Source organism: Medicago sativa, chromosome 6, assembly GCF_051527215.1.
Source record: "Medicago sativa cultivar Bolivia chromosome 6, Bolivia_mono, whole genome shotgun sequence".
NCBI classification, from domain to species: Eukaryota; Viridiplantae; Streptophyta; class Magnoliopsida; order Fabales; family Fabaceae; genus Medicago; species Medicago sativa.
This window is the reverse complement of record NC_140754.1, coordinates 31687392-31831570: the sequence shown is the minus strand read 5'-3', so window position 1 is coordinate 31831570 and position 144179 is coordinate 31687392. Positions and strand designations below refer to the sequence as shown.

The following is a 144179-nucleotide window of genomic DNA, read 5'->3' as shown; positions in this document are numbered from 1 at the left end:
TCAATCATCATCGACGGTTTGAATACGTGAATAAACGGTGAATCAGAGTGAACATGTTGAAAAGATTTGAAAAGATTGAAGACCGAACCCTAAAAATGAAAATCATGAAGATTCACCGTTTATTCTTCGAATTAAAGCATAGATTCATCATCAGTATGAAAAATGAGTCAAGATAGGGTTTAATTTCAAAGAAATCAGAAGAAATTTTTGAAACCCTAGGTTGTAGATTCAAGTATAGATCTGTTCAAATTCAGGCCAGTTCTCAAAAAATCAGTTTCGAAATCATAAAGAGGAGAGAAAGAGCTTCAAGATGATGTGTTTAGTTTTTAGATCGGAGTTGGTTGAAGCTCCGACGCGGCGGCGCCACCATGGGCCACCACGTCGGAGAAGGGATGCCTCGTCGGAGAAGAGAGAGTCATTTGCAGACTCTCTCTCTCTAGTCTGTGTTTTAGAGAGAGAAATGGAGAGGGGAAGTGAACCTCGGACCGGTTCAAGGCCTTTTATAGGCCACTGAACCGGTTCAACCCATGGTTCAACCCTGACCCGCCTCTTAAGGCCCAATTCCATGCCTGTATGCTTGATTTGCTATGCGCCCCCCCCCCCCCCCCCCCATTTCTGCATATCCTTGCTATTTTCTTGCTATTTACACCCCCTGCCTATCCAAATTTGTTCATAAAATCCTAAAAAAATTTCTTTGTGTTCTTGATATTGTTCTTAACATTTTGGTGACATTTTTTTTGTGCTAAAACTTGAGAGAAGTATTTGAAGTTTTTTTTTCCTTTCTTATTTTTGTTAGAATTAGTAATTTTCTTGCACTTTTTAGTCCAAAAAAAACCTTAGAAAAAATTCCTAAAAATTCATGAGTGTTTCTTGATAATTTTGTGTCCTTTTAGTGTTAATTTTACATAATAAAAATTGGTAAAAGATGATGTGGTGGTTCTCTTACTATTTTTGTGATATTTTGTGCTAAAAATGAATGAAAGTTTGCTTGATTTTAATCCCAATCTCTTGATGAACATTTGTGACCTATGCCACTTAGTTTTGTGGAGTCTTAGCCACTGTTTGTGTTTGATATAAATGCATGAGTGTGAATCTTGATTAGTTACTTAGCTTACAAGTTACTTGTGTAAATAAATAATGTAAATGTGCCTAAATTTGCTTCTAAAGTGTCAAGTTAAGTCATGTTGCCTTAATTCCCATCCCAAAATCTGATTCTAAACCTTTAAAAATGTGTTGGAATGTGAGGATTATAAGTCACATGAGTCTTGCCCTTTATGAGCAAATTTTGGTCATATTTACACTCTTTCTTGCCTTTAGGTTATTTTCTATGCTTTATGTTATAGCATTCCTCTTGCTTCATTTCTTTTGATATTATCATGTGTTACTAACCATTTCATCTCATGTCTCATATCCTTCATAAGCATTCCCATTTCATTCCATCTCCATCTTACTTCTTGCAATTTAATTTGTACCAAGACTTAGAATGTAAAAATTTAGGGTTTCTTGTAATATTTTACTTTCATGCAATTTAAATTTCTTGCAAGACCATAGAATGTATCTAGGCCAATGATGTAATAAGGACAATGGACTCTAATGATGTACACCGACACATGCACACACACCACTTTAGGTATATAGCTAGAGTATGCATGTTTAGATGTATGTTTAGGATTGTATGTTTAGATGAATGTTTAGGCTTTATACTTAGAAAAAATCATTTTTCAAAAAATATGAACAACATCACTCAAATATTTTTCTTAATAAACCTTGGGATCAAAATCCCATTGAATTTTCCTTTTTTTTTTTTTCTTAAACAAAATCTTAATGAATCTTAATCATACTTAGACTTCTTTTGCAAATGACTAATTCAACCCCACCTTTTACAATCTCATGCCCTTGAGGCCTCTTTCTATTCTTCAAACTCCAATTTTCAAACTTAAAATCAACCAACAAAAACAAAAACATTTTTGGAAGAGAACTACGGTGGATTTGATCCCTTAAACGGGTACGTAGGCAAGGAATCAAAATTCCTTCAATTCAACTAAAATAAAAATCCAAAAACATTCTTCTCCCTCCAATTCTTCACTTAGAATACCGTTAGGCTTAATATTTTCTTTCAAAGTAGCATTTAAAAATAAAGCGCGCGCGTAGAAATTAAAGACGGTTCCTATAGGATACTATAGTCGTTATGGGTGCCTAACACCTTCCCGTAGCGAAAACAACTCCCGGACCTCGATTCTCAAGGGTTTTGCTTACTTTTTCCCTTCCCAAGAAAAAATAAGATATCACCGGTTCAAAAGGTTCAAACGTAATCAATGTTTGACACCCGAAAAACCAAGATAAAACAGCTGGCGACTTCACTGGGGACATTCGAGAGTTACGCCTAGTCTTTATTTCCACGCTTGCGCTCTTTTTACTTGTTTCTTTTACTTGCTTTCCTATGTGAATAAATGTTTAATTTCTTGCAAACGTGTGGGGTGAGAATATCAAAAGTCCTGCACCCGGGCTGAGTGAACTTAGGATTTAGGAGGGATATAATCGACAATTCATTCCGGGGGTTGCCTCGTGTTTTGGATTATGCGATCAATCCCACATAGCTAAGGCATTTTGGGGGTGATGTTGTCGGCGCGTGTTGTCGCGTTTAGGCACTTTACTTCTAATTGTTCTATGACGCTATGAACCGTAGATAACCAAACCCATCCATGGCCATTTTCTAGGATGTAGTGCGGAGGCTAAACCGAGCGTTGTCTCGAATTTTAGTCGTCACGCGATACTACACTCAAGTTAGACCTTCCACGGATAATCATGGAGCGAGTGTTGTCTCGCGACACCGTGATATACGTCGGAGAGGTTGCAACTTGGGAACTCTTTTAGAACCCGGTTACTACTTCCTAAAGCCCTAGTTTCACCGGACTCCGTGTCCACCCATGACTCCTCGACTTTGAACTTCAACCCACCATGTTTTCTCCGAATTTGAACATAACCTTGCATTCATGCATACATGCATAAACTTTTTCCATGCATTTATCGGAGGACTTAGACAAGTCATCTTTTGAACATCACGGATGTGAACACCAAGTGATACCATCTCAACTAAACTTTTAGTCTTGCTCAAGATCTTCAAATAAAACTGTGTTTCTCCGTGATGTTCACAACCACTTTGACAAGTCTTCTGACAAAAAAAAAAAAAAAAAAAAGAGAGCCTTTTTGCATTTGCATATCATGCATCATATGCATCATTCATCGGTCACAAATGGCTTCCCGTGCTCATTGTCTCCTAGTTCTTCTGCCGCAGTCTGAAAAGTGGCTCGTGCTCGCAAGATTCACCAACCAGATAGAGTTCAGCAGACAAGATAGTACAAGAGAAGAAACATGGCTAACCTTGAGGAAGAGAATGCCAGCCCCTCGGGCCAGCCCATTAAAGAGTCTAATCTGGACGAGGTTTTGAGGCTCATCAAGAAGAGCGACTATAAGATTGTTGACCAGCTGCTGCAAACTCCGTCAAAGATATCCATCTTGTCTCTGCTCTTGAGCTCAGAAGCTCACAGGAAAGTATTGATGAAAGTACTAGAACAGACCTTTGTTGATCACGAAGTCTCTGTGGATCAGTTTGATGGGATAGTGAGTAATATTACTGCCTGCAACAACTTGGGGTTTAGTGACGATGAACTCCCCGAAGCAGGGAAACACCACAACTTGGCTCTACATATCTCGGTGCATTGTAAGTCTGACATGATATCCAACGTGTTGGTGGACACTGGATCATCGTTGAATGTAATGCCTGAGTCCACACTAAGGCAATTGAGTCATCATGGAATTTCTCTGAGGGGTAGCAGCTATCTGGTTAAAGCTTTTGATGGATCCCGCAAGGATGTTCTCGGGGAGGTAGACTTGCCAATTACCATTGGTCCTGAGACATTTCAGATTACTTTCCAAGTCATGGACATCAATGCTTCTTACAGCTGTCTCCTCGGAAGACCGTGGATTCATGACGCTGGAGCAGTCACTTCTACTTTGCATCAGAAGCTCAAGTTCATGAGGAACGGTAAGATCGTCACTGTACATGGTGAAGAAGCATTTCTGGTTAGCCAAGTATCATCTTTCTCTTGTGTTGAAGCAGGGTCCGCTGAAGGGACGTCGTTTCAAGGCTTGACCGTCGAGGGTGCAGAACCCCGGAGGGCTGGTACTAGCATGGCTTCACTAAAGGACGCCCAGAAAGCTGTTCAAGCAGGGCAAGCTGCTGGCTGGGGCAAAGTGATTCAGATCTTGGAAAACAAGCGTAAAGAGGGCCTTGGATTCTCCCCAACCTCGGGTGTTTCAACAGGAACTTTCTACAGTGCTGGGTTTATCAATGCTATTACGGAAGATGCTGCTGAAAGAAGTTATGTGCCTACATTTGTTATACCAGGAGGCACCGTGAGAAATTGGGAAGCCATTGACGTTCCTTTAGTCATGCATGCTTCCATGTAATATGTCTTGTTGCTCATGTTTTCTTTGTTTTCAAAATAACAATCCTTTCGCTCTGCCCAAGGCGAAAGTGATATAATTGTAAGGGCATGTTTGTTTCGGCATTGCCGTTATCAATAAAAGTTGTCATTTTTCTCACGACTCTTTGTTTTTTTCACTTTTTAGTGCCTTTTTCTTGGAAATAATGGTAATGCCAGAAAAAACCAAAACATCTGAATTTTTCTTATTAATTTCAAAAATCTGCATGAAAAACATTTTTCTAAAAATCATCCCAATCATATTATGCAGATTGAACCATAATAAACCCGTTGAACACAGTGACCCTATGGTTCCTCCAAATTTTGAATTCCCTGTATATGAAGCTGAAGATGAGGATGATGATGAAGAGATACCGTATGAGATCACTCGACTGCTTGAGCAAGAAAGAAGAGCCATTCAGCCTCACCAGGAAGAAATTGAGCTTATCAACCTGGGTACTGAAGAGAACAAGCGAGAAATCAAGATTGGTGTTGCACTTGAGCCAGAAGTGAAAAAGAAGATCACTCAGCTTCTCCATGATTATCCAGATGTCTTTGCATGGTCCTATGAAGATATGCCGGGTCTAGATCCCAAGATTGTGGAACATCGGATACCGACAAGACCTGAATGTCCTCCTGTCAAACAGAAATTGAGAAGGTCTCGTCCAGACATGGCTCTTAAGATCAAGGTTGAAGTACAAAAGCAGATTGATGCGGGTTTCCTCATGACAGCTGAATACCCTGAGTGGATTGCCAACATTGTACCAGTACCAAAGAAAGATGGGAAAGTTCGAATGTGTGTTGATTACAGAGATTTGAATAAAGCCAGTCCAAAAGATAACTTCCCATTACCTCATATTGATGTGCTTGTTGACAGTACTGCTCAATCCAAAGTGTTCTCCTTTATGGATGGTTTCTCTGGCTATAACCAGATACGAATGTCACCTGAAGACTGAGAAAAGACGTCCTTCATCACTCCATGGGGAACGTTATGTTATAAAGTGATGCCGTTTGGCTTGATAAATGCTGGTGCTACCTATCAAAGAGGTATGATAACTCTGTTTTATGATATGATTCACAAAGAGATTGAAGTATATGTTGATGATATGATTGTGAAGTCAAGTGATGAAGAGCAGCATGTTGTGTATTTGAAAAAGATGTTTGAAAGACTGAGAAAGTACAAGCTGCGGTTGAATCCTAACAAGTGCACATTCGGTGTACGATCTGGAAAGTTGCTAGGCTTCATTGTCAGCCAAAGAGGCATCGAAGTTGATCCTGACAAAGTCCGAGCTATCAGAGAGATGCCGGCCCCTCAAACTGAAAAGCAAGTCAGAGGTTTCCTCGGACGTCTGAACTATATTTCAAGATTCATATCTCACATGACTACTACATGTGGACCAATTTTCAAATTGCTCAGAAAGAATCAGCCTGTTGTATGGAATGATGAATGCCAGGAAGCTTTTGATAGCATCAAGGAATACTTGTTGGAACCACCTATCCTCGTCCCACCAGTGGAAGGAAGGCCTTTGATCATGTATCTGTCAGTGTTAGATGATTCAGTGGGTTGTGTTCTCGGTCAACAAGATGAGACTGGTAAGAAAGAGCATGCTATTTACTATCTGAGCAAGAAGTTCACCGACTGTGAGACTCGGTATACAATACTTGAAAAGACTTGTTGTGCTTTAGCCTGGGCTGCCAAACGCCTGCGTCATTATATGGTGAATCATACAACTTGGTTGATATCCCGAATGGATCCAATCAAGTACATCTTCGAGAAGCCTGCTGTTACTGGAAAGATCGCACGTTGGCAAATGTTGTTGTCTGAATATGATATTGTGTACAAAGCTCAGAAAGCAATCAAAGGAAGTATCCTTGCTGAGCATCTTGCTTGTCAGCCTCTTGATGATTACCAGCCAATTAAGTTTGATTTCCCTGATGAAGAGATTATGTATCTGAAAGCGAAAGACTGTGAAGAGCCACTGATCAATGAAGGGCCAGATCCCAATAGCAAATGGGGATTGGTGTTTGATGGTGCTGTTAATGCTTACGGTAAAGGAATTGGGGCCATCATTGTAACTCCGCAGGGGCACCACATTCCTTTCACCGCTCGAATAACTTTCGAATGCACAAACAATATAGCTGAATATGAAGCATGCATCTTGGGCATCGAAGAAGCCCTTGACCTGAGAATCAAACACCTTGACATCTATGGAGATTCTGCACTCGTTATTAATCAGATAAAGGGTGAATGGGAGACTCATCATGAGAAGTTGATCCCTTATCGTGACTATGCAAGACGTCTGTTGACATACTTTACAAAGGTTGAGCTGCACCACATCCCTCGGGATGAAAATCAGATGGCTGATGCTCTTGCTACTCTGTCTTCCATGTTTTGTGTCAATCACTGGAATGATGTGCCTGTAATCAAAGTACAACGTCTTGATAGACCCGCTCATGTGTTTACTATTGAAAATATGCCAGATCAAGCTGATAAGGATGTGAATGATAAAAAGCCTTGGTATTACAACATCAAACAATTCTTGCAGAATCACGAATATCCACCTGGTGCTTCCAACAGGGATAAAAAGACCTTGAGAAGATGGGCTAGCAAATTCCTTCTGGACGGAGAAATCCTATACAAAAGGAACTATGACATGGTCTTATTGAGATGTGTTGACAAGCAAGAAGCTGAGAAATTGATGCACGATGTACATGACGGTACCTTTGGGACCCATGCTTCGGGTCACACTATGTCAAGAAAACTGTTAAGAGCCGGCTATTACTGGATAACCATGGAGCGTGACTGCCACAAACATGCTAAGAGATGCCACAAGTGTCAAATCTATGCTGACAAGATTCATGTGCCTCCGCACGCTCTCAATGTTATATCTTCCCCATGGCCTTTCTCTATGTGGGGCATTGACATGATCGGAAGAATTAAACCAAAAGCTTCCAATGGACATCATTTCATCCTAGTGGCAATTGACTACTTCACCAAGTGGGTTGAAGCTGCCTCCTATGCAAATGTGACCAAGCAAGTGGTAGTGAAGTTTATCAAGAATAACATCATCTGTCGATATGGTGTTCCCAACAAGATCATCACTGACAATGGTTCCAATCTGAACAATAGCATGATGCAAGCTTTATGTGAAGAATTCAAGATCGAACATCACAACTCTTCTCCTTGCAGACCTCAGATGAATGGTGCAGTTGAGGCCGCTAACAAGAACATCAAGAAGATTGTTCAGAAGATGGTCACTACTTACAAAGACTGGCATGAAATGCTACCATTTGCCTTGCATGGTTACCGTACTACAGTGCGCAGTTCAACCGGGGCAACCCCTTTCTCTTTGGTGTATGGCATGGAAGCAGTTCTCCCTCTGGAAGTGGAGATTCCATCTCTTCGAGTGATCATGGAAGCAAAATTAACTGAGGCTGAATGGTGTCAAAGTCGGTATGATCAATTGAATTTGATTGAAGAAAAACGTATGGATGCTATGACTCATGGACAGTTGTATCAAGTGCGAATGAAGAATGCTTTTGACAAGAAAGTCCGACCTCGAAAATTCAAGGAAGGCGAACTTGTATTGAAGAGAAGGATAAGCCAGCAACCCGACCCAAGGGGCAAGTGGACACCTAACCATGAAGGTCCTTATGTTGTCAAGAAGGCTTTCTCTGGTGGTGCTTTGATTCTTACACACATGGATGGTATTGAACTCCCAAATCCTGTCAATGCCGATATAGTCAAGAAATACTTTGTCTAGAAAGAAAAGAACAGCGTGGTAGGTCGAAAACCCGAAAGGGCGGCCTAGGCAAAAATGCGCTTCCCGGTCGATCGAAAACCCGAAAGGGCGATCCAGGCAAAAGTTAGGGACAAAAAAAAATGAATATGAAAGAGCTCGCTGAGATTGTACGCAACTCAGGCAAAAATGAGAGCCTCGATGAGCCGAAAACCCGAAAGGGCGGTTCATGCAAAAATGAGGTTAACAATAAAAGACAAGTAACTATATCCGGCAAATCACCATCACCTCTTGGGGTATCTGCAACTGTCAATGATCGTCTTCATCAGAGGCTTCAGTACTTGTGAATTCAAAATTTCTATGAAATGTAGCGGTCATCGTGTTCAATGTATCACCAACCAATAAAATTACCATTTTCCAAGCTTTGTAAATCCGTGAAGTCATGCCTTTGGCTGACTTTCACTCTTCCACATCAATTTGAGCCCGTGCTATTGTTTGAAACTCTATTTTTCTTTCTACTTTCAATGCTATATATACAAAATATTTCTTTCTATTTGATAATGTCAATGTCTGAAACAAACATCTTTGAAAACTAAAAATCTTTTTCTGTCTATTCTGAAAGCAAACCTGAGCAATAGGGTACATTTCAATGAAACATGCATGAATAAATGAACGTCAATGTCTATTTCAATACATGTTACAAGCAAGTTACTCCCCAGGATAATCTGTGGTCAATGGCAAGAATGAAAAAACAGAATGAAAATAGAAAAATGAAAAATGCAAATGAAAAGCTCGCTAAGTTGAAAACCCGAAAGGGCGGCTTAGGCAAAAAAGAGCACCCCGCTGATTGACAACCTATGAAGGCAAATCAGGCAAAAATGGGGCAATAAAAAGAATTTATTCCCCGGTGAATCGAAAACCCGAAAGGGCGGTTCAAGCAAAAATGGGGCTTGAAAATGAAAGAATGAAAGAATGAAATAATGAAAAGCATTGACCACAGATGCGAACATCCAATGTTTACCCAGCACTGACACGCCTAGCAATGGCGACCTGTATCCAAGAACCTTCCAAGGGTCCCTCCTTTACAGGACTTATTGCCCTCAGCCATGGTTTTGATACGTCTCTCAACGACGATCTCTCCAAAGAGGTTTTCCCCTGTGAATATGTCGCAGCACGAGCCACTACGTGCCCAATCTTCCAATGTTTTGTCTGCCTTTGTGAAACTTCTCTGTCAAACTACAAACCAATCATGCATTTCAAGCATTCATACATGCATAATCATGCATTTTTACGTGCTCATACATTAAATAATCTTGTTATACCATACATACATGCTGCATTTCCAATCTTCAATTTCAATCCAAGTTCAATTTCAACTCAATCCAAATTGCAACTGTCAAACTCAATTTCAATTTCAATTCCAACTGTCAAGTTCAATTCAACTTCAACTGTCAAATTCGATGCAATCTCAACTTTCCAATCTCAATTTCAAATCATTTCAGCTGTCAAATTCGATGCAATCTCAACTCTCAAATTCCAATTTCAATTGTCAAATTCAATCCAATTTCAACTTTCAATTTCAAATGCCAATTCGAAGCAATTTCCAATCTCAATTGCAATTCAATTCAAATTCGAAGCAATCTCAATTCCAATTTCAATGTCAATATCCAATGTCAATGTCAATGTCAATATCCAATGTCAATGTCAATTTCAATTTTCAATTCAATTCCAATTTCCAATGTCTCTTTCAATTTCAACTCTCAATCCAATGTCTATGCCTATGTCTCTGCTCAATCTCAATTCTCAATCTCTCTTTCAATGTCAACTTTCAACTTTCAATTCAAATCAATGTCAATTTACTCTCAATTTGCTCTTGGGCCAACAAAAATGGTCATGCCTACCCTCAAATCAAGTCAATGACAATTTACCCTCAATTGGTATCTTGTTAAACCAGACTTTCAATTTGTATCTTGTTACTGGTCAAGTGCCAGGTTCGATATAAAAAAGAACCACTTGCACCTGCTTATATACTCCTACTTCCGGACAAACGACAAGTTCGATCTGAAGAACAGTTTGTACCCAGCTCATTGTTATTGGTCAAACGACAAGTTCGATCTGAAGAACAGTTTGTACTTAGCTTATGCTTTGTTATTGGTCAAACGGCAAGTTCGATCTAAAAAGAACAGTTTGCACCTTCCCACATGACGTGGTAATAATCCAACAAGCAAGTTCGATCCCAAAGAACAGTTTGTATCTACCCTTTTGTCTATGTCTCCAGCCAAACGGCCAGTTCAATCCCAAGAACAGTTTGTGTCTGCCTATCTGTTTGTATCCTCAATCAAGTGTCAAGTTCGATCCCAAGAACAGCTTGTACCTATCTCTTGTTTTGTATTCCTTGGTCAAGTGGCTAGTTCGACCCAAAGAACAACTTGTACCTTATTTTCTATCCTCTGGTCTGTCCACCCTGTCAATGTCCACCTGAATCCCCAGTGACATGACATGTTCTATGGACTCCAGTTGTTTGTCTTGCATTCATAATCAAAGTATTGCATGGCATTCATATCTTTGAAACTCTGAAAGCGTATTTTTATGTCCAAAAGCAGTGCAAATGTTAATATTTAAGTATCTTCGTCCCGTCAACCCAAGGACTTCGTCTCTTGACTCTCCGGACAAAGAAACTTAAATAGGGACAGCTGTTATACCCTAATTTTGGACCTAAAAATACTTATTCAATTCTTCTTTTCTTGCATTATAAGTCATTTGAACTGTCTCTGATCAATTGCATCTTTCTCTGCATTTTGTTTCAATTTTATTTGCAAAATTCACATAGAAGGGCATTTTAGTCATTTCCTATGTCAAAATTTCTTTCAATCTTTAAAAATTTGTTTGAGTCCTTTCAAATAGTCTGAATAAGTCTTTGCTTCCATCCTATGTCAAAACCCTTTCCAAAAGTTGCATTTGAAGTCATTTTGAGTCAGTTTTGCCCCTAGGGGCGTTTTAGTCTTTTCATATGTTAAAGCTCTGTTTAAACTCTTAAAATTGTCTCTGAGTCTTTTAACTTTGTTTGTATAGGCTTTTGCTTTAATTCCTTGTTAAAAATCCATTTTTAAATTGCATCTGAGTCATTTTCAGTCGTTCTAACCCTAGGGGTATTTTGGTCATTTCACACGAAATTTCGGCAGAGAGAGGTTACTTTAAAGTACCTCATTTAGGCCATTGGTTCATTTTAGTCCGTTTTGTCAATTTTAGTCGTTTCACTTTACGTTTATTTCAAATTACGTCTTTTAATTCAATTTTATTATGTTTTTTTCATTTTTGTCCTAGAAATTTCTAAATTTGCATTTAAGTCCTTCTCTTAAGTTTTAGATTTTACTCTTAAGTCCTTTTTTATTATTTTCAAGTCTTTTCTCCTTTTTTTTCTTTTTAGTCCTTTTACAGTTAGGTCCTTTTGTCCAAAGTTTTGCAGTCTGGTCCTTTTTATTATTTGCAGGGCAGTCCTTCAAAGTTTCAAAATTGCAAAAGAGCCCAAGGTCCAAAAGAAGCCAAGGCCGAGCCATTTCAAGTTCATATCCAGGTGTCCAATTCCTATTGGTCCAGTAATACACTTGGCAGCCTATAAAAGGCTCCAATCATTGCCATTCCACTCAGATTTTTACAACTTAACAAACACCAATTCGATTCTCTTTCCAGAATCAAGAGGATCAAACCCAGAAATTCCACAAGAAAACGATGAAGGTTTGAAGAACCTTCAAACCCTAACCGTTTTTCCAGCACCACAATCCATCCAAACTCTCTCAAATTCACATCAATCTTCATCAATTCACAACAAAATCATACCAATTTCATCATCAGAAAGTGCAATTCGATAACAATATCCAAAATCAGTTCAAAGAAAGAGGTTTTGTCTCGCAGTTCTCAGAGATTCAGTTCGAATCTTCATCATCGAACGCAAGGCTCTGCAATTCCAACACCGAATCATCCAAGAGACGAAACAGTGTGATCATAGAGACAAAGAAGTGAGAAGAGAGGGAATCGAAGAAAGAACCAGTGGAATCACAGAGACGAAGAGTGAGAAGACGGAGAAACTTCGATTTATTTTCGAAGTTTCGACTAAAATATACCTCAGAAACGAAGAAGAAGCTTCAACGTCTTTCTTTTTGGTTCGTATCTCCATTTTTCAACAGGTATACTCAAGAACCTCCTCGTTTTCTAATTTCAATCATCATCGAAGGTTTTAATACGTGAATAAACGGTGAATCAGAGTGAACATGTTGAAAAGATTTGAAAAGATTGAAGACCGAACCCTAAAAATGAAAATCATGAAGATTCACCGTTTATTCTTCGAATTAAAGCATAGATTCATCATCAGTATGAAAAATGAGTCAAGATAGGGTTTAATTTCAAAGAAATCAGAAGAAATTTTTGAAACCCTAGGTTGTAGATTCAAGTATAGATCTGTTCAAATTCAGGCCAGTTCTCAAAAAATCAGTTTCGAAATCATAAAGAGGAGAGAAAGAGCTTCAAGATGATGTGTTTAGTTTTTAGATCGGAGTTGGTTGAAGCTCCGACCCGGCGGCGCCACCATGGGCCACCACGTCGGAGAAGGGATGCCTCGTCGGAGAAGAGAGAGTCATTTGCAGACTCTCTCTCTCTAGTCTGTGTTTTAGAGAGAGAAGTGGAGAGGGGAAGTGAACCTCGGACCGGTTCAAGGCCTTTTATAGGCCACTGAACCGGTTCAACCCATGGTTCAACCCTGACCCGCCTCTTAAGGCCCAATTCCATGCCTGTATCCTTGATTTGCTATGCGCCCCCCCCCCCCCCCCCCAATTTCTGCATATCCTTGCTATTTTCTTGCTATTTACACCCCCTGCCTATCCAAATTTGTTCATAAAATCCTAAAAAAATTTCTTTGTGTTCTTGATATTGTTCTTAACATTTTGGTGACATTTTTTTTGTGCTAAAACTTGAGAGAAGTATTTGAAGTTTTTTTTTCCTTTCTTATTTTTGTTAGAATTAGTAATTTTCTTGCACTTTTTAGTCCAAAAAAAACCTTAGAAAAAATTCCTAAAAATTCATGAGTGTTTCTTGATAATTTTGTGTCCTTTTAGTGTTAATTTTACATAATAAAAATTGGTAAAAGATGATGTGGTGGTTCTCTTACTATTTTTGTGATATTTTGTGCTAAAAATGAATGAAAGTTTGCTTGATTTTAATCCCAATCTCTTGATGAACATTTGTGACCTATGCCACTTACTTTTGTGGAGTCTTAGCCACTGTTTGTGTTTGATATAAATGCATGAGTGTGAATCTTGATTAGTTACTTAGCTTACAAGTTACTTGTGTAAATAAATAATGTAAATGTGCCTAAATTTGCTTCTAAAGTGTCAAGTTAAGTCATGTTGCCTTAATTCCCATCCCAAAATCTGATTCTAAACCTTTAAAAATGTGTTGGAATGTGAGGATTATAAGTCACATGAGTCTTGCCCTTTATGAGCAAATTTTGGTCATATTTACACTCTTTCTTGCCTTTAGGTTATTTTCTATGCTTTATGTTATAGCATTCCTCTTGCTTCATTTCTTTTGATATTATCATGTGTTACTAACCATTTCATCTCATGTCTCATATCCTTCATAAGCATTCCCATTTCATTCCATCTCCATCTTACTTCTTGCAATTTAATTTGTACCAAGACTTAGAATGTAAAAATTTAGGGTTTCTTGTAATATTTTACTTTCATGCAATTTAAATTTCTTGCAAGACCATAGAATGTATCTAGGCCAATGATGTAATAAGGACAATGGACTCTAATGATGTACACCGACACATGCACACACACCACTTTAGGTATATAGCTAGAGTATGCATGTTTAGATGTATGTTTAGGATTGTATGTTTAGATGAATGTTTAGGCTTTATACTTAGAAAAAAATCATTTTTCAAAAAATATGAACAACATCACTCAAATATTTTTCTTAATAAACCTTGAGATCAAAATCCCATTGAATTTTCCCTTTTTTTTTTTTTTTTCTTAAACAAAATCTTAATGAATCTTAATCATACTTAGACTTCTTTTGCAAATGACTAATTCAAACCCACCTTTTACAATCTCATGCCCTTGAGGCCTCTTTCTATTCTTCAAACTCCAATTTTCAAACTTAAAATCAACCAACAAAAACAAAAACATTTTTGGAAGAGAACTACGGTGGATTTGATCCCTTAAACGGGTACGTAGGCAAGGAATCAAAATTCCTTCAATTCAACTAAAATAAAAATCCAAAAAAATTCTTCTCCCTCCAATTCTTCACTTAGAATACCTTTAGGCTTAATATTTTCTTTCAAAGTAGCATTTAAAAATAAAGCGCGCGCGTAGAAATTAAAGACGGTTCCTATAGGATACTATAGTCGTTATGGGTGCCTAACACCTTCCCGTAGCGAAAACAACTCCCGGACCTCGATTCTCAAGGGTTTTGCTTACTTTTTCCCTTCCCAAGAAAAAATAAGATATCACCGGTTCAAAAGGTTCAAACGTAATCAATGTTTGACACCCGAAAAACCAAGATAAAACATAGTTATACTCTCTTCATGTTTGAGTTTTTCTCAAATCTTTTTGTTTTTATTGCTTATTTGATTTTTTTTGCTAATGACAGAAGGGGGAGTATATGTGATAGTATTTAAAGGCTCTGAGCCCCATTAATAATATTTGAAAATTTTGAAAAACTTATATCCTTTCGTTTTACCTAAAAAGGGGTGTATCAAAAAGGGGGAGTATCAAATTTCTAATAAAAATTAATTGAACCATTCTTCTTATCTATAAGTTAATTCTTTCAATTTTAAGCTCTGATATTATTATTGCGCGCTAAATGAATTTAATTAACCTGGATAGAACTTAGGGGGAGCTTACAAACCTCACCTTAAAGACTATCAGACTCAGGGAGAGTTTGAGCTTACAAACCTCAGATTCTGAGCTTACAAACCTCAGAACCCCAAAGTCAACTTGTTAATTAGATTAACAACAATTGATCAATTTTAAATACTATTGTTTGTCATCATCAAAAAGGGGGAGATTGTTGGAAAAAAAATGTGTTTAACAATAAACCTTAAAGAGTTTTGATGATAACAAGGTATTAAAAATTGTAAATTAGACTAGCTAATATTTGTTCAAGTGTACAGGACCATAATTAAAGAGTTACATCATTTATTGGTTCTGAATGAGCAAATAAAGAGAAATAGGAATCAACAAAATTGAAGCTTAGACACTTTTGAAGGCAACTTGCTCCTGAAGAGAAAAAGCGCTCCTGAAGTAAAGCCGCTCCTGAAAAGAGTAAAGTGCTCCTGAAGAATAGTGCTCCTGAAGACAAGAGGTCCAGAAGCGCCACATCATCAGAAGCTGCATTATCAGAAGCCGCATTATCAGAAGCTGCCTCATCAGAAGCCATTTCACCAGAAGCTAAAGATCAACTGAATTTGAGAAATTCAAGGATTCAAGAGCTGTGTCATGGATCGAAATTCATCAAAGGACAGCAAAAGATTAATGGAACTTTGCAACGGTCATTTCAAAGGTGTTTGAAGGCATGTGCTTGCAATTTTGGACGAAAGCGTTGACATTGTACTTTGTACAAACTGTACAACCACCTTCTCCACTACTCTGTTTTGTGTCCACGCTACAAGACAAGAAAACAGCTCCAGAATACGGCTTCGCCTGCATAAATGTTCCTTTGGATAAGGAATGGATTTCAAATTGGTTCTTCATAGGACAACAACCAAATCAGGCAAAAGATCGTTGGTGAAAGATCAAGCTTCAACAACGACTCTTTGATGTGCTGGAAATTTCACAACGTCTCTTTCACATCTCTTTATAAAGGAGTGAAGACTTAGAGATTTGGTAATGCAAGAACGCTAAAAGAAAGACTCACTGTATTTCTACAAGTACCAAATCTCTGCTGAAATTGTTCTGTATTCACTTAGAATTTCTGTGTCTCAAAGTCATATCTTAGAAATTCTTAAGTTATTGAGTCTGTATCTGATTTGTATTGTGAGCACCTCTGATTGTATATCAAGTGTTCAACCTTAAACAATTTTTTGTGTAATTTTGTTTAGTTAGAAGTCTCTTGCAGTTGTGCTTGAGCAGGAAAGTCTCTTGATTGTGTTCTTGAGCATAGGAAGACTCTTGCAAAGTGTGCTTGAGCAAAGAAAGTCTCTTGCAGGTGTGCTTGAGCAATTGTAATCAGATATTACTCTTAGTGAAATCTCATTGGAAGTGCAAGGGGGACTGGACTACTTCCGGATTGTGGAAGGAACCAGTATAATTGCTTTGTGTCGTTCTTCTTCTCTCTCTGTTTTATTCTGCTGCATTTAGAGTCTGATTACCACTTCAGAAGCTGTCTCACTTAGCTTCTAACCAATGTGTTCAGTTTTTAGGAGAAAAGAAGAATTTTCCAAAAACACAATTCAACCCCCCCTTCTTGTGTTTTTTCGCACCTTCAAATTCAACCCCCCTTCTTGTGTTTTTCTCACCTTCAATTGGTATCTAGAGCCTTTGGTCTGTTGTTCAACACTTAACCGTGCAACAGCAAAAGATCTGAGAAAAACATGTCTGGTGAATCTTCTACTTCTGGTCAAACTAGCTATAATAATGTCTCACATGATTATAGTGATAGTAAGAAATCCAGTGTTGGAAAGATTCCAAAGTTCAACGGAGATGCTGAAGAATTTTCTTGGTGGAAAACCAACTTCTATAGTTATATCATGAGCTTAGACGAAGAACTATGGGATATACTAGAAGAAGGAGTTGGTGACTTGGTTCTTGATGAAGAAGGAGCTGCTGTGGATAGAAAGAAACATACTCCTGAGTTGAAGAAACTCTACAAGAAGCATCATATTATCAGAGGAGCTTTTGATCATCATTCTCCTTAAGCCTCTCCCATCTTCAACTTACATCTTCAACTTTAATCTCTAATTTTAAGATATTTGCTTAAACCTTCTTCTAAACCATCCTCAACTTTAATCTCTAATTTTTTTTTCAACTTTTAGTCCTCCAAAAAAATTTCATTTTCAATTTTGATCCTTCCTTTAAAGTAAAATTGTATGTAAAATTCATATTTTTGAAGAAAATTTTGCAAAATAATTTATAATATTATAAGGATCTCTCCAAAGGAACCATTGGAAAAACAAAAGAACATGTGAAAGAGATGTCAATTAAGTATGCGTGTGGACCTATTTGTCAAAAAGAGGCACTCCTTTCACATATGAGGGACTCTAATTTGCATAGAGAAACAAATACGACATTTGTTCCTTGATTATCTGTGTTTGTATGCATATGTATAAGTATTCTTCTGTCCGGTTATGATAATTGAGGCAAGTAAGTGAACAATGGTGAGAAAAAGGAATCTAGGATGAAGACAAGAACATAAATGATGTGTAAAGTTCTCATGTGTAACATATTTTCGTTTGAGTAGTAAAAGCATCATTCACATGGACTATATACTTTTTGACTAATCCCCTGTCATAAACGTGTGGCTTCAGGAAAAGGGAAACAATATTATTAATAGTTTGAAATTAGAGAAATCTAGATTCAAGTTTAAATTTTTATGTGAAATTCTAGAAGTGTTTTAATCATAGAAAAATAGTGAAATGATTAAAATGTTTTAATTAGAAAGTCCTAAAAATAATTGTAGACTTATCTACTGTTATATAAAATCAATTAGGTTTTTATAGGAATAAATTTATAGCATTTTATTAGATATCAAATCGCAAATATATGGATGTAACAAAAAAAAAAATCGTACATACATGATTGTATATCAATAGATGGAATCTAGTTTAATATGAGGCTATCTTTACTAAGGTATGAGTGACTGCATTAATTTGTGTTGACTAAACTTGAAGTATCGGGGCTTCACAGCTTATAACCATTCATAATAATTCAAAATTCAATAATATTTTTGCTTCCTGCTTGACAATTGTCTAATGCCTTATTTGAATTAAGAGTAATTCATATTATCTAGTTGAAAGTCCGACAACCAAAGTATAACATGATAGAGTCTCAATGTCTCCCCAACCTCCACAGGACCCATTTGGGAGTGCCAAAGAGTCTTGTCAAGCACAAAACTACAAGTTTCATCGCGCAAACCCATGAAACTACCTCTTATATCAAAGTAAGTGATTTGCTCGCTCCAAGACCCGGTTGCTTGTCTCGTCTAAGTGCGGCCAAAGTCTCGTGTTCCTACTCTTCCATAAACTCCATAAAGTAGTTGCAAAATGATCACTTTGAGATGTATGAAGGTTTTGCAACAGTAAGAAGATAACTTCCTCCATATTATAATGTTGTTGGAGTACTTCACCCTCTCCCTGCTTATCCAGTATGCTATTATCTTCAACTTGCATCTTCAGCTTCTCTTTGTTCAACTTTTCCAGCACCGTATCCACACAACTCGCTCAACTTGGATAGTGTAGACCTCACAAATTTGCTCCCTCCAGATACCAAAGCACATACTCCTATTACACAACCTATTGTTGCGGTCTCTATTTCCTTCATTTTAACTTCTTTTAGAGATGAATTCATGCATCACACTTTATGTCCCAAATGGTATATAAAATACTTCATCTGCACTAAAATATATTAGCAAGACCCTTTGCTTTTTTATACAAGAACTTTTCAACATCACATTTGCTTAAATCACAAGCGTGCGTTACCCATCTTAGCTTTACCTATAATTTATATTACCTAAAATTATATAGTATATGACTATATTTTTTGAAAAAAATTGTTGTAAATTTTTTATATACTTTTTGATCTGTCCGGTGAAGATGGATGAGAGGCAACATTGGTGGAACTTGCTCTGGTACGGTGGCGACGAGTCTTTACGGTAGAACGAAATGTGCTTGCAGGCACGTTAGCACGCTCCCGGCCCCCGATTATTTATAGGGCTTGGGCCTTAAATATTGAGCCCGAATTTTAATAGGGCGTTTTAGCCCGGCCCTAAAAAGCCCGGTACCCGTTAGGGCTAGCCTGAACGGGCCGCGGGTAACCTGTTAGCCCGCATAACAAAAAAAATCCTATAAATTATATATATTTTTCAAATAATTCTTTAGTTAGTTGATCATCAAAGTAGAAAATAAAAGTGAAAATTCAATTAATTAACACATATAAATGTAATATAAAATTATATTTACTCGTTTCGTTATTTATAATTTTAAAGATCGAATATATAAATATCTATAACCATAACGTATCTAATTTATTTAAAATTGTTTTCCTCGCCGTTTTAGTTTACGACTAGTGTACGAAAATGTTTACAATTTATTTTTGTGCTAGACATTATTTAAACATATTAAAAATATTATTTATAAAAAAATTATAGGAGTACCTTATAGTACTTTTTTATATAAAAAAATGTAATTTTTAATACGGGCCGACCCGTTAGCCCGCGGCCTGTAACACCCTATTTCTAATAAGCGGTAAAAAGCGCGAATACATCAAACATATTCTAGAAATAGATGCTACGTCTTCGAAATAAACACAAAACATACATGCGTAAAGATCATGTTACACAACATAGCAGCGGAACAGACATATAAATCATAAAACACATCTCCAAATATCAACATGATACAATTGTATCCTCCAAATCTCGAATAACAAAATATCTCAACAACTCCGAAATACATAGTCAAAATAAAACAACATGCAAGAACTATCCTAGATCAGAGCCCTAATCTAGACACTTGCATGAAAAAGAGGAACTCCGCTCCTCGGCATCATCAAGCAAACAACTAAGCATCCTGCACTCCATCTACCCGTCCATACAGAAAGGTAGGTGGTAAACCATTGAGGGTTAGCATTACATCATCATAATCCACGAAAAACATTTATCATGAACATTGGAAATGAAAGAATATATTCAAGAATAACAATCCATACATATATTCACAAGTATCTACATCACATGCACATTATTCTTTACCATCATTCCAAGATCATCTCAACAAGTGTATCATACACATATCTCAAATTCACCTTGTCAATCAACAATTAACCCTCAATAATTCAATCCACAAATTACAGTTAGCAATCAATCATAAAACACATTGCAATGCAATTCAATCCACCAACAGTTTATGCAATGATTCTAGACTCATCTAGATGCATGTGGTACCAATCACCTCCAGGTCGTCACCTTCGATGCAACAAAAACATCGTACTCACCTCAATTAGATATAAAATCCGCCACCATCAGTCTTGGATATAAAATCCACCACCATCAGTCATGAATGCATGAACATATGACTCAACTACAAATGCATATGTCCACACAAACAATAATCACCTCACCATCACCAATACTTGTATATATGCAATCATCAACAATTCACCACCAATTTAACATATATACAATCACCAACAACATCAAAAATCACACAACATGAAGTTGTCACATAAATACATCACCAATTATCTTCACATAACATATAACAATACTTCATAAAGGATTCACAATCAATTGGTTCTCAAAAGTCATCTTTAGTCAAGTTCGTCTCTCAAAATCACAACAATTAAATTAATTGAACATTTAAGTCAAAACCAAGTAAACAAGATCAATTGCCTATGCCATGTGTTCTCACCAGTCACATATACGTGCAGTAGAGGTTACATAAGCATTTCATCGGCCAAATACGACGAATTCATAAAAATCACAAAGTTCGTCTCAATTATCATTTTTCAAAGAATTTCCCAATTTCTAAGTAAAAACAAGTAGGTTTACTACATCACAGTTTAGCCACCTTAGTTGCACTCTTAAAAATCAAGTTTCAAAGATTAAAAACATTCCACAAGGATTGGGTCGACTTAGAACTAGTTATGAGGGATTTTCGACAAAACGTTTCAAGAGTATTTTCCCCATAACTTGCAAACCAAAAATCGTATTCAAGTCAAACCAACACCCTTAGAAAGATAAAAATATTATCTACAATTTTCATGTTTGCACCAAAAACCAGTTTACGACTGAAACGAGCGAAAAAGATGCGAGAGTGCAAAACAGGAACCCTGTCCTGTGACAACTCGCCACTGCGAGTAGGTCTACTCGCCACTGCAAGTAGGTCTACTCGCCACTGCGAGTTAGCAGTTACTCGCCGTTGCGAGTAAGCTTGCTCGCAGCTGCGAGTTATGACAGTCCAGTCTCGGGAAAAAGAGCCATTTTCACCCCCAAAACCCCAATTTTGACTCTCCAATGCCCAAATTTGATCCCAAGGTTCATCCAAACATTTCTAAACATGAAAAGACACACAAATGCATATCAAATTTGTCCTAAAACATTCTCTAAACAAAAATCATCATTTGACCCATTTTTCATCAAAACTTCAAAAACAACACAAGTTCATAACAAACTTCATCATTATGATTACCCAATGTTGTAATCATCAACAACAACATCTCTCAACCACAACAGCAACTAATCACCATGAACTTATCAACAATTCATCACAACAACACATCATATCATCATTTTTGGACAAAAATGCAAAGCATACATATAACCACAACTTAAGCATGTAATTTCATCATCAACAACTCAATTAACATTTAATTTACATACCCAAACATTGCATCAAAACATATACACGAATTTACAATCAATTAGGCTCAATTCAACAATTTCACAAAATGGGTAAAAAGAAAAAGATGTGAATTATGGTTGAAATCTAACCCTCTTACCTCTAACACCAAGATTTTCTAACCCAAGCTTCAATTTAGCTCCTAGGTGTTGAATCCCCTCTTTGCCTTCTAACCCTTGTTGTTGTTCTTCTCTCTAGCCTCTATCTCTTCTCTTCTCCAATGAAATGAAATGTGAAATGTTGTAAAACCTAATTTCCACCAACAACTAGAGTTTATATACATGCTCTACTCAATTGGGCTTACCTCACAAACCTTAATGGGCCTAACCCATTTCTATTCTAACACACAAAATGTCACTACTCACTTAATGGTAAATTATAACACTAACGGTCACTTAACGGTAATTAAAATATTTACTACACCCTCTCTAGTAACTTGGTAAAATAATAACTCTCACTAAACACTAAAAAAATAACTTTCTGCAAAATTACAAAATTACCCCAACTCTCAAAATGACCAAAATGCCCCTAAGTCCAAAATGACTAAAATACCCTTCTAACACCGAATTCTACGATTCCCAATCAAAAATACACACAGAGGCAAATAATCACAAAAGAGCACATATAACACACAAAAATAAATAATAAAATAAATCTAACGAAAATCGGGCTGTTACACGGCCCGTGTAGGGTCGGGCTCGGGTAGTATATTTCAAGCCCGTTTTCCAACTTGGCTTTTTGGCCCGACCCGATAAAACCCAAAGCCCGTTAGGGCCGGCCCGTTTAGGGTCGGGTCGTCCGTTTTGACAGCTCTACTCCAACACTCAAGTCAGTAATGGAATTGAGAAATAGTTTGTAGAAAGTGTTGTGAAAAGTGAATTATATCTTGAGGGTGAAGTTAAGTCATCTTTATATCGTGATTTTTTTTTGCTGAGCTTCTTCGATTTATGTGGCGACTTCCGTCAGAATCTTTTCTTGATTCTTTTCCACGCGTTCGAGTTTATTATTTGTCTGTTGGAGCAAGTTCACATATGAGAGACTAAGGGTCTGTTTGGTTCGAGAATCAGGAGGGGATGGGAGGGATTTTAGTGGAGGGGAGGGAAGGGGAGATATTTTAATTAAAAATGTGTTTGGTTCGCAAGGGGAGGGGAGGAATTTTAAAATTATTTTACTGTTATACCCTTAAACTTAATTAAATAAGGATAATAAAGTAACGAAACAATGATGATGTAATCGATAACAACACGATGTAGACGATGGAATAATGGATTAGTAATAAGGTTGTTACAAGTAGTAATAATAGTTGTTACAAAGAAAATTTGTTAATAATATGGAATAAAAGTTGTTGCAAGATAATACAATCTATTATTATTATTATTATTATTATTATTATTATTATTATTATTATTATTATTATTATTATTATTATTATTACAAAGAAAAGTTGTTGCAAGCTAATAATAATAATAATAATAATAATAATAATAATAATAATAATAATAATAATAATAATAATAATAATAATAATAATAATAATAATAATAATAATTAAAGTTGTTTCAAGGATAATATATAACCGAATAATAATAAATGTTGTTATAAGGATAATATTGAGATTTTAAATTAATCTAAGGATAATTTTGGCAGTGCAATAAAATTTGCTCCCCTCCCCTACCCTCCAAAACTCTCGAACCAAACAAACCCTAACAAATACGACATTTGTTCCTTGATTATTTTAGCTTTGAAGTAAATCTTTTTTTCATTTTCAGTTGATAGATATTTTTACGTATTTTTCAGAATAGAAAATTATTTTGCTGTCATTGTAAAAAAAAAAAAAAATTTGTGGTAAAAATATATATTTGTGGTAAAAAAGAATATATAAAATGATTGTATAAATTTTAAAATATTTTTTTACTTAATTGAAGCTTATCTTTGGAGTATTAACTTCACAACATGTTCTTTCGGGACTTACCTAAGTCAATGTTGGAATTTCATCCGTTGTACTCTCATGTTCTGATGTAGTAGATGGCTGTAAACTTCGATCGATTTTATTTCTCTTGTAGGGTTATGATAATTAATAATGAGGCAAGTAAATGAAAAATAGAGAATAAAAGAAATTAGGATGAAGACATGAACATAAATGCTCATGTGTACGTTTTTCGTTTGAGTAGTAAAAGCATCATTCACAAGGACTATGTCTTTTTTGTTACTCCCTCAGTTTCAAAAATGAGTGTCACTTTAACCAAAAAAATGATTTAAAATGAATGTCACTTTACATTTTTAATACAATTTTAATTTTTTTTCTTCTAAATTTACCCTTAATAAATACTCCAATTTTTCTCTCACAATTTTCAATGCAACTTTAAGTTTGTCTTTTTCTTATAAAGTAGGGGCAATTTAGTAAAATTGTTATGTCTAATGATTATTTCATTTCATTTTATTTCTTAACGAGTCTTGAAATCTTAAACGACATTCATTATAAAACGGAATGAGTACCATTTATATGTCCACGCCGTTAACATTGACTAATCCCATGTCATAAACGTGTGGCTTCAAGAAAAGAGATAGGACTTGGATGACATTGTGGTTGGTGATATTAATAACATTGGTCAACCACAATGTCATAAGTGGATTTCTTCTCTTTCTTTCACAAGTTTTTTTTGTTTTTTGTACACTTATGACATTGTCATTGACCAATATCACCGACCACAATGACCGCCCTTATTGAAATAACACAAGCGGGGTGGAAACAATTGTCCTTCTTGCCAGTACATGGAGAAACAATATTATTAATAGTTTGAAATTAGAGAAATCTAGATTCAAGTTGAAATTTTGAAATTCTAGAATTGTTTCTATCATAGAAAAATAGTGAAATAATTATAAGTGAGTTTTGATTAGAAAGTCCTAAAAATAACTCTACACTTATCTACCGTTATATAAAAATTTAAAACAATTCTAATTGTTTTTATGGAATAAGTTTATAGCATTTTATTAGATATCAAATCGCAAATACATGACTGTATATCATGACAATGGAACCTAGAGGTGTTTGTGATGCGGATTGGTTTGATTTTGAGGTTAAAAGTTATCCGAACCGCAAAATAAAAAAACATGTGTTCGATTTGGTTCAATTGACTTCTAAAATAAAAACCAAACCAAACCAAACCAATGTAGTTTGGGTTAGATCGGTTGGTGCGGTTTTTTTCAAGACCATACCATTTTTTATTTCCAACATTAAAATCGAGTTACAAAGCTATAACATAACATATTTCCAGCAATGTTTCCGACAATATTTTAAATTTCATCCGACATTAATTATAATTGTATTTTCACCAAACAATATAGACGAAATTAAAAGCGTAGACAAAAAGTAATTATATTATGTAAGAAATATAAAATACTGAGATTTTATCATTCTGTAAAATTTCAAGTAGTATATAAATATATTTTTGAAATAAAAAACAAAGAAGAAACTTAACAAAAGAAAAAAATATGTCATTTTGTTTAAAAGTTTCTATGAGTATTTGTTTAAGTGACATAGGTTGAATTAGGAATTTTCTTATGTTGCGGTTTGGTTCGGTTGGCAAAATAAAAACTGTAAACCGAACCAAATCATGCGGTTGAGTAAAATAGTGAACCGAATACATCCAAACCAAATGCAGTTTTTTGCGGATTCGGTTTGAGTTGGTTCGATTTAGAGGTTTTTTTATTGGATTGGTTTGGTTTTGAACACCCCTAATAGAACCTAGCTAAATATAAGGCTACATTCGCTAAGGCATAAGTAAACTTCATTAGTTTGTCTTTGACTAAACTCAACATGAAAATTTTAAAAAAATAAAGTATAAAATTGTTTATAACCATTCATAACACTTTAAAATTGAATAATATTTGTGCTTCCTTCTTAAAAGTTGTTCAATTATTTCAATTAAGAGTAAGTCATATTATCTAGTTGAAGGTCAGTCACCTAAAGTATAACATGATAGAGTCTGAATACTTCTCCAACCTCCACAAGACACATTGGGGAGTGCCAAAAGAGTCTTGTCAAATACAAAACTATAAGTTTCATTGCAGATACACATACAAATACTCACCTTGTTTAAATAGGAAGAATATATATGAAGCGTATACATTGCATTTATAAGGTCCAAGACCTGGTTGCTTGTCTCGTCTACATGCGGCCAAAGTCTCACGTTTCTACTCTTCCATAAACTCCATAAAGTAGTTGCAAAACGCTCACATTGAGATATATAAAGGTTTTGCAACGGTAAGAAAATAACTTCCTCCATATTATAATGTTGTTGGAGTACTTCACCCTCTCCCAGCTTATCAATATGCTATTATCTTTAACTTGCATCTTCAGCTTCTCTTTGTTCACTCCTTTCAGCACCGTTTCCACACAACTCGCTTAGCTTGGATAATATAGACCTCACAAATTTGCACCCTCCAGATACCAAAGCACACACACCTATTACACAACCTATTGCTGCTGTCTCTATTTCCTTCATTTTAACTTCTTAATTCAAGCATCAATTCTTTATGCTCAAAAGGTAATATACAAACTCACTGTACACCAAAATAACTTTCTTTATTGATTAATTCACACGTATAGAAAAAAATATAAATGAAAGATAGAGTAACGTACTTTTATACTAAGATGTATTCACCTTTATTAAAAACTTAAAATGAAAAATATTAAATTTTAAATAATATAAATAACATTATTTTTTTTTTTTAGCAAAGGCGAAATATATTAAAGAAAAAAATAAAGAGATACAAAGACTAGTGATATAGACGGACCTGACTCACGTACAACTTGAAGGGAAATATACCGTAATAAAACTGTTGTGAAAGTGACTCAAAATTAGAGAAATTGAAGTTTGTTGAAGCTGTCAAAATCGGAGCACGATTTGAAAAATCGGAGTACGATTTTTGGAGCAGAATTGGCACTTTCCATTCGTAAAAAATCGGAGCACGATCTGGCAAAATCGGAGCACGATTTCGCGCGGAAGAATAAAAATAAAATGTATTTTTATGGGCCTGATTTGGTTCCAATTTATAAGGGATACTTTTACTATAAATATAGACTTTGTATCAGAGTAAACCTTGAGATAGAGCGGGCTGAAACAAGGGTTTAAAATGACAACAACAAAACTAGAGTTTGTATAGAGTTTGTCTCTTTGGCAACAAACACTAGGGTTTGAGGGTTGATTCACCTTGGAAAACACTATTAGGATTGAGTCTCTTGTTGGTTATGGGAAGAGATTGGAGCTTTGGGTAGAATTAGGCGGGAGACTTATTCTTGTAACCCATTGATAACTCTTTTGTAAAGTTACTCATCATATAGTGAAACGGATGGCTGCTCTCTCCCTCATACTAGGTCAATTTGGACCGAACTGGGTCAACAAATTCTTTTGTGTTCTCTCTTCTTTTCTCCTGTTGTTTTCTACTTTTGTTTGTGTTTATAATTGTTCCATACACTTTGTTTTTTGGTTTCCTGATTATCCCTTCCTCCACACATCATGTATATTATTGGTGTGATTTTTCATCGAATTCACAACAAAAACAAGTGAATCAACCTTAATCCTAACAAAAACCAACTCATCACGAGCACAACCTAACGAACCCGTGTAAGGGCCCGTAACCAGTTACAAAAAAGTATAAATAATGAACATCTAAATAGATCGACGTCGATCTATTTAGAATCAAGATCCACGTACCAACAACCTCGTGAACAATTGTAATTTTTTTAATGTAAAAATTAGAATACTTTTTTTTATCCCGGTTTTCTATAGTTCTTTTATCAACCATTGAACTCATCTAAACTTTATTTTTTATTATAGGTACAGAAAAAAAAAAAAAAAGGAGATGTGTCCTCCTAACAGCGAAGAAGGCAGAAATCATGGCACGTAAGAGGCATGGTGTTACACATGTATCAAAAGAAGAATAATTTTTCTTATCAGTGCAATTTAAAAGCACACAATTTTATGGCACACAGAAAATCCAAAATTCGACTAGTAACACCAACAAAAATAAGAGGAAACAAACATATAAAGTCGCCGCACAAATGGAGAGAGGTTCAAACACCGACCACAACATCCAATCAATTTAATATTTTGGTCGGTTGAACAACATCTGATCATAATATCTGATCGATTATAATATTTTGATCAGTTGAGCTAAGATTTATGAACCAACTTTCAGCATATTTTCGACTGAAATAAATTCTAAAAAAATTTGATACAGCTACTAAACGAAAACTTGAACAAATGATAAAAAAATGTGACAAATCATGGTAAATCATTTTGAATCCTTTGGTCTATTTTTATTGATTTCATAGCAAAATATAACTTCCACATTGACAAATTACGTCAAACTTATTGGAACTGCTACTGAATTTAGAAATAGTTATTCAATACATTCATCACCACCACCCTCTTTCAACTTGAAGAACATACAGTGTTGATTTCCACCACATGACAGCAATACTGCTTAAAAGTGCATACCAGAAATATTTTTTTCTTATTGCGACGCACTAATAACAAAGATCCGAGTCCAGCAGGGTGAAGACATATTCGAAACACTTTCATTCCTGAATCTGTACAAGCAGAAAAGGAAAATAGAATATGGAATGTTACCTTTCTGAAGACATATTGCGACCAATCATTAGTTGTATCTAGAAGAATATAGAATATGGAATGTTACCTTTCTGATGTCTAGACACTAAAACCTCACCAAAGGAAAATAAAATAGGCACAGTCATTCATAGATCTTGATCAAGCATAAACAACTTGTACATTACCACGTTCAAGAAGGGCAGTTTTACAGCGCCTTTTAGCTTCCTCAAGCAAATCAACCCAACGAACAACCTCACTGCTCCGACTCCTAAATCGTTTTCCGTCATTTTGGATAAGCGTTCTCATTCCGTGGAAGCCAACCTGCACGCCTAAAGGCCTGAAGGAAAATCAAAGGGGAACTCTGCCATTTTAACTCATTGAAATATTAGCAGTAGCACTAGTCGGTGATTATTCTCTTTCAAAAAAAAGCAAAGAAAATGAAACGACTGATCCAATAAAAGCACTTTAACAGATAATTATTATTTAAGGGTGATATCAGCAAAACCCATAGAAGTTGATAACAACTTATCAATCAAGTAAAAAAGATAGTGACAACAACAATATAATGTGGTAACCATAATATACCATGAAAATCATGACTTGAGATATACCTTAAATAGCATATCAAAGTGTTGCTGTTGCCCAATATCAGTAACATACACAATCCACTCGAGTTTTTCTTTATTTAGACGATACCTACATGGTTCAAATAGCTCAGATAAACAAACAGTTTATTTTCCTAAGTCAATATATTTCATGTTCTATTCTTAGATAATAATAGAAAAATAGAAATAGGCATAAAAAAAAAATTTGGCATATAATAATTAATAAATTTTTATTAATAACAAAGTTTGATCACTCAAAAATATGTAAAGAAAACCTGTAAGAAGAAAACTAACCAAAGTGATACGAGATCGGTTGAAAAATAGTTGTAGCCACCATCTCTTTTCACAGCAATAATTGGTATATTTACACCCTCAACATATATCACACGAGCACCATCACTATCTTCAACCAATCTTAATTTTTCCAGCTTCTCAATGACCCCGGGGATATATGGATTATAGAAGCTCTCTCCCTGTGGTCAAACATATCATTCAGTACGCCGTAAAAAAATTGTAAAAATCACTGATTGAAGTAAGAAACATCTGTAATTACTGCAACATAAATTTAGTGATGCATTAATCGCACATCATGACATTAATGATTGTCAGTAAAAAGCAATGTCCCTTCATCCACAATAATGATAATTTTCACTGCAAACGCTGTAGTGGAATTGTGTTTCAAACGAAATCCTTATTTTCATCTCATTTGAGAATGTAACTCCAACAAAAAAACAGTTAGAATCTAAGCCACGTGATAAATTTAAAAAGCAAAGCATCTGTCAGAATTTCTAACAAACCAAACTAATACCAAGCATGTATAGAATTCATAATAATCCGATAATGCATGGTACTAAAACAGTTCAGAAATTCCTCCTGGAAGGTACAAAACATAGACATCATGGATAAAATCCACAAATAATTAAAAACACAAAACTAGAACCCTTACCATTTCCTCCAATTGAACTCCAAGACGTTGATAGACCTTATCAAACTCAGCCCTACTAATATCACAAATTTGTTGCCATGCCTTGCGATACCTGGTATCCCCACTCTGAGATAAAAATTAATGCATACTACAAGTCAAAAACTGCCTCAAATGAGATGACGTTTTTAGTAGCTTCTCAAAAAATCATTTTTTTCATAATTGATTTTCTTTAAAAAGTGATCTTCATTCCGATAAACAAACACAAAGCAGCTTCCGCTTTTTTTCAAAAACTCTAAAAATTGAGTATCAAAATCACTTTATTTTACAATCCGTAACAACCAAGCTCTAAATTATTAAAACCACATTTTTTCATAATCCGTGACAAACGGACACTAAATCGAATTAATTAAATGATTCTAACTTGAATCTAGAATTTGTAACTTTTAGCTTTTTTTTTTTTTTTTTTGAGGGATGTAACTTTTAGCTTGTACAATCGATTTTTACACTCAAATTAATTATTCAACTCACTTTTACATGAATGCGCATCCAAACATAAATAACTTTATATTTTTCTTTTTAATGAGCTAAACGAACCTGAGACCTTGAGGAGGAGGATACTCCAAGGTCCCAAGCCAACATTACCCAGTCAATCCAAATAAGTTATATAAATAAATTTATTTTAGCCAAAATGAATTCACTCAAAATATATTCTTGTCACCGCAAAACCAAAGACACACTAAAAACACTATCTCTAAAAATCAATTAAGTATCAAAATCACTTTTCTATAATCCGTAACAAACAGTCTCTTAATCAGATTAATCGAATTAATGAAGTAATTAGTAGTAAATAAGTGAATTAATTGAATAATGAAGACTTACAATAGATAAGGTAGAAGGAGATAATTGAGTTTTAGAACTGAGTGAAGGTGATGAAGATTGTTGAGTTTTGGTAACAGATAAAGCAGTAAATCTTCGAGTTGCAACTTTCAGTAAATATGTCTACAAAATAATACTATATATATGTCTTTATTATTTAGTAAAAAAAAATTTGAAAATTATGTTATGCGAAAATATTTATACTCACTATATACTCTTTTTTTTAATGAAAAGAAAAAGGAGCATAGAAACTCTTACATAGTCACAGCCTCAAACTAAATTAATTTCGTTGTTACTGAAATCTTATCCACAGATATCTTATGGAGGATACAAGAAATGCAAAGAATCCCTCTAAGAAAAATGCAAGAATAACATGTGGGGAGGAAGCAAGTTTTTCTTTTCTTTTCTTGAGAAAGCAATATATAGATATAAATATTTTTTTTATCAATGTTTTAAAGTCAATTTTCTACATAAAAAATTGCTACTTATATAAATCCCTTTTTTTATGTAAGATAGTAAAAATATGATCGGTTGTTTAATTTTTATGCATCATTTTTTCTCTTAGCAACCATTGAATGTTACTTTTTAAAGAATTGACTTTATAATTTTTTTTATAGAATGAAATTTAGGGTGAGAGCAGGGTGGACCTGGTCTCACAAAATCAATGAGATTGTAGGTCTGCATCAATGGCGGAGCCAGAAGTAATTTTTTGAGGGGGTAATTTCTTTAGTGTAGATATATTATTTTTCACAATAATTATTTATAAAAAAATTGTAGGGATAATGGTACATACTATTTGATTTTACGTCAGGTACTCTGTTTCAGCATTTGCATTGTGCATTTTTTTATCGTATTTTTAGTTAAAATAATATATTTGAAAAGTTAAAATGGGAAAAACAAGAATTGAATTCAAGTCTCCCACTTGAATAGGGCACTCCTTTACCACCGGAGTTTGATATACATGTGATTAATTTACAATGATTGATTTATCTAATATAACATTTAGTTAAAAGTTAAAAAAAAAGGCTTAATTGAACCTTTGGTCCCTCAACTTATTTGTTGTTTTCAATTTGGTCTTATAACTCAAATTTGTTTCCGTTTAGTCCCTCATGTACACCTTCGTTAGTGAAGTTAGTCCTCACCGTTAGTTTTTTAATGTATAATATGTATGATGTGATTTTAACCACTTGACTGCAGGTCCATTGTATCTAATAGTGCACCATCACGACATATTTTTTTTTTTACTTTTCATCATCTTCCATCTTCTTCTTTCTCCTCAAGTCTTCATCATCTTCATTCTTCTTCTCCCTCTAAAAAATTCCAAAAACCTAAAAAACACAACAACAACAACAACGCGATCCACCGCCGCTGAAAAATCACAACAACACGAAATTCATAGATATCAATTTAAGTTTTATATATCCAACCCATCATAGGATAACAACAACAATCAATTTTTACATCCTTTAGTGTAAAAAGTAGGTCTACAACTAGAAACGGGGGTGCAAATAACTGCTCTTGAAAAATTAGGCCCAAAATGACTAAGCTCAAATCGAAAAAGCGATTCTTCTCCGTTTCTGAAACTTCTTCACACAAACGCAACAACACTAACTTCTTCTCTTCTTTTCCTTACAAACCACAGGAGGAGATCTCTCTCTCTGTATTCTTCACACTCTCAAAACAAACCCTAAAAGATGTCAACAAACAAGCACACCATTCTTATGGTACATCATTCTATTTGACGATTCTTTTACAAAACAATTTTATGAACCATTCATTTCACGATTCATTCACTTCATGATTTTTAAATGAAAATGCAGGAGTTGGACAAAGAAGTCAGGAGTAGCAGCCACTTGTACGAACCAAACCCCAATGTCATATCCATGTCTGAGAATGAGCTTATGGTATGGTATGGAGTATCATCATTTTTCCGATTCTTTTAACATAACACAACAATTTTAATTATTTTTTTAAATGAAAATGCAGAATTTTGAAAGTGATGCCTCGAGGAGCCCCTTTTCCGGACCAACCCCCGACCTTATGGTACATCATTTCACGATTCAACTATTCTATTAACATAACACAAAACAATTTTAATTTTAATTTTATTGCTTTTGATTTTGATTTTTAAATGAAAATGCAGGAGATGGAAAGAATTGCCATGCGTGACTTTGTTCGTGAGCATGGCGCTCATGTTCATCGATTACCAAAAGTTGTCACCAAACTCTTTTTGTCCAACTTGGATGAAACTGTTACCACGGAACGTATTCAGGTATTATTACTATCAGCAATGGTTAAGGCAGGGTGTACAATTGTTACAATTTATTGTTTATAATGAGTTTTGAGCATATCCCTCCTCTGTTTGTTTGTGTATTTCATATGCTGCTATATTTTTTTTCATAATAACGTGCACATGCATGCTATTGTATAATTTGTGACACCAGCGTGTAGTGTTTGTGTATCATATCTTTTCCCTTCATGTACATGCTAGCTTTACTTTTAAGTTTCTCTGCATTATTGGATGTTCATATGTCTATGTTCTGTTGTCTACACATATACTTTACTTGCTTGCTTCTGTTTGGTAAGTATATTTAATTCGTGTCGTTAGTAAATACTATTTCTGATGATGAAAACCACATGTCAACGGTGTTCCAACAAAGAGTTCCAGATTGTAGCTTTTGCTTGGAAAGTACTACTTAACCGTGTTCCAACAAAGGATAACCTTGCCTTACGGAATGTGCTACCTCCGGAAGAATCAACGTTATGCCCAATGTGTAATGGAGCGGAAGAATCAGCTATTCACCTTTTCTTGCATTGTAAGGTGTGGTATAATTTGATGGGGTGGTTAGAGAGTTTTTTTGTTATTCCTCCGAATCTTTTTGTCCTTTGGGAGTGTTGGAGTGGGAGGGCTTCAAATAAAAATCTTCGGAAAGGTCTCCGGTTGATTTGGCTTACAACTATATGGGTTTTGTGGAAAGCTAGGAATGATAAGATATTTAATGGGGTTAATCTTGTGGAGGAAATAAAGGTTTTATCTTGGAAATGGATGTTACATAGGATGAATTTTATGAGTGGTGTTGGGACCCCCAAAGTTGTCTCCGAAGGGCTAGTATGCGTATTTAGCTGGCTGGTCTTTTGTTTGGTGCGCTGCTGCTACTTCTGGTTTTGTTGCAGCTGGTCATGTTGTGTGGGTGAGCTCTCCAGCAATTCGGTTCTCTTTGTGTGCAGGGCCTTTTGATGTGCGGCTGCTGTTGTGTCCTTGGGTGGGTGGCTGTTTATGCATCCTTTTTTCTTTTGGTTTCTGATTGGTCTTTAATAGTGCTGCTGGCCGCTCTCTGTAGCGCTATTAGGTAGTGCTTGCTGGGCAGCTTTTTGGAGGTCTTTGCTTGTGTTTTTGGGAGGTGCTCGTTGTCTCCTTCAAAGTGTTTAGGCTGTTCTTTAGCAGGGTAGGCTGTTGGGTGTTGACGCAAGGGTATGCTTGTGGTTTTTCATGGGTATATTCCTGCGCCATCACTCTTTTGGTTTGTTCCAATTGTTTGGGGTGGTTTTTTAGGGGTTTTTGTTCGAGCCGATGTTGTTGTGGCAATCGATTTCCCCTTGTTTGTTTTTTTTCTCACCCGAGCTTATTAGTGCTTCTTGCACGGGCTTGTTGGCTAATAATATTTTGCCGTTTCAAAATAAAAAAAAAATATATGATTTATGAATCTTATTCTGGGTCTCAAACTGTTTTTTCTTTTATTTTCTCTTTTGAGGTAAATCAAAGAGTCATTATTGCCATTTGAAGGTATGACATGTACCCATAACCTGTATAACGGTTGATTATTTTTCATATTATATTGATTATCAAGCACGCAGATTTATGATGTTAATTGTTGTAATCATACGGCGTGCACGGCGACTATTTCTCCGCTGCCATCTTCCGATGAATGCGCCTCCACGCGCCACTTTTTCCCTTGTGCTTGAGCCCCACGCGTCGTCGCTAAATAAGCATGTAAGAGCGTGTGTCCAACTATCCGGCTAATGGTTTCCAGATCTAGGGACCTGTGGGTTATGGGCCACCATGCTTATATTAACATCTTCTTCTGACTAAAACCTTAATTGTCCATTGTATCATAGCTCTTCTTCTGTCACAAAAACCTTATTTTCGTCCAATATTTTCGTTCTATTCATGCACAAAACACTGAGTATTGTTTCCCATTTTTGCGATATGATTGGTTTATCAGTTTGATGCAGCTCTTTGTTTTCCATTTGCCCTCAAAATCCTCTCTTCTGGATGCAGGTCTTCATCTTTGAGACTCTCTAGATTTGACAACATTTGAAGCAGTCTCAATTTTGGAATATGAACTTCACAACATGTTCGTTTTGCGCTAACCTAAAGTCAAGTTTGGAATTGCAACTGTTACTGTCAGTTCAATTTTGAGGTCTTTTAGTCCAACCAATTTTGCGTACATGTATTTTTCTGTTGTAGATGGCTGTGAACTTTATTCAATTTTATTTTGGTTTTTAAGGTTATGATACTGTGGCAACTAAGTGAAAATAGAAAGAAAAAAAATTGTGATTGAAGACAAGAACACAAAAGAATGTGTAAAATTCGCAAGTATACATATTTTCGTTAGTAAAAGTATCAAATTAACATGGACTATATTCGAAGTATACATATTTTCGTTAGTACCTTCATTCTTCATTGAATCATCTCAGAAATTCTTTTATTCCTTCATTTCTGTTTCTATTCATGACCAAAACACTCTGAGCACTGTTTCCCTTTTTCATCAATAAATGGTTTGATGCAGTTCTATATTTTCCATTTGCTCTCAAAAGCCTCGCTTTTGGATGCAGTCTTCATGTTTGACAAATAAAGAAGAAAAAATTGTGGAGTAAGACATGAACACAGAATGATGTGTAAAACTCGCAAGCATACATATTTTTGTTTAGTAAAAATATGGAATCCACATGTACTGTATCAGTGAATACCAATTAACTATAAACTTGTTAAACTAAGAGCATTACTATTTAGCACGACTCAATGTAGTTAGAAACGAGGTTTAGGTTTAGCAGAATGAACTAAACTCTAATAATACAGTTAACAAAATTTGAGTCTAACATATATATATATATATATATATATATATATATATATATATATATATATATTAACATTTAGTGTCCGATAATTCTCAAATAATTCATGTAGTTGGGATTTGTAATAAACAAATTGTGTTACTCGCTAAGAAATGCTTCCATTTCTCCAATACTTTGACATGTTATGGAGTTTCAGTATTTTTGTTGTTTATAAAGGCTTCTACTACAAAGATTCACTTCCATCCTCCGGCAGGCAAAACTGTGTGACAAAGTCACTGTATACCATCTCGACGCATGCATCCAAACTTTATGTCACAAAAGGTATGAAAAAATACTTCCTCTGCACCACAATGACTTACCTTATTGACCAATTCAAACAGATTAAGAATAAAAGACAGAAAAATATTCTTACTAATAATTTTTGCTAAATTAAGAGCAAACTGACATGAAAGGGAATAGAAGACATCATATGGTTTTAACGTGCTTAGTTGCTACAACAGAGACCCAATTGCATTGTGTTTTTGATCGGCTGTAGTGGCCAAAGAGTGGCTGCTATGGTGAAACTGTTGTAAATCCGAATATGCCATCAACATACAAGAATCCCATGTGTTTTTTTGTCCGTTGATTTTTTGTCATTTAACCATAAAATTTGCTTAAATATTTAAAAGATCGATTTGAAGAGTATGTTCAAAAGAGCAATTAGCTAGCATATCTCATGTTTGAAACTATATGTCCCTTCCTCCCGGCCAACTCCGGATTACTAATTGCCCTAAGAACCGGAGGGTTAACACCAACAAAAAAATGTCACTCCCTTCTTTTAAAAATGTTAGCCTACTATGTAAGTCACTAGTTATGTAAGTACTTAATGTGGATGTAATATAGGGAAACACAAGGGATAGTCCTGACCAGAATCAAGACATTCTTCCTGTTCTTTCTGTCATTCCTGAGGTAAATCTATGTTACTGAACCATTTTGTCCAACATAGACAAGTTCTAAGTCATAAACAATTTGACATTTTCATATTCTTCATTACTTCTGATGCACGACTATATATGTAAATTTCAGCTCTCAGCAGCAATTACTTCAATGGCCAGCTAACTTGATCCGACAGTTAATATCCAGCGCTGCTGCGAGAACTATTAGGAGGGTATTTTTGTGAGGTGAATGCATGAGAAAAATGACACATGTATTTTCTACTTGTAGAATACTTCACCAATGTTTATTGCATAAATAAATTACAGAAAATACAAAAGGAATTGCAAGCTGCAGACTGAATTCAACAAGAGACTAATACATAAGAGATAAATGACATAACCATATATTACAAAGATACACCCCAACATCTCTCAAAAAACACAATTTGTCCAAATTACACAATCCAGACCTGTAAAATGGGTGTCTTTTGCAAGTCCGAATTTTGTAATCAAGGACAAATCAACTGTTTGGAGACATGTTGGAGATGAGGAGAAATCATCTTACTAAAGTTACAATGCAAATAATTCACAAAACATTCATAAAAGAGTTGAAACCATTCATCTTCCTAGATTACGACTTTGATAGTGCCCGAAATCCTTTTCAATCCTGCACACCTTTATCTGATCCATCACCAATGCACAATATTCTGCCACCCTATCAATTTAATTCTTAACCACGTTAGATTATAAAGTCTAAAATATAAATGATAAAAAAAGTTGAAACATGAAACACAAGGTTAGCCAATAAACTTTCAGAGAGATAACTATATATGGCTTTTAATGGAAATTAATATATATCCTTTAAACTCCTCCAAATTACTAAGAACATGTTCTAAGAAGTTGTAGAGACTAAAACTGAACAGTATTTTATTTGATTTTTAAAAAATATAAAAATAGATACTATAATGATATATTATGGCCACTATTTAATATTAAATGCAAGTAGATATTATCCATTAAAGTTAAAGAACTATTACAAATTAATCTTTGAGCCATCATCTGCATTTGACGTAAACATTATCCACTAAATTGTTCAAGAACTTGAAATAAGCATGTCGCCAAGAACGCTTGATTAGGATTGAACCAAATACTCCCCAAATGCCTATAATAAATCCAAATGTCAGGCTTATGTAAAATCCTCGATTGAGAAGCAAATCTTCATCGTCTTGAATTTTTCCATTTGGTTCATGTGGTGGCTCCCCTTCAACGCACAATTTTACAAGTGGTGCTCCACAAAGATCAAGATTATCTTCGTAACTTGAGGCATTGAAACTTTGTAGTTGTGTACTCGTTGGAATCTCTCCAGATAATTGATTATGTGACAAATCTAACACACCAAGCCGATCTATTTGGGAAAGACTAGAAGGAATTGAACCAAACAACTTATTTCGTGACAAATCAAGAGAGTCAAGTGATGTTAGCTTTCCTATATTTGAAGGAATTTTTCCTGTGAAGTTGTTTCTTGATAAATTCAATGAAACCAATTGAATCAAGTCTGCAATTTCAGGTGGAATCTCTTCTGAAAATTGATTGCTGGAGAGATCTATGACTTTGAGAAGAACCAATCCATTATTGTTGAACACATGTTCTACACCTTTCCATGTCAAGAATGCATTCAATTCATAGTCTAACAGAATATTGATAGATCCTTGGGTGATAACATAACGTTGATCGGCAAAACCTTGTGTTGAACCTTTTTGAGTCATTGCAGTGAAATTTTTAATGCATTTGGGAATCAGTCCGGATAGATTGTTCAACGAGACATCAAAGAGTTTAATGTTTTGTAGATAGCAAATTTCAAATGGTAACCTTCCAAAGAAGTTATTCCTTTGTAAGCTTAAAACTTGCAGCCTTTTCAATTTGCTTCCAATCCAATAAGGGATGAGTCCTTCTAATCTATTTTCTCTCAAATCAAGCATTACTAACATTGTGCAATTCATTAAGGAGAAAGGAATCTCCTCTGTTAAGCTATTGTTTCTCAATAGTAATGCCTGCAGTTCTACAAGTGATCCCATTGAAGTAGGAATCTTCCCTGAAAAATTGTTGTGGCTCAAATCTACATAAACTAATGACTTTAAATTGCTCCAACAGTCTGGAATTCGTCCAGAGAATTGATTATCTGAAATGTCAAAATGAGCTAACATTTCATCTATACCATTTGCACATAGGAATGGATGAGAATCTGAGAATTTATTTTTCGATAGGTCAATAAGTCCAGAACCTCGTAGAAATGGTGGAATGGGCCCTTCAAAATCATTTGATGAAAGAGATAAAAAAGAACAATGATTTTTTACTTTTAAATATGGAATTGATCCTTTGAGATTGTTGTTTGAAATGTTTATTGTTTCGCACAATTGAAATGATAGATTATCCCAAAACCACTCGGGAACGTTATCTGAAAGTCCAGCATTAGAAATATCAAGATATTGCAAGTACTTTTGAGTCTTAATCCACTTAGGAAATGTAGGTCCGAGTATGCAGGATCTCAATCTCATAGTGTCCAGTTGAAAAGGCGGGACCCAATTTTCGGTAAATCTCAATGCTAGTGAATTGTTTGACAAGTCCAAATCCTTTAACATTGACATACCAGAAAAATGAAATTCGGATATCACACCATTCATGGAGTTTGACCTCATCCATAGTGACCTTAGCTTAGCTGGAAATCGAATATCATCAAATATCTTCCCGTTTAGGCTATTTTTAGAAATATCAAATATTTCCAAAAACGAGAATATTGAGAGATCAGGTAGTGTGCCAATGATTTGATTACTGCTTAGATCTAATTGTTGAAGTGAGTATCTAGCACATTTAGATAATTGATGGATTAATACTTGAAGCTCACCACTAAAACTATTATTGAACAAGTTCAATGATTTCAACTTACATGCATTCATCCAAAATGATTTTGGAATCCTCCCTTCCAAAGAGTTTGATGCAATGGATAAACTCTCCAACTGAAATGGCAAGCTACTACCTTTAGGAATCTTTCCACTCAATTGATTATCATTAAGATTCAATGTTTTCAATGATGTGAATGCAGAAAGGTCGGGTAGTGTTCCGGTGATTCCACTACCACTGAGATCTAACACTTGAAGTGAGTTTCTAACACAATCACTAGACAAAATTTGAATAATTGTTTGAAGATCTTCTGTGAAATTGTTTGCAAACAGCTTTAAAGAACGTAAGGTGCATATATTCATGAAGGATTTAAACTGCCCACCCTTCAATCTATTAACTGACAGGTCAAGTACCGCAAGAGACTTCATCACTATGCCAAAGTCACTTGATGGAGGAGCCTCCAAGGGGTTGCCAGAAAGATCAAGCTCAACAAGATTGGAACTTATGTTTGACACCCACTCAAATATCAAAGATGACGTAAAGTAGTTCAAAGAAAGATCAAGGATAGAAAGAGAATTGGAAAAGTTGAACTTGGATTGACTCAATGAATGGATAAAATGATCAGAAAGGTCACAATTTCTTAAACTTAGTTCTCTTAGTTTTGGTAACTTACCAACCATTTGAAACCAACTATTAAATTTATCAAGATTAGATATTGACATCAGATGAAGATGGGTTAAAGAAGTAAGATTAGACAACCACTGACCTCCACTGTGATCTGTGAGGCCAATTGTCAGAGCACTATCATCATCCCTTCTTCCAAGATAAAGCTCTTGTAGATTCGTAAGCTTTCCAAGTTGATATGGAATACTTCCTTCCAAGTCATTGTAGCTGAGATCAAGAAATTGCAAGTTGGAGAGATCTCCAAGTTGATGAGGAATCAAACCATCTAGATAATTCCACGTAAGGTTCAAGTATTTCAAATGTGAAAGAGACCCAAACTGAATAGGAATTTGTCCTCCAAAACCACAAAATGAAAGATCAAGGTGTCTTAGGTTTCTTAAAGATCCAAAGAAACCTGGGAGAATACTCTTTCTAAAATTATTGTTGCTGAAGTTCAAATATTGTAATTGTTGCAACTCCATCAGTGACTTGTGGATATCACCTCTGATATAGTAATTATAATCATCATCATCAATATCATGACGATAATTACCATGAAGGTCGAGCATAAGTACATGACCAGTGACATTGCTGCAACCAATTCCCTTCCATTGGCAGCAATCTTCTGTCCTCCAAGATGACAACATGTTGTCATACACATCAGTAAGGCCATCCTTGAATTGAAGGAGTGACTGCCTCTCACTTTCTATACACCTAACAACCTCTTTTGAACAAACAAGGTCCGCATGCAACACCAAATACATGAGAAATATGATTTGAATCAATTTAAAACAAAATGGATTCATCATTGACATTGTGGTCATGACAAGTTTCTGTATGTAATTTTATTGATTGTTGTGTGTTCTTACATTGCCAATAGCTGAATTTATAATATATTGTAGCCAAGAAGCCACAGAGAAAAACACGAAAAGGGCAAAGATAAAGTAGACGACTTTAGAGTCAATATTATAAAACATTCCTTTTTCTTTAAGGTTTATTATGTTCTACCAGCGTCACTTTATTTTTTTTTTATTATGCTAATGCATTTAAAGTATGAACAATATAGCTATTCATGTTTGTGACTTTCAATTTGATATAAATTACATTTATCTTTTTCAATTACGCAAATGTAATATGAATTAACATATATCTAGATTTCAACCACGATCCTTTAACATCTCCTACTCCTTTAACCTCCTTTAAGTCAAACTTGTTATGCGTTCAGGAAGACATTAGAAAAGATTTTTTTTATCGGTTAAAAATTAAAGTAAGGTATCCGAGGTTCGAACCAGAACCTTCTCTCCGGTCTTATTTATAAAAAAAAAATTTCAAAAAAAAATTTGGTCTTATTTATAAGAAAAAGTCATAACTTTTAAGGTACATTTATTGTTTAAAAGACTTTTCTAACCATCATTTAATGTTGATCTTTTCAACATTAGTGGGTATATCTAATACTTCACAAATTTTTATGTGGGCATATTTGTAAAAACATTAAAAAAATTGCAACAACTAATAATTGTTTTGGTTTTTATGATATGCAATTTCTCTAACAACTGAACTAATACTCGTGGATACAACTTTAAAAAGCCTTTTTATTTTTATGTATGTGAAAAAGAAGCTGCAAAAGCATAATCAGTGAGATGTCAATTTAGTCGGCACCTAAACATGCGCGTGGACCTTTTGTCAAAGAGTTTTCACCAAGTAAAATATTTTTGTACTTAATTGACTTCCCAACATGTTTTTTCTGGGATTTTACCTATAGTTAATTTTTTGGAATTGCATTTGTTGTACTCTCGTGTCCAATTTTGAGGTCTTTTAGTCCAATTGTTTTTGCATGCATGTATTCTTCTGTTGGGTTATGATAATGAGGCAAGTAAGTGAAAAATAGAGAGAAAAAAAAAAAATTAGGATGAAGACAAGAACATAAATGACGTGTAAAGTTCTCATGTGTAACATATTGTCGTTTGAGTAGTATAAGCATCATCATGGACTATATATTTTTTGTACATAAATGATGTGTAAAGTTCTCAGTGTAAATGTATTCTTTATGGACTCTGGACAGTGATTCACGGCAGTCATCATTTCCCAGTCACTGCAGTCAAATAAACAACCACCATTAGATTTATCTGATGTTGTGCTTTCTTCCATGTGTCCTCTATTTTTTTTGTCCTCTTCAATGAAAAAATCCCTTTGTTCTGATTCCCACCTCACTTGTTCGAATTGGGTCAACTTGCTTGTACTCAAAACTAACATTTTTCAATCAATTATTCCTCATCTTACATCGAACCCAAACCATTGAGAATTCTTACATTTACGTCACCTAAATCATTTATAGTTCTTCGGTATTTGCATTACTGACTGACATAAAAAATGGGTTCACCTTCCTTTTACTCAAAATCTCAATAAGCACTTATCTAATTACCATTTCAAGACTGGATTTACAAGAACTTGGATTGAGTTACGCACAAAAGGGTGAACACATTAACTTAACATAAAAATAATTTTGGCACTGAATCTGTTTAAACAAATGGGTGAAATCAGTCTTGGAACGGAAAAATTTCAGTCGAGGAAGACGCGAGATTGATAAACATGAAGCCACACTCACAACTCACAGTTGGCAATGCGAGTTGACGGTGCCGCCGCGATTGCTGGTTCCGGAAGAAGAAGGAGGAGTTCATCCAAGTTCTCATGTCAACTTTCTCAATTAATGCTCATTTATGACTATGATTAGTTGACCGTTAACAAAATACTATGATTAGTTTAATATCCTCATTTATGTCCACATGTCCACATGACTATATGCAAATTTCTCATTGTAAAGCACATTTAAGTGTTATGATGTGAATTAAAAAAATTCTCATGTCAACTTTCTCAATTAGTGCTCATTTATGAGGTGAGATCAAGCCATTGATTTTCTAATGGTAAACTAGTCATGGAACTATTGATAAATACAAGGCTCGCCTTGTAGCCAAGGGTTTTAGACAAAGAAACAAATATAGATTTCTTCGACGCCTTTTTCTTCAGTTACCAGGATAACATCCATAAGGGTACTAATTGATCTTGCTGCCATTCATAATATAAAAATACAACAAATGGATGTTAAAACCGCTTTTTTTAAAACGATGAACTTGAAGAAGAATTCTATATGGAATAACCTGAATGTTTTGTAGTCCATGGGCAAGAAACTAAGGTCTGCAAGTTAGATAAGTCTGTGTATGGTCTTAAAAAGTCCATGAGCAATGTCACGAAAAGTTTGACAACTTAGTGATAAGAAATGAGTTTAAAGTAAATGAAAGTGATAAAGTTATTTGATAATAACATTTGCATAATCATATGTCTCTGTAGACGACTTACTCACATTTGGTTCAAACTTTCATATTGTGAATGCTCTGCAATCATTGTTGTCTAACAATTTTGAGATGAAAGACCGCAGAGAAGATAATGTGATTATGAATATTAATTACCAGGTCAGAAAAGAGAATTTTCTTGGACTAATCTCACTACGTTGAGAAGATCTTGAGGAAATATAAATACTTTGACTGCAAACATGCTTGCACACCATATGATCCAGGTGAAAAACTATTTAACAACACTGATGAAAGTGTGAGAGCATCATTGGTAACTGTCATACCCCAATTTTTGTCCTAAGGTCTTACTGTCACATGGCCTCTGACCCGGAATATTCTCTGTCTTTTCAGTGAAAATTTCGGCATAGAGGTATTTTAAAATACCTCATTTTTGATTTTCGGGCCCGCTTTTTTATTTTATTATTAGTTTTTTTATTTATTTTATTTTTATTACTAGTAGTTTTTATTTTGTTTTATTTCCATCTTTTATTTTATTTTGTTTTTTTAGGTTATTTTCTTTTTATTTATTACTTAGAATAGGTCCAAAAATAAAATGTCCAAGGTCCAAAATTTTCCAAGTCAAGTGTCAACTGTAACGCCCGTCATAATTATTTAATTATTTTAATGAGTTTTAGCACATATTTATATGATTTATATGTGTGATTTATGGAATTTATGAATTTAAGTGATATACATGATTTATAGATAAATTATGTGATTTTAAGATTTATGTGAAGTATATGTTTTTGTGAGGTTATAATGATGGTGTGACTTATTTTATTATTAAATAAAATAAGATATGAAAATAAAATAAAAATATTAGAGGTGGGGTTGTGATGTGAGATGAGTAAGTTTAGAGGTGAGTAGAGTAATAAGGAGAAATAAATATAACAACGTAAGTTAGAAACGTTTTTACGTAGAAACGCTTTTGGAGAAAAGAGAAGAGAAGAACCTAAGAGAGAGAAGATCTGGAGGCTGCTGGTTTCATCTGTTATAAGGTAAGGGTGAGACTAACTCTCAATACTATTAAGCCTCTAATTCTGAAAAATGGATTTAGCATGATTAGGTTGAGTTTTTGTGAGAATTGAGAATTAGGTTTATGACCAATTTAGATGATTGAACCATGAAATTCCGTTAGAATGAAGCCAAACTTGTGTACAGACCTTAGATATTCCATAGGGTGATAATTAGATGTTGATTTGAGGTTAGAACCATGAGATTAGGCGAAAAATTGAGAAAAATCTGATTATGTCCGAGCCTGATGTTCATCGCTCGCCATTGCGAGCTGCAACACTCGCCTCGCGAGTGATGAAGTTCATCGCTCGCCATTGCGAGCAACCCAGAACCGCTCGCCACTGCGAGTAAGAACACTCGCCATTGCGAGCGACTGGAAAAGCTCGCCACTGCGAGCAAGAACACTCGCCATTGCGAGTTAAGCTGTAGTTACCCAAATTAGTTTTGTTGCGATTCTTTTGCACGAGTAGATATGAGATTATCCTAGAGTTAAGAATGAGAGTTGTTTAGACTGATTAAAGCTGCACAGAAGCCTGAGTTAGATGATTGTGATTATTAGCAAAGAAGTATTGGTTTATAAGTATTATTTATGATGTTTTATGATGTTAAGTTGATATGATTCATTCCTTTAATGATGATATGTTATTCAAGCACTGTTATATGCTACAATTGTTATTGTTTGCTGCTGTTGACCATTTAATGTCACAAGTTGTATAAGTCGGTCAAGTTGTAATTATCTAAGCAGTTGTCCATGTTAATGGAACTATAAGAGATGTCATGATGTTGTCTAAGTTGTAGGAAGATTGAGTTCATTGCATACTCATTAAAGATGGGGGCTTGATGTAACGCCCGTCGTAATTATTTAATTATTTTGATAAGTTTTAGCATATATTTATATGAATTATGTGACTTATGAGGGATATGTGATTTATATGTGATTTTCGAAATTTACGTGAATTATATGATTTTTGTGAAGATATAATGATGGTGTGACTTATTTTATTATTTAATAAAATAAGGTATGAAAATAAAATAAAATATTAAGTTGTGGAGTTGTTTTATAAATATTAGAGAGTTTAGTGGTAGAAAGAGGAAATAAGTTAAATTAGAAGAGGGCTATAAATAGAAGAGGTTAGGTTTAGAATTTTTTTTTACACAGAACGTACCTTTTTGGAGAAAAAGGGAGAAAAGTCAGAAAAGAGGAGAACAAGAGAGAGAGCTGCGATTTTCATCAAACCAGGTAAGGGTGAGACTAACTTTTAATATTATTAAGTGTATGATTCTGTAAAATAAATTTAGCAAGATTAGGTTGAGTTTTTGTGAGAATTAAGAATTAGGGTTTATGACCAATTTTGATGATTGAACCATGAAATTTCGTTAGATTGAAGCCAAACTTGTGCACAGACCTTAGATATTCCATATGGTGATAATTAGATGTTGATTTGAGGTTAGAACCATGAGATTAGGCGAACAATTGAGAAAATCTGATTCTTTCCGAGCCTGATATTCATCGCTCGCCATTGCGAGCAAGAACACTCGCCATTGCGAGTGATGAAGTTCATCGCTCGCCATTGCAAGCTAGAACACTCCCCATTGCGAGCATACCCAATACTCGCCATTGCAAGCAAAGTAGCTCGCCTTTGCGAGAAAGTCTTTTTAGGAGTACCAGAGAGCACGTGTTGCTCGCCGTTGCGAGCAACTGTACTCGCCATTGCGAGTAACACTGTTAGTTGCCCAAATTATTTTCCATGCGATCCTTTCGCATGTGTAGTTGTGAGTTGATCTTAGAAGTAAGAGTGAGGGTCGTTTGGGATACTTCCAGATGTCCAGAAGCTTGTTTAGATGACTGAGATTATTAGTAATGATGTATGAATACTATTATGATGTTTTATGTTATTTACGTTGATGTAATTTATTCCTCAAATGATGTTGAGACATTCAGGCACTATTATATGCTGTATTTTGCTGTTGTTCAATGTTGTTAACCATTTAATGTCTTGAAGTTACATGAGTCGGTCTAAGTTGTGAAGGTTTAAGAAGTGGTCCATAATAATGGAATTATAAGAGATGTTCATGTTGTTGTCTAAGTTGTCAAGTTGTAGGAAGATTGAGTCCGTTGCATACTCATTAAAGATGGGGGCTTGAGGCCCGGCAGCTTATGCTCAAACTACGTTGGGGGCTTGAGGCCCGGCAGCTTTTGCTCACTTATGTTGAGGGCTTGATGCCCTGGAGCCTATTTACGCTCATATATGTTGGGGGCTTGATGCCCTGAATGGTACCACATACATTTGCATATCAAGGAGTGTTAAGATGATCAAGTTGAGTTGCATTGTCAAGTTGAGTCGCATTGTTGAGTCAAGTGTTAAGTCGAATAAGAGGTTGTTTATGATTTAATGATGATGATTTGATGTTGAGATCTTGTTCATGAATTAATATGATGCTAAGTGATGAATGTTTGATATGCTAATGATGTTTTATGTTGTTAAATGCATTTTGATGAATTATATGCTTAATTTATTGACTGTGAAATTGATAGATTTCTGGCAAGTGTACCAAAACGCTATCGAAGTAGTAAATAAAGATCGAATCCACAGGGACTATGCGTATTTTCAAATCGTATCTACGTTATATTTTTAGGATGAATAAAGGGAATTTAAAGATTTGATTTGTTTGTTTTGCATAAAAAGATAAAATATTTGTTATGGAAAGATTTGTTTAGAAAATAAGAGAGATGAGATCAGATCCTTCGAATCCTCTAAGTTCCCCTAATTGGTATACTGCACCTATTTGTTATGAATCTTCTTCTAATTTACGATGATTAACAAAATAGTTCTAATCAATCCCTTGAATTAGAACCCTCTTCTCAAACTACAGCCCCCAATCCCTTGGGTGGTCTAATAATTCTTGAAGGTTTTACTGAACGTTAACCTATTATCACTAACAAACGATTATCTATTCCTAGACTAACCCTGTTTATTAGAACAATTCAATTAGGTCTAAGTCAAAAGCCATGGTAAGTGGTCATTTGTTCTCACAAAATCAGGTTATATGTGATCAAGATATAAAAAGCATTAAGAACAATTGAATTGAATAAACTAGAATTGAATTCATAAACAAAATAGAGTTTCACAACAACATGTGTCAATTAGGGTTACAAAGATTCATCTCGGATCTAATATCTAAGAGATTTAGCTACTCATAATCGAGTTTACAAATAGCATAATCAATGATTGAAATAAAACATACATGAATTGGTAAAAGTTTGAAGAAATCGCCCTTCTAGCCGTCTCCGATGTCTCAAAATCGCACTTTGCTCTCCAAAATCGTAACTACTGTTCTTCAGTTTGAGTGCAGTATTTATAGAAGTTCTTGGGCCTGACCCAGCAAAATCGCGCCGCGCCTTGTTAATTGGCATGCCGCGATTCCTTTCAAACATAGATGTTGTAATTTCCTTTCCAAACTCGCAGCACAGTTTAATGAATGGCGCAACACAATTTGGCCTGGCATACTTCAGTTTTTCAGCTTTTTTGCACTCCAGAACAGTATAAATTGCATGAGAACTCTATCAAAATATCACAATAAGTCCTAAAAATTACGTAATGACAGGATGTCATCACAACCCCAAACTTGAACCATTCCATGTCCTCAAGGAATTTGTTTGCAACAGTGACAAACGACAGTAAAATAACAGTTACCTGACAAAACGATAGTACTCAAAAGTTCATTCTCCTTCTAGCTAAAGATGAGCTAGTTTGACTTGTTTGCATCCACCAATTCACAACTCCACTCATCAAATTGAAATAGGGTTCTACCAGTCGACATGCAGGTCTACATATTACCATACGCTTGAAAAGTTTCTAAACATCAATCAAAGTCAATATCATTACACACTTTTGAGGTCTTTAGGGTTATAACGGGGCTTAGGTGAAAGGTGGGATATATTTGGATAAGTAGGCTACACAAAATTTGAGTTAGGCATTCCTACAAGTGTAAAACAAGATTCAATCCCCCAATTCCCTATTTGAAACAAAACTTAGGTACCTAGAGAACATTTTCCATAACTTTATCAAAAGCTTGGGACACATCGAGTTTGAAGTTACTCGGATATGACATTGTGTGCCCCTTTTTCAATTTCTTTCATCTTTTTTTTTTGATACACCTATTTTTGTGTGTATGTTTTTCATTCTTTTTCATTTTTCGTCACTTGTTCTCTAGTACCCCCACCCCAAACTTAGTAGGTTGCAAATTCCAAAGGCAACCCCAAACTTATTATCAAGCAACATCCTACATAGCCTAACTCAAATTAAAATTTCAAGGTAATCATCCTAAAAAGGCTCTAGGCTTCATTTGTAGTTTGTCACCGAACAAAAAGTTCTAATCCTACCGGCTCACAATTGGCTAAGAAAGGATAAATTCAACAAATTAAAACAGGGTAGGCTTCAAAAAGGCTCACGGGACCAAGCACTTTTGCCTCAGTGTGTAATTAACAAAGACCAATCAATAATAGAGAAACAATGCAAGTTCTAGAGATGTAGTTGCATGGAAAACTAATCTAAATATAAGTAAATTGAAAAACAAAATTTGGTATTGAACCTTATGGCTGAGATTTCTGGGAGTATGTGACTACCTAGCAACGCCGTACACTTCGCCTTTGAATCAAGTCACCCCTCTGATGAAAGACTTTTCTTAGGTTGGGTTATTTATTATTTATTTGTACATGTCATCTCATATAACTATTTTATACGTGAGTATAATATAGGATCGTTTCCACAGGGAGTTACGTTAATCATAAGTATTTTCACAATAGTTCACATTAAGAGTTTGGATATAAATTGTTTGTTTGTACAACTACTTCTAATTGACAATAAAATAAGAACGATAAGAGATAGAGTGATTCCGCTTGAGGTCAGAGACATCAACCAAGCGTAACACTGCAATCTCTTAATCGATTAACATATTATAATTAACAATAAAAACGAGAAGAGATAGAGCGATTCCGCTTGAGGTCAGAGACATCAACCAAGCGTAACAACTATATTCTCTTGATCGATTAACAGATTCTAGCTTTATAACCAATATTATCACAATCATTTCTACAATATCCTTCGTGTCCAAAGTGATATCGTTATTTCTAAAGTATCATTTAAACATTCGTGTCCAAATCCTTTAAACAATAATGAAGTCGATCGGATAACTTAATCGACCGTGTCCAGCCTTATTAAATGTCCAAAAGCATTAAATTCTTGATTAAAAGTGATTATCAAAGATTTACAAATTTGTCAAGAGTGATATAACTTAAGATAGATTATTATTCTAGTTATAAATTCAAGAGTTCGTGTCCAAATCATCTTGAAACTTATTGAAAGTATTAGGAACAAGAATAACAACAATATTGAATTATTAAGCTAGAACCTTATATATTAAAAGATCAAAAGATTACATAATAGCTTGTTTGATTACCTCAATACTACAAGAGTAGATGATAGCTACACATAGACATGTAAACTATGTAAAGGATGAAGGAAAGATGAAGATTCCATGCAAAGATCCTTGATGTCTCAATGAATCTAAGATTGAATCTACTCCTAAACCAATTGCTTTGTGTTTCTCTTCAAGAAATAGCTCTAACCTCTCTCTTAAAGTGTATAAAAATATCTAATGGAATAATGTAATGTCCTTAAAAGAGAGGTGAAGTGGCTGTTTAAATAGGCCAAGTTTTCACACTCACGCTAATAGCGTATTCTGCGCTAATAGCGGAGTGTGGCGGTTTAAGTTTGTGGCCAATGGAATTGTGCCATGTTAGCCCTGCCTGGTTCTACGCTACAGCTACGCTATTAGCGAAGCTCTCTGGAACATTTACGCTAATAGCGTATACTACGCTAATAGCGCGTTTCTTCAAATCCAGCTTCTGCTTCTACACTCCAGATACGCTTTTGGCGTATCTCTCTGGATTTTGCATTTCTTGATCACGCTAATAGCATATGGCTTTGAATTTTTTACGTTTCTTGTTCCTTCTTGTATTTTCTTGCACAAAAAGGGTAGAATAAGGCTCAAAAGCATAAATGACATATTTGTATAATATTTGGAGTTTTCTATGGAGAATCTTGCAAAACAAGTCACTAAAATGCCTAAACTACCATATGAAATTTATCACTTTTGAACACTTATCAAACTCTCCCCAACTTGGCTATTTGTTTGTCCTCAAACAAATTAATCAAAAAGGAAACTTACAAGGCTTTGGACAAGGTTTTCAACACGGTTTCAACAAGTCAAAAAAATTTCAAATGGTGATTCAAATATGATTTCGCAGGTAAGCATAAAGTCCTCCGTTATTCTAAATGCAAACTATACATCATAAAATTCAAAACATAAACATAACTAACTATGAACCACACCTAACACACTTCTTTAAAAGTAAATGAAATACTATGATAACAATAAACGAGGGTAAGGAACACACATCCAACAATCATGCTAACATACTGATTAAGTTAGGTGTCCATCCAAATATCGTATCAAAAAGCACAAAAGCATGGATCAAAAGGTCTTTATAGGGTTATAACTTGGCCGGGCTACAAAAGAAATGTCATAAGTGGGGCAATTGATCAGAAAGCCTCTCAAAGAGGAATATTCTTCTTATTAACACTGAAATCCAAAATCTTCCCTACCAATCCTTACAAACCCTTGGTGATAACAATCTAAACGATAACCTTGACAACTTATTCTATTTTTGATTTTTTTCTTTCTTTTTCTTCTTTTTCTTTTCTTTTTCAAATGTACAATTTTTTCATTTCTTTAATGTTGTCAGGTTATTCTAACAATTCACCAAGATACTTGACATACAATACCTCTTTTTCTCCCCAACTTGAATACGACAAAACTCTAATTGAATGTTCCCTTATCCTAAGACAAGGGACAAAGTACAATAAAGTTAAGGGTTCAACAAAGTGAAAATATCAAAGTCCTTAAAATGAGTCAAGCATGAACTGGATTTTTTAAGCTTTTCAGGCAAATTCAATGAGCATTGTGCTTATGAATATTGACAGTTCATGTTTGAGGACTTGATTCGTTTGGCTCAGATTGGGGTATCAGATACACACTCTTCTCACAGGTAGGCTTTACGTGGTCAAGTAGGTTAACTCAATTTCAAAAAGTGCCTTGATCCTTTCCATGCTTTAATACAATTCAAAATAATTATCAGATTTAACATAACTAAATCAAGTTAGACGGTGATTATCAGTCTCCAGCATATATTTACAACAGTTTGAAGTTACCTCACATTTAGGTTAAGTACAAAGTGGTTCACAAATGTTTATGTTTATGACAAGAATTAGATGAAATATATTTTGTGCAAAGTACAAGTTTCAAATTCATAGTAAAAACCTAGAATAACAGGAAACCAATACCTTGACTTTGCGCTTTCTCACAATTAATATCATTATCACTTACCTGTTTGTTTGCTCAATATTTGGCTCTTTTGAGCACTTCACTTTGATATTCATGAGCCAATTTTTCTTTCAAATGACACAAGCAAGATTAAAAAAAAAAAAATTTCATCCAAAGTGTAAGTTAAAAACCAACAAACTAAATTATTAAACCACAATAATATAAAGTACTAAAGTAACAAGTCAAGCACTAAAAACCACAGTGCTTGAGGAGTACAAAATACAACGAGTTTTAAAAGAAGTTCAACATAAAATTAAAAACAAAAAGTTTGAAAGTAGAAATGAAAATATCACTAAAAACCCATGATATGATCACTGATCATCATCCTCTGCATCATCAGCCTCATCCATGTCTAAATCCGCATCAGCATCATCACCTCCAGCATCTCCAGCATCATCAGGTGTAGCCTCATCATCCATAGCATCTGCTACACCCACATAAGGACATGGCCTACCCTCAGGCCAGTGAACATAGCTCTGGTACTGCTCAGGTGTCATAACCGGGTACTCAGCATTCCCCGGATGCATGTGAGCATTATAAAGGTCCTAATGTATGCCCAGGTTGCTCCTGTAGACTGCTTCATTCTGATTCATTATAAAGTTGTTCTGGTCCCGCACATACTTGTTGTGCATCTGTTGCTCCAGCATGAAAGTCTGAAAACCTGAAAAATCAAAGGAACCAGTGCCCTCTGTTTTATCTTGGTTTTCGGGTGTCGAACATTGATTATGTTTGAACCTTTTTAACCAGTGATATCTTATTTTTTCTTGGGAAGGGAAAAAGTAAGCAAAACCCTTGAGAATCGAGGTCCGGGAGTTGTTGGTTGATTATGTTGGTTGATTTTAGGTTTGAAAATGGGATTTTGAAGAATGGGAAAAGAGGCCTTAAGGGCATAAGATTGGAAAAAAGTGAGGTGGAATTAGTTATTTTGCAAAAGAAAGTCAAAGTATGATTAAAATTCATTAAGTTTTTATTTAAGAAAAGAAAAGGAAAATTCAATGGGATTTTGATCCCAAGGTTTATTAAGAAAAATATTTGAGTGATGTTGTTCATATTTTTTTGGAAAATGATTTTTTCTAAGTGTAAAGCCTAGGCATTCATCTAAACATACAATCCTAAACATACATCTAAACATGCATACCCTAGCCATATACCTAAAGTGATGTGTGTGCATGTGTCGGTGTACATCATTAGAGTCCATTGTCCTTTACATCATTGGCCTAGATACATGCTATGGTCTTGCAAGGAATTAAAAAACATAAGAAAAATATTACAAAATCCTTAGGTATTTACATTCTAAGCCTTGGTACAAATTAATTTGCAAGAAAAATAGAGATGAATATGAGATGAGAGGAGCTTATGGGATGCATGAAATATGAAAGGAAATGGTTAGTAGGATAAGGCATAATAGCATGAAAATTGTAAACAAAAGGAACATTAAGCAAAGTGGCCAAAAAACTAAAAAAAAATGACTAAACTCTTAGCAAAATATGCCTAAAATTTATCATGGTAACAAGACAAGTGTATGACTTACAACCCTCACACCATGACACATTTCTAAAGGTGTTTCATTATATTCAATAATATGAGGATTGTGAGGATACAACCAAGTCAAGAATCATGATAGGTCTTAGACATATCTTAGCATTTTATTCACATACAAACACTCATATGACTTGTAAAACAAGTGAACTCATACCATATATTCACATGCAGTAACAAACATTCCAAAACAGCAAGAAAACCATTATAAATTCTCACTTCACAAATCACATTCATGGATCATGATTAGGGATCAAGAACATGTACCTTTCACAAATTTTTAATGCAAAAACATCACAAAATAACAAGACACACATCACATTATTTTTTACCAGTTTTTAATATGCAAAAATCATCACAAAAACACTACAAAATTATCAATAAATGTATATGAAAATTTTTAGTAATTTTCACAAGGATTTAACAAAAATAGAAACACATTAAACTAACAAGAAACAAAATATTTTCACATATTTCTCAAGCTAGAATTAACATGTGTTTTATCTTGGTTTTTCGGTGTCAAACATTGATAAGGTTTGAACCTTTTTAACTGATGATATCTTATTTTTTCTTGGGAAGGGAAAAAGTAAGCAAAACCCTTGAGAATCGAGGTCCGGGAGTTGTTTTCGCTACGGGAAGGTATTAGGCACCCATAACGACTATAGTATCCTATAGGAACCGTCTTTAATTTTCTACGCGCGTGCTTTATTTTTAAATGCTATTTTGAAAGTATTTATTTAAACCTAAGAGTATTCTAAGTGAAGAATTGGAGGAAGAATAAAGCGTTTGAATTTTTATTTTATTTGAATTGAAGGAATTTTGTTCCTTGCCTACGTACCCGTTTAAGGGATCAAATCCATCGTAGTTCTCTTCCAAAAATGTTTTTTTTGTTTTTGTTGGTTGATTTTAAGTTTGAAAATTGGAATTTGAAGAATAAGAGAGAGGCCTCAAGGGCATAAGGTTGTGAAATTGTGAGGTTGAATTAGTCATTTTGCAAAAAGGTCTAAGTATGATTAAAATTCTTTAAGATTTTTGTTTAAGAAAAGGAAAGGAAAATTCGATGGGATTTTGATCCCAAGGTTTATTAAGAAAAATATTTGAGTGAGATTGTTCATATTTTTTTGGAAAATGATTTTTCTAAGTGTAAATCTTAATCATTCATCTAAACATACAATCCTAAGCATACATCTAAACATGCATATTCTAGCCATATACCTAAAGTGATGTGTGTGCATGTGTCGGTGCTTGTGTCGGTGTACATTATTAGAGTCCATTGTCCTTTACATCATGCCCTAGTTTACATTCTATGGCCTTGCAAGGAATTAAAATTGCATAAAGGTAAAGTACAAAGAATCCTAAGTTTTTTTACATTCTAACTCTTGGTAAAAATTAAAGTGCAAGAAATTAAAGTGAATGAGGAGATGAAGTATGGAATGCTCATGATGTATGAAACAATGAACAAATGGTTAGTAATAATAGGCATAGGATAGTAGAAAAATTGGCAAGGAAATAAAGCATAAAACATGGTAAAAATGCAAGAAAAAGTAGCAAAAATGCACTTAATAAAACACCAAAATTCCAAGGCAAATGCAAGAGACTCATAACTCTCCATTTTGGCATTTTTCAAAAGGTCTAGGTTCAGCCCCAATGTGAGAGTTATGAGAAAATGACAAGTCAAGAAACCATGGTATTTTATTAAGCCTATTTTGCACTAATTCACATGTTAAAGAATCAAGTAATTTGCCATACAAGGAGTCAATTATCACATATCACAAACCAGCACCAAAACACCAAATCAATCACCAAACAATACTCCAACATTATTCAACAAGTCACAATTATTATGAACCAAACAATTGGAATTAAAACATGCAAAAAACTTCACAAAATTGGACAAAACAACACAAGATTCAAACAATTTCTCCATGTATTTTCTCTAACAATTTTCAGCATACAAAATTAACAAGAAACAATCCTAAATCGTTCAACAAAAATTGCAACAAGAATTCACCAAATTTTACAAGCCTTTCATCAAGATTTTTCAATAAAGAGTACAAAAAAGCATTAAACCAAGGCAAAATAATTCTCTAGTATTTCTTGATCAATCTTGACATGCAATATATCAAAATTGATCAAAATATACTAGGAAAATTATAGGAATTTTCTTGGAATTTTTCAAAGAGATTTTAGGCATGCAAAGGTGTATTTAGCGAGAAATAGTGTAGTAAACAGCAAGAAAATAAGGAGAAAGTAGTAACAAAAGTCCAGGCCCAAGGTAAATGGATCCTTGATCATCCAAACACGTGAGGAGCGTTGGATTGATCCAGCTAGATCTAACGGTTGAGGAACAAGAAGAGGAAAACCAAGTGAACCGGTCCGGTTCAAGCGAACCGAACCGGTTCGCTTACACCTATAAAAGCCATTTTCGGTTCAAATCCTTCATAATTCTTTCTTCTTCCTCTCTCTACAAATTTTTAGTGAGAGAAGGTCTGCAAATGCAGCCTTCTTCTCCGATCAACCTCCACCGGTCCGGCGCGGTGGCCGACCACCGCGAGGTGGCGGCACCACCGCGTCGGAATTTTTTTTTTTGCCCGATCCATATTTTTTTAGCTTTTTAACAATCCTTTTTCGTTCTAATCACGAATCCGGGCTTAGTTTTTCAAGAAAATCAACGGTGAAGCGTAGATCTAAGTTTGAAGTTTGAGAAATTTTGAAAGAAAAAGTGACAAAAAAGATGGTAAAAAGCTTCTAAATCCTTACCTCACGTCGAATCCGGTTCGCAAGCGTTCCTCCCTCTCCGGTTAAGCTCCGACCGCGCGCCTCCTCCTCTTCTTGTGGTGGCCGAAATCGGCCTTGCACTTGTGGAGGGAGATGAGTCCGAAAATGATTTTTCCGGCGGTGAATAGTGATGAACAGTGACGTGAATAGTGATGAACAGTACCGAAAATTGCTATATATGGGTTTTTGGATGATTCTTTTGTGATAATATTGTTGATTTGATGATTTTTGTGGTTGTTGTGGTTAGTTAGAGTGGTGGTTTGGTGATGAATGTTCAAGAATGTTCTTGAATATTCATGAGATTTTGTGATTTTTGATTTGTTTTGATGGAGAGAGAAAAGATGAAAGTGTTTGTGATGATGTGTAAAAAAAATGAGTAGTGTTTTGACTTTGACTGATGACTGGGCTTTTATAGGTGATGTAGTGACTGCTGGACCAATAGGAAAATGACACGTGGACTGGACATTGTAACAAACTTTTGTGGACAAATGAAAAATTGACATGTGGACTGGACTTGTAACAAACTTTGACCAACTTTGACCTGTAAAAATAACAAACTAAGAGGACCAAAATGCAAAATGACAAAAAGGACTAAAAATGTAATTAAAATAAAATTGGTAAAAAATGTAATTTGAAAACAACGTAAAGTGAAACGATTAAAAAAAATGACAAAACGGACTAAAACGAACCAATTACTTAAATGAGGTACTTTAAAGTAACCTCTCTCTGCCGAAATTTTGTGTGAAAAGACCAAAATGCCCCTAGGGACTAAAACGACTTAAAATGATTCAGATGTAATTTAAAAATGGTTTTTTGACATGGAATTTAAGCAGGAGCTTTATACGAACAAATTAAAAGACTCAGAGACAAATTTTAGAAATTAAACAGGGTTAATATGTGAAAAGACTAAAATGCCCCTAGGGGCTAAACTGACTCAAAATGACTTTAAATGCAATTCTTAAAATGGATTTTGACATGGAACTGAAATAAGGACTTATTCAAACCAGTGGAAAAGACTCAAAATTTTTTTCAAAGATTGAAAGAAATTTTAACATAGGAAATGACTAAAATGCCCTTTTTCATGAATTTTGCAAATAATATTGAAATAAAATGCAGAGAAAAATGCAACTGATTAGAGACATATCAAATGACTTGAAATGCAAGAAAAGAAGAATTGAGCTAGTATTTTTAGGTCCAAAATTAGGGTATAACAGCTGCCCCTATTTAAGTTTCTTTGTCCGTAGAGTCAAGAGACGAGGTCTTTGACTTGACGGGACGAAGATACTTAAATATTAACATTTGCACTGTTTTTGGACATATAAATACACTCTTAGATTTTCAAAACACGAATGCCATGCAACATTTTGATTATGAATGCAAGACAAGCAACTGGAGTCTAACAGAGCATGTCATATCACTGGGGATTTAGGTAGACATTGACAGGGTAGACAAACCAGGGGACAAAAGATAGGTACAAGCTGTTCTTTGGATCGAACCTGCCACTTGACCGAGAGATACAAACAAGAGATGGGTACAAGGTGTTCTTTGGATCGAACCTGCCACTTGACCAAGGAAATACAAACAAAAGATAGGTACAAGCTGTTCTTTGGATCGAACCTGCCACTTGACCAAGAAATACAAACAAGAATGGGGGTACAAGCTGTTCTTTGGATCGAACTTGCCACTTGATTGAAAATATAGCCATATAGGCAGATACAAGTTGTTCTTTGGATAGAACTTGCCACTTGATCGGAGATATAGACAAAGGGTAGATACAAGCTGTTCTTTGGATCGAACCTGCCACTTGATCAATACCACGACATGTAAGTAGGTGCAAACTGTTCTTTGGATCGAACTTGCCGTTTGACCGATAACAAAACATAAGCAAGGGTACAAACTGTTCTTTGGATCGAACTTGCCGTTTGACCGGAAACATAGACATATAAGCAGGTACAAGCTGTTCTTTGGATCGAACTTGCCACTTGACCAATAACAAGATACAAATTGGAAGTTTGATTTGGAAAGATACAAATTGAGAGCAAATTGATATTGATCTGATTTGAAGATAGACATGACCATTTTTGTTGGCCCAAAAGCAAATTGAGAGTGAATTGACATTGATTTGAATTGAATCGAAAGTCGACATTGAAAGGGGAATTGGAAATTGAGATTGATAGACATAGACATTGAATTGAGAGTTTGAAATTGAAAGAGAGATTGAAAATTGAGATTAATTAGAGACATAGACATAGACATTGAATTGAGAGTTGAAATTGAATTGAATTGGAGATTGGAATTGAATTGAGTTAAATTGACATTGAGATTGGATTGAACATTGAGATTGAATTGAATTTGACATTTGAAATTGGATTGAACTGACCTTAAGATCGAAGATTGAGTTGAGTTGGAAGTCAAAATTGGGTTGAATTTGAAGTGGAAATTGAACTGGATTGAAAATGGAAATTGATTTAGATTGGAAATTGAAATTGGAAATGCAACATGTATGTATGGTATACCAAGATTATTGAATGTATGAGCATATAAAATGCATGATTATGCATGTATGAATGCTTGAAATGCATGATTGGTTCGTAGTTTGACAAGAAAGTTTCACAGAGATAGACGAAACATTGGAAGATTGGGCACGTAGTGGCTCGTGCTGCAACGTATTCACAGGGGAAAACCTCTTTGGAGGGACCATTGTTGAGAGACGTATCGAAACCACGGCTGAGGGCAATATAAACTCGTAGAAGAGGGATCCTTGGAAGATTCTTTGATACAGGTCGCCGTTGTTAGGCGTGTCAGTGCTGGGTAAACATTGGATGTTCGCATCTGTGGTCAATGCTTTTCAATATTTTATTTGTTCGTTTTTCAATCCCTTTTTTGCCTGAACCGCCCTTTCGGGTTTTCGATTCACCGGGGAGTAAATTCTTTTCATTGCCCCATTTTTGCCTGAATTGCCTTCATAGGTTGTCAATCAGCGGGGTGCTCATTTTTGCCTAAGCCGCCCTTTCGGGTTTTCAACTTAGCGAGCTTTTCATTTGTATTTTTCATTTTTCATTTTCATTCTGTTTTTTCATTCTTGCCATTGACCACAGATCATCCTGGGAAGTAACCTGCTTGTAACATGTATTGAAATAGACATTGACACTCATTTATTCATGCATGTTTCATTGAAATGTACCCTATTGCTCAGGTTTGCTTTCAAAATAGACAGAAAAAGGTTTTTCGATTTTCAAAAATGTTTGTTTCAGACATTGACATTATCAAATAGAAAGAAAATATTTTGTATATAGCATTGAAAGTAGGAAGAAAGATAGAGTTTCAAACAATAGCACAGGCTCAAATTGATGTAGAAGAGTGAGAGTCAGCCAAAGGCATGACTTCATGGATTTACAAAGCTTGGAAAATGGTAATTTTATTGGTTGGTGATACATTGAACACGATGACCGCTACATTTCATAGAAATTTTGAATTCACAAGTACCGAAGCTTCTGATGAAGACAATCATTGACAGTTGCGGATGCCCCAAGAGGTGATGGTGATTTGCCAGATATAGTTACTTGTCTTTATTGTTAACCTCATTTTTGCATGAACCGCCCTTTCGGGTTTTCGGCTCATCGAGGCGCTCATTCTTGCCTGAGTTGCGTACAATCTCAGCGAGCTTTTTCATATATTTGTTTTTTGTCCCTAACTTTTGCCTGGATCGCCCTTTCGGGTTTTCGATCCACCGGGAAGCGCATTTTTGCCTAGGCCGCCCTTTCGGGTTTTCGACCTACCACGCTGTTCTTTTCTTTCTAGACAAAGTATTTCTTGACTATATCGGCATTGACAGGATTTGGGAGTTCAACACCATCCATGTGTGTAAGAATCAAAGCACCACCAGAGAAAGCCTTCTTGACAACATAAGGACCTTTGTAGTTAGGTGTCCACTTGCCCATTGGGTCGGGTTGCTGACTTATCCTTCTTTTCAATACAAGTTCGCCTTCCTTGAATTCTCGAGGTCGTACTTTCTTGTCAAAAGCATTCTTCATCCGCACTTGGTACAACTGTCCATGAGCCATAGCATCCATACGTTTCTCTTCAATCAGATTCAATTGATCATACCGACTTTGACACCATTCAGCCTCAGTTAATTTTGCTTCCATGATTACTCGAAGAGATGGAATCTCCACTTCCAGAGGGAGAACTGCTTCCATACCATATACCAAAGAGAAAGGAGTTTCCCCGGTTGAACTGCGCACTGTAGTACGGTAACCATGCAAGGCAAAAGGTAGCATTTCATGCCAGTCTTTGTAAGTAGTGACCATCTTCTGAACAATCTTCTTGATGTTCTTGTTAGCGGCCTCAACTGCACCGTTCATCTGAGGTCTATAAGGAGAAGAGTTGTGATGTTCGATCTTGAATTCTTCACATAAAGCTTGCATCATGCTATTGTTCAGATTGGAACCATTTTCAGTGATGATCTTGTTAGGAACACCATATCGACAGATGATGTTATTCTTGATAAACTTGACAACCACTTGCTTGGTCACGTTTGCATAGGAAGCAGCTTCAACCCACTTGGTGAAATAGTCAATTGCCACTAGAATGAAACGATGTCCATTGGAAGCTTTTGGCTCAATTCTTCCTATCATGTCAATGCCCCACATAGAAAAAGGCCATGGGGAAGATATAACATTGAGAGCGTGTGGAGGCACATGAATCTTGTCAGCATAAATTTGACATTTGTGGCATCTCTTGGCATGTTTGTGGCAATCACGCTCCATAGTTATCCAGTAATAGCCGGCTCTTAACAGTTTTCTTGACATGGTATGACCCGAAGCATGGGTCCCAAAAGTGCCATCATGTACATCATGCATCAATTTCTCAGCTTCTTGTTTGTCAACACATCTCAACAAGACCATGTCATAGTTCCTCTTGTATAGGATTTCTCCGTCCAGAAGGAATTTACTAGCCCATCATCTCAAAGTCTTTTTATCCCTGTTGGAAGCACCAGGTGGATATTCATGATTCTGCAGGAATTGTTTGATGTTGTAATACCAAGGCTTTTTACCATTTACATCTTCATCAGCTTGATCCGGCATATTTTCAATAGTAAACACATGAGCGGGTCTATCAAGACGCTGCACTTTGATCACGGGCACATCATTCCAATAGTTCACACGAAACATGGAAGACAGAGTATCAAGAGCGTCAGCCATCTGATTTTCATCTCGAGGGATATGGTGCAGCTCAACCTTGGTAAAATATGTCAATAGACGTCTTGCATAGTCACGGTAAGGGATCAGCTTCTCATGATGAGTCTCCCATTCACCCTTTATCTGATTAATAACAAGCGCAGAATCTCCATAGATGTCAAGGTGTTTGATTCTCAGGTCAAGGGCTTCTTCAATGCCCAAGATGCATGCTTCATACTCAGCCATGTTGTTTGTGCATTCAAAAGTTATTCGAGCGGTGAAAGGAATGTGGTGCCCCTGCGGTGTTACAATGATGGCCCCAATTCCTTTACCATAAGCATTAACAGCACCATCAAACACCAATCCCCATTTGCTATTGGGATCCGGCCCTTCATTGATCAGTGGTTCCTCACAGTCTTTTGCTTTCAGATACATAATCTCTTCATTAGGGAAATCAAACTTAATTGGCTGGTAATCATCAAGAGGTTAACAAGCAAGATGCTCAGCAAGGATACTTCCTTTGATTGCTTTCTGAGCTTTGTACACAATATCATATTCAGACAACAACATTTGCCAACGTGCGATCTTTCCAGTAACAGCAGGCTTCTCGAAGATGTACTTGATTGGATCCATTCGGGATATCAACCAAGTTGTATGATTCACCATATAATGACGCAGGCGTTTGGCAGCCCAAGCTAAAGCACAGCAAGTCTTTTCAAGCATTGTATACCGAGTCTCACAGTCGGTGAACTTCTTGCTCAGATAGTAGATAGCATGCTCTTTCTTACCAGTCTCGTCTTGTTGACCGAGAACACAACCCACTGAATCATCTAACACTGACAGATACATAATCAAAGGCCTTCCTTCCACTGGTGGGACAAGGATAGGTGGTTCCAACAGGTATTCTTTAATGCTATCAAAAGCTTCCTGACATTCATCATTCCATACAACAGGCTGGTTCTTTCTGAGCAATTTGAAAATTGGTCCACAAGTAGTAGTCATGTGAGATATGAATCTTGAAATATAGTTCAGACGTCCGAGGAAACCTCTGACTTGCTTCTCAGTTTGAGGTGCCGGCATTTCTCTGATGGCTCGGACTTTGTCAGGATCAACTTCGATGCCCCTTTGGCTGACAATGAAGCCAAGCAACTTTCCAGATCGTACACCGAATGTACACTTGTTAGGATTCAACCGCAGCTTGTACTTTCTCAGTCTTTCAAACATCTTTTTCAAATACACAACATGCTGCTCTTCATCACTTGACATCACAATCATATCATCAACATATACTTCAATCTCTTTGTGAATCATATCATGAAACAGAGTGGTCATACCCCTTTGATAGGTAGCACTAGCATTTATCAAGCCAAACGGCATCACTTTATAACAGAACGTTCCCCACGGAGTGATGAAGGACGTCTTTTCTCTATGTTCAGGTGACATTCGAATCTGATTATAACCAGAGAAACCATCCATGAAGGAGAACACTTTGGATTGAGCAGTACTGTCAACAAGTACATCAATATGAGGCAGTGGAAAGTTATCTTTTGGACTGGCTTTGTTCAGATCTCTGTAATCAACACACATTCGAACTTTCCCATCTTTCTTTGGTACTGGTACAATGTTGGCAATCCACTCGGGATATTCAGCTGTCATGAGGAAACCCGCATCAATTTGCTTTTGCATTTCAGCCTTGATCTTAAGAGCCATGTCTGGACGAGACCTTCTCAATTTCTGTTTGACAGGAGGACATTCAGGTCTTGTCGGTATCCGATGTTCCACAATCTTGGGATCTAGACCCGGCATATCTTCATAGGACCATGCAAAGACATCTGGATAATCATGGAGAAGCTGAGTGATCTTCTTTTTCACTTCTGGCTCAAATGCCGCACCAATCTTGATCTCTCGCTTGTTTTCCTCAGTACCCAGGTTGATAAGCTCAATCTCTTCCTGGTGAGGCTGAATGGCTCTTGTTTCTTGCTCAAGCAGTCGAGTGATCTCATACGGTATCTCTTCATCATCTTCCTCATCTTCAGCTTCATACACAGGGAATTCAAAATTTGGAGGAACCATAGGGTCACTGTGTTCAACGGGTTTATTGTGGTTCAATCTGCATAATATGATTGGGATGATTTTAGAAAAATGTTTTCTATGCAGATTTTTGAAATTAATAAGAAAATACAGATGTTTTGGTTTTTTCTGGCATTACCATTATTTCCAAGAAAAAGACACTAAGAAAAAGTATAAAAACAAAGAGTCGTGAGAAAGACGACAACTTTTATTGATAACGGCAATGCCGAAACAAACATGCCCTTACAATGATATCACTTTCGCCTTGGGCAGAGCGAAAGGATTGTTATTTTGAAAACAAAAAAACATGAGCAACAAGACACATTACATGGAAGCATGCATGACTAAAGGAACATCAATGGCCTCCCAATTTCTCACAGTGCCTCCTGGTACAACAAATGTAGGCACATAACTACTCTCAGCAGCATCTTCAGCAATAACATTGTTAAACCCAGCACTGTAGAAGGTTCCTGTTGAAACGCTTGAGGTCGGGGAGAATCCAAGGCCCTCTTTACGCTTGTTCTCCAAAATCTGTATCACTTTGCCCCAGCCAGCAGCTTGCCCTTCTTGAACAGCTTTCTGGGCGTCTTTCAATGAGGTTCATAGCAGTACCAGCTCTTCGAGGCTCCGCGCCTTCAACAGTCAAGCCTTGAAATGACGTCCCTTCAGCGGACCCGTTCTTCACAAACTTGAGCTTTCGATGCAAAGTAGAAGTGACTGCCCCAGCATCGTGAATCCACGGTCTTCCGAGGAGACAACTGTAAGAAGCATTGATGTCCATGACCTGGAAAGTGATCTGAAATGTCTCGGGACCAATGGTGATTGGCAAGTCTACTTCCCCAAGAACATCTTTGCGAGATCCGTCAAAAGCCTTAACCAAATAGCTGCTTCCCCTCAGAGAAATTCCATGATAACTCAACTGTCTTAGTGTAGATTCAGGCATTACGTTTAAGGATGATCCAGTGTCCACCAACACATTGGATATCATGTCAGACTTGCAGTGTACCGAGATATGCAGAGCCAAGTTGTGGTGTTTCCCTGCTTCGGGGAGCTCATCATCACCAAACCCCAAGTTGTTGCAAGCAGTAATGTTACCTACTATTCCATCAAACTGATCCACAGAGACTTCATGATCAACATAGGCCTGTTCCAGTACTTTCATTAACACTTTCCTGTGAGCTTCTGAGCTCAAAAGCAGAGACAAGATGGATATCTTTGATGGAGCTTGCAGCAGCTGGTCAACAATTTTATAATCGCTCTTCTTGATGAGCCTCAAAACCTAGTCCAGATTAGACTCTTTAATGGGCTGGCCCGAGGGGCTGGCATTCTCTTCCTCAAGGTTAGCCATGTTTCTTGTCTTGTACAATCTTGTCTGATAAACTCTATCTGGTTGGTGAATCTTGCGAGCACGAGCCACCTTTCAGACTGCGGCAGAAGAACCAGGAGACAATGAGCACGGGAAGCCATTTGTGACCGATGAATGATGCATATGATGCATGATATGCAAATGCGAAAAGACTCTTTTTTGTCAGAGGACTTTGTCAAAGTGGTTGTGAACATCACGGAGAAACACGGTTTTATTTGAAAACCTTGAGCAAAACTAAAAGTTTAGTTGAGATGGTATCACTTGGTGTTCACATCCGTGATGTTCAAAAGATGACTTGTCTAAGTCCTCCGATAAATGCATGGGAAAAAGTTTATGCATGTATGCATGTATGCATGATTATGTTCAAGTTCGGAGAAAACATGGTGGGTTGAAGTTCAAAGTCGAGAAGTCATGGGTGGACACGGTGTCCGGTGAAACTAGGGCTTTAGGATAATAGTAACCGGGTTCTAAAAAGGTTCCCAAGTTGCAACCTCTCCGACGTATATCATGGTGTCACGAGACAACACTCGCTCCATGATTATCCGTGGAAAGTCTAACTTGAGTGTAGTATCGCGTGACGACTAAAACTCGAGACAACACTCGGTTTAGCCTCCGCACTACGTCCTAGAAAATGGCCATGGATGGGTTCGGTTATCTACGGTTCATAGCGTCATAGAACAATTAGAAGTAAAGTGCCTAAACGCGACAACACGCGCCGACAACATCACCCCCAAAATGCCTTAGCTATGTGGGATTGATCGCATAATCCAAAACACGAGGCAACCCCCGGAATGAATTGTCGATTATATCCCTCCTAAATCTTAAGTTCACTCAGCCCGGGTGCAGGACTTTTGATATTCTCACCCCACACGTTTGCAAGAATTTAAACATTTATTCACATAGGAAAGCAAGTAAAAGAAACAAGCAAAAAGAGCGCAAACGTGGAAATAAAGACTAGGCGTAACTCTCGAATCTCCCCAGTGAAGTCGCCAGCTGTTTTATCTTGGTTTTTCGGTGTCAAACATTGATAACGTTTGAACCTTTTTAACCGGTGATATCTTATTTTTTCTTGGGAAGGGAAAAAGTAAGCAAAACCCTTGAGAATCGAGGTCCGGGAGTTGTTTTCGCTACGGGAAGGTATTAGGCACCCATAACGACTATAGTATCCTATAGGAACCGTCTTTAATTTTCTACGCGCGCGCTTTATTTTTAAATGCTATTTTGAAAGTATTTATTTAAACCTAAGAGTATTCTAAGTGAAGAATTAGAGGAAGAGTAAAGCGTTTGAATTTTTATTTTATTTGAATTGAAGGAATTTTGTTCCTTGCCTACGTACCCGTTTAAGGGATCAAATCCACCGTAGTTCTCTTCCAAAAATGTTTTTTTTGTTTTTGTTGGTTGATTTTAAGTTTGAAAATTGGAATTTGAAGAATAAGAGAGAGGCCTCAAGGGCATAAGGTTGTGAAATTGTGAGGTTGAATTAGTCATTTTGCAAAAAGGTCTAAGTATGATTAAAATTCTTTAAGATTTTTGTTTAAGAAAAGGAAAGGAAAATTCCATGGGATTTTGATCCCAAGGTTTATTAAGAAAAATATTTGAGTGAGATTGTTCATATTTTTTTGGAAAATGATTTTTCTAAGTGTAAATCCTAATCATTCATCTAAACATACAATCCTAAGCATACATCTAAACATGCATATTCTAGCCATATACCTAAAGTGATGTGTGTGCATGTGTCGGTGCTTGTGTCGGTGTACATTATTAGAGTCCATTGTCCTTTACATCATGCCCTAGTTTACATTCTATGGCCTTGCAAGTAATTAAAATTGCATAAAGGTAAAGTACAAAGAATCCTAAGTTTTTTTACATTCTAACTCTTGGTAAAAATTAAAGTGCAAGAAATTAAAGTGAATGAGGAGATGAAGTATGGAATGCTCATGATGTATGAAACAATGAACAAATGGTTAGTAATAATAGGCATAGGATAGTAGAAAAATTGGCAAGGAAATAAAGCATAAAACATGGTAAAAATGCAAGAAAAAGTAGCAAAAATGCACTTAATAAAACACCAAAATTCCAAGGCAAATGCAAGAGACTCATAACTCTCCATTTTGGCATTTTTCAAAAGGTCTAGGTTCAGCCCCAATGTGAGAGTTATGAGAAAATGACAAGTCAAGAAACCATGGTATTTTATTAAGCCTATTTTGCACTAATTCACATGTTAAAGAATCAAGTAATTTGGCATACAAGGAGTCAATTATCACATATCACAAACCAGCACCAAAACACCAAATCAATCACCAAACAATACTCCAACATTATTCAACAAGTCACAATTATTATGAACCAAACAATTGGAATTAAAACATGCAAAAAACTTCACAAAATTGGACAAAACAACACAAGATTCAAACAATTTCTCCATGTATTTTCTCTAACAATTTTCAGCATACAAAATTAACAAGAAACAATCCTAAATCGTTCAACAAAAATTGCAACAAGAATTCACCAAATTTTACAAGCCTTTCATCAAGATTTTTCAATAAAGAGTACAAAAAAAGCATTAAACCAAGGCAAAATAATTCTCTAGTATTTCTTGATCAATCTTGACATGCAATATATCAAAATTGATCAAAATATACTAGGAAAATTATAGGAATTTTTCAAAGAGATTTTAGGCATGCAAAGGTGTATTTAGCGAGAAATAGTGTAGTAAACAGCAAGAAAATAAGGAGAAAGTAGTAACAAAAGTCCAGGCCCAAGGTAAATGGATCCTGGATCATCCAAACACGTGAGGAGCGTTGGATTGATCCAGCTAGATCTAACGGTTGAGGAACAAGAAGAGGAAAACCAAGTGAACCGGTCCGGTTCAAGCGAACCGAACCGGTTCGCTTACACCTATAAAAGCCATTTTCGGTTCAAATCCTTCATAATTCTTTCTTCTTCCTCTCTCTACAAATTTTTAGTGAGAGAAGGTCTGCAAATGCAGCCTTCTTCTCCGATCAACCTCCACCGGTCCGGCGCGGTGGCCGACCACCGCGAGGTGGCGGCACCACCGCGTCGGAATTTTTTTTTTTGCCCGATCCAATTTTTTTTTAGCTTTTTAACAATCCTTTTTCGTTCTAATCACAAATCCGGGCTTAGTTTTTCAAGAAAATCAACGGTGAAGCGTAGATCTAAGTTTGAAGTTTGAGAAATTTTGAAAGAAAAAGTGACAAAAAAGATGGTAAAAAGCTTCTAAATCCTTACCTCACGTCGAATCCGGTTCGCAAGCGTTCCTCCCTCTCCGGTTAAGCTCCGACCGCGCGCCTCCTCCTCTTCTTGTGGTGGCCGAAATCGGCCTTGCACTTGTGGAGGGAGATGAGTCCGAAAATGATTTTTTCGGCGGTGAATAGTGATGAACAGTGACGTGAATAGTGATGAACAGTACCGAAAATTGCTATATATGGGTTTTTGGATGATTCTTTTGTGATAATATTGTTGATTTGATGATTTTTGTGGTTGTTGTGGTTAGTTAGAGTGGTGGTTTGGTGATGAATGTTCAAGAATGTTCTTGAATATTCATGAGATTTTGTGATTTTTGATTTGTTTTGATGGAGAGAGAAAAGATGAAAGTGTTTGTGATGATGTGTAAAAAAAATGAGTAGTGTTTTGACTTTGACTGATGACTGGGCTTTTATAGGTGATGTAGTGACTGCTGGACCAATAGGAAAATGACACGTGGACTGGACTTTGTAACAAACTTTTGTGGACAAATGAAAAATTGACATGTGGACTGGACTTGTAACAAACTTTGACCAACTTTGACCTGTAAAAATAACAAACTAAGAGGACCAAAATGCAAAATGACAAAAAGGACTAAAAATGTAATTAAAATAAAATTGGTAAAAAATGTAATTTGAAAACAACGTAAAGTGAAACGATTAAAAAAAAATGACAAAACGGACTAAAACGAACCAATTACTTAAATGAGGTACTTTCAAGTAACCTCTCTCTGCCGAAATTTCGTGTGAAAAGACCAAAATGCCCCTAGGGACTAAAACGACTTAAAATGATTCAGATGTAATTTAAAAATGGTTTTTTGGCATGGAATTTAAGCAGGAGCTTTATACGAACAAATTAAAAGACTCAGAGACAAATTTTAGAAATTAAACAGGGTTAATATGTGAAAAGACTAAAATGCCCCTAGGGGCTAAACTGACTCAAAATGACTTTAAATGCAATTCTTAAAATGGATTTTGACATGGAACTGAAATAAGGACTTATTCAAACCAGTGGAAAAGACTCAAACAATTTTTCAAAGATTGAAAGAAATTTTAACATAGGAAATGACTAAAATGCCCTTTTTCATGAATTTTGCAAATAATATTGAAATAAAATGCAGAGAAAAATGCAACTGATCAGAGACATATCAAATGACTTGAAATGCAAGAAAAGAAGAATTGAGCTAGTATTTTTAGGTCCAAAATTAGGGTATAACAACATGTAATAGCATTCAAGAACAACTATAAACAACAAGAAAAGTCTTAATAAAATTTTTAGGAATTTTTTAGAGGTTTTTTTTTTGATAAAGCAACGGTGTAAGCAGTAAACTGCAGTGTTAAAATAGCAAGAAAATACAAAAAACGCAAGTAGCATGCAGACAAGGCCCAGGCCCAAAGTCATACATGGATCTGGATTATCCATCAGCTATACAGCCATTGGATTGATCCAGGTCCACGTTTGACCTAGATCTAACGGACTACATCACGTGGCGCACCATAGAGCAAAACATACACACATCAACTTCACATCACATACGTACACGTGGCAACAGATAGATCAAACGGTCAGGAGGCTAGGGCGTATGGCAGTTACGGCGTACACGCACACATAGGGTCACAGGTGGATATATAAGCAAGAAACAAGAATAAACCATCACAAACTTCACTCGTTTCTCTCTCTAACATAAGTTAGAGAGAGAGACTCTGCAACAAACCTTTCTTCTCCGACGAGCTTGAGAGCGCCGGCGACGGTTTCCGGCGCCGACGAACTTTTTACTCCGATTCAAAATTTCTTTACATCTTTACAAAGCTCTTTCTCTCCTCTTTTCACTTTCGAGGCTAGATTTTAAAAAACAACTCTGAATCGGCGTAGATCTAAGCTCTAAGGTTCGGAGGTTTTTGTTTGTAAATCGAAAAACGTAAAGAGAAAGGATGACGTACCTCTTCTTGGGAACAGAGATTTTGAGAATGGAAAGCCTTGTGAAAAGATTTTCCACCGGTCAAATTGTTGGCCTCTTCGAATCCTTTCTTCTTCCCTTTCTTTGCGCCTTTATGTTGATGCTTTGATTCTGAGTTATTTTGCTCGATTCAGTGTTGGAATCGAATTCGAACTTGTGTTCTAGTGCTGGAATTGAATTCGAATTTTTGTGTTCTAGTGCTGGAATTGAATTCGAATTTTTTGTGATTTGGTGTTTTTTGTGGATTTGTGTGGAGGATTGATTGAATTAGTGACAAATTGTGATGAATTTGTTAAGATTGTGTGAGTTTTGGACGGTTAGGGTTATGGATGATGATGATTCTGTTATGAACATTCAAGGGTGTTCTTGAGTGTTCTTGAGATTTTTGGTATTTTGGTGGTGTTTGATCGAATGGATACAGAGAGAGAAAAGAGAACTTGTTTCTGATGAGTTGTCAAAAAATGAGTGGTATCTTTGACCATTGACTGTGACTGGACTTATATAGCTGATGCAGTGACTGCTGGACCAATGACTGGCTACCACATGACACTGGACTTGTAACAACTTTTTGGACCTATCTGCAAATGACTAAAAATAATGGACTAGACTGCAAAAATAAAAAGGACTGAAACGCAATTTTAGGACTTAAAATGAAAATTAAAATAAAATGAATTAAAATTGGTAACCGGAAAATAACGTAAAGTGAAACGATTAAAAATGACAAAACGGACTAAAACGAACCAATTACTTAAATGAGGTACTTTAAAGTAACCTCTCTCTGTCGAAATTTCGTGTGAAATGACCAAAATGCCCCTGGGGCTAAAATGACTCAAAACGACTCAGACGCTATTTTAAAATGGATTTTTTAACAGGAAATTAAAGCAAGCAAGAGCTTATACAAGCAAATCAAAAGTCTCAGAGACAATTTTTAGAATTTAAACAGGGTTTTAACACATGAAAAGACTAAAATGCCCCTAGGGGCTAAACTGACTCAAAATGACTTCAAATGCAATTTTTGAAAATGGATTTTGACACAGAATTGACTAAAATACCCTTTTATGTGAATTTTGCAAGTAATATTGAAATAAAATGCAGAGAAAGATGCAATTGATCAGAGACAAATCAAATGACTTGAAATGCAAGAAAAGAAGAATTGAGTTAGTATTTTTAGGTCCAAAATTAGGGTATAACAGCTGCCCCTATTTAAGTTTCTTTGTTCGGAGAGTCAAGAGACGAAGTCTTTGATTTGACGAGACGAAGATACTTAAATATTAACATTTGCACTGCTTTTGGACATAAAAATACGTTTTCAGATTTTCTAGAATATGAATGCCATGCAATACTTTGATTATGAATGCAAGACAAACAAACTGGAGTCTATGGAGCATGTCATGTCGCTGGGGATTCAGGTGGACATTGACAGGGTAGACAAACCAGGGGATAGAAAATAGGGTACACGTTGTTCTTTGGATCGAACTAGCCACTTGACCGAGGAATACAAAACAAGAGATGGGTACAAGCTGTTCTTGGGATCGAACTTGACACTTGACCGGAAACATAGACATATAGGCAGACGCAAGCTGTTCTTTGGATCGAACTTGACACTTGATTGAAGATACAAACAGATAGACAGGTACAAACTGTTCTTCGGATCGAACTGGCTGTTTGGTTGGAGATATAGACAAAAGGGTAGATACAAACTGTTCTTTGGATCGAACTTGCCGCTGGATCATCACCACATCATGTAAGTAGGTGCAAACTGTTCTTTGGATCGAACTTGTCATTTGAATGATAACAAAGCATAAGCTGGGTACAAACTGTTCTTTGGATCGAACTTGTCGTTTGTCCGGAAGTATAGGTATATAAGCAGGTACAAGCTGTTCTTTGGATCGAACTAGTCACTTGACCAATAACAAGATATGAATTGGAAATGGGATTTAGAAAGATACAAATTGAGAGTAAGTTGATATTGATTTGACTTGAAGATAGACATGACCATTTTTGTTGGCCCAAAAGCAAATTGAGAGAGGATTAACATTGACACAGACATTGAATTGAACGTTTGAGATTGAGAGAGAGATTGAGAATTGAGATTGATTAGAGACATAGAAATTGACATTGGATTGGAGAGTTGAAATTGACATTGAGATTGGATTTAAAATTGAGATTGAATTGAAATTGAGATTGAAATTGGATTGAAGGTTGAAATTGAATTGAATTTGACAGTTGAGATTGAAATTGTGATTGGATTGAAATTGGAGATTGCAATTGAATTTGACAGTTGAGATTGAAATTGTGATTGGATTGAAATTGGAGATTGCAATTGAATTTGACAGTTGAAATTTGGATTGAATTGAAATTGAATTGAGATTTGAAAGTTGAAATCGAATTGGATTGACAGTCGAAATTGGAAATGCAATATGTATGTATGGTATAACGAGATTATTAAATGTATGGGCGCATAAAATGCATGATTATGCATGTATGAATGCTTGAAATGCATGATTGGTTCGTAATTTGACAAGAAAGTTTCACAGAGATAGACAAAACATTGGAAGATTGGGCACATAGTGGCTCGTGCTGCAACATATTCACAGGGGAAAACCTCTTTGGAGAGACCGTCGTTGAGAGACGTATCGAAACCATGGCTGAGGGCAATAAAACTTGTAAAGGAGGGACCCTTGGAAAGTTCTTGGATACAGGTCGCCGTTGCTAGGCGTGTCAGTGCTGGGTAAACATTGGATGTTCACATCTGTGGTCAATGCTTTTCAATATTTCATTCCTTCATTTTTCATTTTTCAATCCCACTTTTGCCTGAACCGCCCTTTTGGGTTTTCGATTCACCGGGGAATAAGATTCTTTTCATTGCCCCATTTTTGCCTGAATTGCCTTCATAGGTTGTCAATCAGCGGGGTGCTCATTTTTGCCTAAGCCGCCCTTTCGGGTTTTCAACTTAGCGAGCTTTTTGATTTTTCATTCTGTTTTTTCATTCTTGCCATTGACCACAGATCATCCTGGGGAGTAACCTGCTTGTAACATGTATTGAAATAGACATTGACACTCATTTATTCATGCATGTTTCATTGAAGTGTACCCTATTGCTCAGGTTTGCTTTCAAAATAGACAGAAAAGATTTTTCAGTTTTCAAAAATGTTTGTTTCAAACATTGACATCATCAAGTAGAAAGGAAATATTTTGTATATAGCTTTGAAAATAGAAAGAAGAATAGAGTTCCAAACAAAAGCACAGGCTCAAATTGATGTAGAAGAGTGAAAGTCAGCCAAAGGCATAACTTTACGGATTTACAAAGCTTGGAAAATGGTAATTTTATTGGTTGGTGATACATTGAACACGATGACCGCTATATTTCATAGAAATTTTGAATTCACCAGTACAGAAGCTTCTGATGAAGACGATCATTGACAGTTGCGGATGCCCCAAGGGGTGATGGTGATTTGCCAGATATAGTTACTTGTCTTTTATTGACCTCATTTTTTCATGAACCGCCCTTCCGGGTTTTCGGCTCATCGAGGCACTCATTCTTGCCTGAGTTGCGTACAACCTCAGCGAGCTTTTTCATATTCATTTTTTTTTGTCCCTAACTTTTGCCTGGATCGCCCTTTCGGGTTTTCGATCCACCGGGAAGCGCATTTTTGCCTAGGCCGCCCTTTCGGGTTTTCGACCTACCACGCTGTTCTTTTCTTTTTAGACAAAGTATTTCTTGACTATATTGGCATTAACAGGATTTGGGAGTTCAACACCATCCATGTGTGTGAGAATCAAAGCACCACCAGAGAAAGCCTTCTTGACAACATAAGGACCTTCATAGTTAGGTGTCCACTTGCCCCTTGGGTCGGGTTGCTGGCCTATCCTTCTTTTCAATACAAGTTCGCCTTCCTTGAACTCTTGAGGTCGGACTTTCTTGTCAAAGGCATTCTTCATTCGCACTTGATACAACTGTCCATGAGCCATAGCATCCATACGTTTCTCTTCAATCAGATTCAACTGATCATACCGACTTTGACACCATTCAGCCTCAGTTAATTTTGCTTCCATGATCACTCGAAGAGATGGAATCTCCACTTCCAGAGGGAGAACTGCTTCCATACCATATACCAAAGAGAACGGAGTTGCCCCGGTTGAACTGCGCACTGTAGTACGGTAACCATGCAAGGCAAACGGTAGCATCTCATGCCAGTCTTTGTAAGTAGTGACCATCTTCTGAACAATCTTCTTGATATTCTTGTTAGCGGCCTCAACTGCACCGTTCATCAGAGGTCTATAAGGGGAAGAGTTGTGATGTTCAATATTGAATTCTTCACATAAAGCTTGCATCATGCTATTGTTCAGATTGGAGCCATTGTCAGTGATAATTTTGTTGGGAACACCATATCGACAGATGATGTTATTCTTGATAAACTTGACAACCACTTGCTTGGTCACATTTGCATAGGAAGAAGGTTCAACCCACTTGGTGAAATAGTCAATTGCCACTAGAATGAAACGATGTCCGTTGGAAGCTTTTGGTTCAATTCTTCCAATCATGTCAATGCCCCACATAGAGAAAGGCCATGGGGAAGAGATAACATTGAGGGCATGTGGAGGCACATGAATCTTATCAGCATAAATTTGACACTTGTGGCATCTCTTAGCATGTTTGTGGCAGTCACGCTCCATAGTTATCCAGTAATAGCCAGCTCTTAACAGTTTTCTTGACATAGTGTGACCCGAAGCATGGGTTCTAAAAGTACCGTCATGTACATCATGCATCAATTTCTCAGCTTCTTGTTTGTCAACACATCTCAACAAGACCATGTCATAGTTCCTTTTGTATAGGATTTCTCCGTCCAGAAGGAATTTACTAGCCCATCGTCTCAAAGTCTTTTTATCCCTGTTAGAAGCACCAGGTGGATATTCATGATTCTGCAAGAATTGTTTGATGTTATAATACCAAGGCTTTCCATTATTCACATCTTGATCAGCTTGATCTGGCATATTTTCAATAGTAAACACATGAGCGGGTCTATCAAGACGCTGCACTTTGATTACAGGTACATCATTCCAGTGATTGACACGAAACATGGAAGACAAAGTAGCGAGAGCGTCAGCCATTTGGTTTTCATCCCGAGGGATGTGGTGCAGCTCGACCTTGGTAAAGTATGTCAACAGACGTCTTGTATAGTCACGGTAAGGGATCAGCTTCTCATGATGAGTTTCCCATTCACCTTTTATTTGATTAATGACAAGTGCAGAATCTCCATAGATGTCAAGGTGCTTAATTCTCAGATCAATGGCTTCTTCAATGCCCAAGATGCATGCTTCATATTCAGCTATGTTGTTCGTGCATTCAAAAGTTATTCGAGCAGTGAAAGGAATGTGGTTCCCCTGCGGAGTTACGATGATGGCTCCAATTCCTTTACCATAAGCATTAACAGCACCATCAAACACCAATCCCCATTTGCTATTGGGGTCCGGCCCTTCATTGATCAGTGGTTCTTCACAGTCTTTTGCTTTCAGATACATGATCTCTTCATCAGGGAAATCAAACTTAATCGGCTGGTAATCATCAAGAGGTTGACAAGCAAGATGCTCAGCAAGGACACTTCCTTTGATTTCTTTCTGAGCTCTGTACACAATATCATATTTAGACAACAACATTTGCCAACGTGCAATCTTTCCAGTAACAGCAGGCTTTTCAAAGATGTACTTGATTGGATCCATTCGGGATATCAACCAAGTTGTATGATTTACCATATAATGACGCAGGCGTTTGGCAGCCCAAGCTAAAGCACAACAAGTCTTTTCAAGCATTGTATACCGAGTCTCACAATCGGTGAATTTCTTGCTCAGATAGTAGATAACATGTTCTTTCTTTCCAGTCTCGTCTTGTTGACCAAGAACACAACCCACTGAATCATCTAACACTGACAGATACATAGTCAAAGGCCTTCCTTCCACTGGCGGGACAAGGATAGGTGGCTCTAACAGGTATTCTTTAATGCTATCAAAAGCTTCCTGACATTCATCATTCCATACAACAGGCTGGTTCTTTCTAAGCAATTTGAAAATTGGACCACAGGTAGTGGTCATGTGAGATATGAATCTTGAAATATAATTCAGACGTCCGAGGAAACCTCTGACTTGCTTCTCAGTTTGAGGGGCCGGCATCTCTCTGATGGCTCGGACTTTGTCAGGATCAACTTCAATGCCTCTTTGGCTGACAATGAAGCCTAGCAACTTTCCAGACCTTACACCAAATGTGCATTTGTTAGGATTCAACCGCAGCTTGTACTTTCTCAATCTTTCAAACATCTTTTTCAAATACACAACATGCTGCTCCTCATCACTTGACTTCACAATCATGTCATCAACATATATTTCAATCTCTTTGTGAATCATATCATGAAACAGAGTTGTCATACCTCTTTGATAGGTGGCACCAACATTTATCAAGCCAAACGGCATCACTTTATAACAGAATGTTCCCCATGGAGTGATGAAGGATGTCTTTTCTCTATCTTCAGGTGACATTCGTATTTGGTTATAGCCAGAGAAACCATCCATAAAAGAGAACACTTTAGACTGAGCAGTACTGTCAACAAGCACATCAATATGAGGCAATGGGAAGTTATCCTTTGGACTGGCTTTATTCAAATCTCTGTAATCAACACACATTCGAACTTTCCCATCTTTCTTTGACACTGGTACAATGTTGGCAATCCATTCAGGATATTCAGCTGTCATGAGGAATCCCGCATCAATTTGCTTTTGCACCTCAACCTTGATCCTAAGAGCCATGTCTGGACGAGACCTTCTCAATTTCTGTTTGACAGGAGGACATTCAGGCCTTGTCGGTATCCGATGTTCCACAATCTTGGGATCTAGACCCGGCATATCTTCATAGGACCATGCAAAGACATCCGGATAATCATGGAGAAGCTGAGTGATCTTCTTTTTCACTTCTGGCTCGAGTGCAGTACCGATCTTGATCTCTCGCTTGTTCTCTTCAGTACCCAGGTTGATAAGCTCAATTTCTTCCTGGTGAGGCTGAATGGCTCTTCTTTCTTGCTCAAGCAGTCGAGTGATCTCATACGGTATCTCTTCATCGTCTTCCTCATCTTCAGCTTCATATACCGGGAATTCAAAATTTGGAGGAACCATAGGGTCACTGTGTTCAACGGGTTTATTGTGGTTCAATCTGCATAATATGATTGGGATGATTTTTAGAAAAAGTTTTTCATGCAGATTTTTGAAATTAATAAGAAAAATACAGATGTTTTGGTTTTTTCTGGCATTACCATTATTTCCAAGAAAAAGGCACAAAAAAGTAAAAAACAAAGAGTCGTGAGGAAGACGACAACTTTTTATTGATAACGGCAATGCCAAAACAAACATGCCCTTACAATGATATCACTTTCGCCTTGGGCAGAGCGAAAGGATTGTTATTTTGAAAACAAAGAAAACATGAGCAACAAGACACATTACATGGAAACATGCATGACTAAAGGAACATCAATGGCCTCCCAATTTCTCACAGTGCCTCCTGGTACAACAAATGTAGGCACATAACTACTTTCAGCAGCATCTTCAATAATAGCATTGATGAACCCAGCACTGTAGAAAGTTCCTGTTGAAACGCCTGAGGTCGGGGAGAAACCAAGGCCCTGTTTGCGCTTGTTTTCCAAAATCTGAATCACTTTGCCGCAGCCGGCAGCCTGCCCTTCTTGAATAGCCTTCTGGGCGTCTTTCAATGAAGCCATACTAGCACTAGCTCTCCGGGGTTCTGCACCCTCAACAGTCAAGCCTTGAAATGACGTCCCTTCAGCGGACCCTGCTTCAACACAAGAGAAAGATGACACTTGGCTAACCAGATATGCTTCTTCACTATGTACAATGACAATCTTACCATTCCTCACAAACTTGAGCTTTTGGTGCAGAGTAGAAGTGACTGCCCCGGCGTCGTGAATCCACGGTCTTCCGAGGAGACAACTGTAAGAGGCATTGATGTCCATGACCTGGAAAGTAATCTGAAATGTTTCGGGACCAATGGTAATTGGTAGATCTACCTCCCCAAGAATATCTTTGCGAGATCCGTCGAAAGCCTTAACCAGATAGCTACTTCCTCTCAGAGAAATTCCATGATGACTCAACTGTCTCAGTGTAGACTCAGGCATTACATTCAAGGATGATCCAGTGTCCACCAGTACATTGGATATCATGTCAGACTTGCAGTGCACTGAGATATGCAGAGCCAGGTTGTGGTGTTTCCCTGCTTCGGGGAGTTCATCGTCACCAAAGCCCAAGTTATTGCAAGCGGTAATGTTACCCACTATTCCATCGAACTGATCCACAGAGACTTCATGATCAACAAAGGCCTGTTCCAGTACTTTCATCAACACTTTCCTGTGAGCTTCTGAGCTCAAGAGCAGAGATAAAATGGATATTTTTGACGGAGTTTGCAGCAGCTGGTCAACAATTTTATAGTCGCTCTTTTTAATAAGCCTCAGAATTTCGTCCAGATTAGACTCTTCAATAGATTGGCCTGATGGGCCAGGGCTCTTGTCAACAGGAGGAGCAACTGGTGGAGTTATTGTGGCAATAGGTGTAACCACCTTCTTTTGAAACAAGGGTGGACGGACTTTCCCGCTTCTCAGAGCTGTAATTTCACTAGCAACATTATTAACTGTAGCTGGGGATACCAGAGGCACCTCCACTCCATTCTCAATCATGGTTGCATTGTACTTGTAAGGGATTGCTTTTGTAGAGGCATAAGATACTGGACCAGGTAACCTGATCACTAAAGGCTCAACATTCCTTGTCTGAGATGCAGTTTCAACAGGAGAATCATGAAATACTGGCACAATCACACATACATCACTGGCAATCAAGTGCTTGTCATCCATCAGGCTCTGTATATCATCTTGCACCACACAACAACCCATAGGATTTTGAAGACATTCTGAACAAGAAGCATGATCGTGATTGAACAAAGAAGCCTGACAAAGTTTGACATGTAGCGGTACCAAGGGAGTAACAACATTATGGACATCCAACATGGGATCCTCTTGAGGAACGGGGACTCTTTCGAAAGCCTCGATCATGTTAACAGCAGCATGGTTTGGAAGTGGATTGTCAAGAACATGAGGAACACTATTTTCAAAAGTCAACCGTCCTTTTTCTATCAGGTCTTTCACAATATACTTCAGAGCATAGCAACCCTCAACATCGTGGCCCTGAGCGCCCTGATGGAATTCACATGTGAGATCCTGTCGGAACCTGGGAGGCAAAGGATTAGGCGGAGGCTTGCCTGGTCTGGTGACACAGTGTCCCTTAGCAAGTAGAGTTGGGAGCAGCTCTGCATACTGCATAGGTATTGGTGGGAAAGAAGTCTTGGGTCGGGGCCCCTGTTGTTGCTGCTGCTGCTGCTGAGCAGGAGGCTGGTGTTGTACTTGCTGGGCAATGGCATTAACGGGCACTGGTGGTTGACCCGATGGCAGAGGATATTGCTGGTAGAATGGTGGGAAAAAAGGATGTTGAGAGTACTGCATGTATTGATAGGGCAAGGGTAACTGAGTAGCATTAGTAGGTGTAGACTGATTACCGGATACCATCCCTACTTCAGATTCTTTCCTCTTATGGTGGCCATTACCGTACTTCTTCGGTGCACCGGCTCAAGATTCACCCTTTTCAAGAACAATGATACCCTCTCTGACAGCCTCCTCTAGACGAGTTCCCATAGTAACCATGTCGGAGAAGTTGTTTGGAGCAGAGACTATCATTCTTTCCTTATATTCCTTCTTCAGAGTCTTCAGGAATGTCTGTGTTAATTCTTCCTCATCAAGTCGAGGAGAAACACGGGCAGCTGCCCCTCTCCACCTCTGAGCATATTCACGGAAAGTTTCATCTGACCTCTGAGACAAAGACTTAAGAGAGTCCCTATTTGGCTTCAAGCGGGTATTGAACTCATAATGACTTTCAAAAGCAGCAGCAAGTTCCTCAAAAGTATGGATATTGTCTTTGCTCAAATCAGTGTACCAATCTGCCGCATCTTCTGCTAGGCTGTCTTGGAAGCAGTGTATCATCAGTGCATCATTATCTGCATGATTGGCCATCTTCCGGACGTACCGAATAACATGGCTATGGGGACAGGAAGATCCATTGTATTTGTCAAAATCTGGCACTTTGAACTTCTTAGGAATCTCAAACCGGGATACCAAGCATAGATCACGAGCCTTAGCAGAGACATTGTTTCCACGGCTAGCCTTGACCTCACGAAGTTCTCCAGCCAACTCTCTTAACTATCTCTTCATAGCTTCCATTACAGGGTCTTCTCCACGCGGAGTATCGACATCAATCACCTGTTGCACAGTGTGTACAATAGGGTCGGTAACAACAGTGGTCACTTGAGGCATAGAGGTGGATACGGGGATCTGTCCTTGACCAGCAAAACCAGAGACACCCGCAGCAGTATTAGGAGAGTAGAAAGCTGAGTGCCCATAAGGACGTCCATTGGGCATAACAAAACGAGCATCAGAAGCCACAGTAGACAGTGGGATAGAGGGAATCCCTTCGGTAGAAACTGGAACAGATGTGGCTGGTTGTTCTTGTGCAGCCATCATAGTGGACATAACGTCATGAGCCTTAGCCAAGTCTTCTTTCATAGCAGCCAATTCGGCAGGGAGCTGAGCATTTTCTTCTTCAAAGTTAGCCATGATTCTTCTCTTGTAAAATCTTGTTTGATGAACTCTATCTGGTTGGTAAACTTTGCGAGCACGAGCCACTTTTCGGACTGCGGCGGACAAAACCAGGAGGCAATGAGCACGAGAGAAGTTTTTTGTGACCAATGAATGCATATGATGCATGAAATGTGTTAATGCATATGCAAAAAGACTTTTTTTTGTGTTATCGAAGGGTTTTAGACAAATTAGAAACTTGTAAACATTACTAAACAGCAATCAACATAAACGGGAAACAAACAACCAACATATAGTTTTACAGGACAATTCCCTTTGAAATGTTAAGCCAAAGGATAGACTTTGAAATGTAAAACAACATAAACAAATAGAAATAACAATAGGAAATGGAGATCCTCAAGCATAGGAAGTGGAAGTATCATCCTCAGACTCGGACTCATAGCTGCAGTATCGTGCATAGAAGTCACGGGCACCCCTAGCCCTCTTAGAGTCTCTCATAAGCAACCTATCTTTCTCTTCAATCTCCTTCCTAGCTTTAGCTAACTCTTTCTTCAGTGTCAAGACCTCATGAGTCTTCTGCTCATCCTTTCCATCCAAAGTCATAATCAAGTTCTCAGCCTCATAGTATCTAGTCTTCCACTGATGCTTCTCCCGACTCTCCATAGCTAGATGCTCCTGATACATGTCCTGGGTAGGTGGGAGTAGAGGCAAAGGCATGGTAGGAATAGATGCAGACACATATCTCATAGCGGGGTAAGGCATGCCAATCTCCTCGGCTTGGTTTATCACCCACTGTGTATAGGCCTCATGAGCAACACCGGACCTTACACCCATATGCTTCCCCTCTTTCTTCCGAAGCTTGGACCAAGCTTCCATGAAATCCTCTCTAATTCCTGTGGGAGCATTGGAATAGTGGAAGAAGTAGGGAGCTGTAGCAAGATTGATGGGCTTTTCTTTCATCGGGAAACCAAATTGTCGCAAGGCGAGCTCTGGGTTATAGTTGATTCCACCCCGGGTACCAAGAAGAGGTACATTAAGAAACTTCCCACCACCAAAGATAATTTCCTTGACTCTAGAAGCTGGAGTGAGTCAAACCACTTCATTAGGGGTGAGAGCCATAATCCTCTGTGAAATAGACCAATTCTCCAGATTGTCGTGGAAAGACTCCGGAAGGTGCGAAATAAACCACCTATAGAGGAGAGGCACACAGCAAAGAATGTATCCACGGCCCTTGCCGGATCGATCGTGAATAGCATGGTATGTGTCAGCTAGCAAGGTAAGAACCGGATTCTTGGAGTGGAAGATCATAATAGCATTCATGTCCACGAAGTCATCAAGATTTGGAAAGAGAATAAGCCCATAGATGAGGAGTGCAAGAATAGCCTCGAGAGTGTCTTGACAAGTGGTCTTGAGGTTTGCTTTCTCAAGTAGATACTTCAAAGTGAACCCTCGGATGCGAGCCTTAGTGACAAGATTCTTGGAAACATCGGAGGTTGTAAGATGGAGATCCTTAGTAATAACCAAAGAAGTAGGAGGATGCTCAAGTCCCGCGAAGGGTACCCCCTTAGCAATAGATAGACCCATCAAGCAAGAATAAGCCTCTAAAGTAGGCACCAACTGAAAGTCCGAAAAAGTAAAGCACCGATACTCCCGATCATAGAATTGCACTAGAGTGTGCACAAGCTTCTCATCCACATTAGTCTGGAGAATAGTAAGTAAAGCCCCATAACGATGTCGGAAACCAGCCGGATCCTCGATCTTGAGTGCCAAATCTCTCAAACTAGCCAAATCCACTTCCTTAAACTTGTAGGACTTAGTCTTTCCCATTCCTACAATGTTTACAAATTCAATTTGTCTAAGCCCTTCAATAACAATGCATGGAAAAAGGTTTATGCATGTATGCATGTATGTATGATTATGTTCAAGTTCGGAGAAAACATGGTGGGTTGAAGTTCAAAGTCAAGGAGTCACGGGCGGACACGGTGTCCGGTGAATCTAGGGCTTTAGGATATAGTAACCGGGTTCTAAAAAGGGTCCCAAGTTGCAACCTCTCCGACGTATATCACGGTGTCACGAGACAACACTCACTCCATGATTATACGTAAGAAGGTCTAACTTGAGTGTAGTATCGCGTGACGACTAAAACTCGAGACAACACTCGGTTTAGCATCCGCACTACGTCCTAGAAAATGGCCATGGATGGGTTTGGTTATCTACGGTTCATAGCGTCATAGAACAATTAGAAGTAAAGTGCCTAAACGCGACAACACGCGCCGACAACATCACCCCCAAAATGCCTCAGCTATGTGGGATTGATCGCATAATCCAAAACACGAGGCAACCCCCGGAATGAATTGTCGATTATATCCCCCCTAAATCCTAAGTTCACTCAGCCCGGGTGTAGGACTTTTGATATTCTCACCCCACACTTTTGCAAAAATTTTAAACATTTATTCACATAAGGAAGCAGGTGAAAGAAACAAGTAAAAAGAGCGCAAGCGTGGAAATAAAGACTAGGCGTAACTCTCGAATCTCCCCAGTGAAGTCGCCAGCTGTTTTATCTTGGTTTTCGGGTGTCGAACATTGATTACGTTTGAACCTTTTTAACCGGTGATATCTTATTTTTTCTTGGGAAGGGAAAAAGTAAGCAAAACCCTTGAGAATCGAGGTCCGGGAGTTGTTTTCGCTACGGGAAGGTGTTAGGCACCCATAACGACTATAGTATCCTATAGGAACCGTCTTTACTTTCTACGCGCGCGCTTTATTTTTAAATGCTATTTGAAAAAATGATATTTACACCTAAGAGTTTTTCTAAGTGAAGAATTGGAGGGAGAAGAAAGTGTTTGAATTTTTATTTTACTTGAATTGAAGGAATTTTGTTCCTTGCCTACGTACCCGTTTAAGGGATCAAATCCACCGTAGTTCTCTCTCAAAAGATGTTTTTGTTTTTGTTGGTTGATTTTAGGTTTGAAAATGGGATTTTGAAGAATGGGAAAAGAGGCCTTAAGGGCATAAGATTGGAAAAAAGTGAGGTGGAATTAGTTATTTTGCAAAAGAAAGTCAAAGTATGATTAAAATTCATTAAGTTTTTATTTAAGAAAAGAAAAGGAAAATTCAATGGGATTTTGATCCCAAGGTTTATTAAGAAAAATATTTGAGTGATGTTGTTCATATTTTTTTGGAAAATGATTTTTTCTAAGTGTAAAGCCTAGGCATTCATCTAAACATACAATCCTAAACATACATCTAAACATGCATATCCTAGCCATATACCTAAAGTGATGTGTGTGCATGTGTCGGTGCTTGTGTCGGTGTACATCATTAGAGTCCATTGTCCTTTACATCATTGGCCTAGATACATGCTATGGTCTTGCAAGGAATTAAAAAACATAAGAAAAATATTACAAAATCCCTAGGTATTTACATTCTAAGCCTTTGTACAAATTAATTTGCAAGAAAAATAGAGATGAATATGAGATGAGAGGAGCTTATGGGATGCATGAAATATGAAAGGAAATGGTTAGTAGGATAAGGCATAATAGCATGAAAATTATAAACAAAAGGAACATTAAGCAAAGTGGCCAAAAAACTAAAAAAAAATGACTAAACTCTTAGCAAAATATGCCTAAAATTTATCATGGTAACAAGACAAGTGTATGACTTACAACCCTCACACCATGACACATTTCTAAAGGTGTTTCATTATATTCAATAATATGAGGATTGTGAGGATACAACCAAGTCAAGAATCATGATAGGTCTTAGACATATCTTAGCATTTTATTCACATACAAACACTCATATGACTTGTAAAACAAGTGAACTCATACCATATATTCACATGCAGTAACAAACATTCCAAAACAGCAAGAAAACCATTATAAATTCTCACTTCACAAATCACATTCATGGATCATGATTAGGGATCAAGAACATGTACCTTTCACAAATTTTTAATGCAAAAACATAACAAAATAACAAGACACACATCACATTATTTTTTACCAGTTTTTAATATGCAAAAATCATCACAAAAACACTACAAAATTATCAAGAAATGTATATGAAAATTTTTAGTAATTTTCACAAGGTTTTAACAAAAATAGAAACACATTAAACTAACAAGAAACAAAATATTTTCACATATTTCTCAAGCTAGAATTAACATGTAATAGCATTCAAGAACAACTATAAACAACAAGAAAAGTCTTAATAAAATTTTTAGGAATTTTTTAGAGGTTTTTTTTTTGGTAAAGCAACGGTGTAAGAAGTAAACTGCAGTGTTAAAATAGCAAGAAAATACAAAAAACGCAAGTAGCATGCAGACAAGGCCCACGCCCAAAGTCATACATGGATCTGGATTATCCATCAGCTATACAGCCATTGGATTGATCCAGGTCCACGTTTGACCTAGATCTAACGGACTACATCACGTGGCGCACCATAGAGCAAAACAGACACACAGCAACTTCACATCACATACGTACACGTGGCAACAGACAGATCAAACGGTCAGGAGGCTAGGGCGTATGGCAGTTACGGCGTACACGCACACATAGGGTCACAGGTGGATATATAAGCAAGAAACAAGAATAAACCATCACAAACTTCACTCGTTTCTCTCTCTAACATAAGTTAGAGAGAGAGACTCTGCAACAAACATTTCTTCTCCGACGAGCTTGAGAGCGCCGGCGACGGTTTCCGGTGACGGTTTCCGGCGCCGGCGAACTTTTTACTCCGATTCAAAATTTCTTTACATCTTTACAAAGCTCTTTCTCTCCTCTTTTCACTTTCGAGGCTAGATTTTAAAAAACAACTCTGAATCGGCGTAGATCTAAGCTCTAAGGTTCGGAGGTTTTTGTTTGTAAATCGAAAAACGTAAAGAGAAAGGATGACGTACCTCTTCTTGGGAACGAAGATTTTGAGAACGGAAAGCCTTGTGAAAAGATTTTCCACCGGTCAAATTGTTGGCCTCTTCGAATCCTTTCTTCTTCCCTTTCTTTGCGCCTTTATGTTGATGCTTTGATTCTGAGTTATTTTGCTCGATTCGGTGTTGGAATCGAATTCGAACTTGTGTTCTAGTGCTGGAATTGAATTCGAATTTTTGTGTTCTAGTGCTGGAATTGAATTCGAATTTTTTGTGATTTGGTGTTTTTTGTGGATTTGTGTGGAGGATTGATTGAATTAGTGACAAATTGTGATGAATTTGTCAAGATTGTGTGAGTTTTGGACGGTTAGGGTTATGGATGATGATGATTCTGTTATGAACATTCAAGGGTGTTCTTGAGTGTTCTTGAGATTTTTGGTATTTTGGTGGTGTTTGATCGAATGGATACAGAGAGAGAAAAGAGAACTTGTTTCTGATGAGTTGTCAAAAAATGAATGGTATCTTTGACCATTGACTGTGACTGGACTTATATAGCTGATGCAGTGACTGCTGGACCAATGACTGGCTGCCACATGGCACTGGACTTGTAACAACTTTTTGGACCTATCTGCAAATGACTAAAAATAATGGACTAGACTGCAAAAATAAAAAGGACTGAAACGCAATTTTAGGAATTTTAGGACTTAAAATGAAAATTAAAATAAAATGAATTAAAATTGGTAACCGGAAAATAACGTAAAGTGAAACGATTAAAAATGACAAAACGGACTAAAACGAACCAATTACTTAAATGAGGTACTTTAAAGTAACCTCTCTCTGCCGAAATTTCGTGTGAAATGACCAAAATGCCCCTGGGGCTAAAATGACTCAAAATGACTCAGACGCTATTTTAAAATGGATTTTTTAACAGGAAATTAAAGCAAGAGCTTATACAAGCAAATCAAAAGTCTCAGAGACAATTTTTAGAATTTAAACAGGGTTTTAACACATGAAAAGACTAAAATGCCCCTAGGGGCTAAACTGACTCAAAATGACTTCAAATGCAATTTTTGAAAATGGATTTTGACACAGAATTGAAATAAGACATATTCAAACTATTTGAAAGGACTCAAACAAATTTTTAAAAGACTGAAAGAAATTTTAACATAGGAAATGACTAAAATACCCTTTTATGTGAATTTTGCAAGTAATATTGAAATAAAATGCAGAGAAAGATGCAATTGATCAGAGACAAATCAAATGACTTGAAATGCAAGAAAAGAAGAATTGAGTTAGTATTTTTAGGTCTAAAATTAGGGTATAACACCCTCAGATGGGCCACCCTCATCATCAGAAAAGTGGTACTGAGCTGCCCTTTATTCTCTCTTCTCCCATGTAGCAATGGCAGTGTCAGTGATGGTGCCCTCAATGTCTTCATCAAAGGGTCCAGAAATGGTCACTCCATTGTCCTTTAGCAAGCCCATGATAAGTCCCGGATAGAACAAAGCAACCTTCTTTGCACCGGTAGCACACTTTATAGCCACCTGCTTCAACTCATTAGCTATGATCCGAGCAATGTCGACCTGTACTCCTTTCACGATACACCAAATAAGTGGGATAACAGCCTTTGGGACATCAAAAGTGTGGGCTCTGGGTAAGGCATTATGGACAAGAAACTGAAAAACTAAACATGCTTTTGCGGTCATCTCTTTGGTTAGTGCATGTCTAATCTCTCCGTTGTTTTTCTTCACAAAGTACCTACCTTTCTGCATAATATCCCTCTCTATCTGATCATACTTCCAGCTTCCTTGAGCATTTCTCTTAGCATAAGTACACAAGGTAGGCATGGTTGGATCATGTGATGGTTCAAGGGCTAAGGCATTGTCGAGGAAAGCATTAATTGAATCCCTATCGAAAGGGATTTGCTTCCCTCTCACATGGGAAGTCCAGGAAAAAGTATCCTCAATGGTGGTTGGTGAAGCATCAGGTACATCATTGCAATAAAATTCCCTCACCAGGTCAGTGTTAATCTCAGTTGCAGGATAGAGGAGTTTATCCCATTTGCGCTTGATCAGCATGCGCAACATATGTATGTTTGGGCCAACGGGGTTGATATCAAAGGTCTTCTCATGCCAGGTCGTATATTGTGCCATCTTTTTGAACCTGGCAGAGTGAGCGGGTGTGGGAAAAAGGTTAGGGATACTGGGTGCAGCAGATGTTGAAGCACCTTTGCCTCTAGGACGTTTGGTTCCGGTGATTTTTTCTTGGTTTTTAGGTGCCATCTGCAAAATAACCAGGAAATACCAAATATTGTATAGAAAAAATTAGCACACAATGGAATTGGACATTTAAAAGATATCAAAAATTTCGAAAATCTAGGCAAGTTTTGAAGAAACACGCTATTAGCGTGATCTGCGCTATTAGCGTAATTTTCTGGAAAATAACGCTATTAGCGTATATTGCGCTATTGGCGTAGTTCTTCGTTCTGAAATTTTTTTAGATTTTCAAAATCTTTGTTCCTGCAATTTCACAGCAAAATCCAGCGTTTTTCAACCCTAGTTTCACCCTATGTCCCAATTAACACAAAAGAATCATGAAAAGGAACCAAAAACACAACTTTTGTTCATAATCATTCAAAACCCTTATTTTTCAAACAATTTTCAAAATGAGTCAAAATCCAAAAGTGAATTGTTATGACTTACAAGTTGTGATTCTAGTTAATTTTCATCATTACTATTCCATACAGATCAGTCTCTAATGATAGATCTCTGGCAAGTGCACCAAATACTATCGAAGTAGTAAAAATATCGATCCCACGAGGACTGTTTTTAATCTCAATAATTCAACTACTTTGTATTTTAGGATGTATAAAGGTTATTTTGATTTGCCACTAGGCAGTAGATTGGTTGATTTCATAAAAGTAATTGCTAAAAATAAATTGGTTTTCAAGAATAAGAGAGAGATGAGTTTAGGTCTATCGAATCATCTGTGTTCCCCTAATTGTTATGTTGCACCTATTCGTATGAATGATCTTCTAATCCCACGATAGTTAACAAAATAGTCCTAATCAATCCCTTGAGTTAGGACCCTCTTCTTAAACTACAGCCCCTAATCCCTTAGGTGGTCTAATAATCTTTGAAGGTTTAAAGCACGTTAACCTAATATCACTAATAAACGATTATCCATTCCTAGACTAACCATGTTTATTAGAACAATTCAATAGGTCTAAGTAGAAAGCTATGGTCAGTAGTCATTCATTCTCACAAAATCATATTTATATTTGATCAGGATATAAAAAGCATTAAGAACAATTGAATTGAATAAAGACTAGAATATCATTCACAATAAATAGAGTTTCACAACATAATATCTCAATTAGGGTTACAACGAATCATCTCAGACCTAACCTCTAATGGATTTAGCTACTCATAATAGTGTTTACAAATAACATAATCATTAGAGGTAATAAAACATACACAAAGTGGTTGGAAGATGAAGAAATCGTCCTCCTGGTCTTCCTTGCAGTTGCAAAATCGCACTTGGCTCTCTAGAATTCGTAACCCTTGTTTTTGGAATAGACTTCAGCATAAATAGGCACAGAAAATTGCCCAAATCGTGTCACGTTTTAAGTGAATCGTGACACGTTTTTACCTTCTGGAGCAAGAAACTGAATTAGGGCTTCACCAAATCGTGTCACGTTTTACCAATCGTGACACGTTTTCATAATGTCGAACCAAACCTTTCTAAAGCTCTTAAATCGTGTCACGTTTATGATAAATCGTGACACGTTTTCTTTCTTTGTATTTTCTTCAGTTTTTCTGCTCTTTTGCTGCATAAGTCTCCTTGTGAACTCCATTTTTGTGCTAAAATACATATAAAATTACGTAATGACAAGATGTCATCACAACCCCAAACTTAAACCATTCCTTGTCCTCAAGGAATTTACTTGCAAAGCTGACAATTGACAGTGAAATAACAATTACCTATTCAAGCAGTAGTACCCAAAAGTTCAACACCTTACTAGCTAATGATGAGCTAGTTTGACTTGTATGCATCCACCAATTCACAACTCCACGCAAATATTTGAAATAAGGTTCTACCAGTCGACATGCAGGTCTACATATTACCATACGCTTGAAAAGTTTCTCAACATCAATCAAAGTCAATATCATTACACACTTTGAGGTCTTTAAGGGTTATAACGGGGCTTAGGTGAAGGTGGGATAATATTTGGATAAGTAGGCTACACAAAATTCTGAGTTAGGCATTCCTACGGAAGTTAAGCACAAAATTCAATCCAACACATTCATTCAGCTAATAGAACCACAGTTGCAAAGGTACTAAAGAATATTTATAACTTTTAGGGACAATCGAGTTTGAAGTTACTCGTATGTTTCAAAGATTGGTCCCTTTTTCATCATTCATTTCATTTTTTTTTTCATACACCAATTTTTGAATGTATTTTTGCATTTTGCATGACAATTCTTTTTCTTTTTGTTCTCTTATTCTCTAGTACCCCCACCCCAAACTTAATTGGTTGCAAATTCCAATAGCAACCCCAAACTTAATCTTTAGCAACATTCTACAATGCCTTAACTCAGAAAATACATTAAGGGACAAACCCTAAAAGTCTCTAGGCTTGTAATGTAGTTTGTCACCGAACAAAAAGTTCTAATCCTACCGGCTCAAATTGGCTAAGAAAAGGATAAATTTAACAATTAAAATCAGGGTAGGCTTCAAAAGGCTCACAGGACCAAGCACTTTTGCCTCAGTGTGTAATTTACAAAGACCAATCAATAATAGAGAAACAATGCAAGTTCTAGAAATGTAGTTGCATGGAAAACTAATCTAAATATAAGTAAATTGAAAAACAAAATATGGCAATGAACCTTATGGCTGAGATTTCTGGGAGTATGTGACTACCTAGCAACGCCGTACACTTCGCCTTTGAAAACCAAGTCACTCCTCCTTTTGAACTTTTGGAATACCACTTGAACAACTATTTGTTATCAAACTGTAAAAAGTCAACTAAACAAACAAATTCATCAATAATAAACAAGTGCAGGAATAATTACATAAACGGGGAGTAAAACCGAGTTAAACTTAATTAAAAGCAATTAAAATTGTTCGAACATAAAATTAAAGTTACATAACCAAAGTGCTGAAACAAAAACAGAAAAATACAAAATAATGGGCCATCAGTAGCCCACTCAATCATGCATCTGGTCCTCTGGAATCCAAGTATTGGGGTCCTCCTCTGCATAGGTATCCTCCCCAAAGTGCTGCCTAGACTGAGCTCCACCAGCAGCGAAGTCAGCTCGGATCTCCTGCTCTCTATCCTGAGCTCGACCTCTGGTGACATCAAAGTAGTGGTCCATAGCCTCCTCGGACCCATCAAAGCGCTCGAAAGACCCAGTCATCTTCCTCCTGTTGAGGCAGACCGCCTCAGTGAACTCCTGACCAAATCTCGGACGGTTCCAATACTCCTGATCTGACACCTCATTCATCCAGTTGGCATGGCCGAACATGTAGTCCAGCATCATAGGATGAATGGGTGCATAGGTACCCTGCTGACTGCTCCCCTCTCCAGCAAAAGTCTGACTCTGAGGTGGTGGCTGTGGCTGTCGTGGTGGTGGCGGCTGTGGCTGCCCTGCTGCTGCCTCGGCACCCATGATAGTCTGCATGCGGTCATGATAATCCTTGACAAAGCCATCCATGTAAGTGTCGGTGATGGGCTTCATCATTGCTGCACTCAAATCATTAGCAAACAAATCGCACTCCTCCTCCTCACAAAGCCAATTGATAAGGCTCAAATGAGGGAGTGCTTTCTTGGTACCTGAAGCAAACATATAGATATTGTCGGCAATTAACTCACCAACATTGATGGGTGCACCATCAAGAATAGCAGACAGCGTCAACAAGCGGGGCAGCGGAATCTCTGAAGTACAAGAGGTGCCCTCAATAGTTTGCACCACAAAAGATGCCCACGCCTTTGCATGGGGCTTGAAGTCAGCCCTCAACAGCATATGTGACCCTCCATGCCACTTAGCACCTTCAACACAAATCTGCAATAGCAACTCCTCCCACCTTTCATCATCCCAATTCTTGCACTCCTCCATCCTCCTCTTCACATCACAAATCTCCGGTGGCACAATCTCCAGCAACTTATTAATCCTCTCCGGGCTATAGTCTATCTCCTTCCCCCTCACATAGGACACATACTTCCTCCCCATATACCTAGCATTGGAATAGAATTCTATCCCAATCGTTTTGTTGGCCTGTTCAAATATCATACTCACAAGGGACACCCACCCTCTCTCAGTGATCACTTGATGGAATTCGGGGTTGGAGATGAGTTTGGTGAAATCAAAACCTCTCTCCGGGATCACCCTATAGCCTCGGATGTCCTTGAAACGGTCACGGGCAGCAGTATTATAAAACCGGTGGTTGATGGACGGTGGGGGTGCGGTGTTAGGGCTAGGTTTGACAGGTTGTTTGCGTTTGGGGGCGATTTTGGCCTTTTTGGCTGGTTGGGCTGTGGCTTGGGACTTGCCTTTGTTGCGGGTCTCAACCATGGTTAGGGTTAGGGTTTGGAGAAAAATGGATATTAGGGTTAGGGTTGGAGTGGAGAGGATTGAGATGTTGGATTTGGTTTGTATGTGGGTGAAGATGAAGGTTAATGGTGATGGTTTGATGATTGGAAGATGAAAAGATGAAGATTTGTGGTAGAAAAGGGTTAGAAAATCGTAGGTTAGGGTTCTGGGAAAATTTTGGCAGAGTTTAGCTACTTTTGGAAGTGAATGGAATGAAAATCGTGTTGGGTATATTTATAGACTGGGAAAATCGTGTCACGTTTGGCCAAAAACGTGTCACGATTAGGTTTTGTAACGGTTAAATTTTTGAAACTGCTAAAATCGTGTCACGTTTGGGCTAAACGTGTCACGATTTCTCTTTTTGAAAATTTTTCTTGCCCAGAAATCGTGTCACATTTTGGCCAACGTGTCACGATTTCTCAATGTCGAAATGCACCAGTTAGAGACTTAGAAAAAATTTTAGGTGCCAAAAATCGTGTCACGATTTCAGCATCGTGACACGTTTTTGGAAATGTCGAATGGCACCATTTTTAACTTAGAAAAATTTCTGAGAGGAGCTTCAGAGGGAGGGCAAATCGTGTCACGTTTTGCCCAAAACGTGTCACGATTTGCACAGTATAACAAAAAAATTTCTTTCTTCTGTCTGTTTCAGCTAAAATCTTTTTGTGTTTTTGAATATTTGAAAGCAATAAAAAGAAATAAGAAATACTACCTGAAATCTAAATGTGGGTTGCCTCCCACCAAGCGCTTCTTTACCGTCACTAGCTTGACTCATGACCACCCCTAAGGATCATTCAAAATAAGTCCTACCCTTGCCTTCGGTAGGTCGCCACCCAGATATGGCTTAACTCTTTGCCCATTTACCTTGAAACTTCGGTCACCTTCAGGTGTCATCAACTCGACAGCTCCATGAGGTGACACACTTTTCACCAAGAACGGTCCAGACCACTTTGACTTGAGCTTTCCAGGAAACAGTTTCAACCTGGAATTATACAACAAAACTAATTGCCCACAGTTAATATCCCTAGACACTAAGTTTTTGTCATGATACCTTTTAGTCCTGGCTTTATAAATGAGCGCATTTTCATATGCTCTAAGCCTCATCTCCTCCAGTTCATTAAGTTTCAAGAGTCTTTTCTTACCAGCGGCTTCTTGATCAAAGTTTAAGGTCTTAATGGCCCAGTACGCCTTATGTTCTAGCTCAACTGGTAGATGACATGCCTTTCCATAGACTAACTGATAGGGCGAGAGCCCGAGGTGAGTCTTAAAGGCAGTCCTATATGCCCATAGTGCGCATCTAATTTTTTAGACCAGTCCTTCCTATTTGACGCAACTGTTTTCTCTAAGATTTGTTTCAGCTGACGGTTTGAAACCTCTGCTTGACCACTTGTTTGTGGGTGGTAGGGAGTTGCAACTTTGTGCCTTATGTTATACTTTTTGAGCAAATTTTCAAGAAAATTATTGCAAAAGTGCTTCCCCCCATCACTGATCAAGACTCTAGGTGTTCCAAACCTAGTGAAAATGTTTTTATGCAGGAAGTTAACAACTGTCTTAGCATCATTAGCAACACAAGGTATCGCTTCAACCCATTTAGTGACATAATCAACACAGACAAGAATATGAAGAAAAGAGTAAGAGGAAGGGAAAGGTCCCATAAAGTCGATGCCCCAACAATCAAATGGTTCAACTTCGATGATTCCTGATAGGGGCATCTCATTCCTCTTAGAGATGTTACCTGTCCTTTGGCATTTGTCACAATGTGCAACAAAGTCGTGGCAATCTTTGAAAAGGGTGGGCCACCAGAATCCACTTTGCAAAATTTTTGCCGCGGTTCTTTCTCCACTATGGTGGCCCCCATAAGCTGAGCTATGGCAATGCCACATGATACTATGAGCTTCCTTACCTGCAACACAACGTCTTATCAAACCGTCAGTTCCTATCTTAAACAGATACGGGTCATCCCACAAGTAGTGGTTTGCATCCTTGAAGAATTTTTTTCTCTGAGGATAGGTCATATCATCAGGAACTATGTTACCGGCCTTAAAGTTCGCAATGTCAGCAAACCAAGGCCTTTCTTCAATAGCAAACAGTTGTTCATCAGGAAATTCGGCCTTGATGGCCTTCTCTTTGTTTGTCACCTCATCATTTTCCAGCCTTGATAGATGATCAGCTACTACGTTCTCTACTCCTTTCTTGTCACGAATCTCAAGATCGAATTCTTGTAGCAAAAGGATCCACCTCAACAGTCGAGGCTTTGAATCCCCTTTGGTCAAGAGATATTTAAGAGCTGCATGATCTGTAAAAACAATGACTTTGGAGCCTATTAGATAAGAACGAAACTTTTCCAATGCAAAAATTACCGCAAGCAACTCTTTTTCAGTTGTGGAATAGTTAATTTGATTCTCATTTAAAACCTTGCTTGCATAGTAAATTGCATGGAAAAACTTGTTCTTGCGTTGGCCTAGAACTGCACCAACAGCATAATCACTTGCATCACACATAAGTTCAAATGGTACATCCCAATCGGGTGCACTGATTATTGGTGCAGTTACCAACTTGTTTTTAATCAAAGAAAAAGCATTCAAACATTCATCATCAAAATTAAATTCAGTTTCTTTGACCAAGAGGTTACAGAGGGGCTTGGAAATTTTTGAAAAATCTTTTATAAAACGCCGATAGAAACCAGCATGCCCCAAGAAACTTCTTATTCCCTTAACATTAACAGGTGGAGGGAGCTTCTCTATAACCTCTATTTTAGCTTGGTCCACCTCTATGCCCTTCGCACTTATTTTATGTCCCAAAACTATACCTTCGGTCACCATAAAGTGACATTTTTCCCAGTTTAAAACAAGGTTAGTTTCGGTGCATCGTTTAAGGACAACATCTAGGTGAAATAAGCATTGATCAAAAGACTTACCAAACACAGAAAAGTCGTCCATAAATACCTCAATATTCTTCTCTATCATGTCAGAGAAGATGGAGAGCATACACCTTTGAAAGGTCGCCGGCGCATTACACAGCCCAAAGGGCATCCTCCTATAAGCAAATATACTAAATGGACAAGTGAAGGCTGTCTTCTCTTGATCTTCTGGAGCTACCGCAATCTGATTGTACCCCGAATACCCATCCAAAAAGCAATAAAAGGCTTGGCCAGCCAACCTCTCAATCATTTGGTCCATGAATGGTAAAGGGAAATGATCCTTCCTTGTTGCGGTGTTCAACCTCCGGTAGTCTATACACATCCTCCAACCAGTAACAGTACGGGTGGGTATTAATTCATTTTTTTCATTAGCCACCACCGTCATTCCACCTTTCTTTGGTACCACGTGGACCAGACTTACCCATGAGCTATCAGAGATAGGGTAGATCATACCTGCATCTAGTAACTTCAGCACCTCTTTCTTTACCACTTCCTTCATTGTTGGGTTAAGTCTCCTTTGAGGTTGAACCACCGGTTTGTATTCAGCCTCCATGTGTATTTTATGCATGCAATAAGCTGGACTAATACCCTTCAAATCAGAAATGTTCCACCCCAAAGCTCCTTGATTGTCTCTTAACACCCTCATTAATTTTTCTTCTTCCAAAGGTGTCAAGGTATTGCTGATGATTACTGGTTTAGAGGCATCCTTAGTGAGAAAAACATATTTCAAGTGAGAAGGGAGTTCTTTTAATTCTGGATTTTTCTCTCCTTCTCCACTCAAAATAGGAGCATCCATAGAGTGCTTACCCATTAATTCTTCTATTTTTACCGGACCCAACTCTTGCTTGCTTGCTGCTAGTTGCTTCACACAATCACTTACTTCAAGATCTTCATCATGCTCACAACTCTCTATAGAATTTACAATTGCTCTTTCAAGAGGTTGTGGTGGTTGAGGTTCACGAGAGTTGTCTTCTACTATTTCTTCAACAACATCAATCCGGTAACATTTGGGATTTTCCTCTCGGTGTTTCATTGCTTCGAAGATATTGAACACCACTTGCTCATTATGGAACCTCAACATTAGCTCTCCCATCTCAACATCAATCAAAGCACGACCAGTTGCAAGGAAAGGTCTTCCTAAAATGAGTGGCATATCTTCATCTTCAGCCATGTCTAAGATCACAAAGTCTGCTTGAAACACAAGATCATTAACTTTGACTAGCACATCTTCAAGTATGCCAACAGGATAAGAGATTGACCGATCAGCTAAAGTAATGGTCATTCTCGTTGGTTTTGGCTCCCCACACTTGAGCTTCTTCATCATTGAAAGAGGCATCAAGTTGATACTTGCTCCTAGATCACATAAAGCTCTTCCAATGTCTACCGGTCCAATGGAACAAGGGATAGTAAAAGCACCAGGATCTTTCAGCTTAGGTGGTAGCTTCTTTTGAAGAATGGCGCTACAATTCTCGGAAAGAGAAATATTTTCATCATCTTTAGGCTTTCTTCTTCCTGTTAGCAAATCTTTCATGAACTTGGCATACAAAGGCATTTGATCAAGAGCCTCACTGAAAGGGATATTTACTTGAAGTTGTGAGACAAGTTGCATGAACTTCTTGAATTGTCCTTCCTCCTTCTTTTTCTTCTTCTCTAGATGAGGGTAAGGAAGCTTCACATATGATGGAATAATTTGTGGCTTGTCTCCATCTTTCAAGATTTGACTCTTTGACTTCCTCAAGATTGAGTCTTCATCTATCAATTTCTCACTTTTATCTCCCTCTATTTTTTTCTTCTTTTCATTTTCAACTACATCCTCATCATTTTTTTCAACTACATCGTTCTCCTCCACCTCAACTACTTCATCAACCTTCTTTGGAGCTTTTGGAACTAAAGGAGTCAAAACCTTTTTGCTCCTCAATTCAATAGCATTACAAGACTCATTCTTAGGGTTATCTTTAGTGTTACCTGAGAATCCGCCTTTACTTTGTTCAGCCAATTGCTTAGCTAATTGCCCCAGTTGAGTTTCAAGCATCTTCCTAGAAGCTTCATTGTTCTTTCTTTCAGCTTCTTGACTCTTCTTCATCTCTTCAAAGTTGCCTTGAGTCATCTTCATGAAGTTCATCATAGTTTCTTCAAGAGCTGATGGCTTCCTTTGTTGTTGTTGAGGAGGAGTAAGCATTTGAGAATTCAAAGCATTGTTATTTGAGTAGCTTAGATTTGGATGCTTATTAATGCCTGAATTGTAGTATTGATTCTGCCTTTGATAACCTCCCATGAAGTTAGCTTCTTCACTTGATCCTTCCGGAACGCATTCACCGTTGGGATGTTCTTCACCACATAAGTCGCACTTGATTGCAGCTACTTGTTGTTGTTTATGAGCCAAAGTGAACCCTTGAAACTCCTTAGTTAGAGCTTCAATTTGTTTGTTCATAGCTGCTTGGTTAGCAAGGATAGCAGTTTGTTCACTCACCCCAAACACTCCTCTTTCCTTCTTCTTAGCTTCAGCACGATACTCATTTCCAGCCATGTTTTCTATCAAAGCTTGGACTTCATGATCAGTTTTGCTCTTGAGACTACCTCCCGCGGAAGCATCTAAGAACATTCTAGTGTTTGGTGTTACCCCCTCAGTGAAGATTTGGAGGTATTGCTTCTCGGTGAACTCATGATTAGGGCATCTCTTAAGAAGCAAATTGAATCGCTCCCAAGCATCATACAATGATTCACCTTCTCCTTGCTTGAAGTTAGAGATCTCCATCTTCTTTTCCCAATATTTAGACATAGGGAAATATTTCTCCAAGAACTTCAGCTCTAACTCTTCCCATGTTTGGACAGTCCCGTTAGGTATTGTTAGCAACCAATCTTTTGCTCTTCCCGTCAAGGTGAAAGGAAACAACCTTAGCTTCTTTTGTGCTTCAGTTACGGTGGCTGGTTGCACACAAAACTCGCAGGTTTCAGCAAAGCGGCTCAAGTGTTCATGAGGACTCATCGCTTCAGTCCCATCGAATTGCTTGTCCCTCAAACCGTTGAGGACAGTTGTCTTGATGTCGAAAGCTACGGGGTTAGCTGGTTGAAAAGTGTGGGTCAGTTGACCGCGATGAGTGGCTAACCCGTAGTCTCCTAGCTTAGGTCTTGGTGGTACAACTCCTTCTCCTTCCATAGTTGCAGATTTAGGAGAAGAGACTGTTTCAGATTCACTTGAGAGTTGTTCCGGTATTTGTTCTCGAACACCCGGTGGAACGGACTGAGCTAACCTTTGCGACCGGACAGCTTTCCGAAGTGCTCTAGCAGTCCTTTCAATTTCCGGATCGTACTCTAGGTCGTCAGAGCTCTGTTTACCTCGCATAAACAGCAAAATACCTTAGTAGCACTGCACAACGCAAAATAATCAAGTGAATATGAAAACAGAAAAATAAAAATAAAAAAAAAACAGAAAAGTAAATTGCAAAAACCCTAAATTATAACGTAATTGCCTTGTTGAAATAATTCAACAGTCCCCGGCAACGGCGCCAAAAACTTGATAGATCTCTAGCAAGTGCACCAAATACTATCGAAGTAGTAAAAATATCGATCCCACGAGGACTGTTTTTAATCTCAATAATTCAACTACGTTGTATTTTAGGATGTATAAAGGTTATTTTGATTTGCCACTAGGCAGTAGATTGGTTGATTTCATAAAAGTAATTGCTAAAAATAAATTGGTTTTCAAGAATAAGAGAGAGATGAGTTTAGGTCTATCGAATCATCTGTGTTCCCCTAATTGTTATGTTGCACCTATTCGTATGAATGATCTTCTAATCCCACGATAGTTAACAAAATAGTCCTAATCAATCCCTTGAGTTAGGACCCTCTTCTTAAACTACAGCCCCTAATCCCTTAGGTGGTCTAATAATCTTTGAAGGTTTAAAGCACGTTAACCTAATATCACTAATAAACGATTATCCATTCCTAGACTAACCATGTTTATTAGAACAATTCAATAGGTCTAAGTAGAAAGCTATGGTCAGTAGTCATTCATTCTCACAAAATCATATTTATATTTGATCAGGATATAAAAAGCATTAAGAACAATTGAATTGAATAAAGACTAGAATATCATTCACAATAAATAGAGTTTCACAACATAATATCTCAATTAGGGTTACAACGAATCATCTCAGACCTAACCTCTAATGGATTTAGCTACTCATAATAGTGTTTACAAATAACATAATCATTAGAGGTAATAAAACATACACAAAGTGGTTGGAAGATGAAGAAATCGTCCTCCTGGTCTTCCTTGCAGTTGCAAAATCGCACTTGGCTCTCTAGAATTCGTAACCCTTGTTTTTGGAATAGACTTCAGCGTAAATAGGCACAGAAAATCGCCCAAATCGTGTCACGTTTTAAGTGAATCGTGACACGTTTTTACCTTCTGGAGCAAGAAACTGAATTAGGGCTTCACCAAATCGTGTCACGTTTTACCAATCGTGACACGTTTTCATAATGTCGAACCAAACCTTTCTGAAGCTCTTAAATCGTGTCACGTTTATGATAAATCGTGACACGTTTTCTTTCTTTGTATTTTCTTCAGTTTTTCTGCTCTTTTGCTGCATAAGTCTCCTTGTGAACTCCATTTTTGTGCTAAAATACATATAAAATTACATAATGACAAGATGTCATCATCTAACCACAAGAATTCATCTAATCCCTAACCTAGCCATTTCTAAAAATGAATAAAAACATGATTTTTCTCAATTGAAGAACAAGAAATGGAAAGGAATCAAACCTGTTAAATCAGTGAGAATTAATGAAAATGCAAGATGAATGATGCAAGATTGAATGCTTGATTTGCATTGAAAGTTGGGTTTGATTGTTTTAGGGTTAGTGTGTGAGAGAGAAATTTTTGTGTGTGTGTTTGTGAGAATGAGAAGAAGAAACCGTAAAAGGGAAAAAGAATGGGGGTTTTGAGAAGTTAAGGGGAGTTAATCCCCTGGGCCCACCAAATTTTTTTTCTCCTACGCCACAATTGCGCTATTAGCACAGCTCTCTGGAGCTTCCACGCTAATAGTGTAATTTACGCTAATGGCGTAAAGCTTCAGGACCAGTTTTTCAAAGTTGTTTCATTTCAGCTTCCAATGCTTATGAACTACTCCTACATGCAATAAACATAAAAATACTTACAAAATTGGGTGTGCCTCCCAGCAAGAGCTTGTTTTACGTCATGAGCTCGACATATTTTACTTGAAAACATCATGGTTCGATTAGTGAAATTGTCGACAAACTCCGATCAATTTCACCACCGAAATAGGGCTTAAGTCTCTGCACATTCACAATCCAGCTGGTTTTTGTAACTGGATCCTCAAGTTCAACAGCTCCATATGATTTCACCTCTTTAACCATGAAAGGTCCGGACCATTTTGACTTTAATTTGCCAGGAAAAAGTTTGAGCCTTGAATTGAAAAGCAACACCATTTGCCCTGGCATGAATTGTCTCTGAATGATCTTTCTATCATGATATTTCTTGGTCCGTTGTTTGTACAACTTTGAAGACTCATAAGCTTGATTTCTCATCTCTTCAAGCTCATGCATTTGAACTTTTCGTCTTTCACCGGCCTTCTCTTGATCGAAATTTAGGAACTTGAGTGCCCAAAATGCTTTGTGTTCAAGCTCGACCGGTAAGTGACAAGATTTGCCATAGACCATTTGGAATGGAGTGAGACCTATAGGAGACTTGTAAGCAGTCCTATATACCCACAAAACTTCATCAAGTTTAGCTGACCAATCCTTCCGAGATGTAGAGACCGTCTTCTCAAGTATTTTTTTGATCTCCCGGTTGGAAACTTCAGCTTGTCCATTTGTTTGTGGATGATATGGTGATGCCACCTTATGCTTGACTCCATAATGATCTAAGGCTTTGGCAAGTTGTGCGTTGTAAAAGTGTGAACCTCCATCACTAATGAGAATTCTTGGTGTACCAAATCGGGTGAAAATATTCTTCTTTAGAAACTTCACTACCGTCTTGCTATCAGCTTTAGGTGATGCTACGGCTTCCACCCACTTTGATAGATAATCAACAGCTACCAAGATGTATTCATTTGAGAATGATGAAGGAAAAGGGCCAACAAAATCTATACCCCAACAATCGAACACTTCTACTTCAAGGATGATTTGAAGAGGCATCTCATTTCTCTTTGACATTGATCCGGTTTTTTGGCATTCATCACAATGCTTGCAATGTGTATTGGCATCTTTGAAAAGAGTCGGCCAATAGAAACCAGATTGAAGTACCTTTGTGGCAGTTCTTTCCCCGTTGAAGTGACCTCCATAGGGTGAATTGTGACATCGCCATAGGATCTTCTTTGCTTCTTCATCATCAACACACCTCCGCAAGAGATTGTCCGCTCCAATTTTGAACAAATATGGGTCATCCCACACATAATGATTAGCCTCGTGGAGGAACTTCTTGCATTGTTGCCTTGCCCAATCTTCAGGAATGAACCCAGTTGCTTTGTAGTTCACCATGTCGGCAAACCAAGGTCTCTCATTGATTGCAACCAACTGTTCGTCGAGAAATTCTTCAAGAACTTCCGGTTCATTCTTTGTCACCTCATTGTTTGTCAACCTTGAAAGGTGGTCAGCTACAAGATTCTCCGTACCTTTCTTGTCTTTGATCTCTAAGTCAAACTCTTGCAGCAACAACATCCACCGGATGAGTCGTGGCTTTGAATCGGACTTTGTAAGGAGATACTTGATAGCTGCATGGTCAGTATAGACAACAATTTTGGAACCTATAAAGTAAGAACGAAACTTCTCCATTGCATAAACTATTGCAAGTAATTCTTTCTCAGTGGTGGCATAATTGATTTGTGCCTCATTTAAAACCTTACTTGCATAGTGAATAGCATGAAAAATTTTGTTCTTACGTTGACCCAATGTTTTATCTTGGTTTTTCAGGTGTCAAACATTGATTAAGTTTGAACCTTTTTAACCTTTGATATCTCATTTTTTCTTGGGAAGGGAAAAATAAGTAAAACCCTTGAGAAACGAGGTTCGGGAGTTGTTTTCGTTATGGGAAGGTGTTAGGCACCCATGACGACTATAGTATCCTATAGGAACCGTCTTTACTTTCTACGCGCGTGCTTTATTTTTAAATGCTATTTGAAAGTGTTATTTACACCTAAGGGTTTACTATGTTAAGAATTTGGAGGGAGAAGAATGTGTTTGGATTTTTATTTTATTGGACTTGGAGAAGTTTTTTGACTTCTTGCCTACATACCCTTTTAAGGGATCAAACTCCATGTAGTTCTCTTACAAAATTGATGTTTTTGTTTTTGTTGGTTGATTTTAAGTTTGAAAATGGAATTTTGAAGAATGAGAGAGAGAGGTCTCAAGGACATAAGTTTTGGAAAAGAGTGAGGTGGAATTAGTCATTTTGCAAAAAAAGGTCTAAGTATGATTAAAATTCATTAAGGTTTTTATTTAAAAAAATAAAGGAAAAATTCAATGGGATTTTGATCCCAAGGTTTCTTTGGAAAATTATTTGAGTGAAGTTGTTCATGTTTTTTGGAAAAGAGAATTTTTCTAAGTATCGTGATTCATAAGCATACATCTAAAGCATACATTCCCAAAGCATACATCTAAAGTATCCATGTGATGTGTGTGCATGTGTCGGTGCTTGTGTCGGTGTACATCATTAGAGTCCATTGTCCTTTTCATATGCCCTAGTTTACATGCTATGGTATTGTAAGAAATTAAAAGCATAAGGAAAATTACAAAAAAAACCCTAGGTTATACATACTAAGTCTTGGCAAAATTTAAAGTGCAAGAAATAAAAGCTAAGAATATAAGATGGAGGATGAGATGCTTATGGAATGCATGAAACAAGAAATAGAAGGTTAGTAGCACAAGATATAATAAGGCAAGAAAGTGCTAAACATAAGTGGTAAAATTTAACAAGAATAAAGTGTCAAAATACACTAAAAATTTACCATAACCTCTCAATATGCATATGACCTATAATTCTCTCATCATAACACTTTTTCAAAAGATTTTATTGCAGCCACAATGTAGAAATTTTAGGAACATATTCAAGCCAAGAATTATGACACACTTTTAGACACATTTGGCACTTTATTTTCACAAACAATTATTTACATGACTTGTAAAACAAGAAACTAACACCATACATCACAAACAGTACCAAATACACTAATCTAAAGACAAACATATCACAAAATTTGTCCATCAAGTATCAATCATCATGAGACAAAATATTGGGATCAACCATACAAAAAACTTCACAAACATTGACAAAAGGCACCAAAAATCACAAACAAATCCACCTATATTTTTATCCACTTTTCACATGTCAAAATATTATGAGAAACAAGTTTTAAGTATCAAAAATAATTGCAAGAAAGTTCACAAGATTTTTAGAAACTTTTAACAAGATTTTTAACAAAAAATGAGAAAAGAATTGAATTAACAAAGAACAAAATACTTCCTCATATCTTTGGTCAATATTTAACATGTAAACACATCAAGATTCATAAAAAATATCAAGAAAATCATTGACAATTTTTTTTTACAAATTTTTAAGAATTTTTTAGGCAAAGCAGTGGTGTATTTATCAAAAAGCAGTGTCAAGATAGCAAGAATATCACACAAGGATGAAATTCAGTACAACAGAAGCCCAAGCCCAAAATCCTGGATGGATCTGGACTATCCAAACGCATCAGGAGCGTTGGATTGATCCAGCTCCTCCTAACCCTAAATCCAACGGTGAAGGCGCATCCCAGAGGCTTATATAAGCCTAGCCTCACCGTTGTCCTCACTTTCCTCTCTTCTTTCTCTCTCTAACTTCTCTCCTAGTGAGAGAAGCTCTGCAACTCTCTCTTCTCCGATCATCTTTCACCGCCGGTTTCTGGAATGAAACGGCTGGAGAAGATGAAGATTCATTGGAATCTTCATCGTCACCGCCGTGAATTCCAGATTCCGGCAAGTCCTAAACAACTCCGATCTACATGGATCTAAACCCTAACTTACTCTACTTTTCACACTGATCACGAATATGGACTTAGATTTGCAAAATAAACGGTGAAACGTTGTAGATCTACGTTCGAAGTTACGGTTTCAAATCTTTTTCAATCTTTTCAAAGTTTTTTCGAAGAAAAAGGTTTCTAAGTCACCGATCTACGTTGATTCACCGTTTATTTGTACTTATAGACCGTCGTTGAGCTTTTTGCGATGAAAACAAGAAAGTTTTGTGAAGTTACCTGGTTTTAATTGGAGATTCGAACGAGAAGATGAAGGAAAACTTCGTTAGTCTTCTCTGAGCCTCTGGTAAGTGATTTGTTGTTGATGAAAACCGAAAATAAATCGGTGAAGTTCTTCCTATTCTTTTCTGATTTGATTCTTCTTCTTCGATCTTTCTTCTTCTCAACTTCGATCCTTTCTGTGATCGTATGAATTCGTCACTCACAGTGGCGAATTTGTGCTTGAATTGCAGAAAGAAACGGTTCAATGATGATGATTCATACTCGAATCACTGAGAACTGTGAAAGATTCATTGAATTTGTTGTGAATTGTTGTTTCTGGAAATTTAGGGTTTGGATTTGGGGATGAATGTTCTTGGTGTTCTTGATGAATCAGGAAAAACGGTTACGATTTTGATTCTGAGGAGAAGAGAGAGAATTGAGAATTGTGTTTGTGAGGATTTGGCACTTAATGATTGGAATTGTTACTGTTTCGGTGGCTGAGATGGCTTTATATAGGCTGTCATGTGTACCATTGGACTCAAAATGCCCCTAGGGACTAAACTGACTCAAAATGTCTTAGATGCAATTTTTGAAATGGATTTTGACATGAATTTGAAACAAGGACCTATACAAACCAAATGAAAAGACTCAGGGACAATTTTCAAAGATTAAAAGAAATTTTAACACAGGAAATGACTAAAATGCCCCCTAGGGGCTAAACTGACCCAAAATGACTCAAATGTAATTTTTGGAATGGATTTTAACATGGAATTGAAACAAGGACTTATACAAACCAATTTAAAAGACTCAGAGACAAATTTCAGGAAAAAAATGGGTTTGAATGTAGGAAATGACTAAAATGCCCTTTTCCATGATTTTTGAAAATAAACTTGAAATAATGTGCAGAGAAATATGCAATTGATCAGAGACAAATTCAAATGACTTGGAATGCAAGAAAAACCTTTTGGATGGCTTGAAATGCAAGAAACATAGGCAAAGTCACAATTGAAAATTTTTCAAAACAAATTAAAATATGCAGATAAAGCATGGTAAAATACCAGGGTAAAACAACATCAAATTGGCAATCACTCAAGAGTAATAGACACATATCAAAGATGGAAAAACATTTTGAGCAAGTATTTTTAGGTCCAAAATTAGGGTATGACAGCTGCCCCTATTTAAGTTTCTTTGTCCGGGGAGTCAAGAGACGAAATCTTTGTTTTGACGGGACGAAGATACTTAAATATTAACATTTGCACTGTTTTTGGACATAAAAATACGCTCTCACATTTGCAAAAACATGAATGCCATGCAACATTTTGATTATGAGTGCAAGACAAACAACCGGAGTCTACAGGGCATGTCATATCACTGGGGATCAAGGTAGCCATTGACCGGGAGACAAACCGGGGGACAAAAGGTAGGTACAAGCTGTTCTTTGGATCGAACTAGCCACTTGACCAATGTAATACAAACAAAAGGTAGGTACAAGCTGTTCTTCAGATCGAACTTGCTACTTGACCGGGGAGAGAAGTACAAGACAGGTACAAGCTGTTCTTTGGATCGAACTTGTCACTTGACCGGAAACATAGACATATAGGCCGATACAAGCTGTTCTTTGGATCGAACTTGCTACTTCATCAATAACACAAACAGATAAACAGGTACAATCTGTTCTTTGGATCGAACTTGCTACTTGACCAAAAACATAGGCAAAAGGCAGATACAAGCTGTTCTTTGGATCGAACTTGCTGCTTGATCAATATCACAACATGTAGGCAGGTACAAACTGTTCTTTGGATCGAACTTGTCGTTTGACCGGAAACACAGGCGTATAAGCTGGTACAAGCTGTTCTTTGGATCGAACTAGCCACTTGCCCAAGATACATTGGAGGTTTGATTCAACAAGATACAGATTGGGGGTAAATTGACATTGACTTGATTTGAAAATAGACACGACCATTATCGTTGGCCCAAGATCAAATTGAGAGTGGATTAACATTGACGGAGACATTGAATTGAATTGAAAGTTGACATTGAAAGAGATATTGAAAGTTAAAAATAATCAGGGACACGAACATGGACATAGACATAGAATTGAATTGAGAGTTTAACAGAGACATAGACATAAGCATAGACATAGACATAGACATAGACATTGAATTGAGGGTTGAAATTAAACTGAATTGGAAGTTGAGATTGAGTTGAATTGAAAATGGTATTGAGTTGAATTAGAAGTTGAGATTGGGGAATGCAACATGTATGTATGGTATAACAACATTATCAAATGTATGAGCACATAGAATGCATGATTATGCATGTATGAATGCTTGGAAATGCATGATTGGTTTACAATTTGGCAGAGAAGTTTCACAGAGGCAGACAAAACATTGGAGGATTGGGCACGTAGTGGCTCGTGCTATAACATATACACATATAAATCCTCTTTGGAGAGACCGTCGTTGAGGGACGTATCGAAACCATGGCGGAGGGCGATATATCACATCACATATACAAAACTTGCAGAGGAGGGAACCTTTGAAGATTCTTTGATACAGGTCACCATTGCTAGGCGTGTCAGTGCGGTTTAAACATTGGATGTTCGCATCTATGGTCAATGCTTTTCATATCATTTTCATTTTTCAATCCCATTTTTGCCTGAACCGCACTTTCGGGTTTTCGATTCACCGGGAATAAATTTTTTCATTGCCCCATTTTTGCCTGAATTACCTTCATAGGTTGTCAATCAGCGGGGTGCTCATTTTTGCCTAAGCCGCCCTTTCGGGTTTTCGAATTAGCGAGCTTTTCATTTGCATTTTTCACTTTATCATTTTTCATTCTGTTTTTTCATTCTTGCCATTGACCACAGATCATCCTGGGGAACAACCTGCTCATAACACGTATTGGAATAGACATTGATATATATTTATTCATGCATGATTCTCTTGAATGTACCCTGTTGCTCAGGTTCGTTTTCAAAATAGACAGAAAAAGATTTTTTCAATTTTCAAAGATGTTTGTTTCAGTCATTGACATTATCAAGTAAAAAGAAAATATTTTGTATATAACATTGAAAATAGAAAGAAAATGGAATTTCAAACAAAAGCACAGACTCAAATTGATATCGAAGAGTGAAAGTCAGCCAAAGGCATAACTCCACGGATTTACAAAGTTTGGAAAATGGTAATTTTATTGGTTGGTGATACATTGAGCACGATGACCACTACTTTTCATAGAAATTTTGAATTCACAAGTACAGAAGCTTCTGATGAAGACAATCATTGACAGTTGTAGATGCCCCAAGGGGTGGTGGTAATTTGCTAGATATAGTTACTTGTCTTTTATTATCAATCTCATTTTTGCATGAACCGCCCTTTCGGGTTTTCGGCTCATCGAGACGCTCATTTTTGCCTGAGTTGCGTACAATCTCAGCGAGCTTTTTCATATTCATTTTTTTTTGTCCCTAACTTTTGCCTGGATCGCCCTTTCGGGTTTTCGATCCACCGGGAAGCGCATTTTTGCCTAGGCTGCCCTTTCGGGTTTTCGACCTACCAAGCTGTTCTTCTCATATTTTAGACAAAGTATTTCTTGACTATATCGACATTTACAGGATTCGGAAGTTCAACACCATCCATGTGTGTAAGAATCAAAGCACCACCAGAGAAAGCCTTCTTGACAACATAAGGACCTTCATTGTTAGGCGTCCACTTGCCCCTTGGGTCGGGCTGCGGGCTTATCCTCCTTTTCAAAACAAGTTCGCCTTCCTTGAATTCTCGAGGTCGCACTTTCTTGTCAAAAGCATTCTTCATTCGCACTTGATACAACTGTCCATTAGCCATAGCATCCATGCGTTTTTCTTCAATCAAATTCAGCTGATGATACCGACTTTGACACCATTCAGCCTCAGTTAATTTTGCTTCCATGATCACACGAAGAGATGAAATCTCCACTTCCAGAGGGAGAACTGCTTCCATATCATATTCCAAAGAGAAAGGATTTGCCCCGGTTGAACTGCGCACTGTAGTACGATAACCATGCAAGGCAAAAGGTAGCATCTCAAGCCAGTCTTTGTAGGTAGTGACCATCTTCTGAACAATCTTCTTGATGTTCTTATTAGCGGCCTCAACTGCACCATTCATCTGAGGCCTATAAGGAGAAGAGTTGTGATGTTCAATCTTGAATTCTTCACATAAAGCCTGCATCATGTTATTGTTCAGATTAGAACCATTGTCAGTGATGATTTTGCTGGGAACACCATATCGGCAGATGATGTTATTCTTGATAAACTTGACAACCACTTGCTTGGTCACATTTGCATAGGAAGCAGCCTCAACCCACTTGGTGAAATAGTCAATTGCTACTAGAATGAAGCGATGTCCATTGGAAGCTTTTGGTTCAATTCTTCCGATCATGCCGATGCCCCACATAGAGAAAGGCCACGGGGAAGAGATAACATTGAGAGAGTGTGGAGGCACATGAATATTATCAGCATAAATTTGGCATTTGTGGCATCTCTTGGCATGTTTGTAGCAGTCGTGCTCCATTGTTATCCAGTAATAGCCGGCTCTTAACAGTTTCCTCGACATAGTATGGCCCGTAGCATGGGTCCCAAAAGTACCATCATGTACATCGTGCATCAATTTCTCAGCTTCTTGTTCATCAACACATCTCAACAAGACCATGTCGTAGTTCCTCTTGTATAGGATTTCTCCGTCCAGAAGGAATTTAGTAGCCAGTCTTCTCAACATTTTCTTGTCTTTGTTAGAAGCACCAAGCGGATATTCACGATTCTGCAAGAACTGTTTGATGTCATAGTACCAAGGCTTTCCATCATTCACATCTTCATCGGCCTGACTATGCACTTTCTCAATAGTAAACACATGAGCTGGTCTATCAAGACGCTGCACCTTGATTATGGGCACATCGTTCCAATGATTCACACGAAACATGAAAGACAAAGTAGCAAGGGCATCAGCCATCTGATTTTCATCCCGAGGGATATGGTGTAACTCAACCTTCGTAAAGTATGTCAATAGACGTCTTGCATAGTCGCGGTAAGGAATCAGCATCTCATGATGAGTCTCCCATTCACCTTTTATCTGATTAATAACAAGTGTAGAATCACCATAAATGTGAAGGTGTTTGATTCTCAGGTTAATTGCTTCTTCAATTCCCAAGATGCACGCTTCATATTCAGCCATGTTGTTCGTGTATTCGAACGTTATTCGAGCAGTGAAAGGAATGTGGTGCCCCTGTGGAGTTACAATAATGGCCCAAATCCTTTTACCATAAGCATTGACAGCACCATCAAATACTAATCCCCATTTGCTATTGGGATCTGGCCCTTCACCAATCAGTGGTTCCTCACAGTCTTTTGCTTTCAAATACATAATCTCTTCATCAGGGAATTCAAACTCAATCGGCTGGCAATCATCAAGAGGTTGACAAGCAAGGTGTTCAGCGAGGATGCTTCCTTTGATTGCCTTTTGCGCTTTATACACAATATCATATTCAGACAACAACATTTGCCAACGTGCAATCTTTCCAGTAACAGCAGGCTTTTCAAAAATGTACTTGATTGGATCCATTTGGGATATCAACCAAGTTGTATGATTCACCATATAATGACGCAGGCGTTTGGCAGCCCAAGCTAAAGCACAACAAGTCTTTTCAAGCATTGTATACCGAGTCTCACAGTCAGTGAATTTCTTGCTCAGATAGTAGATAGCATGTTCTTTCTTTCCAGCCTCGTCTTGTTGCCCGAGAACACATCCCATGGATTCATCTAATACTGACAAGTACATAATCAAAGGCCTTCCTTCCACCGACGGGACGAGGATAAGAGGTTCTAACAGGTATTCTTTAATGCTATCAAAAGCTTCCTGGCATTCATCATTCCATATAACAGGCTGATTCTTTCTGAGCAATTTGAAAATTGGTCCACAGGTAGCAGTCATGTGAGATATAAATCTTGAAATGTAATTCAGGCGTCCGAGGAAGCCTCTGACTTGCTTCTCAGTTTGAGGAGCCGGCATCTCTCTGATGGCACGGACTTTGTCAGGATCCACTTCGATGCCTCTTTGGCTGACAATGAAGCCTAGCAACTTTCCCGATCTTACGCCAACTGTACATTTGTTGGGATTCAACCGCAGTCTGTACTTTCTCAATCTTTCAAACATTTTTTTCAAATACACAACATGCTGCTCATCATCAGTTGATTTCACGATCATGTCATCAACATATACTTCGATTTCTTTGTAAATCATATCATGAAACAGAGTAGTCATACCCCTTTGATAGGTAGCACCAGCATTTATCAAGCCAAAAGGCATCACTTTGTAACAGAATGTTCCCCACGGAGTGATAAAGGACGTCTTTTCTATATCTTCAGGAGACATCCGTATCTGGTTATAGCCGGAGAAACCATCCATAAAGGAGAACACTTTAGACTGGGCTGTACTATCAACGAGCACATCAATATGAGGCAATGGGAAGTTATCTTTTGGACTGGCTTTATTCAAATCTCTGTAATCAACACACATCCGAACTTTCCCATTTTCTTTGGCACTGGTACAATGTTGGCAATCCATTCAGGATATTCAGCTGTCATGAGGAAACCTGCATCAATTTGCTTTTGCACCTCAGCTTTGATCTTAAGGGACATGTCTGGATGAGACCTTCTCAATTTCTGCTTGACAAGAGGACATTCAGGTCTTGTTGGTATTCGATGCTCCACAATCTTAGGATCTAGACCCGACATATCTTCATAGGACCATGCAAAGACATCTGGGTAATCACGGAGAAGCTGGATAATCTTATTTTTCATTTCTGGCTCAAGTGCAGCACCAATTTTGATCTCTCGCTTGTTCTCTTCAGTACCCAGATTAACGAGCTCAATCTTTTCTTGGTGACGCTGAATGGCTCTTCTTTCTTGCTCGAGCAGTCGAGCGATCTCATACGGTATCTCTTCATCATCATCCTCATCTTCAGCTTCACATACAGGGAATTCAGAATTTGGAGGAAACATAGGGTCACTGTGCTCAACGGGTTTATTATGGTTCAATCTGCATAATATGATTGGGATGATTTTAGAAAAGTTTTTTTTTTCATGCAGATTTTTGAAATTAATAAGAAAATAAAGACGTTTTGGTTTTTTCTGGCATTACCATTATTTCCAAGAAAAATGCACTAAAAAGTAAAAACAAAGAGTCGCGGAAAAAACGACAACTTTTATTAATAACGGCAATGTCGAAACAAACTTGCCCTTACAAAGTGATCACTTTAGCCTTGGGCAGAGCGAAAGGATTGTTATTTTGAAAACTAAGAAAAACATGAGCAACAAGACACATTACATGGAAGCATGCATGACTAAAGGAATGTCAACGGCTTCCCAATTTCTCACGGTGTCTCCTGGTACAACAAACACAGGCACATAACTACTCTCAGCAGCATCCTCGGCAATAGCGTTGATAAACCCAGCACTGTAGAAAGTTCCTGTTGAAACGCTTGAGGTTGGGGAGAACCCAAGGCCCTTCTTGCGCTTATTTTCCAGAATCTGTATCACTTTGCCCCAGCCAGCAGCTTGCCCTTCTTGAACAGCCTTCTGAGCGTCTTTCAATGAAGACATAATAGCACTAGCTCTTCGAGGCTCCACACCTTCAATAGCCAATCCCTGAAATGATGTCCCTTCAGTGGACCCTGCTTTAACACGAGAAAGATGACACTTGGCTATCCAGATACGCTTCTTCACCATGTACAATGACAAGCTTACCGTCCCTCACAAACTTGAGCTTTTGATGCAGAGTGGAAGTCACTGTCCTAGCATCATGAATCCATGGCCTTTCGAGGAGGCAACTGTAAGATGCATTGATGTCCATAACTTGGAAAGTTACTTGGAACGTCTCCGGACCAATGGTAATTGGCAGATCTACCTCTCCAAGAACATCCTTACGAGATCCGTCAAAAGCCTTAACCAAAAAACTGCTTCCCCTTAAAGAAATTCCATGATGGCTCAACTGTCTCAGTGTGGACTCAGGCATTACATTTAAGGATGATCCAGTGTCTACCAACACATTGGATAGCATGTCAGACTTGCAGTGCACTGAGATATGCAAAGCTAAATTGTGGTATTTTCCTGCTTCGGGAAGCTCATCATCACCAAACCACAAGTTATTACAAGCAGTAATGTTACCCACTATTCCATCGAACTGATCCACAGAGACTTCGTGATCAACATAGGCTTGTTCCAGCACTTTCATCAACACTTTCCTGTGAGCCTCTGAGCTCAGGAGCAAAGACAAGATGGATATTTTTGACGGAGTTTGCAACAGCTGATCTACAATTTTATAATCGCTCTTTTTAATGAGCCTCAAGATCTCGTCCAGATTGGACTCTTCAATAGACTGGCCTGATGGGCTGGCGTTCTTGTCAACAGGAGGAGCAACTGGTGGAGTTACTGTGGCAGCATGTGTAACAACCTTCTTCTGGAACAGGGGTGGACGGACCCGTCCACTTCTCAGAGTTGTAGTTTCTTCAGCAATGTTACTAACCGCAGCTGGGGATACCAAAGGCACTTCTACCCCATTCTCAATCATAGTCGCATCATACTTGTAAGGGATGGCTCTAGTAGAGTCATAAGATACCGGGCCAGGTAGTCTGATCACCAAGAGTTCGACCTTCCTAGTCTGAGGTACATTCTTGACAAGGGAATCATGAAACACTAGCACAATCATACAAACGTCGCTGACAATCAAGTGCTCGTTATCCATTAAACTCTGTATATCACCCCGCACTATACAACAACCCATAGGATTCTGGAGACACTCTGAACAAGAAGCATGATCATAACTAAACAAGGATGCTTGGCAGAGTTTGACGTGTAGCGACACCAGAGGAGTAGCAACATTACGGACATCTAAAGCGGGGGCTACCCAAGACATTTCCACATCATCAAGAGAACCGACTCTTTCAAAAGCCTCAATCATATTAACAGCTGCATGGTTTGGAAGTGGCTTGTCAAGAACGTGCGGGACACTATTTTCAAAAGTTAATTGTCCCCTATCTATTAGATCCTTTACAACATACTTCAGAGCATAGCATCCTTCAACATCATGGCCTTGAGCGCCCTGATGGAATTCACATCTGAGATCCTGTCGGAACCTGGGAGGCAATGGCGTTGGCGGAGGCTTGCCTGGTCTGGTGACACAATGCCCTTTAGCAAGTAGAGTTGGGAGCAGATCCGCATACCGCATTGGTATCGGTTGAAAATAAGGCCTGGGCCGAGGGCCCTGTTGTTGCAGCTGTTGTTGTTGAGCAGGAGGCTGTTGTTGTACCTGCTGGGCAATGGCATTAACGGGTGTTGGTGGTTGACCCGATGGCAGAGGATATTGCTGGTAGAATGGTGCGAAGAAAGGATGTTGAGAGTACTGCGTGTATTGATAGGGTAGCAGTAACTGAGCAGCATTAGTAGGAGCGACAGCAGCTGTAGACTGGTTACCGGATACCATCCCTACCTCGGATTCCTTCTTCTTATGGTGGCCATTACCGTACTTTTTCGGCACACTAGCTGAGGATTCACCTTTTTCAAGAACAATGATGCCTTCTCTGACAGCATCCTCTAGACGAGTTCCCATAGTAACCATATCGGAGAAGTTATTTGGTGCAAAGACTATCATTCTTTCCATGTATTCCTTCTTCAAAGTTTTCAGGAATGTCTGTGTCAGTTCTTCTTCGTCAAGTCGAGGAGAAATACGGGCAGCTGCCCCTCTCCATCTCTGAGCATATTCACGGAAAGTTTCGTCTGACTTCTGAGACAAAGACTTGAGAGAATCCCTATTCGGCTTCAAACGGGTGTTAAACTCATAATGATTTTCAAAAGCAGCAGCGAGTTCTTCAAAAGTATGGATATTGTCTTTACTCAAGCCAGTGTACCAATCTGCCACATCCTCTGTCAGGCTGTCCTGGAAGCAATGGATCATTAGTGCATCATTATCTGCGTAGTTGGCCATCTTCCGGACGTACCAAATGACATGGCTATGTGGACAAGAAGACCCATTATATTTGTCAAAATCTGGCACTTTGAACTTCTTAGGGACCTCAAACCGGGATACCAGGCATAGATCACGAGCCTTAGCAAAAACACCATTCCCACGGCTAGCTTTGACTTCACGGAGCTCTCCAGCTAGCTCTCTCAACTGTTCTCTCATAGCCTCCACTACAGGGTCCTGTCCGCGTGGAGTGTCAACATCAATTACCTGAGGCACAGTGTGTAAAACAGGGTTGGTAACAACAGTAGTCACTTGAGGCATAGAGGTGTTTGCAGAAGCAATAGTTGTTGCGGGAATCTGTCCTTGATTGGCAACACCAGAGATACCGGCTGCAGTGTAAGGAGCATAGAAAGCTGAGAGTCCATAAGGACGGCCATTGGGCATAACAAAACAAGCATCAGAAGCCACAGTAGACAGTGGGATAGATGGAATCCCTTCAGTAGAAACCGGAACAGATGTGGCTGGTTGTTCTTGTGCAGCCAGCAAGGTAGACATAGTGTCATGAGCTCTAGCCAAATCTTCTTTCATAGTAGCCAATTCGGCGCGGAGCTGAGCATTCTCTTCTTCAAAGTTAGCCATGTTTCTTCTATTATATAATCTTGTTTGATGAACTCTGGTTGCTTGGTAGACCTTACGAGCACGAGCCACCTTTCAGACTGCGGCAGAAGAACCAGGAGGTAATGAGCACAGGGGTTGTGTTTTTTTGTGACCAATGTATGATGCATATGATGCATGATATGTACAGATGCATATGCAAAAGACTCTTTTTGTGTTATCGAAGGGTTTTAGACAAATTAGGACTTTTGTAAACATTACTACACAACAATTAACATAAATGGGAAACAAACAATCAACATATAGTTTTACAGGACGATTCCCTTTGACATGCCAAGCCAAGGGATAGACTTTAAAATGTAAACAACATAAACAACATCTGGAAACTTCAACAAGAAAACAGGAATCCTCAAGCATAGGAAGTAGAAGGGTCATCCTCAGGCTCAGACTCAGACTCATAGCTGCAGTATCGGGCATAGAAATCACGGGCACCCCTAGCCCTTTTAGAATTCCTCATAAGCAACTTATCTTTCACTTCAATTTCTTTTCTAGCTTTAGCCAACTCCCTTTTCAACGTCAAGACCTCATGAGTCTTCTGCTCATATTTTCCATCCAAAGTCATGATCAGATTCTCAGCCTCATAGTACCTAGTCTTCCACTGATGCTTCTCTCGGCTCTCCATAGCTAGATGCTCCTGATACATCTCCTGAGTAGGCAAAGGTAAAGGCAAAGGCATGGATGGAGTAGATGCAGACACATATCTCATGGCGGGGTAAGGCATGCCAATCTTCTCAGCTTGGTTTATTACCCATTGAGTATAAGCCTCATGAGCAATACCGGATCTCACACCCATATGCTTCACATCTTTCTTCCGAATCTTAGACCAAGCCTCTATGAAATCTTCTCTTATTCTGATAGGAGCATTGGAGTAATGGAAGAAATAAGGGGATGTAGCAAGATAGATGGGCTTCTCTTTCATCGGGAAACCAAATTGTCGCAAGGCGAGCTCCGGGTTATAGTTGATTCCACCCCGGGTACCAAGAAGAGGTACATTAAGAAACTTTCCACCACGGAAGATAATTTCTTTGACCTTAGCGGCGGGAGTAAGCCAAACCACTTCATTAGGGGTGAGAGCCATAATCCGTTGTGAAATGGACCAATTCTTAGAATTATCATGGAAAGACTTCGGAAGGTGCGAAATAAACCACCTATATAAGAGAGGTACACATCAAAAAATGTATCCACGACCCTTGCCAGATCGATCGTGAATAGCATGGTATGTGTCAGCCAACAAAGTAGGAACCGGATTCTTGGAGCGGAAGATCATGACAACATTCATATCCACGAAGTTGTCAAGATTCAGAAAGAGAATAAGCCCATAGATGAGTAGTGCAAGAATAGCCTCGAGAGTGTCCTAACAAGTGGTTTTGAGATTGGATTTCTCAAGTAAATACTTCGAAGTGAACCCTCGGATGTGAGCCTTAGTGACAAGATTCTTGGAGACGTCGGAGGTCTTGAGATAGAGATCACGGGCAATAACCAAAGGAATAGGAGGATGCTCAAGTCCCGTGAAAGGTGTCCCTTTGGCTATGGGTAAACCGGTCAAGGAAGAATAAGCCTCTAGAGTAGGCACCAACTGAAAGTCAGGAAAAGTGAAGCACCGATATTCCCGATCATAGAATTGCACTAGAGTATGCACAAGCTTCTCATCCACATTAGTCCGGAGAAGAGTAAGTAGGTCCCCATAATGGTGTCGGAAACCGGTCGGATCCTCGATCTTGAGTGCCAAGTCTCTCAAGCTAGCCAAATCTACCTCCATGAACTTGTAGGACTTAGTCTTCCCCATTCCTACAATGTTTACAAATTCAATTTGACTAAGCCCTTCGATAAATGCATGGAAAAAAGTTTATGCATGTATGCATGTATGCATGATCATATTCAAGTACGGAGAAAAACATGGAGGGTTGAGATTCAAAGTCAAGGAGTCATGGGTGGACACGGTGTCCGGTGAAGCTAGGGCTTTGGGAAATAGTAACCGGGTTCTAAAAGGTTCCCAAGTCGCAACCTCTCTCACATATATCATGGTGCCACGAGACAAACACTCACTCCATGATTATTCGTGAGAAGGTCTAACTTGAGTGTGGTATCGCGTGACGACTAAAACTCGAGACAACACTCGGTTTAGCCTCCACACTACATCCTAGAAAATGGCCCTGGATGGGTTCGGTTATCTACGGTCCATAGCATCATAGAACAATTGGAAGTAAAGTGCCTAAATGCGACAAACACGCGCCGACAACATCACCCTCAAAATGCCTAAGCTATGTGGGATTGATCGCATAATCCAATACACGAGGCAACCCCCGGATTGAATCGTCGATTATATCCCCCCTAATCCTAAGTTCACTCAGCCCGGGTGCAGGGCTTCAATATTCTCACCCCCACACATTTTGCAAGAACTTAAACATTTATTCACATGAGAAAGCAAGTAAAAAAAAAGCAAGTAAAAAGCGCAAGCGCGAAAATAAAGACTAGGCGTAACTCTCAAATCTCCCCAGTGAAGTCGCCAGCTGTTTTATCTTGGTTTTTCGGGTGTCAAACATTGATTAAGTTTGAACCTTTTTAACCTTTGATATCTCATTTTTTCTTGGGAAGGGAAAAATAAGAAAAACCCTTGAGAAACGAGGTTCGGGAGTTGTTTTCGTTATGGGAAGGTGTTAGGCACCCATGATGACTATAGTATCCTATAGGAACCTGTTGGTATAAGCCCTAGAGGCCAATAATTTATGTTAAACTTATCTTATGTATCATGACTTTTATTATTGAATAAAATATGGCACTCTTTATTATATTTGTGTAATGTTAATAAAGTCCTTAGAATAGATAGTTCGTGTAATAATATAATTAAGTGTGACTTAATCATGAGATTACATTATCATAAAGAACGCCATTCTTAAATGTATCCGTAGTCAAAGCTTTAATATGAATAATGGATAATAATAAAGCATCGAGACTATTATATATGTAGACTGATGACCGCATCTCATGGGTCATAGATATGAGATATTAAGTCTATACATAGGTATAAGTATTAGGAGTAATATTTATACTGGATTGACCCACCGTGAGAATACTACATAGTATGTTATGATATTGTCATAAGATATTCTCACAATGATAATAATGTATATCGCTCTTAGACCTGAAACCACTATGATCCCTAGATGTGGACTCAAGTGCTTTGTTGCCATTCTAACGTTGTCTGTAACAGGATAACCATAACGTTGGTTGATGGGTACTTGATGAATCATGCTGAGGGACATGAGTGTCCTAGATGGGATTTATCCCTCCTCATAAACAGGAGATATATCTTTAGGCCTTTTGATGAAATATGACTGTAAAACTGCATGGCCATGCCGAACTAAGTCAATATAAGATATTGGACTTATTCGTTATTCAGTATATTTTGGAATCAAGAAATATAAATATTGATCTATACAAGGGTGACAAAATATCTATTCCTTGGGATCAATAAAGATATTGAGACAAAGGAGTAATTATACACATGAGTATTATCATGGAAAGGTTTCGTCAGATCACTTGACATTCTTGTCACTTGGGTAGCAATGATGTGTTGCTAGATACCGCTCATTGTTTATAGTATTAAATATTAAATTTAATATTATTGCCAACGTGACTTGAACCTATAGGGTCACACACAAAGAACAGTCAAAAGAGAAATATATAAGTATGACTTATATAAAGGGGTGCGTTTAGTAAATGACGCTAATTAGTTAGCAAAACTACTAAACTCGTTGTTGGGCTTAATGAAGCCCAATAGTGACTTATGACTTGCACAGCACACTAGAAGTTCTATAAATAGAACTCTAGTGCTGAAGTTTTTGGTTACACGTTTTGGAGCAACCCTTCTTCTCTGCACTTCTGATTCGTTGGCTAGCACCGACTTTTTGGAGGAGCACTGTTCGTGTGGACTTGCTAGAGGCCTTGCTGCTTGCTGCTTGCTTGACTGTGATCGAGATTCCAGTTTCCAGTTTCCAACGTTCAGATTCCAAACTTTGAGGTAACAATCGAATCACTGATTCATGTTTGAATTTCGTAATGATCCAAGGAAAGAAAATCGAAATTATTCCGCTGCTTCTACTCCCTTCTGTTCGTTTCGATTTTCCTTCAGTGGTATCAGAGCCAATTACGAAACCTTGAATCGGATTGCTTTGTTACCGCTTTATGTTTTAATTTGATTAAACATATTGAACGAAATTAAATAATAAAGAGAATTAAAATTGGCATCGTATTATATTATGTTTTCTGTGCATGGCTTTTCGATTTGATTCGATGTTTCAGAAACCGTTTCTGGTGAAACATCGACGTTTCGATTATACATATCGACAGAAACATAATTGATCGATCATAAAAGGCAGTTAATAATAATATCAATCACGTCTATGTGCATGGCTTTTCGATTTGCTTTGATGTTTCAGAAACCGTTTCTGGTGGAACATCAAACTTTTCGATTATACATATCGACAGAAGCATGATTGGTAAATTCTGTATAACAACGGTATATGTGATATACTGGATTTGATCGTAGTTTAAATAAGTTAGATGATATTTGTTCATATTAATTGATCTGATGTATGGAGCTTCGTAACCGATTCTATGTACTCTGGTGAAGCATCCTAGACTCGATCATGATATGTGAATGAACAATCAGAGTACTTGTTTAACAAGATCAGATTGTTATGACAGAATTAGGGTTTGCCGAAACGATTTGGGTGTTCATAAACGTGTCAAGTGTTGGTGCGAAATACACAATCTAGAATATTTTGGAACACAATCTGAGATATTTTGGTATGCAATCTAATATATTTTAGTACTTGATCTGAAATATATTTTGGTACATAATATAATATATTTTGGTACTCAATAAAATATATTTTGATACATAATATGAGATATTTTTGTACTGAATATAATATATTTTTGTACTCAATATAATATATTTTGGTACTCAATTAAACCCCCAGCTAATCTGCATAGTGTGATCATATGTCAAATTTTAATTTAATTTATTTTAATTATAAGACCTTAATAATAATAAAAGTGTGTTTGTTATTATTATGTGTGTGAATGATTATGGCCTTAGTCCTTTTTATTTTATTATTTGTTTGGATTTTGAAATACGGTCTGCGTGTCGTGCCTCTCTCTCATATTCTATTTGTACATTCTCTTCTCATCCACTCCCTCGTATGTAAAACGAGTTTCTTTCATATGTAATGTAAATAGAATACAAGGAGGTAATAGGGCTCAAGACGTTAGGATAGTCCTGGAAGTCAAGCTTGGAGAAGCAAAGTCGTTTCTAGGATTAGTTTAGATTCTCTCATTGGCTTGAGAGAGTCATAGTGTTAGGATGGCCATAATCATGTCACTTTATTATTGTATAATTGTTATGCATGTTATGATTGGAGTGCGAATATATATGATATATAAGCCGTGGTGAGGTGAGATCAAACTTAATAAAATCCTTCAAATAGAAATATTAAGTTTAATGCTTTACAAAAGTTTAACACCCTTCAAGACTAATATCGAATATGTGGGTTTTGCCTCCGTGAAGCGCATATTTTATACTAGTAAGTTGCGGTGCGGTAATCCAATTTACCCAAGTGTTATTCTTTTGGGTCTAACTTAACTAAATTAATTTTAATTTGATTAGAATAAATTTAGAAGCTATAATTGGGTAACATCTATATGATAGATTTGAATAAGAGTTATTCACCTAATTGTTTTGAAAGTTGTATAGGATACAATTGGAAATGTTCCTACCTAAACAGCTGAGTTTTAAGTACAGCCCCCGTTGACTTAAAGCAAGGTGAAATAAGGATTTCAATCCACTAGAAAATCTTCCAACGGGATTTTCCGAGTCAAATGTTTGAAGGTCATTTGATTTGAGTAAAATAGTAGGAGCGTATTTAATTAAAGGCCAAATTAAATATGTTATTTTCATGATACTTATTTTGTATATTTTAAAATTATAGATGGCCAATAACGCTTCAAACAACATTTTGCGATCACTCATTGAAAAGGAAAAATTGACTGAAACAAATTTTATTGACTGGTACCGTAACATGAGGATTGTCCTCACCCACGAGAAAAAGCTGTATGTGCTTGATGGACCCGTTCCTGAGGCACCACCTGCTGGAGCTCCTGCGGATCAAAGAAATGCTCATACCAAGCATCTCAATGATTCCGTAGAAGTCTCTTGCATCATGCTAGCCACCATGACTCCCGAGCTGCAAAAACAGCATGAAGGGATGGCTGCGTTCGATATGATCGGACATCTAAGGACTCTTTATGAAGAGCAGGCTAGGCATGAAAGGTTTGATGTCTCTAAAGCCCTTTTCTCTACCAAGTTGTCAGAAGGAAGTCCCGTAGGACCTCATGTGCTCAAAATGATTGGGTACTCTGAGAACCTAGCTCGATTGGGATTTGTCCTTGAGCAGGAACTTGTTGTTGATCTTATCTTGCCATCGTTGCCTGAAAGCTTCAGCAGTTTTCTCCAAAACTTTCTCATGAATGACATGGACAAAACACTTCCACAGCTTGCAGCTATGTTGAGAACTGCAGAGAAAAATATGAAGGGAAAGGGAAAGGCTGCTGCCGTTTTAATGGTTAATAATGGCAAGTCCAAAAAGCACCATAAGAAGCCTAATAAGTCTAAGGGAAATGGCAAAGGCAAATCTGTTGCCAAGCCATCAACCAAAGCTTTGAAGCCTACTGGAGGCGTGGCTAAGGAGGGCAAGTGCTTCTACTGCAACAAGCAGGGGCATTGGAAGCGTAACTGCCCAAAGTATCTGGAAGACAAGAAGAATGGAAATGTTCCTACTACTTCTGCAGGTATTTTTGTTATAGAAATTAATATGTCTACTTCTACATCTTGGGTATTAGATACTGGATGTGGTTCTCATATTTGTACTGATGTGCAGGGCCTGAGAACGAGTAGGGCATTGGCAAAAGGCGAGGTCGATCTTAGAGTTGGCAATGGAGCAAAAGTTGCTGCTTTAGCTGTTGGAACTTATGTATTGACCTTACCTAGTGGTCTTTTAATTAATTTAGAAAACTGCTATTATGTACCTGCCATTAGCAGGAATATTATTTCAATTTCTTGTTTGGACAAGGCTGGTTTTTATTTTACAATAAAGGACAAATGTTGTTCCGTTTATTTGGATAATATTCTTTATGCTAATGCAATTTTGATTAATGGACTTTATATCCTAGATCTTGATATGCCTATCTATAACATTAATGCTAAGAGGATGAAACCAAATGAGTTAAATCCGACTTACCTTTGGCATTGTCGTTTAGGCCATATAAATGAGAATCGCATTTCCAAACTCCATAAAGATGGAATTTTGGACTCTTTTGATTTTGAATCATATGAAACATGTCGATCTTGTTTGTTAGGGAAAATGACAAAGGCTCCATTTACCGGTCAAGGTGAAAGGGCTAGTGATCTTTTAGGTCTCATACATACTGATGTGTGTGGACCCCTAAACATAACTGCTAGAGGAGGTTTTCACTACTTCATCACATTCACTGATGACTTTAGTAGATTTGGATATGTGTATCTAATGAAACATAAATCTGAATCATTTACTTTATTCAAGGAATTTCAAAATGAAGTAGAAAACCAACTAGGCAAGAAAATCAAAATGCTTCGATCTGATCGAGGTGGAGAGTATTTCAGCTTAGAGTTTGACAATCATCTAAAAGAATGCGGGATCTTGTCCCAACTCACACCTCCTAGAACTCCACAATGGAATGGTGTTTCCGAAAGGAGAAATCGAACCTTGTTAGACATGGTCCGATCAATGATGAGTCATGCTAAACTTCCAAACTCCTTATGGGGATACGCCTTATTAACTGCAGCTTATACACTTAACCGAGTTCCATCCAAAGCGGTAGAAAAGACACCATATGAGATATGGAATGGTCGAAAACCCAATGTGGGACATTTAAAGATTTGGGGTTGTGAAGCTTATATAAAACTACTTATGTCTACTAAACTTGAACAAAGATCTGATAAATGTTTCTTTGTGGGATATCCTAAAGAAACTAGAGGATACTACTTTTACAAACCTTCTGAGGGAACAATTGTTGTTGCCAAAAATGGAGTCTTTCTTGAAAAAGATTTTGTCTCCAAAAGAATCAGTGGGAGCAAAGTAGATCTTGAAGAAGTTCAAGACCCACAAAGTGAAGACATACCGATGGAGGAACAGGATACACAAACTGTTGTGACAGAAATTCCTATTCCAGTAACACAAGAACCACGTAGGTCTAGCAGGATACATCAAGAACCCGAGAGATATGGGTATCTCATATCAAAAGAGGGTGATGTATTGCTCATGGACCAAGATGAGCCCGTGACTTACACAGAGGCCATTACTGGTCCTGAATCTGAGAAGTGGCTTGAAGCCATGAAATCTGAAATGGATTCCATGTACACAAATCAAGTTTGGAACTTGATTGAAGCACCTGAAGGAATTAATCCTATAGGATGCAAGTGGGTTTTCAAAAAGAAAATCGACATGGATGGAAAGGTTAATACCTACAAAGCACGATTGGTTGCTAAAGGTTTCAAACAAATTCATGGTGTAGACTATGATGTAACCTTTTCACCAGTTGCAATGATTAAATCCATTCGGATCTTACTTGCTATCGCTGCATACCATGATTATGAAATCTGGCAAATGGATGTCAAGACCGCTTTCCTTAATGGAAATCTTCTTGAGGATGTGTACATGACATAACCTGAAGGATTTGGCGATCCTAAAGCACCCAAGAAAGTATGCAAATTACAGCGATCAATCTACGGATTGAAGAAAGCTTCCAGAAGTTGGAATCTTCGTTTTGATGAAACTGTACAACAATATGGATTCATTAAAAATGAAGATGAGCCTTGTGTTTACAAGAAGGTTAGTGGGAGCATAGTATCATTTCTAGTTTTATATGTGGATGACATATTGTTAATCGGAAATGACATCCCTACATTACAAGGAATCAAAACTTGGTTAGGGAAATGCTTTTCTATGAAAGACTTAGGTGAAGCCTCCTATATATTAGGAATCAGGATCTATAGAGATAGATCACAGAGATTGCTTGGCTTAAGTCAGGGTACATATATAGATAAAGTCCTGAGACGTTTCAATATGCATGATTCCAAGAAAGGATTCATCCCTATGTCGTCAGGTATAAATCTATCAAAGACTCAATCCCCTTCAACTAACTGATAGACTTTTAGCAAGTGTACTAAAAATGCATCGAAGTAGTAAAAATATCGATCCCCACGAGGACTGTGTTAATCTCAATTCAGCAATAAGGTTAATATTTAGGATATGTAAAATCTTTTGTTTGGTTTGCCACTAGGCAGTAGATTTGATTGCATAAAATTAAATAACATAAAATAAAGATTTGGTTAGAAAATAAGAGAGATGAGATCAGATCCTTCGAATCCTCTAAGTTCCCCTAATTGGTCTACTGCACCTATTTGTTATGAATCCTCTTCTAATTTACGATGATTAACAAAATAGCCCTAATCAATCCCTTGAGTTAGGACCCTCTTCTTAAACTACAGCCCCTAATTCCTTAGGTGATCTAATAATTCTTGAAGGTTTTATCGAACGTTAACCTATTATCACTAACAAACGATTATCTATTCCTAGACTAACCCTGTTTATTAGAACAATTCAATTAGGTCTAAGTCGAAAGCCATGGTCAGTGGTCATTCGTTCTCACAAAATCAGGTTATATGTGATCAAGATATAAAAAGCATTAAGAACAATTGAATTGAATAAACTAGAATTGAATTCATAAACAAAATAGAGTTTCACAACAACATGTGTCAATTAGGGTTACAAAGATTCATCTCGGATCTAATCTCTAAGAGATTTAGCTACTCATAATTGAGTTTACAAATAGCATAATCAATGATGAAATCAAAACATACATGAATTGGTAAAAGGATGATGAAATCGCCCTCCTAGCCGTCTTCAGGTGTTAAAATCGCACTTTAGCTCTCCAAAATCGTCACACCTTTGTTTGAGACTGACTTCAGCTTAAATAGGCAAGTTCTGATCGCCCAAAATCGTACCACGATTAGAGAAATCGTACCACGATTGCATCTTTGAACCCTAATTTCCTTAAAAGCCCTTCTTGAAATCGTATCACGATTGGCTGGATCGTATTACGATCCAGCTTCTTCAAAAACATGCGTTCTGACTTCAAAAAATCGTATTACGATGGTGAAAATCGTACTGCGATTACTGGATTCCAAGTCTTCCAATTTTCTTGCTTTTCTTGCTCTTCTTGCTGCTTAAACTTGCTTGTGAACTCAAAAATATCATGAAAAAGACTCTAAAAATAGTGCATGACTGACTGTCATCACAACCCCAAACTTAAACCATTCCTTGTCCTCAAGGAATCTACTTGCAATATTGACAATCGACAGTAAAATAACAATTACCTGATCAAGCGATAGTACCAAAAAGTTCAACACCTTACTAGCTAAAGATGAGCTAGTTTGACTTGTTCGCATCCACCAATTCACAACTCCACGCAACAATTTGAATAGGGTTCACAGTCGACATGCAATCTACATATTACCATACGCTTGAAAAGTTTCTAAACGTCAATCAAAATCAATGTCAATGCACACTTTGAGGTCTTTAAGGGTTATAACGGGGCTTAGGTGAAGGTGGGATAATATTTGGATAAGTAGGCTACACAAAATTTGAGTTAGGCATTCCTACGGAAGTTAAAACACAAAATTCAATCCTTCATTCATTCACCTTGTGGAACAACAATTAATGTAAAGGTACTAGAGAATATTTTTAACATTAGGGACAATTGAGTTTGAAGTTACTCGGATTTTCAATGTTTTGTCCCTTTCTTTTCATCATTCATTTTCATTTTTTTTTCATACACCATTTTTGTGTGTATTTTTCATTTTTGTGTGTATTTTTCATTGATAAAGTTCATTCTTCATTCTTTGTTCTCTTATTCTCTAGTACACCCACCCCAAACTTAATTGGTTGCAAATTCCAATAGCAACCCCAAACTTAATCTTTAGCAACATTCTACAATGCCTTAACTCAGAAATTCATTAAGGGACAAGTCCTAAAGTCTCTAGGCTTGTAATGTAGTTTGTCACCGAACAAAAAGTTCTAATCCTACCGGCTCAAATTGGCTAAGAAATGGATAATATATAACAATTATAATTAGGGTAGGCTTCAAAAGGCTCACAGGACCAAGCACTTTTGCCTCAGTGTGCTAATGACAAAGATCAATCAACAGTAGAGAAAAATCGCAAGTTCTAGAAATGTAGATGCATGGAATATTCTAATATATGTAAATTGAAAAACAAAATTTGGCAATGAACCTTATGGCTGAGATTTCTGGGAGTTGTGACTACCTATCTTTACTGCCGTACACTTCGCCTTTGAAATACCAAGTCACTCCTCCTTTTGAACTTTTGGAATATCACTTTGATCAAACATTTGTTACTAAACTGTAAAGAGTCAACAAACAAGCAAATTCATCGATAATAAACAAGTTCAGATTCAATCACATAACAGGGGGATACCACTGAGTTATTCAAGCATACTGACAATTGTCTGACTCAACAATAAAAATAAATTACTGAAAATAAAGACATAATAAAAAGGATGGGTTGCCTCCCACCAAGCGCTTTCTTTTACGTCATTGAGCTTGACGTTTCAACCAATGTTAGGGTGGCAAATATGTCAGAAAAAACACATCATCCTTCTTCTTCCTCTTGTTTGGTAGGAATTCCATGTATTTGTAACAAAGAAGTAGATGCTCCCATGCTCTCACCGTTAAACCTTTGGAATTTAAGCTCTCCCACCTTAGAGAAGGACATGCAACCATCTGCACACGAGTGATTTCCTTAACCCCTGTTTGTTCATACTTCGAGAAAATGTCAGCACTCCTTACTTTTGGATTTTCTTCCACCACAACCTTGTGACACTCAATCTCCATCTGAACCAGCTTCCTCTGAGACTCATGTGCTTTCTCAACAAGATCACCACACTGAACATCAAACTTCTCAAATGAAACTTGATTTGACACCAAGAAATCATCTAAAATATTCTGAAGTTGAGTATTGTAATCGATGTTGATCACCTCTTTCTTCCCTTCACAATTGCTACCTGGTTGATTTTCCTCATAATGACCACAACTCGAGATTTTGTTGTCCAAAATTTTGATCTTAAAAGATAACATATATTTTTCATACTGCAACTTAGCAATCTCTTCTGTGTCATAGAGGAGTACCCTGTCTATCATAGCTGCAAAACTTGAATAAACTTTTCAGTAGCACAGTACAATGAGTGGAAAAAGAAGAGCATTAATATATATATATATATTTTTTTTAATATATATATATATATACAAAAATATAAATGACTGAAATCCTAAATAAAAACAAAATTGCCAAATTGAAATGACTTAACAGTCCCCGGCAACGGCGCCAAAAACTTGATAGACTTTTAGCAAGTGTACTAAAAATGCATCGAAGTAGTAAAAATATCGATCCCACGAGGACTGTGTTAATCTCAATTCAGCAATAACATTAATATTTAGGATATGTAAAATATTTTGTTTGGTTTGCCACTAGGCAGTAGATTTGATTGCATAAAATTAAATAACATAAAATAAAGATTTGGTTAGAAAATAAGAGAGATGAGATCAGATCCTTCGAATCCTCTAAGTTCCCCTAATTGGTCTACTGCACCTATTTGTTATGAATCCTCTTCTAATTTACGATGATTAACAAAATAGCCCTAATCAATCCCTTGAGTTAGGACCCTCTTCTTAAACTACAGCCCCTAATTCCTTAGGTGATCTAATAATTCTTGAAGGTTTTATCGAACGTTAACCTATTATCACTAACAAACGATTATCTATTCCTAGACTAACCCTGTTTATTAGAACAATTCAATTAGGTCTAAGTCGAAAGCCATGGTCAGTGGTCATTCGTTCTCACAAAATCAGGTTATATGTGATCAAGATATAAAAAGCATTAAGAACAATTGAATTGAATAAACTAGAATTGAATTCATAAACAAAATAGAGTTTCACAGCAACATGTGTCAATTAGGGTTACAAAGATTCATCTCGGATCTAATCTCTAAGAGATTTAGCTACTCATAATTGAGTTTACAAATAGCATAATCAATGATGAAATCAAAACATACATGAATTGGTAAAAGGATGATGAAATCGCCCTCCTAGCCGTCTTCAGGTGTTAAAATCGCACTTTAGCTCTCCAAAATCGTCACACCTTTGTTTGAGACTGACTTCAGCTTAAATAGGCAAGTTCTGATCGCCCAAAATCGTACCACGATTAGAGAAATCGTACCACGATTGCATCTTTGAACCCTAATTTCCTTAAAAGCCCTTCTTGAAATCGTATCACGATTGGCTGGATCGTATTACGATCCAGCTTCTTCAAAAACATGCGTTCTGACTTCAAAAAATCGTATTACGATGGTGAAAATCGTACTGCGATTACTGGATTCCAAGTCTTCCAATTTTCTTGCTTTTCTTGCTCTTCTTGCTGCTTAAACTTGCTTGTGAACTCAAAAATATCATGAAAAAGACTCTAAAAATAGTGCATGACTGACTGTCATCACAACCCCAAACTTAAACCATTCCTTGTCCTCAAGGAATCTACTTGCAATATTGACAATCGACAGTAAAATAACAATTACCTGATCAAGCGATAGTACCAAAAAGTTCAACACCTTACTAGCTAAAGATGAGCTAGTTTGACTTGTTCGCATCCACCAATTCACAACTCCACGCAACAATTTGAATAGGGTTCACAGTCGACATGCAATCTACATATTACCATACGCTTGAAAAGTTTCTAAACGTCAATCAAAATCAATGTCAATGCACACTTTGAGGTCTTTAAGGGTTATAACGGGGCTTAGGTGAAGGTGGGATAATATTTGGATAAGTAGGCTACACAAAATTTGAGTTAGGCATTCCTACGGAAGTTAAAACACAAAATTCAATCCTTCATTCATTCACCTTGTGGAACAACAATTAATGTAAAGGTACTAGAGAATATTTTTAACATTAGGGACAATTGAGTTTGAAGTTACTCGGATTTTCAATGTTTTGTCCCTTTCTTTTCATCATTCATTTTCATTTTTTTTTTCATACACCATTTTTGTGTGTATTTTTCATTTTTGTGTGTATTTTTCATTGATAAAGTTCATTCTTCATTCTTTGTTCTCTTATTCTCTAGTACACCCACCCCAAACTTAATTGGTTGCAAATTCCAATAGCAACCCCAAACTTAATCTTTAGCAACATTCTACAATGCCTTAACTCAGAAATTCATTAAGGGACAAGTCCTAAAGTCTCTAGGCTTGTAATGTAGTTTGTCACCGAACAAAAAGTTCTAATCCTACCGGCTCAAATTGGCTAAGAAATGGATAATATATAACAATTATAATTAGGGTAGGCTTCAAAAGGCTCACAGGACCAAGCACTTTTGCCTCAGTGTGCTAATGACAAAGATCAATCAACAGTAGAGAAAAATCGCAAGTTCTAGAAATGTAGATGCATGGAATATTCTAATATATGTAAATTGAAAAACAAAATTTGGCAATGAACCTTATGGCTGAGATTTCTGGGAGTTGTGACTACCTATCTTTACTGCCGTACACTTCGCCTTTGAAATACCAAGTCACTCCTCCTTTTGAACTTTTGGAATATCACTTTGATCAAACATTTGTTACTAAACTGTAAAGAGTCAACAAACAAGCAAATTCATCGATAATAAACAAGTTCAGATTCAATCACATAACAGGGGGATACCACTGAGTTATTCAAGCATACTGACAATTGTCTGACTCAACAATAAAAATAAATTACTGAAAATAAAGACATAATAAAAAGGATGGGTTGCCTCCCACCAAGCGCTTTCTTTTACGTCATTGAGCTTGACGTTTCAACCAATGTTAGGGTGGCAAATATGTCAGAAAAAACACATCATCCTTCTTCTTCCTCTTGTTTGGTAGGAATTCCATGTATTTGTAACAAAGAAGTAGATGCTCCCATGCTCTCACCGTTAAACCTTTGGAATTTAAGCTCTCCCACCTTAGAGAAGGACATGCAACCATCTGCACACGAGTGATTTCCTTAACCCCTGTTTGTTCATACTTCGAGAAAATGTCAGCACTCCTTACTTTTGGATTTTCTTCCACCACAACCTTGTGACACTCAATCTCCATCTGAACCAGCTTCCTCTGAGACTCATGTGCTTTCTCAACAAGATCACCACACTGAACATCAAACTTCTCAAATGAAACTTGATTTGACACCAAGAAATCATCTAAAATATTCTGAAGTTGAGTATTGTAATCGATGTTGATCACCTCTTTCTTCCCTTCACAATTGCTACCTGGTTGATTTTCCTCATAATGACCACAACTCGAGATTTTGTTGTCCAAAATTTTGATCTTAAAAGATAACATATATTTTTCATACTGCAACTTAGCAATCTCTTCTGTGTCATAGAGGAGTACCCTGTCTATCATAGCTGCAAAACTTGAATAAACTTTTCAGTAGCACAGTACAATGAGTGGAAAAAGAAGAGCATTAATATATATATATATATATATATATTTTTTAATATATATATATATATACAAAAATATAAATGACTGAAATCCTAAATAAAAACAAAATTGCCAAATTGAAATGACTTAACAGTCCCCGGCAACGGCGCCAAAAACTTGATAGACTTTTAGCAAGTGTACTAAAAATGCATCGAAGTAGTAAAAATATCGATCCCACGAGGACTGTGTTAATCTCAATTCAGCAATAACGTTAATATTTAGGATATGTAAAATATTTTGTTTGGTTTGCCACTAGGCAGTAGATTTGATTGCATAAAATTAAATAACATAAAATAAAGATTTGGTTAGAAAATAAGAGAGATGAGATCAGATCCTTCGAATCCTCTAAGTTCCCCTAATTGGTCTACTGCACCTATTTGTTATGAATCCTCTTCTAATTTACGATGATTAACAAAATAGCCCTAATCAATCCCTTGAGTTAGGACCCTCTTCTTAAACTACAGCCCCTAATTCCTTAGGTGATCTAATAATTCTTGAAGGTTTTATCGAACGTTAACCTATTATCACTAACAAACGATTATCTATTCCTAGACTAACCCTGTTTATTAGAACAATTCAATTAGGTCTAAGTCGAAAGCCATGGTCAGTGGTCATTCGTTCTCACAAAATCAGGTTATATGTGATCAAGATATAAAAAGCATTAAGAACAATTGAATTGAATAAACTAGAATTGAATTCATAAACAAAATAGAGTTTCACAGCAACATGTGTCAATTAGGGTTACAAAGATTCATCTCGGATCTAATCTCTAAGAGATTTAGCTACTCATAATTGAGTTTACAAATAGCATAATCATTAATGAAATCAAAACATACATGAATTGGTAAAAGGATGATGAAATCGCCCTCCTAGCCGTCTTCAGGTGTTAAAATCGCACTTTAGCTCTCCAAAATCGTCACACCTTTGTTTGAGACTGACTTCAGCTTAAATAGGCAAGTTCTGATCGCCCAAAATCGTACCACGATTAGAGAAATCGTACCACGATTGCATCTTTGAACCCTAATTTCCTTAAAAGCCCTTCTTGAAATCGTATCACGATTGGCTAGATCGTATTACGATCCAGCTTCTTCAAAAACATGCGTTCTGACTTCAAAAAATCGTATTACGATGGTGAAAATCGTACTGCAATTACTGGATTCCAAGTCTTCCAATTTTCTTGCTTTTCTTGCTCTTCTTGCTGTTTAAACTTGCTTGTGAACTCAAAAATATCATGAAAAAGACTCTAAAAATAGTGCATGACTGACTGTCATCACTAACGAAGAAAGGGATCGAATGTGTGATATTCCATATGCTTCAGCAATTGGGTCTATCATGTATGCTATGTTATGTACTCGACCAGATGTCTCGTATGCTTTGAGTGCTACGAGCAGATACCAGTCTAATCCTGGCGATGATCATTGGATTGCTGTCAAGAATATCCTTAAGTACTTGAGAAGAACTAAGGATACTTTCTTGATCTATGGAGGTTAAGAAGAGCTCTCTGTAATTGGTTACACTGATGCTAGTTTTCAGACTGATCATGATGACTTTAGATCGCAATCTGGATATGTGTTTTGCTTAAATGGCGGTGCTGTGAACTGGAAGAGTTTAAAGCAAGAAACAGTCGCTGATTCTACAACAGAAGCCGAGTATATTGCTGCATCTAATGCCGCAAAAGAAGCTGTTTGGATTAAGAAATTTATTTCTGATCTTGGAATAGTTCCAAGTATTGTGGATCCCATTGCATTACTATGTGATAACAATGGAGCAATCGCACAGGCCAAAGAACCTAGATCTTTTTTTTTTAAAACAAAAGAGACTTACTAGAGAAGCAAGCCCTTATGGAATATATTGAAAAACAAAATAGAAATACAAAAAGAGGGGGGACAAACAACCGAAACCCTCATAGATTAACAAAATCTATAATAAGGTAAACCAGACATATTTCTATTGTAATCAACTCCAATTTGTGTAGGAAGATGATTCCACCAGAAATTAGTATTCAAACTAAGACCAATAGATGCCAATTTATCAGCACAGTGATTCCCCGCCCTATAAATATGAGTTACAAAAAAATTCATTAAACTTATAAGCTGCAAGCAATTATCCCATCTGTTTCTAAGATGCCAAGGGACAATCTTCTTTGATTTATAAATTCAAAAAAATTCATGTGCCAATATAAATTCATTAAACTTATAAATTCACCATTCAACTCATCATCCGAGTTTCCAGCCCCCTGAATCAGTTTCCAACCATATATGATTCCAACCTTTAACATGTGCCAGCTCTATTGCATACATTGCACCATTCAACTTTTGAAATTAAAAAGAAAATAAAGAAAATACATCAAAAGAAAGAAAAAAAATGACTGAAAATAAAATACAAAGTAGAAAATGCTAATCCATCAGTAGATCAGCCCATGTTCACATCATCATCCGAGTGTCCAGCCCCCGGTGTCCTCAATCCTTCAAAGATACCATCCCCTTGATCTTGCTCGGTGGCATTGAAATCATCAGTGATTTCCCTCCTCATGCGCAGACCATACTCTTCTTAATGTGTAAAATATTGCTCGATGCGCTCACGGGAGCCTCCAAACCTCTCATAAGACCCACTAATCGGACCCATATGCAATTGAGCCTCCGCAGCAAACGCAGCTGAGAACCTAGGACGGTTCACCCACAGCTGGTCCGAAGTCTCATTCATCCAATTAGCTTGCACATGCATGAATTCCTCAAGCTTTGGGTGAAGAGGAGCATGACCCCCTTGGCTACTACTCCCTCCTTGCTCCATTTGTTGTTGCCTTGCTGCCTCCCTCTCTCTCTCCTTCATATAGCCCTCATATTTCTTCACAAATCCATCCATTACCGAGTCGGTGATTGGCTTCATATTGCTTGTGTTGAGATCACTATCATAAGCCGGCACCAACTCTTGCTCACACAACCAATTAATTAGACTCCCATGCCCCAATTGTGTGGTGTTTCCGGTTGATAGATCAAGAAGACTATTGGCCAAGAGGCGGCCAATATCTATAGGGTGCTCCTTGATGATGGCATAGGCAGCAAGCACCCTCTTGAGAGGAATTTCACAAGTGCAAGATGCACTCTCAAGAGTCTGGACCAAATAGGACACCCACGCCTTGGGCATCGGCAGCATCTCTGCATAGGTAAGCATCCGGGACTTTTTCCAAGTCGACCCAGGCCTACACATGGTGGTGATGATCTCATCAAAGGCATCCTCCGTAATGCTAAATCTCTCCCTCCTCAATTTTTCAACCCAACACTCCTCCGGTGCTTGAACATTCAGCCATGCATTGAGAGCATCCGGGCTGAAATCAATGTATTTGCCTTGCACAAAAGATTGAAAGGGTGTATCGGACACCCTTGCATTTGCAAAGAATTCGACGATCACCGTTTTGTTGTTTGCTTCGTCAATCATCTCATTCAACTTCGTCCACCCCCTCCTTCGTAATTCAGACTCAAAGAATGGATACTTCACAAGCTTTGTGAAATCAAACTTCCTCTCCCCTATAACTTCGAAACTCTTCATAGATTGATGGAACTCTTGGGCTTGGTCATTGATGAAATGGATGGCGTTTTCGGGTGGTTCGGATGCGGCACGAGGGCGTTTAGATTTGCTTGTGGATGGTTTTGGGTTGGTGGTTTTCTTTGAGCGGGTGTTTCTTTGGTTGGAGGCCATTTGTGGTTTAGGAAGATGGTGAATGGGAAGTTTTGTGAAGTTTGGGAAACTTGGGAATGATTGTGGTTTGATGGTGTTTTGAATTGATGAATTTGTGATAGGATTATGGGTAGATGATGTTTAGGAAGTGAAAAAGGAGATGAAGATGATAAAAATTCGTGAGTGGAAGTTGAGGGAAGTTTTGGTAGAACGATGTAGGAAGAATGGAATGAAAATGATGATGAACAGTGAAGGATTTATAGTGCTGTAGTGGCAAAATCGCGGCACGCCAATTTGCAAGGCGCGGCGCGATTTTGTGTGTAACGGCTAGTAACGGGCAAATTTTTTAACGGTTGGGAAGTTTGGTGGGTTTGTAACGGCTAGTTTTTGAAAATATAAAGGCAGCTTCCAAGCAAAATCGCGCTGCGGCCAATTACAAGGCGCGGCGCGATTTCCTTAAAACAGGGGGTTAGGCAGTTTGCTCATGAAAATCACGCTGCGGCCATATATAGGCGCGACGCGATTTTGGTCAAACAGGGAGCATTCTTTGCTTCCTCAGGCCAAAAATTTGGTTTTCTTGAAAAGTGCCTGAGGTCTATGAATTTTTGAAAAACTTTTGAGGAGAGAATCATGCAAGACATCAGTACCTTGCATGATTTTATTGGCATGAGGTACACTTGAACAAATTTTTAAACTTTCCTGCCTCGTATAGAAAAGAAAAGAAAAATATTTTTGTGTTTTTGTTTTTGAAAGCAATAAAATAATACCTGCAAATTAAACAGTGGGTTGCCTCCCACCCAGCGCTTCTTTACCGTCACTAGCTTGACTACTGACGATTCCTAAGGATCAGTTGATGTCTCTCCCTCTTCATTGTTTGGGAGTCCTTTTTCACGGTATCGTTTCAGCTTTTGTTCCTTACCCTTGAAGGTTCCTTGTGCACCAGACTTCCTTAAATCCACAGTTTCATCAAAAGGCTTGTTCCTTACCACCCCTTTGTCATAGTACCTCCTAACTCTTTCTATTGTATCAGAGAAGATAGAAAGCATACACCATTGAAAAGTAGCCGGCCCATTACGCATTCCAAAGGGGATCTTCTTATAAGCAAATACACCACAGGGATTAGTGAAAGTAGTATTAGGCATGTTGTTCCAGGTTTCCAATCCCCCATTCTTATTGTCAAGGATGTCTTCTGATGATTGATGTTGCATAAGTTCTGTGTTTGCTTTAAGTTGCTTGACACACTCTGTAACCCCCACATCTTCAACCACTTCCTTACTTTCAATAGGCTTAACAATTTCTCCTTCCATAGGTTGAATAGGTTGAGATTCAAGGGAGTTCTTTTCGACTGTTTCTTCAACAACATCAATCCGGTAGCACTTGTGGTTCTCATCTTGGTGCTTCATTGCCTCAAAGATATTGAAAACTACCTGCTCCTTATGGAACCTCAACATTAACTCTCCACGTTCAACATCAATCAAAGCACGACCAGTTGCAAGGAAAGGTCTTCATCTTCATCCATATCTAAGACCACAAAATCTGCTGGGAACACCAAGTCATTAACCTTGACTAGCACATCTTCGAGCACACCGAAAGGATAAGAGATTGACCAATCAGCTAAAGTAATGGTCATTCTTGTTGGTTTTAGTTCCCCACGCTTAAGCTTCTTCATCATTGAAAGAGGCATCAAGTTAATACTTGCTCCCAAGTCACAAAAAGCTCTTCCAATGTCTACCGGTCCAATTGAACAAGGGATAGTGAAAGCACCAGGATCCTTCAGCTTAGGTGGCAGCTTCTTTTGAAGAATAGCACTACAATTTTCAGAAAGTGCTATGTTCTCATCATCCTTAGGCTTCCTTCGTTTGGTTAACAAGTCTTTCATGAATTTAGCATACAACGGCATTTGATAGAGAGCTTCACCGAAAGGAATATTCACCTGAAGTTGTGAGAAAAGTTGCATGAACTTCTTGAATTGACCTTCATCCTTTTCTTTCTTCTTTGAAAGGTGAGGGTATGGAAGCTTCACATATGATGGAATAACTTGTAGTTTGTCTCCATTCTTCAATATTTGACTCTTCGTCTTCCTCAAGATTGAATCTTCATCAATTAACTTCTCACTTTTTTCTCCCTCTATTTTTTCCTTCCTTTCGTTTTCAACTACTCCATGATCATTTTCTTTGTCAACTACACCCTCATTATTTTTTTCAACTTCACCATTCTCCTCTACCTCAACTACTACATCATCAATCTTCTTTGGAGCTTTTGGAACTAAAGGTGTCAAAACCTTTTTGCTCCTCAATTCAATAGCATTACAAGACTCATTCTTAGGGTTGTCTTTAGTGTTACCTGAGAATCCGCCTTTACTTTGTTCAGCCAATTGCTTAGCTAATTGCCCCAGTTGAGTTTCAAGCATCTTCCTAGAAGCTTCATTGTTCTTTCTTTCAGCTTCTTGACTCTTCTTCATCTCTTCAAAGTTGCCTTGAGTCATCTTCATGAAGTTCATCATAGTTTCCTCAAGAGGTGATGGCTTTCTTTGTTGTTGTTGTGGAGGAGTAAGCATCTGAGAATTCAAAGCGTTGTTATTCGAGTAGCTTAGATTGGGATGCTTGTTGATTCTTGGAGTGTAGTACTAATTTTGCCTTTGACATCCTCCCATGTAGTTAGCTTCTTCACTTGATCCTTCTGGTACACATTCACCATTGGGATGTTCTTCACCACATAGATCACATTTGATTGCAGCCACTTGTTGTTGCTTATGAGCCAAAGTGAAGCCTTGAAACTCCTTAGTTAGAGCTTCGATTTGCTTGTTCATAGCTGCTTGGTTAGCAAGGATAGCAGTTTGTTCACTCACCCCAAACACTCCTCTTTCTTTCTTCTTAGCTTCAGCACGATACTCATTTCCAGCCATGTTCTCAATTAAAGCTTGGACTTCATGATCAATTTTGCTCTTGAGACTACCTCCCGCGGAAGCATCTAAGAGCATTCTAGTGTTTGGTGTTACCCCCTCAGTGAAGATTTGGAGGTATTGTTTCTCGGTGAACTCATGATTAGGGCATCTCTTAAGAAGCAAATTGAATCGCTCCCAAGCATCATATAATGATTCACCTTCTCCTTGCTTGAAGTTAGAGATCTCCATCTTCTTTTCCCAATATTTAGACATAGGGAAATATTTCTCCAAGAACTTCAGCTCTAACTCTTCCCATGTTTGGACAGTCCCGTTTGGTATTGTTAGCAACCAATCTTTTGCTCTTCCCGTCAAGGTGAAAGGAAATAGCCTTAGTTTCTTTTGTGCTTCAGTCACGGTGGCTGGTTGCACATAAAACTCGCAAGTTTCAGCAAAGTAGCTCAAGTGTTCATGAGGACTCATAGCTTCAGTCCCATCGAATTGCTTGTCCCTCAAACCGTTGAAGACAGTTGTCTTGATGTCGAAAGCTACGGGGTTAGTTGGTTGAAAAGTGTGGGTCAGTTGACCGCGATGAGTGGCTAACCCGTAGTCTCCTAGCTTAGGTCTCGGTGGTACAACTCCTTCTCCTTCCATAGTTGCAGATTTATGAGAAGAGATCGTTTCAGATTCAGTTGAGAGTGGCTCCGGTATTTGTTCTCGAACACCCGGTGGAACGGACTGAGCTAACCTTTGCGACCGGACAGCTTTCCGAAGTGCTCTAGCAGTTCTTTCAATTTCCGGATCGTACTCTAAGTCGTCTGAACTCTGTTTACCTCGCATAAACAGCAAAATACCTTAGTAGCACTGCACAACGCAAAGTAATCAAGTGAATATGAAAACAGAAAAAAAATAAAAATTAAAAACAGAAACTTAAATTGCAAAAACCCTAAATTATAACGTAATTGCCTTGTTGAAATAATTCAACAGTCCCCGGCAACGGCACCAAAAACTTGATAGAAGTTTGGCAAGTGCACCAAATACTATCGAAGTAGTAAAATTATCGATCCCACGAGGACTGTTTTTAACTTCAATAATTCAATTGCGTTATAGAAATAGGATGTATAAAATTTATTTTGTTTTGCCACTAGGCAGTAGATTTGGTTTGATTTTAATTAAATCAAGAAACAGAAAATAAAGATTTGTTAAGAAAATATGAGAGAAAGATGAGATCAGATCCGTCGAATCCTCTAAGTTCCCCTAATTGGTCTACTGCACCTATTTGTTATGAATCCTTTTCTAATTTACGATGATTAACAAAATAGCCCTAATCAATCCCTTGAGTTAGGACCCTCTTCTTAAACTACAGCCCCTAATTCCTTAGGTGGTCTAATAATTCTTGAAGGTTTACCGAACGTTAACCTATTATCACTAACAAACGATTATCTATTCCTAGACTAACCCTGTTTATTAGAACAATTCAATTAGGTCTAAGTTGAAAGCCATGGTCAGTGGTCATTCATTCTCACGAAATCAAGTTATATGTGATCAAGATATAAAAAGCATTAAGAACAATTGAATTGAATAAACTAGAATTGAATTCATAAACAAAATAGAGTTTCACAGCAACATGTGTCAATTAGGGTTACAAAGATTCATCTCGGATCTAATCTCTAAGAGATTTAGCTACTCATAATCGAGTTTACAAATAGCATAATCAATGAAATAATTAAAACATACATGAATTGGTAAAAGGATGAAGAAATGGCCCTTCTAGCCGTCTCCGATGTCTCAAAATCGCACTTTGCTCTCCAAAATCGTAACTACTTTTCTTCTGGCTGAGTGCAGTATTTATAGAGATTTATGGGCCTGACCTAGCAAAATCGCGCCACGCCTTGTTAATAGGCGCGCCGCGATTTCCTCTTTACAGGAAGTGTGTATTTGTTGTTTCAAAATCGCGGCAAGGCTCCATTTTGGTGTGGCGCGATTTGGTCTGGCAGAACTTCAGTTTTTCATCTTTTTGTACCCCGGAATAGTGAAAATTGCATGAGAACTCTAACAAAATGTCACAATAAGTCCTAAAAATTACGTAATGACAGCATGTCATCACCTTCTTTTTATCCTTTTCGGCACGATGCTCATTTTGAGCCTTGTTCTCTACAAGGGTTTGGACTTCTAGGCCAGTTTTCAATCTCATGGTTCCCCCGGCTGAGGCATCTAAAAGCATCTTATGGTTATGTGTTAATCCCTCGGTAAAAATTTGCATTTGCGCTTTCTCACTAAGGTCATGGGTTGGACATCTCTTAAGCATAAGTTTAAACCTCTCCCAAGCATCATACAAAGACTCACTCTCACCTTGCTTAAAGCTAGTAATCTCAGCTTTCTTCTCCATGTATTTATGCATGGGGAAAAATCTCTCAAGGAATTTATGTTCAAGTTAAGCCCAGGTTCTAATGGTTCCACTAGGTAGGGACAACAACCAATCTTTAGCTCTACCAATTAAAGTAAAAGCAAATAACCTGAGTTTCTTTTGATCTTCCGTAACCGTAGCAGGCGGTGTACAGAATTGACAAGTCTCGTAGAAGTTGCTCAAGTGCTGATGTAGACTCATGATATCGGTGCCATTATATTGATTTTCGTTCAGCGCGTTGTGCACGGAGGTTTTGATGTCGAAAGCTACCGGATTCGCCGGTTAAAACACATGAGTAAGGTAGCCACGGTTGGCCGCCAAACCATAATCGCCCATAAGAGGCCTTGGTGGTGGATCGGCGTCTCCCATAGTTTTGACGGGAGATTTGATTGTCTCAAGTTCTGGAAAATTTGGAACGATTTGCGGTCTTCGATTACCCGGTTCAGCTGAATGAGCTAAACGGGTTGCTTTGCGGATTGCTTTTGTTGTCTTCTCGATTTCAGAGTCTAAAGCAAACTCTACGGTCCTGCTTCTACCTCGTATAAACAGCAAACAAATACCTCAGTAGCACTGCACAATTCAAAAATTAAGAACTTAAGATCAATAAATTTTTTTTAACAGAAAAATAAATTGCAAAAACCCTAAATTTATAACGCAATTACTCTTTTGAAAATAATCAAAAGTCCCCGGCAACGGCGCCAAAAACTTGATAGATTTCTGGCCAGTGTACCAAAACGCTATCGAAGTAGTAAATAAAGATCGAATCCACAGGGACTATGCGTATTTTCAAATCGTATCTACGTTATATTTTTAGGATGAATAAAGGGTATTTAAAGATTTGATTTGTTTGTTTTGCATAAAAATATAAAATATTTGTTATGGAAAGATTTGTTTAGAAAATAAGAGAGATGAGATCAGATCCTTCGAATCCTCTAAGTTCCCCTAATTGGTATACCGCACTTATTTGTTATGAATCTTCTTCTAATTTACGATGATTAACAAAATAGTTCTAATCAATCCCTTGAATTAGAACCCTCTTCTCAAACTACAGCCCCCAATCCCTTGGGTGGTCTAATAATTCTTGAAGGTTTTACCGAACGTTAACCTATTATCACTAACAAACGATTATCTATTCCTAGACTAACCCTGTTTATTAGAACAATTCAATTAGGTCTAAGTCAAAAGCCATGGTCAGTGGTCATTTGTTCTCACAAAATCAGGTTATATGTGATCAAGATATAAAAAGCATTAAGAACAATTGAATTGAATAAACTAGAATTGAATTCATAAACAAAATAGAGTTTCACAGCAACATGTGTCAATTAGGGTTACAAAGATTCATCTCGGATCTAATCTTTAAGAGATTTAGCTACTCATAATCGAGTTTACAAATAGCATAATCAATGATTGAAATAAAACATACATGCATAATCGAGTTTACAAATAGCATAATCAATGATTGAAATAAAACATACATGAATTGGTAAAAGGTTGAAGAAATCGCCCTTCTAGCCGTCTCCGATGTCTCAAAATCGCACTTTGCTCTCCAAAATCGTAACTACTGTTCTTCAGCTTGAGTGCAGTATTTATAGAAGTTCTTGGGCCTGACCCAGCAAAATCGCGCTGCGCCTTGTTAATTGGCGTGCCGTGATTCCTTTCAAACAGAGATGTTGTAATTTCCTTTCCAAAATCGCAGCACAGCTTAATGAATGGCGCAACACGATTTGGCCTGGCATACTTTAGTTTTTCAGCTTTTTGCACTCCAGAACAGTATAAATTGCATGAGAACTCTATCAAAATGTCACAATAAGTCCTAAAAATTACGTAATGACAGGATGTCATCAGAAATCTCACCCCTTCTGCTTGAAAATGTTGCCCTTCGTATGGGTAACTTGCAGGTAATAAAGACTAGAGGCGTACGTGAGTGGGCTCCTCACTTTGTGTCTAGGTGCCCTGATACGTAACGGGATGGGACTTTAACTTTATTTCTGTTCCTTACATATTGTTTATGAATTGTTATGAATAAATGTTAAACCAAGACTCATGAGACTTTTATGATGAGGCCTGCGTGCCAAAGACTTTTATGTTGATTGACTTAATTCCGCTGCGAAGTTTTGAATTACTTATGTTGATGGATTTTTAAAGAATAATTATTTATTAATCTCTTTTATGTTTCTAAGAAATGAATGTGACATTCCGTTTAAGTTGTTGAACTCTGATTTTATATAAGAAATTTTTATGTTGGGTAAACGGGGTGTTACAATTGGTATCAGAGCAGGTCGGTCCATCCGGCCAAGTAGTGGAGTCAAGTTGTGTCGCTTAGCAATTGGAATACCGTTATTATGTTATTCTAATAGTTGTGTGTTGTGCAGAGAAGAAGAAGAGATCTGGAGGCTGCTAATTTTATCTGTTATAAGAGAACTAGAATGGCTGGAAGGTATGATGCCGCGATTGCTGCTGCGTTGGAAGCTGTGGCCCAAGCTGTGGGACAACATCCTAATGTTGGTGCTGGTGTTAATGCTGAAGTGAGGATGTTGGAGACCTTCCTGAGGAATCACCCCCTACTTTCAAAGGAAGATAAGACCCTGATGGAGCACAGACATGGCTCAAATAGATTGAAAGAGTTTTCAGAGTTATGCAATGTACGGATGATCAGAAGGTGTGTTTTGGTACGCACATGCTGGCTGAGGAAGCTGATGACTGGTGGGTGAGCCTCCAACCTACCCTAAAGCAAGATGATGCAGTTGTTACTTGGGCCATGTTTAAGAGAGAGTTTCTAAACAGATACTTTCCTGAGGATGTTCGCGGAAGAAAAGAGATCGATTTCCTTGAGCTGAAATAAGGAAACATGTCGGTGACAGAGTATGCAGCAAAGTTTGTGGAGCTAGCTAAGTTTTATCCGCACTACACCGGTGATAATGCTGAGTTTTCTAAGTGTATCAAGTTTGAGAACGGTTTGCGTGCTGACATCAAGCGGGCCATTGGTTACCAACAGATCCGTGACTTTTCTGAATTAGTGAGCAGTTGCAGAATCTATGAAGATGATACTAAAGCTCATTATAAGATTGTGAATGAGAAGAGAGGTAAGGGTCAGCAAAGTTGCCCAAAGCCTTACAGTGCTCCTGCTGATAAAGGGAAAAGAAAAGTTAATGATGAAAGAAGGTCGAATAGGAAAGATGCCGCAGCTGAGATCGTTTGTTTCTCTTTTGGTGAGAAAGGCCATAAGAGTAATGTTTGCCCTAAGGATATTAAACGGTGTTTTCATTGTGGTAGTAAGGGACATACACTTGCTGAGTGTAAGCATGAAGACATTGTGTGCTTTAATTGCAATGAAGAGGGTCATATTGGGTCTCAATGCAAGAATTCGAAGAAGACTCAGACTAAAGGGAAAGTTTTTGCTTTGACTGGTACTCAGACTGAGAATGAGGATCGTTTGATCAGAGGTACTTGTTATATTAACGATACTCCTTTAGTTGATATTATTGATATTGGTGCTACGAATTGTTTTGTTGCTTTTTATGTGCTTCTAAGTTGGGTCTTGCTATGTCTAATATGAATGGGGAAATGGTTGTCGAAACTCCAGCTAAGGGTTCGGTGACTACTTCTCTTGTGTGTTTACGATGTCCTTTGTCTATGTTTGATCGTGATTTTGAGATTGATTTAGTTTGTCTACCTCTGAGTGGAATGGATATAATTCTTGGTATGAACTGGTTAGAGTACAACCATGTTCACATTAACTGTTTTTGTAAGTCGGTGTATTTCTCTTCTGCTGAAGAAGAAAGTGGAGCAGAGTTTTTGTCTACTAAACAGCTGAAGCAGTTAGAACGCGATGGAATTTTGATGTTTTCCTTGATGGCATCCTTGTCTTTGGAGAATCAAGCAGTGATTGATAAGTTGCAAGTGGTGTGCGATTTTCCTGAAGTTTTTCCTGATGAGAATCTTGATGTGCCGCCAGAGAGGGAGGTTGAATTTTCTATTGATCTTATTCCAGGAACGAAGCCTGTGTCTATGACACCTTATCGTATGTCAGCTTCTGAGTTGGCCGAGTTAAAGAAACAGTTGTAAGATTTGCTTGATAAGAAGTTTATTAGGCCAAGTGGTTCACCTTGGGGAGCTCCAGTGTTGCTAGTAAAGAAGAAAGATGGTAGTATAAGGTTGTGCATTGACTATCGACAGTTGAATAAAGTAACTATAAAGAATAGGTAT

The 144179-nt window shown here is 37.5% G+C and overlaps 4 protein-coding genes, 2 non-coding genes and 2 pseudogenes across 7 annotated transcripts; 4 read left to right on the top strand and 4 right to left on the bottom strand.

Moving 5' to 3' along the window:
* Positions 1-28133: 28133 nt before the first annotated feature.
* Positions 28134-30145, bottom strand: LOC146914543 (arginine--tRNA ligase, cytoplasmic-like). Of its 2 annotated transcripts, none has more exons than XM_085722173.1 (5): positions 30002-30145; positions 29350-29528; positions 29062-29146; positions 28539-28787; positions 28134-28431 (listed from the first exon to the last, which is right to left on the bottom strand). In XM_085722173.1, the coding sequence occupies exons 1-4, from the start codon at positions 30002-30004 to the stop codon at positions 28734-28736; spliced, it is 321 nt and encodes a 106-aa protein (XP_085578299.1). In that variant the 5' UTR covers positions 30005-30145; the 3' UTR covers positions 28134-28431; positions 28539-28733. The 2 variants fall into 2 exon arrangements, with proteins under 2 accessions (XP_085578299.1, XP_085578300.1); XM_085722174.1 differs by having other exon boundaries at positions 28636-28787.
* Positions 30146-32423: 2278 nt separating this feature from the next.
* Positions 32424-35397, top strand: LOC146914542 (uncharacterized). Its single transcript, XM_085717390.1, has 5 exons — positions 32424-32580; positions 32677-32760; positions 32843-32899; positions 33000-33128; positions 35136-35397. Exons 1-5 carry the CDS (start codon positions 32551-32553, stop codon positions 35157-35159), a joined length of 324 nt encoding a protein of 107 aa, XP_085573516.1. The 5' UTR covers positions 32424-32550; the 3' UTR covers positions 35160-35397.
* A 1727-nt stretch (positions 35398-37124) lies between these two features.
* LOC146914541 (receptor-like protein EIX2) lies at positions 37125-41340 on the bottom strand. The gene is made up of 2 exons (XM_085717370.1): positions 37887-41340; positions 37125-37564 (listed from the first exon to the last, which is right to left on the bottom strand). Exon 1 carries the CDS (start codon positions 41232-41234, stop codon positions 37905-37907), a length of 3330 nt encoding a protein of 1109 aa, XP_085573496.1. The 5' UTR covers positions 41235-41340; the 3' UTR covers positions 37125-37564; positions 37887-37904.
* A 36512-nt stretch (positions 41341-77852) lies between these two features.
* On the bottom strand, positions 77853-80530 carry LOC146914540 (uncharacterized; annotated as a pseudogene).
* Positions 80531-93308: 12778 nt separating this feature from the next.
* Positions 93309-113665, bottom strand: LOC146914538 (uncharacterized). Its single transcript, XM_085721085.1, has 6 exons — positions 113138-113665; positions 101900-102030; positions 101034-101167; positions 94999-96633; positions 94590-94743; positions 93309-93507 (listed from the first exon to the last, which is right to left on the bottom strand). Exons 1-6 carry the CDS (start codon positions 113663-113665, stop codon positions 93309-93311), a joined length of 2781 nt encoding a protein of 926 aa, XP_085577211.1.
* On the top strand, positions 98103-98208 carry LOC146914539 (small nucleolar RNA R71). The gene has a single exon (XR_015017246.1). It is a non-coding gene; the product is annotated as a small nucleolar RNA R71 (small nucleolar RNA).
* Positions 113666-132303: 18638 nt separating the features above from the next.
* On the top strand, positions 132304-132837 carry LOC146914537 (secreted RxLR effector protein 161 pseudogene; annotated as a pseudogene).
* A 4883-nt stretch (positions 132838-137720) lies between these two features.
* LOC146914536 (small nucleolar RNA R71) lies at positions 137721-137826 on the top strand. The gene has a single exon (XR_015017234.1). It is a non-coding gene; the product is annotated as a small nucleolar RNA R71 (small nucleolar RNA).
* Positions 137827-144179: the final 6353 nt, after the last annotated feature.

Coding starts and splice junctions, on each gene's coding strand:
- LOC146914543 (XM_085722173.1), bottom strand. Junction 29,147..29,349: donor ACCGATCTCGTATCACTTTG/GTTAGTTTTCTT, acceptor TGAACCATGTAG/GTATCGTCTAAATAAAGAAA. Junction 28,788..29,061: donor ACTTTGATATGCTATTTAAG/GTATATCTCAAG, acceptor ATTTTCCTTCAG/GCCTTTAGGCGTGCAGGTTG.
- LOC146914542 (XM_085717390.1), top strand. CDS start 32,551: ATGTCAACAAACAAGCACACCATTCTTATG. Junction 32,900..32,999: donor GACCAACCCCCGACCTTATG/GTACATCATTTC, acceptor ATGAAAATGCAG/GAGATGGAAAGAATTGCCAT. Junction 33,129..35,135: donor TTACCACGGAACGTATTCAG/GTATTATTACTA, acceptor TTCTGGATGCAG/GTCTTCATCTTTGAGACTCT.
- LOC146914541 (XM_085717370.1), bottom strand. CDS start 41,234: ATGACCACAATGTCAATGATGAATCCATTTTGTTTTAAATTGATTCAA.
- LOC146914538 (XM_085721085.1), bottom strand. CDS start 113,665: ATGATTGAGGCTTTTGAAAGAGTCGGTTCTCTTGATGATGTGGAAATG. Junction 101,168..101,899: donor ATTCCTGAAGATTGGGCAAG/GCAACAATGCAA, acceptor GTGGGTATATAG/GACTGCTTACAAGTCTCCTA. Junction 96,634..101,033: donor TTTCGATCAAGAGAAGGCCG/GTGAAAGACGAA, acceptor TGTTTCAAGCAG/ACTTTGTGATCTTAGACATG.